We start from the raw sequence: 117,741 nt of genomic DNA, 5'->3' as shown, positions 1-117,741 counted from the left end.
TCATGGTTTCGAATCCAGTCTCGCATCTCTAATTTTTTTTTTATATTCAATTGCTGTTCCCAATCTTCACTAATTCTCCGTTGTAACTGTTGTAGATAGTAAGTAACGTCTGTTGTGCAGACTTGTTTATATAGTTATATTTTTTCTTTATGTATTGCCTGTTAGTTACTCGAAATAAACACTGTTGTCAATGAACATCTTTTTTGCTAACTCATATCTTACAAATCAGTTATTTAATTCTCTTCCAGCACTTTCCACCAAATATTACAACAGAAACTATCAGCCCAAAAAAATCTCATTCTTATGAAGAGTTAGTACCAAGCGCTATATAGCCACGTTACGGAATCGTAACGAGGGTGAATAGAGCGGGCGACCAGCGACCGGACTGCGTGGCGCTTGGTTGGAGCATTGGTTAGCGGTCGTGTAATTGACGCTTGGCTGTGCGTGCGTCGATTCGTGCGCTAGTATGAAGTCGATCTACTGCATATTACTTGTATTGTGATGATAATGTGAAATTACTTATTTGTGACAAAAAGAAGCAAAGCAGGTCTTACCTTCTAAGTGATCCACTGGAGTCCAATTAGATGATTTTTAGTAAAAATTAGTCTAATTCCTGAAATTAGTTTTTTAAATTAGAAATGACTACTAAGTAGGTTTACATACACTAGTTATCTCTATCTGAACTCAAATTATACACTTTGTCACAATCACAATCACGTTGAAGAGTCCCTGTGAATTCGTGTCATTTACATGTCAAATAGCGTCCCTTTTCTTTGAAATCAATCAAGCAGCGTTGTTGTGATACATATAGGTACCTACGCAAAACATAGACATAACACTGCTAAAAATTTCTTTCGGCTTTGTTGTTATGCAGGTATAAAACGCTCTTATCAAATAACAAGCTGTTACCCGCGACTCATCATCATCATCATCATCGTCATCATAAACATCACATCATCACCATCATCTGCAATACCCCTGGTGTTGCAGATGTTTATGAGCGGTGGTGATCTCTTACTGACTCTTACCATCAAGAGACCCACTTGCTCGTTTGCCATCCATTCGAATAAAAAAATCATTATCGTCGTCACCATCTTCATCTCATCATCATCATCATCGTCGTTGTAGTCGTCGTCATCATTATCATTATCACATCATCATGATCATCATCATTATCATCGTTATCATCATCATCTCATCATTATCATCATCATTTTTTGTATTGTACTTTTAAATACAAGCTTTTTTGCTGACTGAAGTTTTTTTGACTGTACTTGCATTGTCATCCAAATTAGTACATTTTTGTACCAAATTTCAAGTCGATGCCATTTACCGTTGAGGAGTTCCGTCCTGACGATCGAGACGTCTGGCTGGTGGCTGGACCACTCGGGTGACACTACCAAATTATTGTATTGTCACAAGATTTACTGAGTAAGTATGCCGAATTTCAAGTCTATCCAACTGAAAGTGGGTCAAATTCAACTTGCAAGGTTTGAACCGCACATACATATACATTGCAAGTTAAATAAAGCTTGCGAAATAATAAATGAAAAATACTGACTGAATGTGTGTGTGTGTGTGTGTGTGCGTGATTCGATGACAGACAGCGCACCACCTATAACTAGCTACTGGCTGGAATCAATACCAATAGGTATATACAAAATATAACAAGTTTTTGTATTTTGTTTGCTAACTGCACATTTTGTTTCGTTGACTGAACCTACTTACATTGTCATCCAAACTAGGTACGTCTGTGTACCACGTTTCAAGTCGATACCACTAAATGTTGAAGAGTTACATCATGCGGAGACAACTGTGACCGGGCCAACACAATTTCATTACCAGATTATTGTATTATCACGAAACATACATATCATCATCATCATCAGCCATAGGACGTCCACTGTTGGACATAGGCCTCTCCCATAGACCTCCCGTTCCCTCGGTTGTAAGCGGCTTGCATCCACCTTGAAACTTAACATACAATAAGAGAATGAGAAACATATATATAATTATATGTATATTATATATGATTCCAAGAAACAAAATAATTAAAAATTGCTCGATGGCTTGCAAATTCAATAAGTTTTGGTAAAAATTTAATTTACAATACAAGCTTTTTTTTGATAACTGCCCTTTTTGTTGACTGTACTTTAATTTTCACCCAAACTACATTTGCATACCAAATTTCAAGTCGATGCCTATAACTATTGAGGAGTTCCGACCTGTGGAGACGATCCTGGCCGGACTACCAGGATGTTACTACCAGATTATTGTATTGTCAGATTATCACGTAATCTACATAAGTATATCGATTTTAAGTCAATCCAACTACTGGAAGTTGGTCAAATTTAACTTGCAAGATTTGATTACAGACAGACAGACAGATAGACAGACAACGGGACAGGTGAAAGTAAATAAAATCTTGAAAAAAAAACCATGACACATTACATCTTACATAAATAATAAGTTTTTGGTAAAAAACATTTTTAGTACATTTGCTGACTGTACGTTTGTTACTGTTAGCTGTACTTGCATTGTCACTACATTTGCATGGGTTTTAGGTGTTTAATATGTATTTAAGTATGTATCTATCTATATAATTATATTTATCCGTTGTTTAGTACCCATTACACAAGCTTTGCTAAGCTTACTTTGGGACTAGGTCAATTGGTGTAAATTGTCCCGTGATATTTATTATTAGCGTTTACCCGCGGCTTCGCACGCGTAAATCAATAGATACAGCAGTTGAATTGAAATTCCGGGATTTTATTCAATTCTCGTGGGAATTCCCTAAAATTACATCGTGGTTTTCACTGACGTTAAATTAAACCAACCATGCCAAATTTCATGACTCTAAACCCAGCGGTTGTTATTTCAAGATTTTATCCCTATCCCGTAAGAATATCAGGATAAAAGGAGCCTATGTGTTATTCCAAATGTCCAGCTATGTACATACCAAATTTCATGTCTCTAAGCCTAGCGGTTATTAATTCGAGATTTTATTCCTATCCCGTGGGAATATCGGGATAAAAAGTATTCAATATCCAAGTTGTTTTTATCCAGGTTATAAACTATTTTTTTACCAAATTTCATCCAAATCTGCGTAGCCGTTTCAGCGTGAAGAAGTAACAAACATACTCACTCACAAACTCACTCACTTACAAACTTTCAAATTTATTTATCATTAGGATTATATATTTTATAGGTACTAAATTTCAAGTCGATGCCATTAACTGTTGAAGAGTTCCGTCCTGCGGAGACGATGCTAGCCGGACTACCAGGATGCCACTACCAGATTATTGTATTGTCACTCAATTTACATAAAGTATGCCAAATTTCAAGACAATCCGGCTACTGGAAGTTGGTTGAATTTAACTTGCAAGGTTTGAACACACACATACATACATACATACATACATACATTGCAAGTTAAATAAAGCTTGCAAAAATACTGACTGAATGTGTGTGTGTGTGTGTGTGTGTGATTCGATGACAGACAGCGCACCACCTATAACTAGCTACTGGCTGGAATCAATACTAATAAGTATACAAAATGTAACAAGATTTTGTATTTTGTTTGCTGACTGCACATTTTGTTTCGCTGACTGAACCTACTTACATTGTCATCCAAACTGGGTACGTCTCTGTACCACGTTTCAAATCGATACCACTAAATGTTGAACCACTAAATTTAATAAGGTTTGGTAAAAATTTCATTTTTAATCCCAGTTTTTTTTTTGATAACTGTCCTTTTTGTTGACAGTACTTGCATTGTCACACAAAAACATTTGCATACCAAATTTCAAGTCGATGCTATTAACCGTTGAAGAGTTCCGTCCTGCGGAGACGATCCTGGTCGGACTACCAGGATGTCACTACCAGATTATTGTATTGTCACGCAAATTACATAATCATTCCAAATTTCAAGTCAATCTGACTACTGGAAGTTGGTCAAATTATACTTGCAAGATTTGACTACAGACAGACAGACAGATAGACAGACAACGGGACAGGTGAAACTAAATAAAAGCTTGTAAAAAGCTTGTTATAAAAAAATACACACTTCATCCGAAAATCCTATACCTATAATGTTAATTGCTATGATCATGGTTTACCGGTATTATAAAAATCTTACAAAGCGTAGGTACACTTTTAGTAAAAAAACACTCAATTTTATAGTATTAAAAAATGTGTTGCGACTATACCTGTGTCAGATTTCACAGCATATCCTATGCTGTAAGGATTATATTGTAGTCCTTTTAGCGCCTTAGATATTTCCGTCCTCCAGACAATAAACTTGTTTGTTTTTTGGAAAACTGTGGCTCTGTCCATTGGAGGTCAATTTTGCCATTGTCCTGTAGGTTTTACCGTTGTACGGTAAAAAATCTAGGAAACGAAATATGAGACAGCGCGATTCTTCTACATTAAAATTATTGAACTGAAGACGACAATAAATTTAAAAATTACTGACATACAAATAAATGCGACTAGTGGTGATAGTCTGGATGACATTTCCATGACATTATATTTTTAATTATCTAACCAGCCAGTACTTCATTCTAAGTTTCTTTAAAACCTCTTTCATTCAGCCTATTTTGTTATGATTGCTAGACGAATATTACAACCGATATAACCTAATGCTTTCGTTGTTAGTGTCTTTTTTTAGCGACTTTTTTTCTTTTTTAGTACAATTTTTTTTAGGGAACGTGCCAACGGAACCCTATTGGTGAGACTTCGCTGTCTGTCTGTCCGTCCATCTGTTACATCCCAGCCTCCTCTCAGAACAAGAGGGCTTGGGCCATAGTTCCCACGCGGGCCCAGTGCGGATTGGGAACTTCACTTCACACGCTTTTGCAGGTGGTAGGACCTTGTGCAAGGTCCGCCAGGATTGCTACCACCACCTTGCTCGCTAATCCTGCCGTGAAGCAGCAGTGCTTGCACTGTTGTATTTCGGCGTGGAGAGTAAGACAGCCGGTGAAATTACTGGCACTTGAGGTATCCCATCTTAGGCCTCTAGGTTGGCAACGCATCTGCAATGCCCCTGGTTTGCAAATGTTTATGGGCGGTGGTGATCGCTTACCATCAGGAGACCCACATGCTCGTTTGCCATCCAGTCGTATAAAAAAAAACGCACCATTGAATTGCTTCGCAGGTTTGTGCAGGTTTCCTCACGAAAGCAGTGCAGGGTTCCGACTGTTACAGGGCTCTATCTCTTGAGTCGTAATAGTCAGACACTTGAAATTTTCACAGATTATGTATTACAAATACTAAAAACAGAATAAAATAATTATTTAAAGGGGCTCCCATACACCAAATGACTCGCATTTGGCCGGTTTTTTTGTGATAGGGTACCAAGGAATTCCAAAAAAATATATTACTTATATGACCGCGGCATGGCGCTAGCGTCTACGCAAAATGTATGCAAAATATTTAGTTACATTTTACAACACGTGTGATATTTTGCCCGAGAACTATGAAAGTTTATCTAAGTTCAGGACTGCCAATGAAAGTAAATAACGCTAGGCTAGGTATTTTATCCTACCACCCGGTTTTTACTTACATACAGCCAAACCATTCAAATTTTGACCCGCTAAGTGATATTGTAACAAACAAATTACACTACGCTTTTGTTGCGATACGCCATTATTTTACAAGCTTTTTATTAATTAATAATAAGTATAGAACATTCTTGTGTTGTTGACCCAAATGGTGGAACCAATGCAGATGTCGAAGCGCGCATAAACAGGGCTCGTGCCGCATATGCACAACTCAAACCGGTCTGGACGTGCACGGCGCACAAAAATCAGAGTTTTCAACTCAAATGTCAAATCGGTTCTCCTGTACGGGTGTGAGACCTGGCTCGTCAAGAAAGCAATCACCAGTAAACTCCAGGTTTTAGTGAACAAGTGTTTGCGTCGCATATTAGGAGTTTATTGGCCACGAACCATTACAAACACTAGACTGTGGGAGTTGACGAGCCAGAAGCCAATTGATATGGAGATCCTATTGAGGAAGTGGCGCTGGATCGGACACGTGTTGCGGAGAACCGATGCTCATCTCGCCAAGCAAGCGCTGGAGTGGCAAGCTGCTGGTAGTAGGAGGCCAGGCCGACCCCGAATCACCTGGAGACGATCGGTTGAGAAGGAGATCTCCCTAATTGGGTACCATTGGCGAGACCTAGAAGCCACAGCACAGGACCGTGACGCATGGAAGTCCCTACTGCGAGCCCTATGTCCCTGCTGAGGGACTACCTACAGGAATTCATCATCATCATCATCATAGAACATTCTTGAAGGCATCTAGTGGTTCAAGCAAGTTTTCATGAGGTAGAGCCTTACTGTAACCACTTGCTGACTGCAGTACAAATGGGCCGGCTCGACCGGAGTAGTACCAACCTCCATCTGAATACCGGCGTGAAATAGTACCTTTGCCCAACTCCCCTCCCCCCTTTTATCCTGCCCCCATACCGCCCAATTTAGCCAATTTTACAACAGATTATATTTGACATTAGCTACTCACACCACAGTAAAATGGATCAAAATTTACTGCATCATACTGAAATTTAGGTATTATAGATCCTCTCCATTTTGTGATTTGCGACAACAATATGCCCATAACTAACTATCCTCAAAAAATCGCGTCGAAATAACGTCTGTGGAAGAAATATTGATGTACCAAAGTTTGTATGGAAGACGACGCACCTTAAGAGCCAAAGACACTAAGATGCAGTCGTGGGAACGATTACTATGGACGACTGGGTGGGTAGAGAAGATCCAGACAGTGCCAGAGTCCCTCCGACTAAAAAACCCAGCTGCACGTTTCCAACTCCCTAGAGATTAAACCATCTTTAACTCTCCGATTCCGATTTTGATAACGGTTCTATAAACTCATCAGCTTCACAAATGTCTGTTTCCATCTATATGACAGAAGGCATAAGTGAGGGTCCGTCGTCGTTCGAAGAAGTATCACCATCAGATCTCGCCGAGCTACAAGCTCACAAGTCTGGCAGCGAGCGGCGGAAGTCTTCCGATACAACCATCAGCGCTGCTTCGTTGCAGAGCGAACACACTGCTACTGGTAAGTTATCAAAAGGCATCAGCTAGGGTTGTCCCTCGTTGGAGACAGGCCTTGCCGAGTTACAAGCTCACAAGTCTGGCAGTGAGCGGCGGAAGTCTTCCGATACCACGATCAGCGCTGCTTCGTTGCAGAGCGAACACACTGCTACTGGTAAGTTATCAGTCTTCCGTTATCAAGCGGGCAGTTTGGTGGCTACCTAACATTAGATGTGCAATATCAATGAAAAACTTTTTAAATTGAGTTACGTTTTGGAGTTTCCATACATAGCTTCAACGTCGAGACTTGGATAGTTTGGTTTGCACATCACTAATGTTAGGCCACCAAACTGCCCGCTTGATAACGGGGTATAATCAGAAAGCATCAGCCAGGATTGTCCCTCGTTCAAAAGTGCTTTGCTGAGTTACTAGTTCATAAGTCTGGCAAAGAAGCCATTGTGTCCTAGTCATGAACGTACCCAGGGAAGGAGAGCAGCGCCCTGTGCCCTGCAGTGGTATGTATTATGTTAACAGCAATCGCACAGGAATTAAAATAAATCATTCGTGATGCCAGGCTCCTTTGTGGCGACTGTCCTCAAGTCATGACCATTGTCATGTATGCGGCAATTTAGTTCTATTTATACAGTTTTACCTTCGTCAGGTGTAACGCCGATCGAAGACAAGTCGCAACAGGTGGTGTCAGACTTTTTGGAGAGATACGTGCTTGACAGTGACACTGATTCGGAGGGACGGCGCATACCGGTCATCAAGCCCAACAGGACGTTAGAGGAACTCAGGTGAGTAAAGCGAAAGACATAACATAACCCCAAGACCGGTGCAACTTGGGGATCTTCAAAATACGAGCGTACTCTTTTCTCTAAGGCTACGTACGTACGCACTATGCTTGTTGACTTAGAATTGTGTGTATTTAATTTGGACCTATGTTGTTCTGGAAATAAATGAATTAGTTTTAGCGTGCCGTCCTTCTTCAAAGTATCGTTTGAGAAAGGGACGGCGCGTCCAAACCGCACGATTAGCCGCATAGTGCATACGTAGCCTAAGGACCAGCAGCGCATCCCTAATTCAAGTTATACTATGGTGTCCATGGGCGGGGTGTTTGCTGTCCATTAGGTGACCCGCCTGCTCGTTTTTTTCTTTATCATGTTAAAAATATATACATATAAAAATTAAAAATTACCTTCAAGCATATTATAAATGACGCAAAAACAGCGAATTAGGCCACGTTGACCCTAATAACAATTGTGTTTAATTGTTTAGTAATAGGGAAGCGGAATCTGAAAACTCAAGCACACTGGTCGGTGAGCCGCCTCTACTAGAAGATCCGGATAACAGAGAAAGCAAGAAAAGGATAAAAACAAGGTAATTGTTAAGCCCCGCCCGCATTCATGGTAAACATTTTTGTTGAGCAACGTGTTCCTGAATTTTCGCTCACCAAGCGCCAACATGCAGTGATCAACTCTACAACATGCAGTGTTGTCCGCAATGAGCCGTTGATTCAACAACGTTGCTCAACAAATGTGTGCAGCCATTGCGCAGTAAAGTCGCCGCCATAAACATCGGTGCTGTGTAGGTGTTCAAAAATAGGTGAAACCGATCGATCATGTTGTCGATCACGTAAGTGCGTGTTAAAAAAAAACTGAGCACCTAAACAGCTCCGATGTTTATAAAAAAGCCTTTACTAAATCATCATCATCATCATCATGTCTATCCTACTCATCCTACTAATATTATAAATGTGAAAGTTTGTGAGTGAGTATGTTTGTTACTTCTTCACGCTGAAACGGCTGGACGGATTTGGATGAAATTTGGTAAAAAGTTAGTATATGACCTTGATTAAAATATAGGATACTTTTTATTCCGATATTCCCACGGGATAGGAATAAAATCTCTAAGTAACAACCACTGGGCTTAGAGTCATTAAATTTGACGTGATTGTTTTTAATCTAACATCAAAGAAAACCATGGTTTAATTTTGGCGGGTAACACTAGTTTGATATAATTTGTTACAGAATAAGTGAAGCGGCGACGGGTATAATGGGTGCGATGTCGTCCCGACTTGCTTACATCACCGGCTCCAACACTATCAACCGGTCTACTCAGGAAGAGTAAGTTTATTTTTAAAATATAATCCGTAATTTCAGCAAATGGTTCGGTTAGTATGACTGAAAGAAGATGATGAATTTTGGATTCAGTATACGTGCGTATTTGATGCGATGCATTTGAAACATTTCTCAACAGTACAGGCCAGGGTTAGTACACATATGTTTCTTTAAAAAAAATCTTACGCCCAAGATACCGTTACGAAAAATGTAATTTATATTTTCTAACAATTTTGCATTTTGTGTGGAATCTTCCAAGTTTAGGTATATTTTATACCGTTGGCTGCTATTTACTCTTATCTTAAACTACTAATAATTCTTAAGCAAACTTAACCGTTATTGTTTTCCTTGTAAATTTGATATACTTACTACGATCATGAGTTTTTTCAAAATTTTCAAACTTTTTTTGGACTATAATGTAACGACGAGGTTTGAATCATGAACTTTTTTTAATTTTTTGTCAATTTAAGGGTAAAAGACCTATCCAGTAGTAGGGGTGGATAAGAAAAAAAACACTAAATTAAAAAGAAAAACCACATTTTTTTGTACCATTGGTCGGTATGGTTGCTACATATCCGTGCATAATTACAGCTTTCTAGCACTGATAGTTTCTGAGCGAAGCCGCGGACGGACAGACAGACATAGCACACCGTTTTATAAAAGGCTAGCGGTCCGGTCCAATCCAACCTGGACGTGCTGATAGCTCCACTACATCTGTAAAACATTGTGCTTTGTACCCACGCTATAGCACACCATTTTCTTAAAGGCTAGCGGTCCGGTCTAACCTGGACGCGCTGATAGCTCGCAGTCCGTCGGACGAGTTCATATTCTCGGTGCCGCGCGACCCGCTGCTGTCCCCGTACTGGGCCGACGACGCGCTGCTCAGCAGGTTCCCGCCCTGTCGGATACTGGTCAGTATACAACTGTCGCGTTTCCAGCAAAGATGTTCGAGGATGTGTAACGAGGAATGTGTTTTTCATGAACCAATAGAAACGCTTCATTTACCTATAACACATCCTCGCACACCTCTGGTGGCAATGGAGTCTTAAACTACGACCAGTAATTTTGGTCCCGGAATGAACGACTGTAATCTGCAAACTGATAATACAAATCCTCGGGTTATCGCTGTAAGGGTTTGAATTATCAGGTCGTGCATTATTATCGTTAATTCCGGATCGACCAATACCCCTTGTTCTTTGTACATAACCAGCACTGGAAGGGGTCAAATATTTCCTACTTCAAAGAGATTTCGATAATGTAATTGGTCACTTTAAGAGCCAATTTGTGTTAAATAATAATTTGGCCCTACCAGTGCTTGTACTGTTCAGATATGATTATGTACAGTCAAGGAATTTAATTCATAGGCCACCATGGAACCTTTTCAAAGGAAAAGTCATTACTACTTTCCTTGATAATCAATGCGATGTCACTATGACGTTTACTGAGAAATGGTGGCCAATGAATTTAACTCCTTGACCGTACGAAGAACAAGGGGACGTTTAGGGGCATACATGTCCAAATGTCAGAAAGTCCAGGTGTCACATTGTCCATGGTCAAAAAGTCCGAAGGATGAAACGTCCTAGTGTCTAAAAGTCCTAGCGTCAAAAAGTCCATGGTCAAAAAGTCCGAAGGATTAAACGTACTAGTGCCTGAAAGTCCTAGTGTCAAAAAGTCCATGGTCAAAAAGTCCGAAGGATGAAACATCCTAGTGTCTGAAAGTCCTAGCGTCAAAAAGTCCATACTCAAAAAGTCCGAAGGATTAAACGTCCTAGTTCTGAAGGCCTGAATCCCATAATGTCTCATTGTATAAATGATAAATATAACTGAAATAGATTAGAGAGCTAGATTGCTCATCTGCATTATTTCCAGTCTGTTATCTAACACCCTGAGACCCATTCTCAGTAAGATCCAGATGCATCTATGATGCTTCGTACATGTCATGTCGAGTCGACAAGAATTGACCAGCTGATCCAGTCATGCAGATGGACTGGGGCCTCATTCTACATTGTCTCTTTCCATATTGTTATCGTATTGTCTACGTGGTGGCAGCTCTTATTGACTTGACAGTAAAGGCGATCGAGTCGAAAACAATTCGATTGCAATAGGTGTACCTAAACAAAACCAAATTAGAATGAGTGAGACCCCTGGACCCTCGGACATATGGACTATCCGACATTAGGGCATTATAACCCTTGAACTTTTTGACAATGGACAATGTGACACCTGGACTCTCAGACATATGGACTATCCGACATTAAGGCATTATAACCTTCGAACTTTTTGACAATGGACAATGTGACACCTGGACTCTCGGACATATGGACTATCCGACATTAAGGCATTATAACCTTCGGACTTTTTAACCATGGACAATGTGACACCTGGACTTTCTGACATTTGGACAATGGACAGGACATAAGGACATAAGGACAACCTAAACGCAAGGGGAAATAGGTTCGTCCGCTAACCTAACCCTACGAGTCATAAGCTACACCAGGTGATCCATTCAGGTGGGTGCGTGAAATCCCAGAATTTCAATTGAACTGTTAGATCTAATGGTGCGTGCGAAGCAATGGGCAAATTCTATGTTAAATACTTTGGCGGTAGATATTTAAAATTAGAACAATTCACTGGAACACTGCTCGAGCTTGTGTAAAAGGGAGACACATGTAAAAAAGATGACTCTAAAGGTGCTGGAAGTCTATTATTATCATTATTATCACTGGTGAAATTTCAGACGGTACACTTGGACCCGTGCCTTGACGACTGTGTGATGTTCGCGAAGAAGTTGAAGCGGCTCGGGAACGTCGTCGGCATCGACGTGCTGGAAGGACTGCCGCATGGATTCCTTAATTTTGCATTGGTTAGTATTATTTTGTGTTTTTATCCCTTTCGGTCTGTATCATAAAACTTTTTTTTTTTCATATTTGATCTGATCTGTCCGGTCCAGACGAATTTTCAAAAATAAAAGAAAATGTATGTATTATAACGTAAATGTACGTGTATTAAATGTACATATGTATTATAACGTGTGGGCTCCACAGACAACCAGCGTTGCTTTACATAACGTATGGCAACACATGCTGAGTGGAGGTCTTTTTGATGTCCTGTCGTGTCAACACGTAACTTAGTTTTTATTGTTAGTTTTAGTGTTTTAGTCTTATTACTGTACGGTGGTGGTATTGATGGAACCAAATAAATCTTTCTTTCTTCTTCTTTCTATCTTTTCTTCAAAATGTCCTTTGCGTAAAATTATCTATTTCCAATATTGAAGGTAGTTAAGTTACCGTCAATGTGGCGTTAATTTTTTCCACCCTGTATGCTATTAGTAATTATGAGTAAAAATTCCAAAAGTTTTAAATATGTAAATAATATTTCTGACAAAACCCTATTGAATTCCACAGATGGCCAAAGAAGCGAACGAGGGTTCAAAACTCTGCGTGGAACGGATCAAACAGCTCCTAGACCTAGAAAGCCACACGCCGCCATCCAGCGACAACTTATGAATGTGCTTGTGTTGCCACTCGTACACAGCCCGGCTTTAACGCGAGGCCTTAGCAGTGTTAAGAGTTAAGTTAGAACTTATACCAGTAGCGGGAATACCGCCGACGAAAGCTGTGGTTTCGGTAAAACTCGGGATCCGAAGATGCACGAATATACGACCAATGAACGAACGGCAATTCGCATATGGGTCCGTGCACAACGATAGCGCCACGTAGCGGTGACAACTGTTGCATTATTGGGCATATGTTTTACTGTCAAGCGTAAACATCGTATTAATTTCAATGAAATCTCATGACATACTATATAACAAAATTCTGGACAATGGTTGGTAGTATTGGCAATTGCATTAACGTTTGTTTTCAGTTCAAAATTAACTTGCTTATCTTGTCACGGAAACGAGGTTTCGTGCCCTCACTCACGAATTTCTTCTTTCGGCAATTATCCAGCTATTTCTTTGTTCTTATTGCTAATCTTTTGAATTTGCAGTCACTATTCTTATTAGTATTTTAAAAATTCTTAACAACACGTGTTAAGACCATTTTTTTACATAAAACTGCCCGTGCTCGACCCCTATCTCACCTGATGTTAAGTGCAGATGAGGCCAAAGGTGTATCTCACTGGTTCAGTGACAGCTTACTCACTCTGGTCTTGAAGAGCCACACTGCAATACCATACAATCTGACAGCTCATGCCAGCACCATTGGTTTCATTTTTAGCCGTAGCAAGCGCTGTGATCGTTTCGGCTCCCTCTGACACTCGCTTTGCACGGTCCCAATATATTGCTGATTATAAAAAAACCAACACAACTTGTCTGAATACTGTACGAAAACAGAACGGTAGTCTGGCATATGATACAAGAAAAAGCAAGGGGATAGTTTGATTGGAATTAATAAATCCGCCGTCATGTTTTCTAAACCTGTTCAAGAATTAATGAACAATGTTGAATGTATAACTGACCAAGAAATACCTTCACTACCTTACAAGTTCAATGCTATTTATGCTACTTCAAACATTATCATTACAAGTCAACGTGTGAATCAGCCGTATTGTTTTTTTTTCTGATATTGGAACTATCAATAAAATGGTAAAGCACTTGGTCGATTGTACAACTGTTTTTTTTTTTATTTTATGCGTTCACATCGTAATTAATTTTTATAAAAAATATAAATAATGCATTTCTCACTGACGTTCCATTTTGTACGAACATAAATTATAATATTATAATTATAACGCGTGTTGATCGAAAGTTTTTCAAGTAAGAATATCCGACCAGTATTAATACTGCGTTAAATAGGTATCCATCGCCATAAGTACAATTAGAGAAAAAAAAACGATGAAAACGTAAATTTTGAAGTAAAATTATAGTATATAAGAAGATTCTAAAATGTGTGTTAATTGTTCAGTGATAAAGCCCACAGCCAGTGGTATAAAATGGTGTTATCGATGCTTAGTAGTTGCTTTTTCTAACTTATTTTCGTTGATTTTCTTAGAATCTTCTATAAAATAACTACTCCGTGATTTAAAGTCCATACTTTTAGTATAAAATGCCTTGTTGACATTAGTAGTTGCTTTTTCTAACTTATTTTCATTGATCTTCTTAAAATAACCGCTTACGATTTGTCTAGTCTAAAAATTATTTTGAATTTTTTTAAATGTGTACTAAAATACGGTGAAATTAGTCACAGACGATAGATAACGTAAAAGACTTGACGATTCAATTATCAATTCGCTCTGTGATCTAAGCTTACAACTAGCCACCCCTTGCCTTATTAGTCTTTGAATCTCAAGTAGATAATGTCAGTGTGTTACGTATGTAGGTATATTAAAAATTTGACCGCTTGTCATTATTTTCTACTAAGGATTGGCAAAAGGGGTGCTAAAAGCAGTTCTATTCCTCAGCTGGCTTTAACAAATTGTCCCTTGATATCCGTAGTGCTATGCTGGAAGGTTAATAATATATTGTCGACCAAGCAATTCCTTTATCATCCTAAGACTAACTACTACTACGACTAGTAAGGATCAATATCATTTGTCACGGATAAACACTAAATCGGATGTATTAAACGTCATGAAAATTTGTGTAAAGCGCTTGGTCGAGTACTACCGTACTATTAATTCCCGCTAAATTATCTCATATTGTGAAAACCGCCGTGTGATTTTTATTCTTATGACAATGCCCAGCCGTGATAAAAGCAATAATCTGACGTAGTTGTCGATCGTCAGTGGTATTGTTTCACGAGCTAAAATCACGGTTAGCCTAGGTACCTCGTTGTCATATGGCTATGAATCATTGATACTTACTCAGTTTATTTCCTAAATGCTGTTTTGCTGATAATTAATATAAGTGTTCGATTACATTGTAAATATAAATTATATTACACTTGTTTATTTATTAAAGTCAGCACAGTATTAAGACGGAACAGTAAACTCATTTTATTCATACAGATGTCGTTTTCTATATTTCAATGCAATTATAATTTATTAGTATATGTGACTTATGTATAAACAATTGTGAAGTTATTTACTGTTCCCTCAAGTTCTGTGGTCAAACGTAGTTATTAATTAAAATAAAATTGTCTTGTGTTTTGTAATATTTATGTAGGTTTTTTTTTCAATGAGACCCGATATGGGATGTTCTTAATCTTATCAATATCGTAAAATGTTAAAAGTTGTTCATGCAGTAATTTTATTGGATTGTTAAATAATATTGTAAGATTGCGTCTTTCTCGTTTATTTCCAATTCCCAAACGGCGACCACATTTGAAATCGTGAGTGCTCAATACTATGTCTTTGTATATTTTTGATAAAGTATTCTCGATCAATTCCTTTTAATCGTGGCTAATATAAATTTTAATACTTTTTACCATGTAAGTAATGATGTAGTTTGTTAAAATTAATGGAGATTTAAATATTTCTGATGACTTTTCACTGAAGTTTTGACAATAGTCAACATTTTATTTAATAGGTAATATCTCCTGGCATATATATGCAAGGTGAGGCAAAGCCAAAGCTCTTTTTATTTTTATAAAGTTACATAATTAAGGTCATCCTTACATTAAAGACATATCTTTGACAAGTGTACCTAATACTGGGGAACCATATTATTCAGCTTTACTCTTGTTTTTTTAGATTGTGCTAGGGAATTTTTATTTTAGTTTACGACAATGAGCATTTTTATACACCTGCCTACTTACTGCACACGTACCTATGTCCATGATTTTATGTAAAAACTTTTTTCTAAATGTAATAAATAAATAACTGGGAATTGATTAATTTACTATCTAAAATACTTTTTTTTACACAACGAAATTTATAAGTAGGTAGGTACCTACTCATCAAAAAATCTCTACTTTATTTTAATAACTTAAACCATTTAATCATGATGTTTGTTGTCGATGTTAAATGTACCTACTTTGCTTTAAATATACATTCTATGGTAAATTGCTTATGTACCTATTAATATAATCATGTTCCGTAAATCATACAATTATGTTGGTACAAGCATACAACTTTCCATGTTCGATATTACATATGATTAAATATTGTTTCCACACTTTTAAGGTCACTATGCTGCAAATCAATTTATTTTGATTGAACATGGAGTTGTACTTGTACAATTTTTGTATGTATACGGCCCTTGAAATCGTCAATGCAATATTTAACTATGTCTGTGATAGTGAATAGGCTTTGAAAGCATAACCAGTATTCCATGAAGCACGAATATAATAAGATACGCGTGTAACTGTATTATACTTGTTGTGTAACGAGATAGTATAAACTATTTAACAATATTTTTGTAGAATAAAATGTCAAAAGCAAAATTTTAACGATAGTCATTCGTTGTATCGAAATCAGAATATTTACGAGCAAGACATACCTACAGGCCTTAACAATGGAAATGAATTAACATACGTGTTAGAATAAAATAATTGAAATAGAGTTAACGACCAAGCTATGTCCAAAGTAGAACTAGTCACCGGTGATATCGAACGATATTTTACGTTAACTGCAATAAACTCAATTAAATGCTAACGAAGTCAGTTGTTTTTTTTCCTCCTTCATACCTCTGTGTCGCACCCGCGTGCTTTTAGACCGACCTCGCTCAGTGTTTTTGTAGGGTAAACAAATTGTTGGATATTTTATCGCTATTCTGCTTTACTGTGATTTGATTAGGTACACGTTTTATTTTACGATAAATGTCCTGGCCCTATATAACCCAACCAAGCTAAGTTTGCGCCTCGCGTCCAGTGGCGTAGCTAGTAGGTTAACAAGGGCCCCGCTGCATAGAGAAAGAATTAGGCCTCACCTCCTCTTTCCACGTACAGCTTGAACTTATATTTGCCTTCAAATTATAAAGAGGAACTTATCCCTAGTAGGCTCGAGGCTCGAGCCTGCTCGCAAGATGTTTTTTCCTCTCTTTTTCTTTTATGCTCCTCTTTTCAAAACTTAGGTTAGAGGGCCCATTGAGCTCCGGGACCCTGGTGCACTGCACCACCTGGCCCTACGATAGCTACGCCACTGCTCGCGTCTTAACAAGAACAGTTCAAAAATGTAAAATTCAACAAATAGTAGACGAAAATTCGTAAGACGCGTATCGGCGACAAAGATGCTAACCGTACTGACGCGACAGGGCGATCGTGAGAAGGTGAATTTTTAGTTTTTTAAATGTGCAAAGTGCAATGCCAACTTAGCTTGGTGGAGTAGTACTTATTACCAATTGCAAAATTCGAACTTCGTATCTTGCCGTCCTGCTGACGCTAATATTTATATACGAGTGTAGTAGCCCACAGAGTACCTTTTTTATATACTGAGATAGTAGCCCCCCGTCCTATCAAAAAGGTGTCTTTACAAGATTTTTTACTTATCTTTTTTTTTTTGCTTTGGATGAGAGATAAAACGGATTATTCGCGGTAGTTCTTTTCCTAACTACTGCAAATAATCCGATAAAACTTGAAAGAACTAAAACAATACTTTGCTCACCCGCGACCTTATGATATACGTTTATGCAAGAAATGTGTGTTCACGCAGTTCCTCCACCTCCTCACTGTAAAAACACACACATCTATCGCCACCACAAATGAGTTTCGAACTCGACCAGAGCTCATATTCAGAGCAATCATGCTACCAGATGCTGAATTCTTTGTCTACTGTTGGACAAAGAGAGGTGATACATAGGTTTGTGTGTTCTTACAGTGTGGAGGTGGAGGAACTGCATGAACACACGTTTCTTGCATAAACGTAGCTATTCTAACATCGCGGGTGAGCAAAGCAATTATTTTAGTTCATTGATATGAACATTCGCAAAATAAAACCCGATTCATACAATTAGATTAAAACTCTTAAGCTCTGAAGTAAAAAACAAAACTCAGGCCAAGTGTGACTCGCGCTGGCATAAGCAAGCCAACTGAATAAAAGGAAACACTTTTTTGACGAACACGGTTGTTCCACAGAATAATCTGGTGCTCTGTCACGATGGCAGCCAGATTCCCGACACGAATTTGGCCGCAAAAACAGTTTTATCTCACTAAGAGCTGGTTCCCACTTGTCGGACGTTGGACCCAGATTTTAATCAGATGTTCCAGTGGCAGAACATTTTATTTGAAGCTATTCACACTTGTGTCCAGTCCATCGCCACTTTTGCTGGTCTTTTCTTGTCAGGATGTCAGTAAGGACACATGATGCGAGACAAGAGAGGGAAATGGACCAAGGCAATAACCGAGTGGTACCCCCGAGACGGGAAGAGGAAATGGGGAAGGCAGATCACGAAATGGGAAGATGACCTTAAGATGACTGTGGGTCCAAACTGGAGAACGGTTGCAAATGACATATGTCAGTGGAAGGCGTTGGAGGAGGCCTAGGTCAAAAAGCATACTGAAATTAGACATTTCATAAAAAAAAATTTACCATAGTGTACATCATCATCATCATCATCATGTCAGCCGAAAGACGTCCACTGCTGGACATAGGCCTCCCCCAAGGCTCTCCACTCAGACCGGTCTTCTGCTTTTCGCATCCACCGCGATCCCGCGATCTTAACCAGGTCGTCGCTCCATCTTGTTGGAGGCCTACCGAAAGCTCGTCTCCCGGTCCGCGCCATTCGAGAACCTTTATAGTGTACATGTAAAACTAATTTCAGAATAAAGGGCTGTATTATTATTTATTATTATTATTCTCACTTGTCCGACACGGATTTTCTATAGAAATGAGCGACATCCGACACGAAACGGATCTGACACCCGACAAGTGGAAACTGGCTCTAACAATGAACACAGGAAGCAGCTAAAAGATAAATTAAAAAGCTTTATAAATTGTTAATCAGGTTTATTATACTAATCCTAGGATTGTAGTGAACATGATATTCAACAAATAGGTTACAGGACATGTAGACAGATTTATAAGGTTCATAACTTCAACATGTAAAATTGACTTTTTGGTAAAAATGCCATTAACCATTATAAAATAATAACTACTTACAGGTGCTGTTTAAAATTTCATTGTGCTAAAATCAAGCAATCTTCAACAGAACAAAAATTTTAAAAAGAATCAACAAAGGATTAAAATTATTGAACATCATTCCTCTCAAGCAGTGCAAATTATAATCTAAAATGGTTAAAATGTGAATCAGATTTAGTTTTTTTTATCATAAATATCAAGGTGACATAAAATGTTCCCTTGTCCTTGTTACCTAAAAGGACAAAATGCACTAGCATAAATTGCGAGGTAAAAAAAAGTAATTTTAGATATCTAGTTACTGTTTGGATACCAAGATAGAAACTCCCTTACATCCTTACTCTTACTTAAATTTTATTAATTTGGAAACTGACACTAATTTTCCTGAACATAATCAATTACACATTGCTAACTTGTGCTGGCATGTGGCAAAAATTAAAAGTCAACCCAATTACTTGTAGTAGTTAAAAAAACAGTTATATTTGAAGCAAATAAACATGTAGGTATAAATATCCCAAGTGTAGTAAATAAATAAATTTGAAAAATTCAATTTTCTAATTATTGACATACACTCCACCTTGATTGCAGAACTTTTTTTATTTTGGTTACCTGGTTTTTACTTTATTTTTTATGAAAAGTATCTTTTTTATATTTTACATACCTACAGAACAAATGCCACCGCAATGCTACATAGTTAGCAGTGTGTAATCTCATCCTACCAGGGTAGTTAACAGAATGCCTAGAGCCAAGGTATAACCTATTATTTTATTTATACATCAAAAATAAATCATGAAACAATTTAATTACATCTTTTAAGTCTATTTATAATTCATAATGGTTGTTTACTGCCAGGTCTTAATGGAGAGTGTAGATCAACAACATGCAAGTAACTTATCATTTAATGAATTCTGTACAAAATGTGATACACTGACATTGAATAAGAGAAGTATCAGTCGTATCTATTATGTTTATGGCCTCAAATTCCACAACCACATCTTAATATAAATCCGTTTATTTATTACAAATATTGCAACCAACATCGTAACTTTGCCATAAGCATGCTGTATCAATCTGTATGTCACTTTCAGTTTGTTGGGTAAAATGAATAAATTAGAAGTACTTACAACTCTCATTCAATATTATGCCAGACAATGAACAATTCAATATATATATTACTCACAGAGTATCATACAATTTTAGATGACCTAAAAATATCACACACCAGGTATGAAAAACATGATAACTCATATTATGCTTGTAACTTAGTTCCTAAATTGGGAAGTCTTCTCGCACAGGCAAAGTTACATGTGTAGGCCTTTGGCTTAATATTAATTTATGACTGTCAGTATACTTACAAGAGACTTATGGTTTTATACAAATGTTGTATCACTTGGTATTCACAATAACAACCGGTCATTTCCATTTCATGATGGGCTTGTGTCCAGGCCAATTATATTATTGTATCTGCCATCATAGAATGGAAATTTCAGTTTTGTACATATAGTGGATTCAGTTGATGAACTCAGTCGTGACCATTTGTTTTTGCATGTGGCACAGTGCCATTGGGCAAAGGGGCGGTCTGCGGCTGACGAATTGTCTTCTGCAACACATGCGCATCAGCCGGCTCTATCCTCTTGTAATAATGCTCCTTTGTCTCCACAATTTCAAAGCCAAACTTCTTATAGAAATCTATTGCACCCTCATTGTTGACTTGTACATGTCTGGAAATATATTGATCTTAACAACATTGGCAATTTAAAAATAATCAAGTATTTAAGACGTTATAAGGTATGAGTTTATGATAAAATCATAATGACAATAAACCGATTAATTACCTAACCTCAAAGATAACGAGAATCAATCATTATTAGAAGGTTATTTATACGTGAACTTAAATAACACACAAACATAACCTTCAATTGCACTTCATACCAAAAATGCATTTAGCTTCTTTATATTTCTTACACAACAATCTTAGGAACTCGAAAGTAGTACTTAGTAGATAAATTATAAACATTGAGAGTACTTACAAAAAAATGCTGTCGAAATTGGCATCCTGTTCAACATACTTGAGCACATGTTGTACCATGAGACTGCCGATGCCGAGTCTTCTGTAGGGGTATAGGCACCCCAGCGTCATTATATATAGTCTACGTGAGTTCTCCGAAGTGTCTATCCTACAGCAAACAGCTCCAACCACGATATCATTGTAGTACACCAACTTAGCAAGCTCGCCAGCCTCCAAGACATCCTTGTAGAATTTATCGTTGTAAGACACGGGGAATACGACTGTGTTCAGCTTCTTTAGTTGCTTTATATTATGAGGCGTAACGTCGCCTAGTTCTATTTTAGCTCTGAAAAGCAAAGGGCTCTTTTATGGCAAATTCAAGGGTTCGAAGACAGACATACCTACGAAAACATCCAGTCGTTTTGACAAGATTCCCAAGTACAAGTGATTAACTGAAGATGATAAACACAAAGAACACACATTTACCTAGTCATTTTAATAATTATTCTATTTAATATACACTAAAAATTTAAAAACTAATCTAACACAGTTATATCACACAGAGATCACTCCCGCCATCTACTACTCTCGGAACAATTGTATCACTGTGGAGTTTTTTTGGAAATCAGGCTATGTAAAGCACGTTGGGGCCGATTCGCAATTGTATTTTTTTTTTTTCGAATTTAGTTCAGTTAATTTATTCTACTAGAACAATTTATATCAAAATGATCTGAAATTACTTTTGGAAGGTTTTTAGCTACAGAAGAAGAGATAATCGTTTGTATAAACTTATTTACTTATTTCGCTACCGACAAAATTAATGTTTACGAAAAACGCCTTAATTTTTTTTTCTAATAGTGTTGCCAAGTTTTTAATATAAATTATACCAATACTCATTTTGGCACCATAATCCAGCCGTGCAAAACAATCTTAAGTCTTGCTTTAGGTTTAATCCATAGACAATGACATATAGCGCCAAAATTCAAACTTGACTTCTATACATTCTTTTGTTTCCATCAATGCAGCTCTAGATGTTATTCAGCTGTGAACATTTGTGTTCAAACCGTAAAAAAGTACTCCAAAATGTTGTTAAATCAATTGCGTTGTTTTCAGCCCCTTGTAAATGTTCATTTTGGGCTAAATCAGACGAAATTCTTTGGTTTGTGTAGCGTTCGGATGCAAACTTTGAAGGCTCAAGAAATTCCGTCTAAACTAGGTCACAGTGACATTGGTACTTCTGCAAATGAAACCATCGGAGAAATGATGTTCACAGCTCCCCGTGTAATGCCCATGGTATTGACAAAAGAGCCCGTTGTGTTATCCTTCGACGACATGCCAGGACCGAAGACATTGAAATATCTGTCAAGTGCCCGCCATTATTTATCACAAATCGGAACACAACTAACAGCTGGAGCTCTAACGCTCGGACTTAACATAAGTGATTATTTCTAAGATTTATCTAGATAGTTTTTAATCAGACAATTACTTATACCTAGTGCCATCCACGAAAACGCGTGATTTTGTCAAAATTAGACATTAATGGCATCGTAATAAGAACCACGGCTCGCGTCATCGTGAATGACTACCTATAATGCTTTATCATCATTTTTTGTTGAGTTAACGGTATTATGACAATTCCTGGGTCCAGTTTCTCAGCATATTAGTCCAAACAAATTAGTCTCGTATACAAAATACTAATACTATTAGACTAATATGTTTCTTATCAATTATTTCATCAGGTAGTCTTATAAGCAGAAAGTCGTTAACTGGCATTTCGGCACTATTTGAAGAATATGGCCCTGTGGTTCGCTTCGTCAGTCCTTTAGGGTCTGATATCGTATTGATCAACCATCCAGATCACATCCAAAAGGTTTTCTCCATGGAAGGAGAATTCCCTGTACGATCTACACTTGACTCGCTGGAAAAATATCGGAAGGAGCACAGGAATCACTTGTATGGGATATACTCTGTGTAAGTTGTACCTACCTACTTTTTTTTAAAACGCAAACGGACAGCCAATACTTTCGTTTATTTTAACAAGTGCAAATATTTCTCACCTTAACGTTAGATACCTCAGTCAGCATCAGCAGCAAAAGTAGATGAGCAGTTGTGGTGCTCAAAATTATCTAAAAACACTCTCTTATTGCGTGGGTACAGTCGCGTTCATAAATTTGTGAGCAAAAATTTGATCAAAAATATCTGAACACGCTTCTACGCCTTTAACGATAGTCGTGTTCAGATATTTTTGATCAAAATATTGCTCACAAGTTTATGAACTCGACTGCGGTACAGTAGTGTGTTGTAGATCATTTTGAGCACCGTAACCGCTCATCCACATCTGCCGCTGACTGTACTATAAAAACCGAGCCCGAAAAAATGTAAAATGCCGATTTCGCACTCCTGGAATAAACTCTTTCAAGTTTAGTGGGCCTGGGCAGTATTTTACAGAAATAAACTGGCCAAGTGTGTCGGGTCACGCGCAGTGTTGAGTTCCGTACTATACTAAGATACAAAATTTTGATCGGCTATTATTGGTGAGCCGTGTAGGTTTTCTTAATTAACGAGTACCTAATAACCAATCATATATGATTAATTATTACTATTTGTTGTCTAACGCAAGCCTGTTCAGCATTTAAGGTCTGTATCTGTAGCGACTCCTAGCGCCATCTAGTGAGCGAATATCGAAACTCCAAGTCCTAAATCACAGTATATTATAACTTTAGCTTGGATATATATATATGTGCCAACATCGTGCTGTCGAAGTTTCTCAACTCCGACGCATATGTAAAACTTCCGGCACAGAAGCCGGTTCCGACGTAACGTAACATCCGCTCGGCTAGAAGAGATCTCTCTATGTAGCCTCTCCCAGACAGATCTTACAATATTTTCTTATCCTCGTACAGCAACGGCCAAGAGTGGATCCGCCAAAGGTCTCTAGTGTCCAGTCCGCTAGATTGCGCGGTCACCCAGCACTTGATGAGCATCAATGACATTTGCGAGGGTTTCACTCAGAAACTTTACAATCTGAGGAACCACCAGGATGAAGTGCCAAAGGACTTGTATAAGGAACTGCATAAATGGGCGTTTGACTGTATGGGTATGTGCTTATTATTTCTTTAAAAGAAAATTTAAATTAAAACTCCAAAACGTTGAGATTTTGGCCTTGGTAATCGTGCCGACCCGCTCACAATATAATATTCAATATGAGAGTTAGAGAGATTGTATGATACGAACTCAGAACTCGGGATAGACACTCATTGCAGTCTCTCTCACTATAAAAGATCTGCAGGGCTACTCCGAAACTCGAAGTTCGTGTCGTGCGGTCCCTCTCGCTCTCGTATTAAATAGTATAAGTGTCAGAGGGACCGCACGACACGAACTTCCGAGTTTCGGAGTAGCCCTGCAGCTTTTTGTAGAATTATATAAAGTGCCCTTAGTGTAAGTTTTCGGTTACAAAATACGTCTCGTTCGCGTTATAATCTCAATTTCTATGGAAACACGAACAGCGCCTCTAGCGGAACGTTCACGATGTTCGTGTTTCCATACAAATTGAGATTTTAACGCGAACGCGATCGTGACATTTTGTAACCAAAAACTTACACTTACGGTTCAGAACAATATCTATACAACTAACTGCCTACGTGTAGTTCACGTTGCAGTTTTTCGAGCTCTACTTGTTTCTTATACCTACCTATCTTTAAATTTTCAGGATTGATAATATTTTCAAAGAAGTTTTCAATGCTCGACACTGAGCTAGTATACAGTCAATGCGACATGTCTTGGCTGTACCATAGTCTAGAGAAAGCTACAGAAGCCATCGTCAAGTGCGAGTCGGGCCTCCGCTTGTGGAAACTGTTCCCGACCCCTGCTTGGTACTCTCTTGTCAAGAACTGTGATAGTCTGGATAAGTAAGAATATTCCCTTTATAATTTTCTCCTTTTACAAGCTTTATTTAGCTTGATCTGTTCATCATCATCATATCAGCCGTAAGACGTCCACTGTTAGACATAGGTCTCCCCCATAGAGCTCCAGTTGCTTCGGTTAGAAGCGGCCTTTATCCACTGTGAACCTAGGCCGTCGCACGTTTCTGACGCTCGCTATCGCAATCAAATGACAGATTTCGCATACAAAAACTGTAATTTGATTGCGATCGCGAGCGTCAGAAACGTTAGGCAATACGGCCACAGGACCTGTAATCAAATCTTAGAACTCTGTTTTGACTAGAAGTCTAGAAGTGCTTCAATTGTGTGTAATTTGGCATTCTTACTTATGTAAGTCCGGTAACAACAATATTATCCTACTTCTTACTAATAGTTTCAATTAGTTTCTATGGGCGTGTACACAAAAAACAGGGTCGGTATTTCCATGTCCGTATTATCCGGGCCGGGAAAGTGTTCACCCCTATAAATGTGAAAGTTTGTGAGTATGTTTGTTACTCCTTCACGCTGAAACGGCTGGACCTGAACCTGGATTAAAACATAGGATACTTTTTATCCCGATATTCCCACGGGATAGGGATAAAATCTCTTAATAACAACCGCTAGGCTTAGTCATGAAATTTGGTATGTAGGTCGCTGCACGTCTGAACTGGAATAACACATAGGCTACTTTTTATTTTATCCCGATATTCCCACGGGATAGGGATAAAATTTCGAAACAACAACCGCTAGGCTTAGAGTCATGAAAATTGCCATGGGTGTTTTAATTTAGCGTCAATGAAAACCACGATGTAATTTTAGGGAACTCCCACGAGAATATAATAAAATTCCGGAATTTCAATTCATCTGCTGTATCTCATGATTTACACGTGCGAAGCCGCGGGTAAACGCTAGTCTGGTAATAAAATTCTGGTAGTCCAGCCAAGAAGTCTCTGCAGGACAGCAAAAAAAGCTCAAGTTACAGAAGACAATTTAATGACTCCACATTTTTAAGTTCTTAAAAACAATTGATAGCGGTTAACGCCTAGCCTATCGGCCTCTGGTCGCAGCATGTTAATGAATTTATTTACGAATGACGTGCCTTCTACAATATCTATCTGTAACCACCCTATGTTTAAAGCGTAATCTTCGTTTAGCAAACCTCACTATTAAAATTAGATTTATATTTTTCAGTTTGATCGGAAAACATGTTCTGGAAGCTGAACAAGCTATAACATTAACAAACAAAGACGGAGAAACTTTTAACAAAGGTAGATTAATAAATACAAAGCCTAACGAATGTCCAAATGTTTGAAAGTGCGTAACATTTTAGGTATGGATTCTCTTATTGCTTCGATGCTGGTTGGAGAGAACAGACTGAGTACGGAAGACATTTCCACTATACTGATGGATATGTTATTGATCGGCGTTAATACGGTAAGAGAAAAGTACTACACTAGAATGACATATGGCTGTTGGTATTTCCTATAGATTACCTATTATCGATTTTACGCATATACCTACTTGTACCTACTTACCAAATTTCATGCCCATCGAGGCTGAACTGAACCTAATGAAGACTACCACTTTGATGTCGAGTAAACCGGTACAGTCGGGGAAACTGAATCACGTACCGAAGTGGAACTTTTATGCCTCTAAAATGTCACGTTTAAAATCCCTACAATTGCCCGAGAAATCATAACGAAATTGATTATGAAAAGGTTTCCACCCTTGCAAGTGGTTCAGTTTCCTTAACTGTATTACCTACTGTGCTAGTGCAAAAAGCACAGCACCTGCCGAAGATAAAGTAAAAAACTAAGCTAAAACTTATGTAGGTACAACTCCATACAAAAAGGCACAAGTTTCTTAACATAATTAAACAGTTGGATGGGACTGTTACTAGGTAACTAACATTTTAATAGGCATGTCTTAATTTTTTGTTTTCAGATTTCCACGTCATCATCCTTCTTGTTATTCTACTTGGCGAAATACCAAAGATCGCAGAAGCTTCTGTTGAAAGAAATTGACTCGCTTGCAGCTGATATCAGTATAAACAATGTTAAAAAGTTGAAGGAAAGCACTCCCTATCTTCAAGCTTGCATTAAAGAAACATTGAGGTATTTTGTTATTATATTTTCCGTTACTTTTGAACAATTTATTTAGTGGATCTACGTACTCGTGACCACGGCCACTGTAATGTGGTCGAAACGTCGGTAAATATTACTCGTGTGTTAGCGTGATAAGTCCTGTTAGTGGTATTTTGACTATGAGTGAAAATCACGAAAGTCTAAAACGTTTTACAATTTATTATATTTTCCTACACTGACCGCTTCGAGAATGGAGTTGAAATTGTTTTGCTCTAGACGAGTAACCGGCATCAAATTCTTTACTCATTTCTCATGTTGATTCTCTGATATAATTTTCCTCTTATAGACTGGTACCCCCGATACCGCTGCTAACAAGAGTTCTGCCCAAAAACATAACATTGGACAAATACAAGTACGTTCCTATTTAACCCTTAAAAAGGTACAGAGGCGATATAGCGACCACATGCATTGACTTGGAAATTCAACCTTATTGTATTAGTTAAAATTACAATATCCATTATAATTATTGAAAATACTACTAGCTTTAAAAATATCCTTTGTCAGGTATGTATTCGGTAACTGCTTTTGATTCTGTGGCAGTATGGTCCAATAAATGGGGCCTATTAAGGGTTAATTTTGTACCGAGCAAAGCACACTCAAAATTGGAAAAATTTGGGTATGTATCATTGAACCAATTGAATCCAGAATCACCATGGAACTCGTCACATGTTGTCCATCACAGGAAATCAAGATGAAGTTTAGGTACTTATTGCTATACTTATTTAGGTACTTATGAGAACGTTCTACGCAGGGCACTGAATCAATTGGTTCTCATGTAGGTACAGCAATGCAGTGGGATTCCTCATTTTAAGTAATTTAGGTATTACTAGGAAAAGTTGATTTGGCAATTTCAGAACGTAAGTTTTTAGAAAACTGTAATTTTAGGTATAACTAAGTTTTTGTGGTAGGTAAAGGACCATTAGGGCCTGTACAGACTGGCATTCCGACTAAAACGTAACCGCTACACCCCGACTGCCCATACATTTCAATCGCACCCAGCATGCAGTTATGCCGGCTGCAATGGCACTGCAATGAAAAATGTATGAGCAAACGGCAGTTACGTTGCAATTGTAAACTTAGGGACGACTGCCACTACAGCCAGAGCTAAATAATTATCTATTCTATTCTAAACTACAGAAATCTTAAAATCAGCACAGTGCATAGCTTTTGTGCTCAAGAATGTTATTTAGCTACTTACTAGAAATATAATACCTACATGTTTTCCCGTTTAATAATTATCTATTCATTAATAAAATTATTATTTCTCAAACATGCTCGGAAATGTATGCGTTAATGTCACGAAATGGAGACATGAAGTTTCTCATTGATGGCTCCCTACCACCTCCCTACATAACTTCTTGGCCTAGGCCATGAAGTATGTATGAAAATCCATTATTGTCCGCTGCTCTAACCTTTTAAATTTGCTTACTAACATTTTTTTTACATTTAAAATGACAAAGGAAAAATTACGAACAGCCAACCACCACTACTCTGTAAGCATTCGCGATACTGCGATGCGATGCGATGGATGGATGGATGGATGAAATATTTCCTTACATTGTTTGAGAAAAGCACTATACAAACCTCGGCCAGAACAGGGATTGCTGGACTCGGTCTACCTCGAACTCGTCCATCAATCCCTTACTTCGTGGCCTCTGCAGTAATGTACTATTATGCTGTAGTATCCCACGGGGCACTCTAATAATGATGTCGACCCAAGATGCCGCCCAAAAAGAACGCAACTTTGACGATGCCGACAAGTTCTTGCCAGAAAGATGGTTGAAATCAGAGTCTCAAGAATACCATGCGTTTGCATCCATTCCCTTTGGTTTTGGAGCCAGGAAATGCCTGGGCCAGAATATCGCAGAGACTATGATGACTATGTTGGCTATCCAGGTAAACCCCGTCAACATTGTTGATTATGATTAACCTAAACATAAGCTATCATCATCTATCATATCGACACAGGCTTCCTCTCAATATAGGAGGGATTGGGCCGTAGTTCCCACGCGAGCCCAGTGTGAATTGGTAACTTCACACATAGCACTGATTTTTTGTGCCACCTAGTCGTTGCTAACTGCCTTACTCAGTGTCGGCATTCACATCTATCTATCAATCTGACAAGCCGTTGTGGCCGAGTGGTTTGACCTATGGCCTCTCAAGCAGAGGATCGTGGGTTCAAACCCCAGCTCTGAGTTTTTCGATATTCATGTGCGGAATTACATTTACCACAAGCTTTACGGTGAAGGAAAACATCGTGAGGAAACCTGCACATACCTGCGAAGCAATTCAATGGTGTGTGAAGTTCCAATCCGCACTGGGCCCGCGTGGGAACTACTGCCCAAGGAGGCCTGTGCCCAGCAGTGGGACATATATAGGCTGCGATGATGATGATCAATCTGTCGGCGGCCGATCGTAAAATCCACGAAATTCCCATTCATATCATGAAATGGCGTCATTTTATGTTATGCCTAAAAGTTGACCAGGCATAATTATTACGATGTGCCTGAGAAACGCGCAACGCGTTCGTCGATATTCATAGCTCTATATCTATCGGACACATCGTGATATGCCGAAAAAAAGGAAAATTTAGGTACGACGAGCGAAGCAAGGAGTGATTAGTATTCATTGTGACCACAACAGCGGCCGACGAAGTGCCAGAGCCGATATGGCGGCGTTTCATGATATGCCTAAGAAAGGAATTTCATGATCTGGCTAAAGTGGCCAAATCATGAAATGGCGGCGTTTCATGATATGCCTAGGAATTTCATGATTTACCTTTGCCTAAACGTCACTAGGCAAATCGTTAAACGAGTTTTGGACGAAATGGCGGATGTCCCTTAGCCAATTCATGAAATGGCGCCATTTCACGATATGCCTAGGAATTTCGTGATTTGGCGGATTTTACTATCAGTCGCCGACTTTATCTAATACCTTGAAACGAGCAATTCTTGTATACTTATATGTATAATAATCAGTATCTCGGAAACGGGTCCAACGATTTCTATGAAATTTGGTATGTATGGGGGTTTTCGGGGATGACAAATCGATCTAGCTTGATTTTTATCTCTGGGAAATCGCTTATTATCGAGTTTTAGCCCGAGCATCGCCCAGGTACTTCTTACAAATTAAATGAATAATGAATTATAATATAAGCCTATCCATAAAAGCAGTTTAACGTTAGCTCAAATTGTGCAAGTTGGGGAAAGTTTCTAAAAAGTTGGAAAAGTTTACGAAAATTTCTGGAAATTTAATCCATACAAAAATGTGAGCAGGTTCTGAAATTTTCCTTATTTCCTTTTATTATGTAAAATTCCTCAATTTTGGAAAGTTTCCTTTGGCACATTAGTAGTAAGAGTTTTCTAATAGAATTTCATAAAAATAAATTTGTTGTTATTTCAGCTTTTGCAAAAGTTCAAACTTGAATACCACTACGCAGATATAGCACCAACCAAAGAATTCATAGCTAAACCAAATAAACCTCTCAAGATAAGATTTGTTGACAGGATCTGAGGAAAAAAACTATATATTAGCGTTAAAAAAAGTGAAAATATTTCAGTTACAACCTTATTGCTTTAGGCATAATTGTATTTACACTAATATAATGTTGATTGGTATATGTTTCAACTGTCTAGAGTAAATTATTTACATGTTTCAATAAAAGTTTGTAGTAAAATGTTCGTGTTGTTTTATTTTTTTATGGTTGTTGTAATCAAAGGTTGTTGGTGTCAAGATTTTTCGCTTAGATTCCTAAAAAAAGAGTTTTGTCTGTTAGAATGTCAAAAAATAACCCTCCTTCGGGCAGTCTGTTAACAATATTGGACTCTTTTTTTTAGGGTTCCGGAGCCAAAATGGCAAAAACGGAACCCTTATAGTTTCGCCATGTCTGTCTGTCTGTCTGTCTGTCTGTACGTCCGTCCGCGGCTTTGCTCAGGGACTATCAATGATAGAAAGCTGTAATTTTGCCGAATATATATATAAACTATGCCGACAAAATGGTACAATAAAAAACCCAAAAAAAAAATATTTAGGTTACCTCCCATAGACGTAAAGTGGGGGTGATTTTTTTTTCTCATCCAACCCTATAGTGTGGGGTATCGTTGGATAGGTCTTTTAAAACCATTAGTTAGGGGTTTGCTAAGACGACTTTTTGATTCAGTGATTTGTTTGCGAAATATTCAACTTTAAAGTGCAAATTTTCATGAAAATCGGGCGTCCTCCCCTCTAAAATCTAAACCCGTAAGTGGAAAAATTGGAAAAAAATCAGGATGGTAGTATATCAAACTTTCAAGGAAAACTATAACGGCTAAGTTTGCTTGAGAATTATTAGTAGTTTATGAGTAAATAGCAGCCTAAGGTATAAAATATACCTAAACTTGGAAGATTCCGTATAAAATACGAAATCCTTAGAAAAATATTACTTATTTTTTTCGTAATGACTACGGAACCCTATTTTGGGGCGTGCCCGACACGCTCTTGGCCGGTTTTTTTATTTTCCTTTTGTTGATAATAAAGCCCGTTGTTCGCGCTGTCATCGTTCATCCACCATTACCTCTCATGTTTCGTTTTATAGTTTTTTTTTTACCGTACAACGTCAAAACCTACTAGACACTGGCAAAATTATCCTCCAATGGACAGAGCCATATTTTTCTAAAAAAAAAAACTAATACTTGTTGTTGTTTCTTTAAAAAAATATGGCTCTGTCCATCGGAGGACAATTTTGCCAGTGTCTAGTAGGTTTTGACGTTGTACGGTAAAAAAAAACTGTAAATAATATAAAGTATATAGTAGTATACAAATACTTGTTGTTGTTTCTTTAAAAAAATATGGCTCTGTCCATCGGAGGACAATTTTGCCAGTGTCTAGTAGTTTTTGCCGTTGTACGGTAAAAAAATTCTAGAAAACGAAATGTGAGAGTAATGGTGGATGAACGATGACCTATTGTTATATATGAATCAACAAATACTTATAACGGGCTTTATATATTATATAAGACGTAACGTCACGAACTCAACTGCCAAACATTGACGTTCGTGGTTTATTTTTGTCATCGTTTGAATGACCAAAGAACGTTAGTTTTGCGGAGGTCCATAAACAAAAACAATGAATTAAAAAAAAAACTCTCATACGTACAGTCACCAGCATTAATATCTGCCACAGCGGAGCGTGCAAAAATATCTGACACGTCCTTTTTCCGGCCCTATATAGAAATAGAGTCGTATCAGATATTTATGCACGCTTGGTGTCAGATATTGATGCTGGTGACTGTTGAGGTAATAGAAAACGAGCTAAAAACAGTTAAGATTTTGTTCACCCGCAACATACGATTTATTCGTAGCCCGCAACCTCATGTCTATGCGCAACATATGTGTTCATGCAGCTCCTCTACCTCCACACTGTAAGAACACACATCAAATCACACAAACCCAAATATCACCACCACCTAGTGTTGTGAGAAACGCTCATTTCGAGGCTTAAAGACTCGAACCCTAAAGACTCTCGAGGCTTAACGACTCAAAGCCCGCAAAGACGGTTTATTGCATCCATCCATACCTACGCATAAAATAAGCCAATTTAATTCCCAAATATAGTCCAGTCTTTAAGACTGGAATCAGCCTCGAAATTAGCGTTATCCTCAACTCTACCACCACCACCACCACGCTGCACTGATGTGTTTCGAACACAACCAGAGTCCATGCTCAGTAACACTTTTATTATTATAGCTTATTTTATAAACTAAAAATACAGGTCAATACCGATAACCTGTCACAATCACCAAATCCAAGCAAGTTTCCTCGACGAAATAGTTTATTATAATTAGGCCGTCAGTTAGGTTATGAAAAAGAAAAAAATACTTTCTTTTAATGAAAAGTTTCATGACGTATAAATATGTTCCAAATAAAAGCTTGGTAAAAAATACCTAAGTAAGTTTATTTATTTATATGAATTACAGCAAAACTTTCCATCCTTAGAAAACTAGTGTTCCACGTCCACGACTATGTCAATTCAATTTAATAATATAATTCCTGGAAACACTTTCTTGGTCGCATCTATTGATTGATATTGCAGATAGTTAAAAATCCATTTTTATTTTGTTAGACATCAAGACAATACAAGTTTTCCACAGTCCGGCTGGCCGGACACACAACCATACCACGGTTAAGAAGGGACAAATGTTAAATATCATATTTCCTAGCGAGTAGATATTTGTCATCACGCTTAATGGCTTAGGCTTACCCCCTGTTTCACCATTCATTGATTAATTTTATTTGACGGATAAATGTGATGCCGTCTGTTTGTTTTTGTTCGAATACAAGGAGACAAGACGGCATCACATTTATCCGTCAAATAAAATTAATCAATGGGTGGTGAAACAGCCCCTTAGGCTTGTAAAATGCACTTACTTCACCGCCACAAAACAAACGAAGTGACGTGCTCTGTACTGTACGCCACAGAAAAACCAGCGACAAATCAACTTTAATTTTTAACTCCATTGCAGAAGAATTAACATCGAGTTCATTATAGATGACCGACTGACCGTGGTGTAGCAGTGGCGTGTGAGGCATTCCATTGGCTGTCACGACTGGATGACTCTGGCGGTTGAAGAGGTTAATTTTGTAGCAGCAAATCTAAATTATCCTTCAGACCCACCATACCTCTGGTGGTATGGTGGGACTAAACTAGCGGGCACTGGACTAGCCACGAGTCTATTTTGTTTGCGTATAATGTTGTAACCTCGAATTGAAGTTGTGGAATAAAAACAACCTTTAAGGAAAAGTATACATTTCGATTATGACCTTAATTGGGAAAGTGTATTTTTTTAAAAGGGTAAATTTTGCGTTTTGGCACTTTATTCGAAGTATAAATTTTGGTAAGAAGGTTTTACGAGCGTAAGCCATGTATAATTATCACAGTTTTTAATCAAAATTTTATCCGAAAAAATCCCAATAGACAACTAAATATAACCGACCATAAAAAACCATACCCTGTATTTAGTTTTTAAGTATTTTATTTGTAATTATATTTTTATGAAAAAATGACTTTCTGCCAAGTTTCTTGCGGCGCATTCTTCTTGGCAATGATGGTCTTTCCGAAAGCGCTGGTAGTTTAAAAAAATGACGTGTAAAAGTGCCCATTGCGGCCTATTTACTGAATAAATCATTTGAATTTGAATTTGAACATACAATACAACTATCCAATCTTGGTGCATGTAAAAACAAGACAGCAGGTAAGTAAAATAAAGATAAATTTTCAGACACAATTAAAGATGCCATGCCATGCACCAAGACAGTATTATGTATTTTATGATGCAACACTACATACTGAAAATAATTACGCAGTTTAAAAAAAATCTTACTTTATGACTAATAATATTGGAAAGAATAACATAACATAGAATTATAATTATAGCATTGAACCTATCGGTTCCGTCTTGAAAATATATTAAGATACTTCCCCCTTGTCATTTCTTTAGCCTCTTCCAATCCAAGTTGGTAAGCAAGATCATGGAGCTTCTTCACTTCCATTATAAGACCACTTGTAGAGAGGGCTGCAAGCTCTGAAAAACAGAAAGTTTGTGGTTATATTTTATATCTTGTATGTAAAATCGCCAGTTGAAAATTGATTGTCTCATACAAAAATAAAAGTTTTGATTTAGCCCCATTGTGGTCCCAGTACTCTCTAGCCGTCTGTAGATCCTTGTTAGGGTAATACAGGAGAGGTACAGGACAATGTCTACTGGCCTAAAATAACTTCACAAAAATGTCAACCAAATTGATTGTAATTCTGATTTGTTTATTTTATTACTATTTAAATGTTCATTTCGAATTTACATTCATATGCATACAGAATATGCATTCTCGCACGCCCGCCTCGCCGGTGGAAAATCACCTTAACACCGCTGCGCCCGTGTGCAACGCACACCCTGCCCTATCGGTAAAGACGCCTCGGAGAGAGCTATGCTTGGAGTTTCTTTACGCGATAGAATCCGGAATACGGAAATTGTTCGAAGAACTAAAGTCACCAACAAAGCTGTAAAAATATGCAAGTTGAAGTGGCAATGGGCGGGCCCGCGGGCCACATCGCTCGAAGCACAGATAACCGTTGGGGGGAAATATGTATATTTTATGGTTTTACTGTGTTTTTGTTGTGATGTAGTGTGTTTTTCTTGCCAATAAATGTTGTGTTTGAGTTTGAGTTTGAAAAGTCCTCGAGTGGCGAGGCAACCACAAAATGAAAGACGAAGCGTTGGCAGGCCTCCCAATAGGTGGACTGACGGCATCGTGAGAGTTGCGGGCAACTGGTGGATGCCAGTGGCGAGTTGTCGTTCATTGTGGCGTTCTAAGGGGGAGGCCTTTGTTCAACTGTTGACATCTGTTTTGTTTGTTGCTATCCCACAACACTATGCAATTTTTCAGGAAAAAACGATTCTAGTAATGTCTCCAGAACTTAAACTATCTCTACCAAATTTCATCTGAATCGGTTCAGACTTTATTGCTTACTACTTGTCACAAACATCTTCACAAACTTTCTCATCTATAATATTAGTAGGATTTAGGCTTTAGCTGCCTAAAATTTAGAGTGGTGAATTAAGTACAAGAAAGATATAGAATTTAAAAACAGCAGTCTCTTGGTATGGTGATGGTAATTTACAACAGTATGTTTCTAAAAATCGCGAATATCAAATTAACATAATTAATTATTATTTATATAATGCACAGGCAGCTTATAGCTGATGCGTGCATATCATTGTTCACTTGTGTAATTGTCTTCAAAGTACTTATCAAGTCTGTTTTTAAAAGTATTCACTGATCACTGTCTCGGGCAAACTGTTCCACTGTTTCACGACGCGGTTGCCCAGGAAATGGCGCCTGGGGTTGCTTGTACTTAGAGTGCGTATCAGTTTCAGAGAGTGACCTCGCAGCCTCTCATTCATGCTCCGTGTAAATATGTCACTTAGTTCAGGTACATTATAGTGTCCGGTCAATATCTTGTAGGTTTCGATCAGATCACCACGCTGCCTCCGCCTGTCCAAGGTGGTAAGTCCCAACTCTCTCAACCTGTCTTCATACCCCCTGTTACGCAGACATGGTACCATTTTTGTAGCTCTCCTTTGCACTCTTTCTAAAAGGGTAATGTCCTTTTTGAAGTATGGGTTCCAGACCTGGAAGGCATACTCCAACAACGGTCTCACATAAGTCTTGTAGAGTTTAAGGAAGAGGTTCTTGTCCATGTAGTGAAAGGCCTTTCGAATTACGTATAACAGGGAGTTGGCTCTCTTAGTAACACCTAATATATGTTCTTCCCATTTTAAGTTCTCAGTAATGATTACACACATACATACATAACCAAGAAACCATTCTGTCTTATGCATTTTAAAGGCCATGCAGACTTGTAGACCAAAAAAGCAACAGAATCAAAAGGAAAACTTACGTTGCATTACAACTACGTCGTCTTTGGTGAGTCCCCTGTTCCAAGCAGGAGGAGATTGGTTAGGGTTCTGCATCGGCGCAAACTCCGACACTCCGGGAACTGCGTAAGTATCATCAGAACAATGAGATCCTTCATCGACCCGCGATATATTACCGTTTCCATCACCCATTGCAAAAAAGTTCAAAAGCACGTCGGTTATAACCGAAATGCCAAAACCCAAATGCAATACGTACCTACGTAATGGTGGACGGAATGACAACATCACAAATGGAACCAAAATCCCGCGCTTTTTGAAAATAATTAAATCAGGTTATTATGATATGTTTACTGCTTTTGTATCATAGGTACTTACTCTGCTCTGGCCATAGTTCTGGAGAAGCTCGATCAAGCTTTTCCAAGCTAAGCAAGCTTTCTTCCAGAGATGTCAGAGGAATATCGTCAGGTGCTGCTTGCCCTGGAATGCAATCAAAACATCAAACAAAGAACATTACTTTGGAACTACAAATACTATCAAGGTTGCTACGATGAACCAAGAACTCTAAATACATCTACGCGCACGAAATACACTGATATTTAAACTAAATATGCAGTAATAATTGTATTTTTTATTACCTTCTTGCTCGGTAATGTTCTGTTTCGCGGCCATTTTCCAATTTTTGACAACAAAGAGTCATAGACTATATAGACTCACAATTAATGGCATGACAGACACAGATTCGTTTGGTTTAAGCTAAATAGAATTTGCTAAATATTTTTGAAAATGATAGGCGTAAATACAGCAAAAAAATAAATTAAAAATATCAGTCAACAAAAGGCCACTGACAAGTTTTTGGAATATTTTACGAAAGCGTATTTTTCATTTAAAAAATTTAGTTGCGTAAAAAAAATCTACTATTTAAGAAGCTTTACAGTAACTGTTTGATATTCCAATCCAATGACACTGTTTTTTGTGCGAGTGTGAGCACTCAGTATAATTGTGTCGGTATGAAAAATGAAAGTATAGGCACATGTATGTAATGTACGTTTAAAAGTTCTAAATTCAATATTTACATTACATATATTACCCCAACCGTAGCCCCATTTTAAATAAGAAGAGATTTAGGAAATATGTAATTTATTATTAATACTTGAACAGCTCAACTATTAAAAACATCTTCTAATATTATAATCTTCCTCAGGGACAAGACTTGGGGGAACTGTATATATAGTAAATATTTTTAGGATAGTTTAGTATAACTTCAATTGTACCTTTTTAATTTAAAATAAATATCTTCCTTATCGCTATAACTTTAATTAATTTAGTTTTAAAATAAGAAACACCACGACACGACATATAATTAGTAGTATTTTCGTTCTTGGTATGCCAACACCACAACTTTTTTTTTCTTTCTTTCTTCCGGCTGCCAACACAAGGCAAGGTGGGTAAAAGCCACATGGTTTCTGGATTAATTAGTGGAAATATAGTTTAAAATAGTTTTAAAGTGATATCTGCGACATAAGGTAACATACCATCTACTATTTCTTGAAATTAGACCATCAAATTAGTCGTTAAATATGTTTCTTGGAGGTTTTCATTATGAACTGTCATGGCACGAGCAACGAAGCAATTTTGCTAGATTTTTTGCATGCATTTCGATTATCGATTACATTTTATAGTATATACTTGCTTATTAATTTCTCAGTATCGAGTAGTTCACTATTTATCTAATGATTATAATTTTCACTAATTTTGAACAAGAGAAACATAACCTAACTTTTACGGTTCCATGGCATTATCAACCAAATTACAAAGTTTAAAATAGCATAATAAAGTTATTTGAAGGTTAATATAACATTCATATCCATTTTCAAGTGATTTCTATATTTTTAAGCTGTCATTCATATTTTTGGGTCTATGAATTTTATTTTAATTTCAAAAATTTAAAAACTTAAATTTTACTTTTTTATTTCAGATGCGTTCCGTCACGCTTAAGGATGTTGAACAAGACAAGGTCGTCAAGACCGTCGCTGCCCACTTGAAAAAGTAAGACTCTTGTGCCTTTTAGCCCTTTAACCGCCATTGTCTGAATTATAAGACAAAAATTATCCAGCTCATTTCGCCGCAGTCTTATAATTAAGACAAAATGTCTATAGTTTCGGTGTACGTGTCGATACGGGCACATACAAATGAAAACATATTGGCGGTTAACAGTGTTCTTATTAGTAACTAACACTAGGACAATATTACTCTTAGTGTTTGTGTTATTCAGCCCTACTTAATATATGTATGTATGTATGTAATTTAATTGTCGCATTTGTATAAAAATGGAGTGACGAGATTTGCTTCACAAGAGTTATGAGGTCTTGGAGTTACAGGACAAAAGTCCCAACACAATCTTATATACCAACACAACTCTGCTTATAACAACAAACCGTGTTTAACAACAATCTATTGCTGTCCCTCTGATGTCATTAAATATGGTGTTGAGTGAACTTCAAATTAGTGTTTATTTAGGTTCACTAATTCCTTAATGCAATCTTAGTCTTATCTTTGTTATTTATGTAATTATGTAAATTAATCTTAATTAATCTATTCAATTCAAAACTCTAATTTTATAATTTTATTTTAATAAGTACATTGACATTTTTAATTTTCAATTGATATTAATTGTTTCAGTGGTTGTGTTGATTTACCAATTAGTTTCCAAAATAATCTTTACTAATATAGTTTATAAGAATAATTGTTAGTAACAAATTTCGTGATCTGTTGATATCTATGGACCTTAAACGCCTGATAATAAATTATTTTTATTTATCATTTGATGCTTATTCCAGGACGGGCAAAGTCAAGGTCCCTGAACACATGGACCTGGTGAAGACCGCTCGTTTCAAGGAGCTGGCTCCTTATGACCCCGATTGGTTCTATGTGCGCTGTGCTGCTGTGCTTCGTCACATTTACATCCGCTCCCCAGTTGGAGTCAAGACAGTCACCAAGATCTTTGGTGGCCGTAAACGCAACGGTGTCACACCTTCACACTTCTGCAGGTACAGGCACAGTTTTTATTTCGACTTATCGGGTTTGACCAGGCAACCCTCAATATGTGTTCTACCACCCTAAAAATGATTATTGTTTGTATTCACACAATGTTGATAAGTTATGCCTTTCTGCATGTGTTTTGTTAATTTGAAAGTTCGACTTTAGCATCAAAATGTACCTGTACTGTACCTGAGGGTTAGACAGCACTTAGTAAGTAAAGATCAGTGTCTGGTTTTTTAATATCTGACTGAAGTACTGAAACTTATATGTATTCTATTCTAGGTTTGCCCTTTTTATCTTGTTCCAAACTTGGCAACTCTTTTAGCCAGGTGACCAAAACTTGTCAAAAAATCTGATTGCAATCTATCTATATAACATACTCCATGATTAGGATAGAAATACATTTTAATAGAATAAAATTACAAAAATAGGTCCCATGCTTGATCTGATCAATAACTTTATAAACAGGTAGAAAATTTACAACAAAGAGAAGTCATAACTAAATAAAACAAAACTGTCAAATTAAATTAAATTAAACACATCAAAAGAAAAATATTTTTTAATTAATACATAAAATTATAAATAGGTAGAAATAATTAATTGAATCAAGCTTTGCGGAGGTCCATATCAATTTAAATTCTTTTAGTTCATTAAATAGGTAGGTAGGTAGGTTCAATAAATTATTTAAAATGAATGCAAACATTTTTCTACACAAGCAATATTGAAGTCTTGCCATGTATATTCTCTTAATTTTAAATATGTTCTTTTATTTGAACACAATATCTTAAAACATTTGCTTCTCTGTTGAAATAGAAAATCTATGTAAAGATTTTGTACTGTCACTAAATCTTAGGCTAAATAACCATAGGCGACAGAAAATTAGATGTAATTCTTAAAAATGTTATCATTCAAAGTTTTTAGAATATAATTTTGCAATTACCAAATAAGTGGTCTATCTATTTTTAAACAAGTTCCTATCAAATGAATATGTCGCTAAAGTCGAACTTTCAAGTTGACAGACACATCTATTGGCATTATTGTTTTATGACGTGCAAACAATTATCAACTTTAGGGTGGTAGACCACATATTTGGCTGATGGTACCGACTTCTCACCACAATTCAATGATCATTTCGCTATTCATAAAACTACATTGCCTTTTCCAAATTTGTAATTTGTAAGAATGTTAGTTATGGCCATTAGCATAGATAGCGGGCCTACTGAGACCAGACTTAATTGTTTAACTCTGGGTTTAGTAGTGTTAAATTAAAATTTGTGGTACAATCATCCCTAATCCAGGTTTTACAATTCTAACTCTTATGCTTGGTTTGAATAGGTATTTAATTAAATGTAAACAAAGCAATGTCTATTGGTGTCTTCAATATTGAAATTCTCCTAAACTATCTAAATACTAGATGAAAACCCGGCTTCGCTCGGGTAAAATGTACTAATAACAATACGTTTAAAAATTTTTTTTGCCAAGTTAAAGACTGTTGTACTTATCAAAAAATCTGACGTATATTCCCAGCCCAGCTAACCTACGTACCGGTATTTCACTATTATAGTAGATATTTCTCCTAAATCTTATTTGCCCAAATAACTATGATGTCTCTGTCTCATAATCAAAGAAATTAGACCTACGATCTGTACGATCGATCTGATGAAAATCGACGAATCGTACCGTGTGTGGGCCCTTAAGAGGTCACAATGGAGAACGAAATGCAAACCTGTGACACCTGTGACACGTGATGACGTGACACTAAGGCACTTTGATGTGATGACTTTGACATGTTTACTTCGCAACGCCATTATATACTTAGTAATTTATTCAAGTTTATATTGAAAATACTCGATAATCCGAATTTTCCGCCTACAAGTTGTCGACTCGGATTGACTAATTTTTTACGCTCTTCAATTTGATGTGCATTTCGTTCGAGTCTACCGTACCCCTTGACGAAATTATTAATATAGATTTACATTTCTGTTACAATGATAAAATGTTAAAAATCCTTGAATGTAACAAATCTGGCAGCTGAAGTTTGTTTACATTTAGTTAATTACCTAAACGTTTCAAGTATAGACTAAGGCATAATAGGCGCACATAGACTTTGAGTTGCTTAGAACAGCCCGGTTATACCTATATACCTAGCTAGGGCCATCCACGAAGACGCGTGATTTTGACAAAATTAGACATTAATGACATTGTAATACGAACCACGGCACGCGTCATAGTGAATGACTCTACCTATACCTAATTCTGTAGAACATTAAGTAGCAAAAGTCTAACTTCTATAATAAACCAAATCTTTCCCTTTTCAGGTCATCCGGCAGTATCGCCCGTAAGGCCCTGCAAGCTCTGGAAGCTCTGAAGCTGGTTGAGCAGGTTCAAGACGGTGGCCGCATCCTCACCACTCAGGGCAGGCGTGATCTTGACCGAATCGCCGCTCAGGTCCGCCTAAAGGCCAAGCAACAGGCTAAGCAGAATGTTATCGTACTGTAATTTCTCTAAATAAAGAAATAAAAAAAATAATGTTTTTTTTTTTGGTAGGGTTGAAGTTTTAATTTGGAATTTCAAACTATCAGGTAGCGCGATCACTTCCTGGTAAGTATGAAATTGAGCTAAAGGGAAGGTACAGTCGGAGTAAAAAAGGTGCGTCACCCTAAGGTCGATTTTCCTTTGCTCAGTATGAGCGCTAATTTGCTTTACCGATTGAGTAGGACATACTGCGTCAAACTGTCAACCTGCTAAACATAGTCAGGTGACCATAGCAACCCTACCCTGCACCTTGGCACTGACAATTATTAAATAACCAATGATACTACATATAAAATGGTCATCGTTCATCCACCATTACCTCTCATATTTCGTTTTCTATAATTTTTTTACCGTACAACGGTAAAAACTACTTGACACTGGCAAAATTGTCCTCCGATGGACAGAGCTATATTTTTTTAAAGAAACAACAACGATATATATAAAATATAAACGGAGTATTTTACAAGCAGTAACACCAAACGATGAGTGTCACTTTCAAAATTTAAATGTCATATCACTGTCAGTCAAAATTGATTATATACAGAAGCTGAGTAGAGTCTGTGCAGACAAGACAGCAGACCAGTGTAGCCAACCTTACACTTTTAACTGTAGATCTGCAGTTTTTGGAAATTCTCTCAGATTTTAGTTTTGGCCTTGAAATGTACAGATTTTTATTTAGAGGCTAGCGTCATCCATTTTATTTATTACATAGTCTGTAACTAAGTCAGCTCCAGTAAAATCTACTACTATCGGACCGGAGGTAATCGTCAAAATGCATAGGTGTGCCTTTCTTGTCATAATAATTCCAATAATTGAATAGGCACTATACCGTTAAGCGATTCGAACACAATCCGGGAGTAACGTAAAGACGTCGCAATAAAAATGTATCTCAAAAATGCGTCAAAACTGAGTATTAAGTAATGAACTTTTAGGCAGATTTATCTGGCGCGTGGTATATGAAACAAGATGTCCGCTCTCTCGCGCGTTGAGATCAATTATTACAAGTTGGACAACAAATCCGACGATAACCGCTTGTCACCAAGGAGCGGTACGTACGGCATGCAAAAAACAAAATTAAATAGTTTTAATTATGAATAAGTAAATTAAGTATCTTCTCCCTTACTAGGGCTTGGGTCTAATTTGAGTAATAACAGTTAAGATAAATAAAACACGCCTTAACAGTAAATAAATAAAAAATCAAGGTAGTTTTATGAGACGATTAAAGTTTGTTAGTTTTTGTAGGTAGTTTGTTTGAGAAAAATAAAGTTGGTAGTTGGGGAATTACAGTGACAAATTAAAAGGTTTATTTGGTTTGTTAGTCTCAAATCTGGTAGATGGTGAACGGTTGTGTTGATCTGAAGATAAGCTCTGGTTGAGTTCGAAACGCATCAGTGTAGTGTGGTGGTGGTGATAGATGGGTTTGTGTGATTTGTGTGTGTTCTTACAGTGTGGAAGTGGAGGAAGGAACTGCATGAATACACATTTTTTGCATAAACGTAGATATCATAAGGTCGCGGGTGAGCAATGTAATTGTTTCAGTTCAAAGTATAATTTAATTTTAATTTTATTTAATTACCAGACTTTGAAGACATTTCTTGGGTGACATGCTGACGGTACTTTTGCGAACTAAATATGCGTGCTTCTACGCCTGAGTCTAACGGGGACCTGAAAGAAATTGAATGAATGACCAATAACAATGACATTTATGCGTGTATGCCGTCTTGCCCATAGAAGCTCCTGTCATTTTTCTATGGGTCGGCGTGTACACAAAAAACAGGACGGTATTTCCAAGTCGGTGTTAACTGGGCCGGGAAAGAGTGTCACCCTTTCTTTGGTGTCACCCATCTGTATTCTGAATTTGCGCATGTGCGTAAATGCGGTGGTAGTTCATTTTAAATTAGACAAGCTCCCTGCTGATTTTTTATTTGATATCTACAGTTTTACTCTATGATAGGGTTGGCAACACTGCAGCAGACAGTCTTCCGTTGCCAACTTCACTTGCATTCTCCAGTATTTTTTCACGGCGTAGCAAGTCAATTCATTTCTTCCTTCAGTACAAAACCAATTTCGAATCCGAACGGGTGGATATGCAGTGAGTGATGCCAATATGTTGCTGACATTTGATCTACGTATCGGGCTATTGGCCGTGATAATTTTTTTTACGTGTGTGGTGCGTGGGAAGCAGTATGGGACACCCGGGAACACTTTATACGTGGCAGAAGAACAGCAGCGGGGTTTAGGCAAAACCTTCCAAATAAACAGATTTGTTGAAGAGGAGAGTCCGAGCTTAGAAAGGAGAAAACGCGATGCGTCCGTGTCATCGACACCAGCGCTGGAGAAAAATATCACTACATGGGTAACAGACCATTTCCTTATTAGATTCAATTAAATCCCCTTTGTTGTGTATTTGTTTACTATCGTCCGGTCGCCTCATATCGGCGATGTTTTTATCGCTGTCATTTGATTGTTCGTCGCACTTACCTTGTTACGCACTTTCCTCTATTTTTATAAAGTGACTTTACAGATTTGTGCTCTTTATGCGCCTTTCGTCAACCTTGACCTATTCATGCGTTGTATTTGTAAACAAGCATCTTAATTACACTGTGCATGGCTAATGCCAATGTTATGAGAAGTTACGAATTTTTTATTTATCAATATTTAACAAGTTATTATAACCAAAATGTCCTTTTTTAGCCAACTGCAAAAGTGAAGGTCATCCATTTGGTTGTATTTTTGTAATTAAATACGGCCATTTTACTAGCTAAATGTTTCAAGAAAGAGCCATGAAGAGTATTCTTAGGAGTATAGTTATTATTATATATTTTATTGCTTGTTGTTCATTGTTTTTTTACTTGCCTATTCATAGATAACATCTGTGTTGTTTTTCATATTTTTCTCCAGACTACACATTTGAATGACAGTCATCAGCAACTGATGGTACACTGGGTTGGTGAGGGCTCCAATGTCATCATCTGCCTGGCGAGAGACTCGAGCCCTAAGAATAAAGGAGGGCTTTCTCCATCAGCTCTGTTCATATCGTATGACTATGGCAAGAACTTCACTAACAAGACCGACAGCTTTAAGCTGAGTGATGCTCCAAACAGTGGATATGCACAGTTGGATAAATTCTTCAATCATCCAAAATATCCAGAATTTGTGAGTATTTGTCTTATTTGCAAAAGATACTATTTAAGTATAATATTATTATACAGATAGGCAGACAGACATGGTGAAACTATAAGGGTTCTGTTTTGCCATTTTGGTTACGGAACCCTAAAAACGAAGTATACTTAATATTGCTAATTAATGGTACAACATCCTTTTGTTAAGTTAACAGAACCTAAACAACAACTGACTTCCTCTGAGCTTTGATTTTCTTTCAGCTCCTGATTTTTTAAGGTGTTCAATGTCATTAAAATTAAAGGAAACAATATTTGACTATTTTAATTAAAGCTTGATAATGTGTCATTGAACAGAAAAACAATTTTTAACCTACCTTTACATATAACTGAGTTATATGTTTATTTCTGTTAGTTTTTGTATATATTATTTGTTTGTTTATAAATAAATTTATTATCATTTAGTATCTAAACATTCAGTGTCAAAAGCAAGTGTCAATTGTCAATTGTGCTCTTGAATTTCTCGAAAATGTGAAGTTAAAAAGTGCTTTCGTAACTGTCAGTATCATAGAAGTGATCTATACCATCAGACTCACGTGTGATAGTGTTATCTCCGGAGAACTTTCTACAGAAAGGCAAAAACATCAGCCGGTAAATACGCGAGTGACACATCATATTTGTTGGGGACTATCAACCTACCCACATAAGAAAAACAGGCTACCCACTTACATTTTATTAACAAGTGTTGCCAGCTATTAAAAATAAACTCCCATAAAAATGACACCACGGGAGTGGGTGACCAAGCTCCAGTGGTGGATAACACGATTGGAAATAAAACAACAAATAACCCAAACAATATGATTCAACAAAAATTCCACAAAAGCATGTTCATCAGAAGTCGTAGTAACAGCACACCACCTGTCGCAGAAAGTACAGACAGCAACATACGGGCTCAAATATTTGAGAACAACTCAGAGGATTATACTGCAAATCCTACAATTCTGTGGCAAAATGATAAAGTACCCCCAAAAAGACAAAAGAGGAAGGAGACAAGCCCAAAACAAAGTAAAATCTTGAAGAAAACTAGAAATGAAACCGCCTTTACAATACACACGCATAACAGATTTGATTTCCTAAACAATGAGGAAACAGAGAAAGAAAGAGAAGAAACAGAGGAACCTGTTATCGAGCACATACCTAAGCCTGAACCTATCTTCGTGACAGGAGTCATGGATGTCACATCTCTAAAAGTCATACTAAATGAAATTGTTGACAATAACCTATATAAAATGACAACATTAAGATGCGGCCACATCGTAAAACTAATGCCGAATGATATACAGACCTACAAAACAATAAGAGAACAACTCATAGCAAAAAATGTAGCACACTACACTCACAAACTTAAATGCGAGAGAGCTTACAGAGTGGTACTAAGAGGACTTCACTCAACAGAAGATACCTCCCTGATTAAACAAGAGCTAAAAGAACAAGGACATGAAGTCAGGCAGATAGTAAACATCCTACATAGGTCTACCAAACAAGCACTACCCGTGTACTTTGTAGACCTTGAACCCAACAAAAATAATAAGGATATTTTTAATTTACGTTACTTAAGCCACATGAAAGTGACTTTTGAAGCCCCCTATAAAAAAAAAGAAGTCGTACAATGCAAAAGATGCCAAAGATTTGGACACACCAAAAATCAGTGCTTTAGACCATTTAGATGTGTAAAATGCGGCAACGATCATCCTACTTCAACGTGCATAAAAACACCAGAGTCAGAAGCTACATGCGCAAACTGCCAAGAAAAGCACCCCGCGAGCTACAAAGGCTGTGCAAAATATAAACAATACAAGGAAAGAATACTAAAAACGAAACCAAACAAAAAAGACTCTGGCTCATCTCGGAGCGAAAAAGAGAAGAAAACAGTAGACCAAGCAGCAAAACAGAATACAGGACACACTAACCACCAGGAGGGCAAAAGGAGCTACGCAGATGCAACAAAAGACAGACCGCTAAACGAAGGGTACAATGACTCGAAATTTTTTTCAGACCGACTAGAAGAAATACTTGCTAAATTTCAACAAATCATGATCAACATGATGGACAAAATGATGGATCGGATGATCCAGCTGGTTTCAAGTCTTGTCTCAAAATGAGCCACACACTCAGAATTGTCACTTGGAACGCCAACGGCCTGACGGAACGTCGTCAAGAACTTCAAACATTTCTCCAAACAGAAAAAATTGACATAGCTTTGATCTCTGAGACGAGATTCACTGCAAAATCTCACTTCACAATAAAAAACTACACAGTATACACAACTAATCATCCATCAGGGAACAGCCACGGAGGAACCGCAGTAATTATAAAAAATAACATAAAAAATTATGAACTACAGAAATGCCAGACGGATAAACTTCAAGCAACATCAATAAAAGTGTACAACGATAAAGTCGAGACAACTGTGTCCGCAGTTTATTGCCCACCCAAACATACAATTACTAAAAATGATTACAATCCATACTTCTCTTCCCTCGGCCCCAGGTTCATATGTGGTGGGGATTGGAATGCTAAACACACCCACTGGGGTTCGCGATTAACTACACACCGAGGAAGACAGTTATATGACATAGCACAAAATCTAAAACTCGAGTTTTTGTCCTCTCGTGAACCAACGTACTGGCCTACGGATAGAAATAAAATTCCTGACTTACTGGACTTCTTTGTCACCAAAAATATAAGTCGAAACTACATGTCCACTGAAACATGCACGGATCTATCATCTGATCACACGCCAGTCATACTAAATGTCAATTCAAGGGTGGTGATGGTCCAACCAGTGGAAAGGCTTTACAATAAAGCTACTGACTGGGAAATGTATCAGGAAATGATTACAAAAGAAATTACACTCCGGAACACATTAAAAACAGTAGAAGACGTTGATGAAGCTATAGAGAGTCTGAATAAGGCCATACATAAAGCAGCTACAACCTCCACAAAAATGCGAAAAAAAAAAATGCCTTCTATGTTAAATGAATACCCAAAAAACATCAAAGAAAAAATAGCTGAACGCCGTAAACTAAGAAAAGTATGGCATGAAACCAGATATCCAGCAGACAAAGCCGCATTCAACCGAGCCTCTAACGAAGTGAAAAACCTGATTAAAATGTTCAACAACAAGAATCTACAAGCATTCCTCTCTGACTTGACACCAAGCCTAGACACAAACTATTCACTCTGGAAAGCAACACATAAACTAAAACGTCCCAACAACCAGATCCCCCCCCTCAGAAACGGCACCGGAAATTGGGCCAGATCTGATGTGGAGAAGGCTGAATTATTCGCTGAACACCTTGGTAAAGTGTTTCAACCATTTCCCGAGTTGAGACCTGAGCAAGGCACTGAAATTAAGAGCTACCTAGAAAGTGCAATACAAATGTGCTTACCATTACAATACGTGAGCTCTGCTGAGGTGGCCGGCGAAATAAAACACCTAAAAGACGGAAAAGCACCGGGATATGACCTTATTGACAGCACTCTTCTGAAAAATCTACCGAAAAAAGGAATTGTTGCAATAGTCTGTATATTCAACGCCTGCTTGCGGCTCTGCTACTTTCCAGGACAGTGGAAGATAGCGCAGGTGATAATGTTACCAAAGCCCGGTAAGCCACCTAATGAAGTTGAATCTTACAGGCCCATTAGTCTTCTTCCCATAATAGGTAAACTCTTCGAAAAGATATTACTGATGAGGATGAAGGTTCACCTGAATGACGTAATCCCAGATCATCAGTTTGGCTTTAGGGAGAGCCACGGAACGATTGAGCAGGTCCACCGTATTGTCGACATAATAAGCAGATCGATTGAGGAAAAGCAGTATTGTTCAGCAGTCTTTTTGGACATCAGTCAGGCCTTTGATAAAGTTTGGCACGAGGGCCTTTTATACAAGGTTAAAAAAATGCTTCCACACTCATTTTACCATATAATACATTCATATCTCAATGGGCGATGTTTCGAAATTAAGTTTCACGACGAACTTTCGGACTTGTGTGAGATAAAATCAGGAGTACCACAGGGAAGTATACTGGGACCAGTTCTCTACACCATATTTACTGCTGACCTACCGACAACAGATTGCACCACGGTTGCAACATACGCCGACGACACGGCCTTACTTTCGACACATACGAATTCAACTACTGCATCTGAACATCTACAACACCACATAGTCAAAATTGAGGAATGGCTAAAAACCTGGAGAATGCGCGCAAATCAAAGCAAGTCAACACACGTAACATTTACGCTTAGGAGAGACACTTGTCCTCCAGTTACAATCAACAATGAAGCAATTCCACAAGACGAACATGCGAAGTATCTGGGCATACACTTGGATCGAAGGCTGACATGGAAACAACACATATGGGCGAAGCGGAAGCAGCTTGATTTAAAGCTGCGTAGTATGTACTGGTTAATAGGACGCCAATCGCAAATGAGCAATCACAGCAAATTGACAGTGTACAAAACCATCCTGAAACCAATTTGGACCTACGGTATCCAGCTCTGGGGTACAGCCAGTAATAGCAATATTGAGATACTGGAACGATTCCAAGCAAAAACCCTGAGATCCATTTTTAACATACCACAGTACATTAGTAACAAATTTATGTACCTGGACCTAAAGCAGCCAACTGTCAAACAAGAGATCATGAAATACAGCATTAACTATCAGAAAAGACTTGCAAAACATAAAAATGAACTCGCCCTCGGACTTTATGGAGAGGGAAGTTTGCGATATAGGAGACTGAAGAGACATAGCGTCATAACACTACTGGATAGATTCAACAGGATGGTATGAGACACCCAGATGTGAAGTGTCTCACCAAGCTATAGAACACAAACAGATACAAGATATCGGACAGAGTAGTGGCTTATTGTTGAGCTTAACAGATCGCCATGATGCAGCAAAACAAAAAAAAAAAAAAAAAAAAAAAAATTATCATTGTGTTACCGAGTTATAAAGGTTTGAAATGCAAGATAAGATAGTGAAAGACATACTTGCAGAATAGAATACAAAGTATTTTAGAAACAGACAGAAATATAGATTTTTCAAAATATCACTATAAATCCAATTTTCAACCGAATACATTTTTCTCTTCACTAAACATTGTCTGTATAATATATTCATAATAATATATAGCAGGGCTTTTGAAACTTATCGCTTCACATACCCCTGTTAAAGTTTCTACACCATAGCGAACCCCCCCCCCAAAAAAGTAATAAAGTTGACTGCTGGAGAATAAAAAAATACAAAAAGACTCCAAAAACCAATCTTAATCATCTTGCTAGTCTTGCAGCCTGGTGGTTTTTGGAGTCACGAAAACCTTGTCGCGAACCCCCTACCGTCGAATAGCGAACCCCTAGGGGTTCGCGTACCCCACTTTGAGTAACCCTGATATAGGATACTAGTTGTTGCTCACACCTCCATCTCCTTAGAATCCGCTTATTGCTGTCCCTCGGGAACTAAGCATTTTTCCAGGATCAAAAGTAGCCTATAGATGTCCTTCCTCAGAACTCTATCTCTATACCGAATTTCGTCAAAATCGGTTCAGCGGGAGAAGCGTGAAAAGGTAACAGACAGACAGACAGAGTTACTTTCACATTTATAATATTATTAGGGATGGCAAATTCAGAAGTTGTCAAATATGGTACTGTATGTAATTTGCACAAGTTCAAACTACTTTAGATCAATGACCTTTACAATTGTCAATTGAAACAGATGGCGTTGCTGATTAGCTTATTCATGCTCTGATTAAATAATAGCATATCAAGTTAGTTTACACTTATAATGTCAAATAGATGCAAGCAAATTATTGCATCATGAAGTGTATTAACAGAAGTACAGTATATTATAGTTTCGGAAAAAAGTGGCTGTGACATACGGACGAACAGATAGACAGACAGACAGACATACAGACATGACGAATCCATAAGGGTTCCGTGGCCAAATCCATAAGGGTTCCGTTTTTTACCACTTGGCTACGGAACCCTAAAAATGAAATACTTATTTGCCCGACATTTTTCGAACTATTTATAATCGGAGGGTAGTTATATGTATGTAAGTTGTATCCCAGTTATAAGAACGCTGGTGTGCATATCGCATTTGACTATCGTCCTTTCACGCTCACCTTGATGTTGAACCATAGATAGGTACGAAACATGTTCGGTATATTTTCATTTTTACGCACGAGTCTCAAAGTGGTTTTACATCAAAAACCTTGCAATGCTACATGGTGCTTGAATGGGTAGATAATAAGAACTGTTTAAAATAAAAACTTTCACTGATTTGTTTTCACATTTGTAATGATACAACAGTAGACCTAACAAAGATTTCTCTTACAGTGCGTGTTTGTAGACTCCACAAACAAGAAACTGTTCTACACAAGTGACAATGGACAGAATATTACCCGATCTGACCTGGACTTCCATCCTAGTGAACTTGCTTTTGACGAGGAGCTTCCCAACGTTTACGTCATTTTGGACAAAGTCGACACGATTAGACGGGTAAGTTATTTGTTATTTTGTGATAATGTTTATCAGTTCAGTGATTGCAGCTGTTGATCTGAAACAAAGATAGCCAAAAATTTGCATATGTGACTGGTTTTTTTTTTTCACGTAAATTCTCTTTGTATATACCTAAACATGTTTTTGTTTCTGATGCCAATTTTTATAAATACTTGAGTACTAATAATGTAGCTAATTTTTATCTTTGACTCATTCTATAGGCGGGAAATAAAAAACCATACCACCAATTTGGTTTGGTACAAATAATACAAATTTTACAGATTAAAATAAAAAAAGGTAGCCTTTTTTCACAGGCTGCATATAGAGTACCTAGTGCTTTCCAACCTGGGAGATGTAGGCCAAAAGGCCTGCGTAGACAAAACCAAAATTTAATGTTAAAATAGATTTATAAATAGGAGTATTTGCATAAAAGTTTTTATTGGTTTGTGAATTATGATATAAGGAGGCGCTGGGGGTCCGCTTTTGTAAAAGGCAAAGAAAGGCGGATATGAAAGTATTCTTAGAACCTCGGAAATGTTTATTAAGCTAATTTAGAAAATAACAGTCAACACCCTATTAGTTATTGCTTGCAACTAGAGTATAAATCAGTAGTAACATCTTTGCAAATTCTTCTAGCTTTACCTGACTGTGGATGGAGGCAAAACGTTCAAGCAACTTCACAACTATGTCAAATCGTTCATATGGACTACCGGTCCTGGCATATCAAAAACATTCTATGTGGAGAGATGGAAGCCTAATGGTACCAGCACGGTCTTAAGTGCGAGCGACCCTACGAACTTTGACCATGCCACTGTCATCTTCCAAGATGCAAAGGATTTCCAGATCAAAGGAGACTTTATGTTTGCAACGAAGCAAAGCAAAGAGGTAAGTTTACCATTTGTTTAATTTATTTATGGTAAAGCCGAGGACGAGCGTAATTTTATGAGTTAGTTGTGAGTCGAGCATTTTCAGGGTTTTTAGTTTTTTACATCAAAAAATAATATTATTTTATTTGTTAGATATATTTTATGTTAGATATACGCAGTTGTTTTGCGAATTCAATAGATAACAGACTTTAAAACATTGTTTTTCCTTGTGACATTGGTCAGTCCAGTTGGTAAATAATAATAAAAACTGATTAAATAGAAACTTAAAACTGAAATTGTTACGTTATTCAAGCATTATATTTCAAAAATGTCACAGTTACGTATGTACCCACGTAGAAAGTAACATCCTCCATGAAATAAAGATATTTTGATTTTTTGATTTTTTTGAACTCACGTCTTAAACCGAGTTTAGCTCGTCATGTTTCGGGCTATTTCGTAGCCCTTCTTGGGAGCACGCGAACGCGACTCGGCCGCTGCCGCAACACGCACACTACGCGCCGCGCCACCGCTCTGCTCGCGCGACTGCCCGACGAAGCTAACACCGGCGCACAACTACCCGCATTTTTATCGTCATTTTTATTGTCAATGTCTAATGTAGGGTAAGTAGCACACAACACTAACAACATCGCTCCGTAAAGGCACGTTCACACCAACCGATGACGCAGCACGAGTATTTAAAACTGTTTTCCAACTCGGGGGTACCGATCAACCGCAATCCCGGTTAAAATTCGGATGACGACTAATCTCAATGGCTTCACGTACTTTCCGCGGAATGAAAAACATTTCTCTCGCAAGTACAGAAACCTTAACAAACCTGATGTAATGCGTCAAATCCGAGTCCATTGAATGCTCGGTCACAGCAGAGCCCCTGTCGTCCTGTTTCCACATACTACGTATGTGCTCCGATACCCTAGTAGGCACGTTATAGCTATATAGCGGTACGATATAGCTCTTGCCACACGAACACGGAATCATGTATACCCCGGGACCACTCAGAGGCTCCTTATCCTTCGGCGATCGCACCAACTGTCTAAGCTGCATATGAGGACGGAAAATCGACTTGATGCTATAACTTCGGAGCTAAACTCGGTTTAAGACGTGAGTTATCCGTTACAATATCATTTAATATAAGTAACATCCTATTTAAATTTATACTCCATTGTTGCAACCTAAAACCTCGTACTGATCTTCCCCTAATCTACTATAGTCACATATTAGAAAGAATTGGTTAGGCACTCAATCATATAACAGTAATGCTTGTAAACGACACTGCGGAAGTGGACATTCAAGTGAATAATATGGGGCAAAATTGTCCTCGCTGGTCTCTGTAGGTACTCAGTACGTCAACTCGTTTGTTCGTCTGGAACAGGGTTTTTTAACGCGTGGGACGCGACTCCCTGTGATTGCAAAGCCTTTGGATCCTGAAGCTGAAGTAATAAAGAAACAAAATGTATTTATAAGAAAACTTTAATTTGCTATATTAACATAAATCAACGAAAATAAAAAGGTTTCCCAATTAGTGAGATTCACGTCGTCAAAAAAACATTTGTACGCATTTGATGAATATGAATGAGAAAGTGTAATGAACGACTTTGACGTTTTTTTATTAGTGTAGTATTTGTACCTACACTAAGCAAGTGTAGCATAAAATACACAACTACATACTAAGGGGGTCGCGTCGTGAATTAGGTTGAAAAATACTGGTCTGATGAACTCTTAACCTCAGTAATTTCATGTGACTATGTTCTAGATCTAACGCCAAATAATGTACATGCGTTAGAGTTTAAAGTCTAAAATTTAGACTAAAGCTCCTCTTTTTATAGTACTAGCGTAGCGTAGTCCCTGACTGGAATTGGTGTTTTTGCGAAGGAAACGAGATATACCTGTGCTTTGTGTACATATTTGACCAGAGAGCTTATAGATTCTTTAAGAATATGTGAACACGATTCTATATATAGGAGCTCATCTACTCTGTCATGTATATATGTAAATTATAAAAATTATTCCGAAATAACTTTATTACCTTTTCCTTGTCTCGTTTTTTTGCTGGAATAGGATGTTTGTTTGGTCAAATTCGGTGGATCGAAACGGTTTTAGCCTTGAACTATGATTTAATGCAGAAAATGATTTATCTACAAGAACATGGGTGTAGATCTTAGGGGTGTACTTCTATTGAGGCGGAGCGGAGCGGAGAAAAGCAAAACAGAATCGACCATTCACTGTGTCGTTAAAATACATAACATGTTTCGCTGGGGTTGCTACAGAGTTGCCAACTTTTTTTAAAAATAAGCAGAGTATATTTGATTCCAAGGAAGGTATAACAAAACTGCCGTCGTAATACAAATAATAATAAGATTTAGAATACGGTTGCCAACAATACGCTCTTCTCTAGACCCGTTGTAATGTGATATTGTGATTGGTCGTCTGCTTCTCCGCTCTGCTCCGGCTTAGTGAAAGCGTACTCTATAACAAATTTTATCAAGAGAACTAGAGTATTCAGCGTTCTCATAGTGTACAAGTAATGAAATACTCGTACCAGCCGATGACGTGCTTGCGCCGTTTTCCTTGTTGCATCTAATTTGTGCCAGCTTAAGAAATATGTTATGTCTAGACAGTTTGACACAGCATATGATTACAAACGACTTATTTAGCCAATATCAAGATGACTGTACACAGAGGCGTGTTTACCTATAGTGCAGGGTGTGCGTTGCACATGGGCGCAGCGGTGTTAGGGGCGCCGGCCGCGGCAATTTTGTACCTATTGCATTTTGACCGCGCGCTTCCTAGATGGCGCTAAAGTAATAATTGCACACGGGCGCTACATGGGCTAAAGACGCCGCTGACTGTACAGCCAAGGAAACTGTATCGCGTTCGCGTACCAGGGTGGAACCTTTTCATAATCAATCTCGCTATGATTTCTTTGGCAATTGGCAGATGTATGGAATGTCAAACTGACAGCAGTAACACAAAGGTTCCACCCTGTTACACGATTCTGTTTCTTTAACCGTATGTAGTGTCGCAGTATGGGATCTGATTGCAAGTTTACCTACGTCATCGAGTGGGACAATTTTATGATAGGTCCTTAGCCACCCCAAAGTTACGTAAAAAAAAGTTCATTTAGTCAATTCTTTCTTAATCCCAATAATATTATAAATGCGAAAGTTTGTAAGTCGGTTTGTTTGTTAGTTTCTTCATCACGTCTGAACCGCTGAATCGATTTAGATAAGATACAATACAATACAATACAAAGACTCTTTATTGTACACCAGACATAGTAAGCGATACAGAAAACAAATTATTAAAATTACAAGGTGAGCAATAGGCGGCCTTATCGCTTAAGAGCGATCTCTTTCAGGCAACCTTTTTCGATGTATTTTTGTTGTGTGGTGTATTTTTTTTTTTGAGATTCGGTATACTTACCGATAGTTTCGAGTCCCGGGGAAAATTGCGTAGTTCCCGCGGGGTAGCGTTTACCGAATTCTACGCGGACGGATTCGCGGGTAACGGCTGGTTTATTAATACTTTTCCCGTACATGTATGTAATCTACAAATTAAATTAAAATCCACTTTAGGGTAACTTAAAACTAATCCATCTGTCTGTCACGTCCCTATGACGCACAAATGGGGGTGGTGGCTGGCATGAGTGGCATGTTATCGTAACCTTGACCTAGACCGCTCATCTGATTAGGTTTTTCCGCTGTTTATTAAATGGAAATATACATACATATTCGGCGCTTACAGTATTCTCCTGTCATTAAATATCCTAAAACGTGATGAGACGATTGTGAATATGAGTACCTATATACGAGTAATGGTGGCCATACACCATCCTTCCTATCGTCCAATCGGCATGACGCTGCCGATTGGATCAGTTAGAACTGACCGTGTGTGGGCCATTGGCAATTGTCATGACAGTTATACTTGAGGGCACAATCAAATTTCAATTCTTTTGGCTCGATCATGCCGATTGGTACATCGTGGTCCGTCGCTGCGTCGCTGCCAAATTGAACAGTTCAAACTGATCGTGTGTGGTGTACATGGACGAAGTGCAGATTGGATCGTGCCTGCAGCGTCATGCTGACCATACACCATCCGTCCAATCGGCTGCAGTTCGTCCATATACACCACCACACACGATCAGTTTCGACTGTCCAATTGGCAGCGACGTTCAGTTGAATCCATGGCGTCACAGTGACAGACTAAGATGTGTTAGCTGTTTTGGGCATTTTACTCGTGATAAAAAAAAAAAAAAGATCGAGCGGAGTGGTGCAAACAGTGGTTAATGAAAAGAATTCAGTTTACTCATATACTTCGCGGTACTTTATATATCCCGTGCGTAGCCGGGGCAGGGCGCTAGTAGGTAAGGTATACTAGTAAGACACACTCGACGTTAGTCGTACGCTGACGTTGTCATTGAACAATGTCGAGACTCCTGATTTCTCAGCGCTGAAAACGCAGACGACCGTTTAGAGGATAACACACAGATTCAATGTCGTTTTGGAGGTTATTATACATACCTACTATAGCAGAATATCATGCACAGTAGAAGAAACTGAATCGCGTATCGGTGAAACCTTTCCGCTACAAATATTATGTTCAAATTCGACAGATCTGCCAAAGAGATTATGATGAAATGAAATTGATTATGAAATGGTTCCACGCCGACACATGATTCACTTTCCTCAACAGTAGGTACAGTCACCAGCATTAATATCTGCCACAGCGGGGCGTGCAAAAATATCTGACACGTCCTTACGGCCGTAGAAATAGAGTCGTATCAGATATTAATGCACGCTTGTTTTGTCAGATATTGATGCTGGTGACTGTACATATAAATAGCCAACAAACCAGTGTGACTATCTTTCAGTTATTGGTGTTCAGGTCACATGGCCCGCTTGCTCGTTTGCCTCCCTCTCATCGTCAAAACAAGTCGTTGCGTGTAGTTTATTCGATTTCATAAACTTGTGAGAAAAATTTGATCAAAAATATCTGAACCCGCTTCTACGCCGTTAACAATAGAGTCGTGTTCAGATATTTTTAATCAAATTTTTGTTCACAAGTTTATGAACTTTACTGAACAAAAGCATATGTTCAACGTTAATTACAGTGCCTTTGTACACAAAAGATGACAAGACTAGTTTTTGTAAGGATCACATTACAACACATTAGATGTAACAAAAGTAGCGGACGAATATTTACAGTTAGCTCGGATTACAATTACATGCTTAGTCAACTTAGCAGTAATGCTTGTTTTTTTATTGTTTTGCATTAACGGGTCAGTCGCGCTACTCGCGCTACTGCGTTTATAATGGACTTGTGTTTTTAAACATATATGTGATATATTTATGTACTTGGTTGAACTGAAAATATCGATTGATGATTAATATTATGGGTTTTAAATAAATCGATAAATTAATAGTCAAATCAAACAGGACGTGATATGTCCTGTTTGTGGTATTTTGACTATGAGTGAAAATCACGAAAGCTCAAAACGTTATATTGTCAATCGAAGAAACAGTTTATCGTCCCTTGTATCTATGGCGTTAGAATCAATTTGCGGTTCGCATTTGCCTCACCGCCTTGTTGCTTTCGTATTTATAAGCTATTTAAAACAGAATGAGAGATAAAAGTCTAATGAAATGATATCTCTTGTGATTAAAGTTTTTTTGCAAATGTCTCGGTTACTGTGGTTGTGATAGCGCGGCCCGCGGAGATATTCTACCCGATTTCAATGAAACTCAGTTAAATTCGATTTGCACGATTTGCACTAAGCAAACACACAAGAATGCAGTTAAATTGAAGCTTAATTGAAAGCTTTGTGATTATTCTAGTTCTCTCGTCATTTTTGTACGGAACCCAAAAAACGTGCATCTACGCTGGATTTCACCGAACATCATTATTATCATCATCAATTTATTTATTATCTATCTATCTAGTCTTATTCTTCGCGACCTTGACTGCTTAAACTGATTAAATTCTGTAAGAAGTATTAAATAGGTACAGTCACCTGCACCAATATTCTAATACAACAAAACGTGCATAAATATCTGATACGACACTATTTCTAGGGCTGGTAGGACGTGTCAGATATTTTTGCACACTCCACTGTGGCAGATAAGTGCAGGTGGCTGTACGGTCGAACAAATTGAATCATAACATGACCCAGGGTGGCCCCTTTTAATAATCTATTTCACTATGATTTCCTTGACAAAAGTAAGAGATGTCAACATGACATTAGTAGCATAAAAGGTTCCATCCACCCTGGGTCATGATTCAATTGGTTCGACTGTAGGTACGTGTACGAGTATAGATTGGTCACTAAACCAACATAGACGCGTAGCTACGCCACATAGACACGTCGCTAAGACAACATAGACCGTAATAAGAATGCTAATTAGATTATTTTCTACCCTAGAACATATTTCATGGATTTCTAGTGATTATCAATAGTTAATTCCTTGGTTTATTTCATTGGTGATTTCAGTGATGAATAGGTATTCTGCATTTTTATGGTTTTAAAAGCTACTAGTTAGTCACTTGTTGACCGTCTGTCTAGCATGAATCATCAATACGGGACGTCGGAAAATATAATAATTATAGTTTCGGACGGATTGTTATCTTTAGCGTTAATAATTTGTTTTGTCAGATATCGCGCCTAGGTGTATTTTACCAAGGCAACGGTTCTTACTTTATTTTGCTTTTATAATTATAAAACACTGAGTAGGTATACATAGGTTAATAGGAGCTTCTTATTTCATACATAATACGGTAAGTATAATATTTTTTTCTGTCTCATCTCCATTATGATCAGAGCCTATTCCACCATTTTTTACAGTTCTCCCTTGTATATACCTACCTCTCGTACTTTTATTTTACACTAGTGTTTACCCGCATCTTCGCACGCGTTAGAACCAACAGCTGAATCTTAGATGAATAATTGGTTTCGCGATCATTCATCTAAGAGCTGAATTTATTTCCAGGATTTTATTGAATTCGGGATTCTCCAAATTGCATCGCGGTCTTCATTGACGCTGCAGTAAAAACAACCGTGCCAAATTTAATGGCTCTCGGGAATATCGGGATACATGTCGCCTAGCCTATGTGTTATTCCAGATGTTCAGCCATCTACATACCAAAATTAACAAACATACACGCACACACACACAAATATACGCATTTATAATGTTAAGTAGTAGGATTACTGATTCTTTTTGTTATCTCCATTACCTTAGGGTAGGACTCCCCCTAATTTCAACTATTTCTTTGTGCTTGATTTCTTTATGTCAGTCTTTTGTTTCTGTCAATAGGGCAATATTAGCATTTAATTTTCGACTTATGTTCCTTGGACAAAGTTGTTCAGTTTAAGCAACACTATCAGCTGTTTAAGTTAAAGATCATCGTTAGGTTCCAACCTGTTAAGACAGTAGATTATTCATTTATTATCTATCACTTGCGTCATCGCAATCAAAGACCTGCCCAGTTGTCTCGACAAGGTCCGCTGTCTAGACTTAAATGTAATCAATATAAACGCTTAAAATATCGAAAGCTATAGAGCTAAGGTAGACATCAGCAACTTAACATTGATAGTTATTGCTTGACATTACGTAAACGTATTATATTACCTGGCCAATACTGATGATTAAACTGATGATTCGTGCACTTTGACACAATAGTAAAGTAATAATTTTGCCCTTTTAATGTACCTGCATGCATGCATGTTGTCAATAATAAATACATTGCATCTCGTCACTATTTTTAAAAAAGATCTTGCCTCTAAATCGATAATTTTTCTGAGTACATTTTATGAACAATATTTCAAGCGTACATTTTGTCGATTATTGATTTAAGATATGAGGTTCTTCAAAGTAGTGACGTTCTGCACCTTTATTTTTGTACAATCCGTTTATTCGTTGCTTAGAACCCATTGTATAAGCTTTGCTTAGTTTAGGACTAGGCCAATGAGGGTTTTTCGACAGGTGAATCATCGCTAGATGGCGTTAGTATCGTGAGGTCCGTTTGACGTTTCAGTCTTGCTTGTGATTGGCTCATATCATACGATACGATACTATCGCCATCTAGCGATGTTTCGCTAGTCAAAAAACCCTCGTTGGTGTTAATCGTTCCAAGATATTTATTTATTAAAAATTGGTAGAAATAGTGATTGCGGTTGCGAACGTGCGCGCGTTAGATAATAAGCCTTCTTCATTACGTCATATTAGTAGTAGTGACTATTTATTAATTTATTACGTATACGCGGCCATGGTCTCCTAGCCTAGTGAAATAGGGTCCTAAAGCATTACGCACCACACAGAGACTTTGGTAGGAGTTGTAGGGTTTGTAGGGAGCAAAGAAATTTCTTTGTTGGCTGACCTAAAATTAATATTAATTTTAAACTCGATTTCATCGACTATTCCTTCCTTTCTTGATGTTTCAAATAAAAATTCATGTCTTTGTCATATTGTAGACGACTTCATCATGATCATATGGCGCATGAGTCACAAAATAATGATTCAGTAGTTAGTAAATTATTTTGTGGAGCGAAGATAATGATTTTCATGACAATAAAAGCATTTTATGAAAAAGGTATAGACTGCTATCATAGTAGGTATGTACACTTAGTGCAGGCATGTTTAATTAATCCTGTAATATAAATATGTTAATAAATTGCTAAGTATAGTCCACGCGTTCACGTAGTATGTAATGGTGCATGTCAATTTGTCTTTGTGTTTTATCTGCACCTACTTACTTACTAACATGAGTGTTTCTACTAGTTCAGTTCTAAATATTTAAACAAGTAATATGCGTGATACGATGCTTGATATGCCCTAGAGCCAACGTTAAATGTTCGTGTTTATTTTGATATGACGTCACTAACTTTGTCAACCTTATTCACCGTAACTGAATTAGTTGTTGACTATTTCTACTTTTATTTTTGGCTCTCCAAAAATTACCTGACCAACAACATAACAGACCATTTTTGTTATGAAGTGTTTACTTAAAAAAATACTTCCTAGGAGTTGCTTTAATTCAAAGGTAAAGAAATTTTGATGCCCACATTTGGCTCTTCTTTATTTGTCACAATTAAAAGGCGGCATACCAGAAGAGTTTTTTTATAAATTATTATAAGACATTTAAATACTGAAAAAATAATCAACTCAAGACTATTATTTTGTTACAGCGAAATACACTCGACCTTTACATTTCGCACCAAAAAGGACCATTCTACAAAGCAGAATTTGAGACAGAGTTGGACATGAAGAAGTTCCACATCGCAGACGTGACTGACAAACGTATATTCGTCTCTGTCATGCACACAGAAATCCTGGCTGACCTGTATGTGTCAGAGATTAGCAACAATTACACTCGCTATAACTTCATGCTAAGCATGGAGCAGATTCTGTGCTACTTCCCTGATGGCAATTGGAAGGATACTTGGTTAGAGTAAGTATACAAATGTATAATTTCATCATTTTAAATTATACATAATTTGTATAATTTTACCTTCCGATGTGTGAATCCTATTATTATAATAATGACCCCAACGTGCAACGTCAAAGGTGGATAAGGTGGTCTGATTATATGACCTATGTATTATTTATGGACATAAGAATGTTTATTGTGATGTTCTACAATGGCGGCCTATTACCAAAAGTGTAATATTATTATCTTGTTTTTTAATCGGAAATGATCGCTTAAGACTGGTGTATACATACGACTTCTAAGCTGAATCGTGAAAATAATTCAAATTGTCTAAGGCGCAAGCCACACAGAAGAGACGCGGGACGGAGGCGCGTCGCGGACGGGGCGGACAGGGGGCGAGGGCGTCTCCGCCTCGTCTTTCTGTCTGCTTTGGATCACGACGTTTCTATACATTATGAAAACTGGTTCAAGGGGCGCCGCGACTTTAACGCGCCCCCGTTCACGACTCTTCTGTATGACGTGCGCCTAACACATTCAAAATCACAATTGCATCTACCACTTCTTCCTATCAAACAATATAGCATGAGGGTAGAACAGATGTAAGTATGTCTGGATACGACTTCTGTTTCCTATGGCTCCTAAAGCGCTTTTTTTTATTACCTTGCGGAAAGTTGTTAAAAAGTAATGTGGGCGAAATTCTCCTAAGCCTGAAAGTAGGTTTACGGATTTGGATCTTTACTAAAAAAGTTTAGGTCTCTTTATTACTATCGACCATGACTGTATCTTCGCTTTATTCCTAAATGACCAAGTCAAATCGTAAATGCGGAAATTTTAATGTATTATTTGTTTTAGCTATAACCGGTAAGTTAACGTTTATCTTGTAAAACAAACTATCCCTTTCGATCCCACCGTGACGATCGTGCGGGTTAATTCCATTTGAATTTGAATTTGACATGTATTGTACATAATGTCCACTGTCATAACTCTTGCATTTGAATTTTGAACTTGACATGAATTGTACATAAAGTCCATTGTTGTAATTCTTTTCATGTTTGGCTGGGATCGAAAGGGCTATGCAGTGTTCTTAAAAAAGTGCCTAAGTATATCACGAAAAAATCGTGTGGCAAGCATATGTCGTCCAAACAGTGTCTAACTGCAGCATAACAGTAGCAAATCTGACCAATGATTGTTCTAATCCACCAATGTTGTCTATATGTTCAGTTAAAGTAAGACGTTCTTTACTAATAATGGAACGAAATCAAACCAAAATCAGATTTATTTGCTTTTTCCTAAAACGATGCAACGAAATCATCGGCATAAGCGTTCGTCGATAGTTTGATGTTTCATTTGTCTTTAGAACCAAATAGGGGTGCTGGATTCTTATATCATTTTGATGGTCATTCTTTTCCATGAGATATTTTCTCGTATAGACAAGCTATAAATAATCAGACGGTGACCTCCTCTTTCTTTTCTTTGCGTTAGGCTGATCTTGCTTGGTGTATCGTTATTTATAGACCTTTTTTTGCGGTCGTTGTCATTCAAAACAGGAAAAACTGGCCGGCCCTTCTAGTTATTTACGGTCTTGTCTTTTTTGTTCGTTCTAAAAATGATGCAAAGGATCCATTATGTTAAATGCCAAGTGATGCTGAATATGTTTGACCACTGTTTTTCCTTTATAAAAACAGCAGCCAATGCAATTCAAAGATATGTAAATTGTATAAACGTTTTGATCATAATGGTCACTACCGTACCGTTATGGGTGTATTAAAAAAAGGTGTTTTAGTAAAATCGGTGGTGAAACTTTACCAAAGAACAAAGAACCCTACAGATGTCCTTTGTAGAGTATTGTAGTGTATTGTACCGTAATATATTGGCATACACGACAGCGCTTACTGTCAAGTGTATTTTATTAGGTAATGTACTAATGTAGTTTAATTATTAAAAACCGGCCGAGTCCGTGTCGGGTCACGCGCGGTGTAGGGTTCCGTGTGCGGCAAATATTCAATATTAAGTTTTGATTGACTATTACTCATTAGTTTGTGAAGCCTTCGAAGTTGTGATAATTAAAATGTTTCAATCGTATTATACTTAAGGCATTTTTTTTTATAAATCAATAACCCTCATTGTTAGTTTCGAACGGTATACGGTCATGAAATAGACTTTTTTTCACTGCGTTAGTTATTATTTGGAAGAATATACATGATTTTGCATTAATTTTGATATACTTTAAAGACTTGAGTTCAAATTATTTTTTGTTTCAGGGACATGACTGAGGACCCTTTCACGGACCTCTACCGAGTGGAGGGTCTGAAAGGCATTTACATAGCTTCACGGGTGGACTCCAAGGCTCAGGTGGCTCACGTGGGGCCTGAACACCTTATCTCACTCATCACCTTTGATCATGGAGTTAACTGGTCTCCAATCAACCCCCCCACTGAGGATGAGAACGGTCAGTAATTTTTGGCAAATCATTATGAACATAAATGAAAAAGCTGTGGTGCTCTAGTAGATAGCCTCTCAAGCAGAGGATCGTGGGTTCAAAGCTAAGCTCGCAACCCTATTTATCGAAATTCATGTGCAAAATCATGTTAGAAATCTACCACGAGCTTGACGGTGAAGGAAACATCGTGAGGAAACCTGCACAACCTTCGAAGCAATTCAATGGCGTGTGTGATGTTATCAATCCGCACTGGGCTAGGGTAGGAACTACTACGTCTCAGGCTCTCTCATTCCGAGAGGAGGCCTGTGCCCAGCAATGAGACGTATTTAAGCTGTGAGGAGAGTTTCAATGATTATGATGTGCATTTTGTCACTACGTAATTAATTGCCGCAGAGGGAGAGTTATGAAATGAGATAGTCTTGATTGTTCTTTCTAGGACATGATATATATGATGATGTACATGATGCATCATTCAATAAATAAAGTTAAACTAAAGTATGCCCTTCCTTCGGGTGCCAGCGCTCTTAAAAGTAGCCGTCAGGTGCCGCGCCCTTTTTGCAAAAAATACAGTTCAGTGTCATGGCAGTCCCGGATGGATTTCGCGAATTCGCGAATGTTATAAAAATAGCACCAATTTTTTTATGTTATGTATTTTATAAACCAGGAAAGCAACGTCATTAACATAATATTACGCTTATTATTCAAATATATGTTCGTGGTCATCGCAAAAAAAACTTTGATAAATGCAACCAATTTCCCCACTCGGCTATACACAGAATCTGTTAATGTCAACAACTAATGCTTATCAAAATATATAGTGTGGGGTTTTTATATTCTGAATTGGTTGAATTTTTGATAGAAAATTGATATATTGGTAAATAGACATGTTTAATGCTATGTTTAGGGGCTCCTAGACGGGCCATGTTTTCACTGCAATTTGTGGCCGGCAACTATTGGTGTCCCTCTCTTACTCACATGTTATACAGGGACACCAATAGTTGCCCCGGCCCCTCTTGGCTATCTAAATTTTATTTTTATCCTTGATAATTAAAATTAGAATTATTTATTCCCAATTCGCATTTATTTTATACAAGTTGAGAGAAAATAAAAATAAGAATAAAGGCAAGTTTTTGGGAAATTGCGAAGCTCAGCATAGTGTTGGCTACTAGTGGTCAGAGTTGGGTAGGTATATATGAAGTGAAACATACTATTTATAACCTAGTTGTTTTCGCCTTTAAAAATTAGAATCAACTTTTCTTCGCACACGACATGACTCATGCATGACTCGCAAACTTCAATTGGCATTCCTCCTACTATTTGCGCATGTGGATCAAAAGTGTGTCAAATAAAATAAAAAATCAACATAAAATATTAAGCTAGTAACTAAATTCATTCACAATTTATTACAATAATACAAACAAAAAAAACTTCATCAAACCAAAAGTAAACTCAATCCTAATAGGCTGTCATGTCAGTCAACCTGAATTGGCGTGAACTATTTTAACAGAAGGAGGGTAGTCAGTCATGTAGCGTCGTCATGCATTGGCGAAAGAATTTGAAGCCATTCTGTATATATAGGCAACAGACACTACCCTAGCAAATTGCTAGCTTTGTCTTGCCTTTATTTCTGGGTAGCGTGCGTTTGCGTTGTTTTCTGAACACAGTACAAAATTAAAACCCACAGCCCGCAATTTATTTTATGTGTGCTCGTATTAGGTACAGATGTGCAAGATGCAGAAAGTTTCTAAAAAGCTGGGAAAGTTCTCGGAAATTTCTGGAAATTTTCACAAGAAATATAGGAAAATTAAATTTAAGAAATGGAAATTGCGAGAAGTTTCCGAAATTTTCCCATATGAAAAATTCCGCAATTTTGGAAAGTTTCCTTTGGTACATCACACCAGTACTCGTATAGTATATTTAAGTAAGTACCGTCAGCTTCAAAAGCAGCGGAAGTAAATATTTAGTTATTAGAGTTCATAAACTTTTCTGAGCAAACATTTGATCAAAAATATGTGAACACGACTTATTGTTGACGGCGTAGAAGCGTGTTTAGATATTTTTGAACAAATTTTTGCTCAATAGTCTACGAACTCGACTGAACCAACAATACCATGCCGTTTTTAACTTTCAGCTACAGTTGAGAGCTGATTTTAAACTATTTGGAGCATTTCCTTGTCATGTTATCTTTACAAGCTCTCGCAAGTGAAAGACCAACACTAATACTCTTCCAAGTGTTTTTTTTTTACTTGCAACCATATCTCAATAACTAAAAGTTTCATCTGTAGGAAACTAGTACTATTTGGTAGGTAATTTAATAAGGATTATTTACTTTCTGAATAGTTTTTACCTAACGCTTACCGATTTTGAGTAGAAGGGACATACACGGACTAGTGGTCAGGAATTTTCAAGATATACTTGTGCAGCCAAAGGGTTCGTTTTGTTCTAAAATCAGCTTGGTTTTATGTTGACAACCTTAATACGCCCTTGCTACGTTTGTAAATATCATTTTTCGGCGTAATATGTTGCTGAAAATCCATTGTGGGCGTTAGACAGACGCCATACCCTCTATGTAAGGTTGTTAGTCGTGTTTACTCAGCGACCTTGTTTACGTCCCCCAGGAAAGCCATTGAACTGCCACATCGAGAATTCGTGCAGTCTTCATCTCTGCCAGAAATTCAGTCAACTGTATCCAGTCACGAGGTGAGAATTTGATATTATATGTTTGTTTACATTTGATCAAGTCATGCGTGTTAGCTCTAACATAATCATAATTTATGATTGGCTAAATTATCACTAACGCGAAGGCTCAAAGAGAAAGTTTTTTTTTTGTTTTTTTGTTTATTTCGTTTTTTTTTTTTTTTTTACTTTGCTGAGTATATCGTTTTTTTTTTCATTTCAATTTACAAACAGTAAATAACTGTAATAAATGATTGACTCTAATTGACGTTGTCCTATTTGTCAAAAAAACTGTAAGCATAAAATTGGCCCCCCTCTACATACAAAATTACCTATTACTGCATACATTTGAGGACCAGATTTTTTGCCGCTCAGTATATATTTTAAACGTCAAGTAGCGTAGCTGTTACAGATACATATGAAAGAATATCCCCATCCAAGCAGATCCTCTCCAGACTAGAATTATTGTAGCGTTCGTATATCTTTGTATAGTCAATCCATGGGGCCATTATATCGCATCATATTCGTAAGTGGTCACTAAGCATAAGTGCTAGCTGTGCATACTCGTATAAACTTTTAAAAAGTTTATTTATACGCGCAGTAGAATATTCAAAAGAACTATTCAACACTTCACAATAAAGAGTGCACTTGTCTGCTTAGGCACGGATAAAATTGTTTGACCTCGAAACCAGGGTTACGCCTCGGAATATGGATGAGGCCAGTGTTTTCTAATCAGTACAATAATATTGGAATCTGTTTTAAATATAAATATAGGACAGTGCATTCTATTAATATTCTGTGCCATATAGAGGAAATCAAATTTGCTACAGGTCACAATTAGCCATGAAATTTTATCAAAATACAAATTGTTCCGTTATCGTTGGAAAAAAAAACTTCCGTTCGGTGTGGCTCATTTATTCAATATATACGTCAGGATATTGTAAGCAGTTGAAACCTAGTAGAACTACTCGAATACTAGGAACAAGTCTGGGGGCATTTTCACTTAAAATTACGCTTTTTTTTTCTCAGAATTAGGTATTTATGAATTCTTCTACTCAGAATCAATATAATTTGTTGTCCTTAGAAAAGCGACGCACTCAATTCGATTTGATGAATTCATAGTTATGTTCTCACTGCTTGGTAATATTTCATTCAAAGTTCCTCGATGCAATGCACGACATGAAAAATCTCAACGCACTAAATATTGTACTAACTCTTACTTCAACCGTTGTCTCAGCCTCACATTGATTTTCTGTATTAACTTCAAACGTGTTATTTGCCATCTAAATGTTAAGTAATCGCACGCAGTTCCAATTCCAATTTTCTTGTTTAACTCATAAGAATGGTTAATTCAGTATATAAGGATTATTATCGTACCTGTTTTTACTTCAATTGCAATTGCCATTTATCGCATCTACCATTCCTGTTTATGTATGCTTTATTACTGTTATGCAAAATCAAAATGCATGTTTAATGTGACTGTTTGTTGCCTTAATAAATAAAAAAAAAAAAAAAAATTAAGGACACTTTCCCTTCGTCCATATCAATAGTGCTAATGATTCTGAGTAAAAAGAACCCAACGGTACCTAATTCTGAAAATGCAGTTGGACAGTATTTGTGTATTGAAAGTACATAGAAAGGTGTGTGATGAAGAATAAAGAGCATATTTTAAATTTTGTATCTTGGACCTCAAATAGGTCATCTGACATAAAATCTGTAAACTCGTGATTTGCTAGGTATACTATATTTCTTTAACGTTTTGGTAACCAACTTGTTTTAAAGCAAATTATTGTGTTATGCTATCATTAGGATTACGAGTACAATCTGGCCCTCCCTATACTACGAAGTGCAAAATTCGGACTTCCTATCTTGCTGTCCCTCTGACGCTAATATGATTAAATACGAGAGTGAAAGGGACAGTACGATACGAACTTCGATTTTTTTAATTTCGTAGTAGCCCCTCTGATTGTGTGTATGCATTACGAACTTCAGAGAATGATATTTGATACGTTCCTTAATGACCACTTGTTTCAAATGTTTATCGGCCAACGTTTTTCTCGGTTTGGACCGGATAATGTTCTTTGTATCCTGCTATAGAATTCCATTGTTTCTGGTGTTAGACATAACAATTTATCGGTTTTTAACAAACAAATTGTATTTTATGATAAATAATTGATAAATTTTGTATTATAATGAGATGCTTGAAGCCGTGGTGGCCTAGCGGATTTACTTATGGCCTCTCAAGCAGAGGATCGTGGGTTCAAACCCCGGCTCACACCTCTGAGTTTTTCGAAATTCTTGTGCGAAATTACATTTGAAATTTACCACGAGCTTTACGGTGAAGGAAAACATCGTTAGGAAATCTGCAAAACCTGCGAAGCAATTCAATGAAGGGTGTGTAGTCCCAAATCCGCACTGGGCTCGCGTGGGATCTACGACCCAAGCCTCTCATTCTCTATGCCCATATAGGCTACAGTCACCAGCATTAATATGTAGCGTATATCTGACACGTCTTGGCCCTAGAAATAGAGGATGCATGTCAGATATGACTTACGGGGAATGAGATTTTTTAAAACTAATCTCGCTCGTTGATTTCAATGACAGCCGTCATACAAATAGCTCTGATAAAGTGCTTACTTCATAGTTCGGGGAAATCACTCGGGTTTCACTGACAGTTCAGTGTAGGAAGTGAACTTCCTGCGTTAACTGTGGATGGCTAGAGTCTTGATTGAATGCATCCCTCGGCAAAGCCTCAGATTACGTATACTAATACTAATAGATGTATTGTTTGACATTTTGCCATCGTATTTTGTCGGAAATGTTCGTATTTAAGAGTATCTCAACTAGCTTATCAAATTTTACTGAAGCTTATTGAGAAATCAAGATAAATACGAACTTATTCGACAAAATACGATGGAAGAATATTAATGCACAGTTCCCGAGGGAACGGGAAAGCTAGTTATTTATAATACGGTTTGAAATCTATGTCATTATGATTATTATAATGGCTGTTTACTAACATTATGAATAGTTTTACCCGCGATCGGTATTCAGTTAGTGAATCATGTTATATCTAGAGGTCATTCAACCTTCTCCTTGCGCTTGCTTCGTCAGTATCCATATCAACTCTACAATAATAACTTGATCTTGAAAAAAAGTCAAGTTTAATTTCTGAATGAATCTTTTGTTTCTGTTTCCTATAGATTATAGGCTTTAAATTTAAAATATTGTATTTTAGTATTTTTTTTACTGTTGTGTAAGTACTTCTCTTTTATTTTAAAGTTATCGTTTGGGAATCACTGTCAATATCGTTATGATATGCAACCACGAATCGTTCGTGCTTAATTGTTTTTGTTGTATTTTTTTTTTAAATCTCACAAGACGCATGGCTACGACTTGATAAAATAAAACAATATTTGCTTGATGTTTTTTCTTCAAAGCAGGAAAATATCACGTTTATGTGGTTAGGAACCCGACATAATTGTTACATACTTACTTGAATATTAAGTTCATTCTAGTTTACTCATCAAAGTTACAGATCAAACAATGAGGTCTATAAGTATAAGAACAAAGTGTATTATTCCATATCTATCTATACATATAATATTCACGACTCGGAATCGAATGACTAGGTTCTGTTTCTATAATTTGCAGCCAATCAAGGAATGTGATAAGCAACGAGCAAAGGTAACAGTTATCATACTCCTCGTCATGTCACCTGCATTAATATCTGCCACAGCGGAGCGTGCAAAAATATCTGAAACGTCCTACTAGCTCTAGCAATAGAGCCGTATCAGATATTTATGCACACTTTGTTGTGTTTTATTTGTGCTGGTGACTGTACTTAACATACTAAAAGTCATGTGTTTTTTATGTTTATTTTTTGTACAGTTTGTGTTTTTACTTATGTTTTAGCATTGATGTTTATTTTTACAACACCTCGCTTATTGATTGATTGGTTTTATTTGGTTTCCTTATGGTTTTCCTTGAGGTTGTTTGTATTAATGGTGTTTGTATGCAGTTTATCAATTTTGTACGCACGATATTGATTTGGTTGCGAGTGATTCAGAGAACGTCCTTAGTTTTTTGTTGCGTTTGAAAAGGGTGTTTTTTGTGTTAACATTATTTTATTGTAACTGTTAAACGTTACGTAATTAGAATATCATATATTTTTTTCCTTTATATTCATGTTCTGGGTGGAATGTAACTGTTACTTACAGGGACTTTTCGGCATATGTTTTTCTACAGTCTGCGTTTTTTTCCTAGCAATTATGTTTATATTTTAAACCGCCACGAATCAATTCAACTTTAACACGCTTCTGGGTCAAATTTGTATTGTTATTTAATTACTCAACTATCCTATCAGAAAAACAACATGGCCCCAAATGTGTTGTCGTTATGAGTTTTGTTTGACCTGTGCTGTGGTTGTATCGTCTTAACGCGCTGACGTTCGCGATCGCATTTTCCGTCTCTTTCTACCCTCGCCCTATACAATGTGACAGAAGGAAGCGGTGGAAACGATTGCGATTCTAAGTGTGTTAGAGAGTAGGGCCTTTGGGCTGGACGCAATCAAAGCCTATCAAAATAAGCTTTATGTCCACACAATAAGAGTAAAAAAGATGTGGCTCGGGTCGGCATTGTTCAGTCGGCTAAGCCGACCAGAATGACGTTTCTAGGGGAAGACCCTAAGTTAGTGATCACATCACATACGTTAAAATTGTCGGATATTTTTAAATTTGGACAATGCTTTGTTAACGAGACTTCTACGTGAAGATATATTTTTAGTCTTGATTTTCTGATAGAATTATTTAGAAGTTATTGACTTACTCAAAGATTTCATAGACCAGATCAATCCTTAATCCCAATTTCAAGTCAATTTAAGCAACTGACAACGCTATAAATTAAGTTATTTAATATTATTCAGTTATCCACGTTGGTATTGCTTTTTCTGATAAGAACTGTTTAAAATTCTAAGAATAATTGGGTTAAGTCTAATTACCAACTTGACTTAAACGTTACTGTATCAATTAAAAGACAGTACAAGTAATGTTAGAAAATTTTATCTATACAGAGAGATATCCATTACTTATCAGAAAGTTCTACTACAATTGTGTTAAACGTATTTGCATATTATGAAGTCCCTTATAGAATTAATCGGAATCGAGATAATCTCTTCTGACGCAAATTGACTTAGCAACACTAACATTTTGTGTGAATAACGGTGTTTAGGAACCGTTTGGCCTGATGTTGACTTTTTGTACTACTTCAAAGATTGGGCTTGATTATCTAGATTTAAACGTCTGTCTTTTACTTTAGAGGCGGTTTACACTGAGACGCGCCACATTTCATTAAGAGATTACATCAAGCGAGTCACTTGGTGCTGTAGTTTGCGCCGCGCTATAGCAATAATATAACCACTTAATCTTGGGCAAAGGTCGGCTAAATAGAGGGGATTATACGTAAGTGTGAGATGAAAATATAAGTGGAGTTCACTCTAAAGTATTACCGACATTCGACTCAACATGCAGAGCGGCAAAAGAAAAAAGTCAAAGGCAAAAACCTGGCTTGCGCGCCGCTGTATCACTGAAGCATTATCATTCGTTTGTGGAATGTTGCTAGTTGCGACTCTTTAATTTTCTGTTAGTTTGAAAGAGACGCACGAAGTGTAATTAAATCAGTTACTCCAGATTCTTCTAACCATTCAGGATTGACAGCTGACCTTGAATATGGTCTAGCAGTGTTTAACAAAACGTGTTTCATTGTTCTATTTTGTGACTAAAATTTAAGAACGTTCTAAATACGCCCCCTTTTATGACGTTTTTAAACAAAAGACGATACGTAGAATTAATTTTTCTTTCGTTTCATAGGTCAGCCAGTATCATGAGCTCAAAATCAGCTCCAGGAATAATCATGGCCACGGGCGTTATGGGCAAATCGCTGAAAGGTATTCCTGGCGTATACCTCAGTAGAGATGCAGGTTTAACTTGGAAGAGAATCCTTAAGGACTATTACTTCTTCAACTACGGAGACCACGGAGGCGTGTTGGTTGCTGTCAAATATTTCAAACTGAGAGGGGAAACAAGGAAGATTCTGTATTCAACGAACGAGGGGAACGAGTGGAATTCTTATCAGTAAGTAATTGTTATTATTGATAATGCGTAACGTTACAGTTTCCCTACAGGATTAGGATTAGGATTTCCCTGGGGGACTTTTGTTTTGTGATGAGATTCTTGGGATGAAACTTTTATCTTATCATGGTGTATGGTGTTTGCCGAGACCGCCCCTTTTCGTACTCAATGAAACACGCTGTACTGTATGTTGAATGGATTTTCCCGTTTTTGGTTTTGTTTTCGTTAGCTTGTTTGTTCTAGTCTTAAATAAAAATAAAACGAAAATTTTTTTCGGGTGCGCTAGCTGAGATTTGAACTCGCATCTCTTGGCTGGCCGTGCCTAGCGTGCTAAAAGGCGAAATATCGCTAGATGGCGTTAGTATCGTGAGGTTTTTTGACGTTACGGTCTTGCTTGCAATCGGCTGATAACTAATTGAGCCAATGAGGGCTATCGCGTATAAAGTCGCCGCTATAGGCGCTAGTGTAACGAGAGGTCTCAGAAATGTTAGCCCTCATTACACCATAACACCCGAAACCGCGCATTCGCATCCAAAAAGTTATTCTGTATTATACTGTAAACATGGCACATAGATCCACGGGGTGAAAGTCGCATGCAAAGGCTTATTTTTGTGTACATTTTATGATAAACGTTGGCATTCATTGTGTTTTTTCTACAGGTAATTATAATGGTACTAAATTTTATTGGTTATTCGTAGGTTTAACGCCGACGACCTCCGCATTTACGGTCTCATGACTGAACCAGGAGAAAATACCACCACATTCACCATGTTCGGTTCAGCCAATGAGCAACACCAGTGGATAATCATAACCATCGACTTACAAAATGCCTTCCCGCGAAACTGTACGCCAGACGACTACAAATTTTGGTCACCTTCCCCTCCTAACTCGTCCGTGTCTTGCGTGTTAGGAACCAGAGACACTTTCCAAAGGAGATTGGCCCACACAAATTGCTACAATGGTATCAACTACGATAGACCTGTGAAGAAGGAGGTGTGTGAGTGCAGCAGACGAGATTACGAATGCGATGTCGGCTTCCAGCTTAGTAACAACGCTTGTGTTCGAAACAAATCGGACAAGCACGACCCGTACGCCACTCCCAACCCATGCCGCCCTGGTACTTTGTATCAACGAACAAAGGGCTACAGAAAAATCGACGGTGATGTCTGCACATCGTCCACCTATTTAACGTATGCTCCTGACATGGTTCCTTGCCCACTCGAAGAACCAACCGAATTCATCTTAGTGGCACTTAGAGACAAAATTGCACGTATAGACTTATCAGACAACTCCACTCTATTCCCTGTGAAGAGTCAGAATAATATAGTAGCCATAGAATTCGACTTGAAAAACAATTGCATATACTGGGCTGATATTGAAATTGATAAAATCAGCCGGCAGTGCTTCAATAATGGTACGACGCAAGAAGTCATTGTTGATACAGACTTGGCTAGCATTGAAGGGATGGCGTTGGATTGGATATCAAACGTTTTGTTCTTTGTCGATGGTATGCGGAAGAAGATCGAAGCTGTGCGCACTGACTTGACTATTGCTGGTAGAATGAGGGTGACTATTCTGGATTCTAAAGTTCTCTCCAAGCCTAGAGGAATCGCCGTTCATCCTAAAGCGGGATACTTATTCTGGACCGATTGGGACAGGACTAATCCAACAGTATCCAGATCAAACCTTGACGGTACTAACGTTAAAAAACTCTTCGGTAAGCCAATCGTGCAATGGCCTAACGGAATAACAATCGATCAAATGGCTGAGAGAATCTACTGGGTAGACGCTATGGAAGACTACATTGCCAGTGCTGATATAGATGGCAGATATTTTAAGAGGATTTTATGGAAAGACGAGAAAGTGTCACATCCTTTCGCGGTCGCTGTTTTAAAGGATAAAATGTATTGGGATGATTGGAAGGCCAAGTCTATATTCATTGCTGACAAAGATTCTGGTGACAATGTCATTACAATCAACAATTCTTTCTCGGGACTGATGGATTTAAAGGTGTTCGCTCACTTTATCCAGCATGGAAGTAACGCTTGCTCGTATAAGAATACTAGCTGTGACACTATGTGCCTCGGTGGGCCCGGAAAAAGTTTTACCTGTTTGTGCCCTAATGGATTCAAGATGGTGAACGGGAAGTGTATGTGCGCTAATGGAATGGAACCGTCTTCTAATATGACTTGCCCTACGGAGGCGGGTGCTACTTGTGATCCTGTAAGTATATCAATATTGTTTTATTGGAAATAATGTGTCGAAACTATTATCAATTTATCAGATTTCACTGAAACATCTCAGCAATTTATTTGATGCCCCAATCGATTTTATCTTTGAACGATAGATATTTTAACACCAGACATAATTTCTTGTTCGTTTTCTTTGTAAATACATTGTTGGTGTAAAATATTTGACCATTTTGTGTTAAAAAAATTAGGTTTTTTTTATTCGTTAACTACTTTTTACTATCATATTCTACTTGTGCCGTGCTGCTTTAGAACAGGATGGACCCATCTCTTTCCGTTCATAAAATAAGTATGACTAAGGGACCTCATGTGAGAGTGAGCAGCGGCGCTCTCTATGAACTACGTGCTAAGAAAGTCTTCTTGAAGGTTCACTACTGATTCTCGACAGAGAACCACGACCACCCTGCAAAGAGTATAGCAACTTAGAAAGTTCTACCCATACTCAGATATTTATGAATAGTTATCACTAACAAATACCTATTCGTGTTTTATTATAATCACTCGCTTCTCGCTTCGCTCGTTCCATAAAACTCTTCAATCACCAGGACCAATTCACGTGCAAGAACGGCATGTGTATAACCGCATCGTGGCACTGCAACGGCAACAACGATTGCGGGGATCTCTCCGATGAGATCGGTTGTCCGTTGTGCGCGCCGCCTATGCTCTCTTGTGACGACGACTCGAGATGCTACCTGCCGCAGTGGCGTTGCGATGGTGACGTGGATTGCCCCGACTTCAGCGATGAACGAGGTGATTATTGTTAAACCCTTTCCACATGAAATAATTTAATTTGGCACTTTCAGTATTAAAATTAAAATTTATATTCTGATCTTGAGTCATACAGGCGATGGTTTTATTAAATTATAGTTAAAAGTTGATACGCTAGATGGCATTAGTATCGTGAGGTCCGTTTGACGTTAGGGCTTTGGTTGCGATTGGCTCATTTAGTTATTTAACCAACCACAAACGTGACACAATTAAGGTAATTAAATTACTCATAATGAAAATAATGTATAACAAAGTATATCTATCCCTTTTATTACGTGTGTTTCGTGAAGTAATGAAATGACTAATACCTACTTTTTTTTTAATAGCAGTATAAGCCCTATACGGTGTAGGTACGGTGTCCCACTTTTGGGCAAAGGCCTTCCCTTTCTCCTTCCATTCATATTGAAAAACATATATTTTTTTAATTGGACAGGCTGCAAGAAACCTAACTGCACGGAGAGTCAGTTCCAATGTGACAGCGGCATGTGCATATACTCGAAATGGATGTGCGACGGAGACAACGACTGTCACGATGGCTCAGATGAACGTAACTGCACTGTTAGTATTCTAACTAGTTTCTTTGAAGTTCAAATCATAGACAATAGATGCTCACAATATCACAGCGATTGCAAATGCTAAAGGGATAAGATGGAGTGCCCAAAATGTTACCGTTTGCTCCTTGGAATGCAACATTGGATGCAATTTTCTTTTGTGTTGACAAATATTAAACACTCGCTGCCTGAGGCGCCATGTCTTCGGTTTACTGTAGACAGACGGTTAGCGGTGTGTTACAGTGACAGCTTGTAGATACGACCAGAGAGCCAAGTGGTTAGAGAACCTGGCTGTGAAGCGTGAGATCACAGTTTCGATCTCCGTTCAGGGCGAATATTTGTACGAAAATTATGAATGTTTGTTCTCGAGTCTTTGACATTTAAATATGTATTTATATATATAAGTATATTTACTCGGTGCCTAGCATCCATATTACAAGCTTTGCTTAGTGTGGGACTGACAATTAGTGTTATATTTACCGAAGAATGAAGAGTAGAAGTAGTTTCTAAAAAGATACAGGTAATTTAATAAATATTTTTTCTACTGCTTCGCAGGCAGCTAGTGCTTGGTATCAGTAAAGCTACTTTGATTTTTGGCTAATAGTATATTTTTTTCAATACATATAGATACTTGTTTCGTTTTTACTAGATAACTCCAAAACGTCCCGACACCGTCAACTGCTCCCTAAACGGCTTCGCTTGCGGCAACGACACTAACGCGATCTGCATCCCGAACCCGTGGGTGTGCGACGGAGAGAGAGACTGCCCCGGCGGCGAGGATGAAAGGGCTGACAAATGCAGCAACTCTACTTGCGCTCCATATATGTTCCGATGCCCTAGCGGCAAGTGCATATTCAAGTCATGGGTAAGTTGTTGGAAGCGTAACCGGAGTCCCGGATTACTCATGCACTATTATAGTCTTCTTCCATCCGATGAGTTCACAATTGTACCGAAATAGGTTTATTAAGTTTTTATCATGGTTTTATGTACGATAGTGTAATTTACTTATTACTTGCTCTAAGTCGAATTTTGGCCTAATTCGTCCGAACCGTCGCGAACAGTCGACTAGAAATGAGTCCGAAACAGTTGGACCAAAACTAGACGTGAGCAAGTAACGATGGACACAGTTTTTCCGCAAATATGACAATGCTCATAGCCATGCCTTAGATTAGAACCATTTCTAAAATGTTTTATGAAGTTTTTGAATACCTTCGCTAAGTACGTAATTAAAATTTTCTCCCTCCAATGACAAAGAGCAGAAGTTACTATGATATGAAACGCTTAAATATGCAAAAATTTTAGTATGGAAACTTTTAGTTTCTCTTTCATCCGTTTTCTACTCTTTATTGTCGTATTATGTCCATACCTACATAAATACAAATCGTGAGAGGATACCTATTGCAAATCCGCTTATCTTCTACCATACATAAGTGCCTTGTCATTTCTATGGTTTCATTGCTTTTAACATCATATTTCGTTGATTTCAACGAATCTGGAGTAAAAATGGGAAGTGAACAAAATTTGTCAGCTATAGTTACGCGAATATGTACTATCCCTGAAGAAATACCGATTTTTATTACGTGAAGCACTCTCTTCGCTCGTTCAACCGTTCCTCTCTACATTTGTTAACAACAGCAATCAACGTTGTTCAAACAGGTATGCGATGGCGAAAACGACTGCAGCGACCATGAATCCTCCGACGAACTCAACTGCACAAGCATCGGCCATTCCAAAGTCCTCCCTCGCCCGAGCACAGAGAAAGCAATAGACTTCCCAACAAACACGACATGTCTAGATTGGATGTTCAGATGCCAAAACAACAATTGCCTGCCTTATTGGTGGCGGTGTGACGGTATCAATGACTGTGGAGATAATTCTGACGAGGTTGGCTGTGGGGCGTTGATTGGGGATCTTAGTACAACGGCGCCGGATGCCGATTTGCCAAGGGAGAGGAAGTGTGGGAAGACTCAGTTTACATGCTCACCGGGTAAGAAACTTAGTGTGGTCAGCGCCATCAGTTATAAATAAATAAGTGTTAATTACATACTAAAATTAAATGATAAAAGAAAACACCGTGATTAAACAAAGCTATTTTTTATCTCTATATTCCCATGGGATCGAGATATAAACTCGAAATCTCATTCGCTGGGTATGGAGTCACGAAATTTGGTACTGTTGCTTATCATCCAACGTCAATAAAAACCACTATTTAATTGCCACGGAAATTTTGTAAAATTCCGGAATTTCAATTCAACTGCTATATATAATGATTTACGCTTGAAAAGCCGCGGGTGAACACTAGTAAATAAATAAATGTATACCCAGGCGTGTGCGTCCCCCTATCTTGGGTGTGCGACATGGCCGAGGACTGTCCGGGCGGCGAGGACGAGCGGAACTGTCAGCGGCGCGGCGGCGGCGCGCGCCGGCGCTGCGGGCCCGACGAGACGCCCTGCAGCGACGGGAGGGGCTGCGTGCGCGCCGACCGGCTCTGCGACGGCCGCGCCGACTGCCAGGACAGGAGCGACGAGGCGCACTGTGCGGTAAGTTACTGCCAGCGGCATGCACGGATTTATATTTGGTTCACGTAGCTTCATATACTATGAATGAATGAATTAATATATTTATTCATAACTACTACGCTATACTACTGCATAATGATATATAGGTAAAAAACTTATGAAGATAACCTGTTGTATGTAGTAGTGCACAGAATTGATATGGGAGACACGTTACTACTACATATACAACAGGTCATCTTCTTATTTTTTTACCTATACTATTGTGTACCACTATCCATACTAATGTATGTTGTGTGTTTGTGTGTATGTTTGTCCGTCTTTCACGTCGAAACGGAGCGACGGATCGACGTGATTTTAGGCATAGAGATAGTTTATGGGCCAGAGAGTGACAAAGGCTACTTTTTATCTCAGTAAAAATGCACAGTTCCCGAGGGAACAGCGCGCGATAACCGAATTCCACGCGGGCAAAAGCTAGTACACTATATACTAGACAGGACCTCGCGAACATATCAGAACTCCTTTAAACATAATAGTATATTATGCAGGGCTCCAAAACGACGACTTTCTGCCCGAGCGGCTACACGGTCTGCGGCGACGGTATGCTGTGCGTGTCACAAGCTTCGATCTGCAACGGCCACCAGGATTGCTATGACGGCAGTGACGAGGCCAACTGTACCAGTGTCAATAATGAAACACAGGGATATCAGGTAAGGTGTAGCACTAAATGCAGTGTCCGGAATTATGCAGTACTTGTGATATTTTTTTTAGAAATATACCGAACAAGAAAAGGTCCCGTTAGATGTTAATAGAAAAACTTTTCTTGCATTATTCGGTGATTTAATCTATCAAACGGGTAAATACTCAGAGTTTTTGCGACGGTTTTTTTCTTCATTACCATTTCGACAAATATTATTAATAGAGATGATGGGTTGATTTTCTATGAAAACTAAAGACAACACCGATGCTGAATCTAGCCAGTGTGATCAAGATTCTTGTGTCTTGTCCTTCCTAATAAACCTTGGATGGTAATGATGATCTTTATTGCTTAAAATTACAGATTCAAGGTATCGGCGTGGACCAACCGTCGATAAATTCGACCAGTTTCCTAATATCTTTCTGGATGTCGCAACAGAAGATGGTTCTCTACAGTTTCATGCCATCCATTTGCAAGGTGGAACATGGCGTTTGTCAAAACATGACCTGGATACATGAGAGCGTTTACAGGTAAATAATTAGTTCGGCTTAGCACGCTCTTCGTTTTTTTTATGTAAGCACACAAACGAGCAGACGGTTCGCCCGATGTTAAGTGATTACCGTCGCCCATACACATCCGCAGCACCATTAGGACTGCAGATGCGTTGCCGGCCTTGCAAGAAATGGTACACTCGCTTTTTGAAGGTAGCCATATCGTAGTGAGTTGGAAAAACCTCGGCTTCCAAACTAAATTGCTAATTGCCGATTAAACGCGAGTGGTTTTAGCACATCGTCTCTCTTCAGAGTATCGCGTCAGAAAGAGACGGCGTGCTTGCTCTAAATTCAAGTCAAAGTCAAAATATCCTAATTCAATTTAGGCTATTACAAGCACTTATGAATGTCAGAAAACCTACCACTGGTTCGAAAAAACCTCTGTTGAGAAGAAATGACTACACCGCATACATTTTGTTTAGTAGCAGGGCTCTGCTAACACTGAATATTCATAGATATTATAGATATCTACAAATTTTTACGGAACCCTCGATGCACGACTCCTATAGAAATCTGATTACCTAGTGAAAAAAAATCACTTCACGCCACTGGACTGGATATGGCTACCTCAAATTATCACTTTTAATTTACTAGTAAGTAATGTTTGTATGTAAACTCTTTATTGCACATAAAAATAATACAAATAGCTTAAACTTTTTTTTGGCAGATTTACTGATTTGGAACCTTACACTCTATATAATGTGACGTTCTACATCAAAGACAGCAGATCGAACAAAACGTATGCATCCAATAAATACGTGAATGCGACTACTGGAGAAGGAGGTAAGATCAATTAAAAAATAAAAAATTAAACACCAACCCTTTTCCTTAGAATAGGTAATGCATCATAAGTGTACCACATAAAAAACAGTACCTGTGAGGAGGCAAGCGTACCAGTGTTACCAACTCTCAAAAATATTTATCCCTAAAGCTTAAGTTAAAAACCTGTAAAATTACCACAATTACTTGGAACTCCCCCTAAAAAAAGAGTTATTACTAAAGATAATACATTAAGCTTTAAGTATTTACTTCCGCTGTTGTTTTGTTGAGGCAAACTCTAGATTCAGTTACCCCAGGCACAAAAAAATTACACTTTTATTTTTTATTCAAAAAAATAAAAGGCATAAAATCCCCCAAAAAAATAATAACCCCTAAAAATAGGACGCCTTAAAATAATGCCATACCTTTTAAATACCCCCTAAATTTGGGGGGAAAACCCCTAAATTGGGAACCATGCTAGGTACGGTAGCATGTCACGAAATGCCATGAAAAATAGCTTCAACATCAACGGCTTCAAAAACATAATTTTCATTCTCTCGCTTTCACGTAAAAAAACCGAATAGAAATCAATGCGTTTGTGAGTTATGATGCCACTGACAGACAGAGAGAAATACATTGGCGTCAAACTTACGACACCCTTCTGTTTGCGTCAAATAATGTGGTTTGTTTTTCATTACCAGTTCCGTCGCCGCCCCTAAAATTAGGGGTGACCCAGCTGACCGGTAGCCGCATTAGCGTCGCCTGGGACCCCCCGAAGACTCCACAGGGGCAGTTGCAGTCCTACACCGTGTATTACACACCGCCCATACCCCCCATGGAGATCATGACTAGGTCCACCGAGACCAATATGACTATCAAAGGATATTTCAAACCTAATAAGAATTATTCTTTCTGGGTAAGTTTAGTTTGGTATGAATTGAAATGTCTTTTTAAATACAAGCTTTTTTTGCTGACTGTACTTGCATTGTCATCTAAATTACATTCCCGTACCAAATTTCAAGTCAATGGCATTAAATATTGAGGAGTTCCGTCCTGCGGAGACAATCCTGGCTGGATCACCAAGATGTCACTACCAGATTATTGCATTGTCCCCAGATTTACACAAGTATGCCAAATTTCATGTCAATCCGACCAAAGCAAACTGCAAAGCTTGAGGTCCCGGGGTCTCTCCCCGGTCGGGGCAAATATTTATATAACAATATGAATGTTTGTTTTCTAGTCTTGAGTGTTGAATATATATTATATGGAACTAGGTCAAACTGTGTCAAGTGTCTCGTGATATTTATCTTATTTTTATACTAGTACGATTTTCGAGCTCAAAATAACCAATCTAACTATTTCAGGTGACAGCAACGAACGGCGCATTCACTTCCAACTCATCCGAAGTCCAAACGATCATGTTCGATGACGTTGGCGACGTCGACGACCTGTCCAACGTGTCTTTGGCGCGCATCAACGAATCGACGGCGTTCCTCACGTGGCCGAAGATAAGGGGCATCGAGGGGTACAAGTTGCTCGTGCGGCCGCCGAGACCGGCCTACGTCGAGTGGGAACCTATCATTACCGACGCTACTAACATTACGCGTCAGTATAAAAAAATCGAGTATTATTTATACAGATTTAGGGGCTGTTTCACCACCCATTGATTTATTTTATCTGACCGATAAATGTGATGCCCGTCTCCGTCTATTCGAACAAAACAAAAAAAGACGGCATCACATTTATACGTCATACATAATCAATGGATGGTGAAACAGGGGGTTAGTGTTAAATGATATTGTAACGGATAACTCACGTCTTAAATCGAGTTTAGCTCGACATGTTTCGGGCTATTTCGTAGCCCTTCTTCTCAGGAGCACGCAACATCATTTAATATGAGTGAGTCTCACGGTAGTTTCATGTTCAGGGGGTTAGTGTATAATTTTCCATCGTATTTTACCGGAAAAGTTCGTGTTTATCGTGCTCTCTAGCTTCAGTACCCATCGTACAGCCGTTTCATTTTAACATTTGACACTGAGTTCATATCAAATTAATTTATTTCTGTCAAGTTTCATATATTTCTCTACGAAGGAAGTCTCGGGCAAAAGCTAGTTGATGATATACCCTGACCCCTGAGATTTATTTTTTTAATACGCACATAACCAAATAATGATAATGTTACCTAACAAATATTCGTTTTTATTTGTTTGAATAACGTGCAAGTATTTTGGTTGTGCACTGTGAAACTTGCATACCTTTTTACCAGTAAATAACTTATGTTTACAGTAACAAACCTTCCCACCGGCGTGCGAATCTACGTAGACGTCATGGCGTTTAAAGGCGCCATCACCGGCCAGCCTTTGACCATATTCCTGAGACCCGAGGGCACACAGGACGTGGTCATAAACAGTACCGCGTACCTTGTCAAGGAGAAACTCACCTCGGTTCAGCTTAGCTGGTCGCCGCCCACCGACGAACGGTACAAGGGCAAGGAGTTGGAGTATAACGTCTATTATAACGAGGCGTTGAATAACAAAATTTTAAGTGAGTATTGTTTTTTTTTATTTCTTCTTTTTAATGAGAAAGCTAAAAATTTGACCTATGGCGTTTGAAGAAAGACACACAAATGCAATAAAATTTACACAATTACACACAAATAAACCAAAAGAAATACATGAAAACACACATGAAAAAAGTAACATAATACACTATTTTGTGTGTCCCCGCTAAAGAGAAACGGTCGCTGAAGCAGAGTCGTGGGTTCAAACCTGGGCTCGCACCTCTTTATCTTGTCCTTTATACGTCCCATTGCAGGGCACAGGCCTCTTGTCAGACTGAGAGTTGGAGCCTTAGTTCTCCGGGAGCGAATCGAGAACTATACACACATTATTAAATTCCAGCTCATGGAAAATGTATCTCTAACCTCGCGCTTCTTAGTTTTTCGGAAATTATTTGAGAAATAACTTTTGTAATTTTCGATAGGCTTTTTTGTGAAGGCATAAATTGTGAGAAATCTACATGCACCTGCAAAGCAGTTCAATGTTGTGCGTGAAGGTACCACTGCGCACTGAGTTTGCGTAGGAACTACAGCCCAAGCGAAGCGAGACCGGATATATATCATGATGACATAAAAAAAATGTGTAGGTATATTTTTGTTTTATTTTCAGTAAAAAAGGTGACGAAATCGACCAGCATGCTTATAGATAAGCTGCACGCCTGCGAGAGTTACGTCTTCGCCGTGACATTAGCAAACGGACCGATGGCCAAGATCCACCAAATTGTGACAAGGGAGAACCCTAAGTATGAAATATCTACTTTTAACGCTCTAAAATGATAAAAATTAAAACGCTTTGAACTAACGATATGTACCTACCATAAAAACATATTGAAGAAATGGATTCTATGAATTACCGCGTGGTTTATATCATCTAAAATTACTGTTTTCTAGCACTAGCAGTCTCGAAGTTAAGCCGTGGACAGATGGACAGATAGACAGACCAACCGACATCTTGGCAGAATGACGGAGATGGTGAAATTATAAAAGTTCCTTGCCCACGCAATAAGACCGAAAAAAAAAGTCCATCGCTTCGATCGTCTTTGTTTGACGGTTGACCATTTTTTCGCTCTTACGAGTATCATGGTGGTCTTTTTGATCGGCTTAAGTCGGATCCACGTCGATCGATGTGCATAGATCCTAATTCGACATTTTATGATTTCTAAATTAATTTATGAAAATGTCAGACTTATTTTTGTAAACAAAAAAGCCTTACAATAATAAATAGTAGTCTTCCTACGAATATCTTGGACTAATTTTTTAATTCTTTTCAGGGCTCCCATAAAGAATTTACACTGTGAGTTCAACGAGGATAAGACCAGAATGGAGATACTTTGGAACGCTAATTGCGATGTCGTGCACGAGCCTGTCACATACAGGGTAAAAGTGTTATTTTTTTTATATTCAATCTATAGCTTTTGTGAAAAAAAAAACGACGCGTTAATTAGGTGGTGTGCAATAGTTATTTGTGTCACAAGGGAGCAAAATGGTGTATTTACGGCGAGGGCGTACATTGAATCCAGAATGTAGCGAAGGATTCTACAATAGCATTAAGGAACTTGAAAAAAAAATCTAAACATTATTAAAGAACAACCAGCATAAGAAAATGGCGTGACTATACAATTATCAAATATTTTCACACCTCTCCTTCAGAATAGTAACTTTTCCTCCCTGACGAGAGGGAGCAAAGTGCAATTTTTCTGTTCAAGGCATTTTTTGAAGTTGATAATTGTAAAGCCACGCCATTTTCTATGCTGATTGTTCTTTAATAATATTTAGAATATTTTAATTCAAGTTTCTTAATGCTCGGTGTGAAAAGTTGTATGAGCCACTCGGGAGCAAAATTATTTTCATCTTGGGCGTTAACACTTGAATCCCTCATTACGCTCAAGATTCTACTTTAGATTGCAGAATCCTTCGTGACATTCTGGATTCAATGTACGCCCTCGCCGTAAATAAACCATTTTGCTCCCTTGTGACACAAATAACCTTACAACCTTGATTTGCGTGTAGGATACTCATAATTAAAAAAAAAAACTGCTTAGATCTCGCGGGTTATTTCTTCGCAGACGAACTTAAACGCCGCAAAAACACTGGATATTTATGCTGTGACATTTATTGAAATAAATTAATAATTTGTTTTACAGTTGGAGATAACAGAAGAGACCCGCAACAAAATCAGTCGTTACGATTTGGAGCCCACGGAAAACGTCAAGCTGTCGCATGTCATAAACAACTTGCCGGTCGGCGGACGGTACAACATCTGCATTTACGTGAGTGCTTCTGGTTTCTTTTGTTGGTCCATAGTGATGTGTCGGTTGCCACGCCCCGGGATAACATCTAGAAATGTTAGTGTGGTTACGCCACTAGGTCCGCGATACTAATTAAACTGTTAAAAAATATATAAAAATAAAAGACCCGCACTTAACTTACAATCATTGTTAATAATTGAACACTAAAAGCAGTACAATATGTTTACAAAAAGCAGGATAGACAAGTTGCAAGATTTCAAGCATACAAGATTTACAAGAAATAAAAGGTGAATAAAATTAAAAAAATAAACGCACGGTTGTAAGTCCGGAACCGTCAGATTAGTTTCGATCTTTTCGAAAGGTCCATACTTTTTCAAAATGGTACCGTTTTTATTTTATTTGCCTACTAATTATTACTGATTCAATCACTTCAATATTGTGTTAACAAAATTAAAAAAAAGCGGTGCGTGCTTATAAGAAGCTATTTCCGCCTTGATGAATGTAGCTCATTGGATCCTCATCTAACTCCGACACGTTTGTTTCCAGTCCAACGAGCGTGACGCGGCGGTGAAGTGTCTCAGTGTGCGTGGCCGAGAAGTGCCCGCGCCGAGGAACGTGGTCGCGTGGCTCGCGCCCAACGGATTGCTCATGGTTAACTGGGACGACCATCACACAGACAAAGACCCAAAGACGCCTAAGTAAGTTAAATAATCTGGAAAATCCTAGATCTTTAAGACGGCGAGTAGGTAGGACTTAAAAATTTTACCAAAAATACAGGTATCAAAGCGGTATATACCAGTATTTTACCGCTACTATTTCACTAGGGCTTGAAACTGGTACCGGTAATACCAGTACTGGAGGGATATATAGATCGATATTTTTCCGGTACTGTGACCCTTAGCTTGAAACAAGTACCGATTATACCGATGCGACCAAACTTTACCTTAGTTTTTTTCATAGCTAATAACTTTATGTAGGTATGTATTAACTTATACATTTTCCAGATACACCTACCAAATAATAGTGTCCGAAAAAGAAATCCCCGAAGACACGGTGCACCTACCACCCGAGATGAAAACTGAGACGGCAACGAATTCGCCGCGCCTGGTGACCGTGCCCGTGGCTAGCGGGACGCTGTACTGTGCCGTGCGAGCCGTCACCAGTGATGGGTACTACAGTGACCTCAGCGAAGTGCACACGCTCGAAATGGCGGGTTAGTTAAGTTCTCTCTACCTCAAATGTAAAATGTGGTTTCTACATCGTTTTCCCTAATTTCATATGTATCTTTTTCCATCATTTTCATTTGTTAACGGTAATTTATTTCGGGAACAGTTTTTTTTAAGATTTCTTATTAAACTAACCTACCTTAACCCAAAGCTTTCAATAAGATGAAATTTCACATAGCATGGTTGTATGTATACTTTATGTATATTTTAAGGCAATCGTTGGTATACAATTCGCAAGAATATTGATCACGTTAGATTTAGCATCAATATTGTTTTAAGTTAAAAAAATAAACTCCTGAAAAACGCTAAATATTTCCTCAATTATCGGAAACGAAGTGATCCAGTGTCATGTAATTTCTGGAAAGGTTGGAAGCCATTAAAGTTCTCACACTTATTACGTAACTGCCCGGTACTGCTTTCGTTATTAGGTACTGATAAAAAAGTAGTGGTAGTCCACTGACAAGAGCACGTTTGTTCGAATTCGCCGGCTTTTCGATGAAGGAGCTTTTGAAGCAGTCCAATGGTACACAAAGATCCGGATACAGCGGTTTTATAATGATTCACTAACAAAAGTCATTCATTCCTTTTGGACCTCGTGGTCGAAGGCTGGCAAGAGCCGGCTCAAGATCGCAAAGCGTGGCGTAATCTGGTGTTGGGGGCCATGACCCACTTTAGGTCACTGCGCCCTGATAGTAAGTAACAAAAGTCACGTTTCTCCAGGTGAAGCTGAGCCGCAGACGTCAGCGGTAACGGCGCTCTGGTGGGGCGGCGGCGCCGCGCTCATCGGAGGGCTGGCGCTGGGCGGCGCCCTGCTGCACCTCGTGCTAAGGAACAGGCGGCTGACGCGCTCCTTCCTGCGGTTCAGCTACGACAGCCGCCGCGGACAGGCCACCATCGGGGACCATGGTCAGTTGACAAGATCGTCTCAATTAAATTAAATTAAACTTTATTTCAGACGTTCACTACATCCATATCATAGTGTTAGTGATTCTTAATCTATGTTAATTTATCGCCTACTTAAATCTAAATCGCGCTACAGCCTTTTTTTGACCGACCCAGTACGCCAGAATGGGGCAGTCGTACCTATCAGCTATGACAGGTTAGTACCACACTCCCACAGAATACCGGCGTGAAATAGTAGTTTTCCTACTGTGTTTCGTACGCCGAGTGGGAGATCCAGAGGCCCAACTCCCCTCCCCCCTTCCCCCTCCCCTTTAGGCCGGCAATGCACCCGCAGTCCTAATAATGCTGTAAGTGTCCATGGGTGGCGGTGATCGCTTACCATCAGGTGACCCGCATGCTAGTTTTCCAGCTACTTACCCTGCTGTTCCCACTGCTGTTTTAGTCGAAAAAGGTAAAATTGACACGTTTGACGGTAGTTCAGCTCTCCGAAAATTATATACGAAGAAATAGTCCTCAAATAAAAAACTAGATTTCAGTGAAAAGTCTTTACTAGATCTTTTTTTCTGTCTTTAAGTTTTTCGGAATTTATTAGCAAAATTACATTTGAAATTTACCACGAGCTTTTCGTTGAGGGAAAAAATCGTGAGCAAAGTCGCATTCATCTAAACCAATTCAATGGTATCTGCTAAGATTCTAAACCTCACTGGCCCTTAATGGGAACTATATACTAATTAAAGTTAATAAAAATCATGTAAAACACATTCATCATCATCCCAGTCTATATACGTTCCACTGCTGCACTCTCAGAATGAGAGGGCATGGGCCGTAGTTACCACGCGCGCACAGTGCGGATTGGAAACTCCACACACCATTGAATTGCTTCGCAGGTTTGTGCAGGTTTCCTCACGATCTTTTCCTTCACCGGAAAGGTTGTGGCAAATTTCATATATAATTTCGCACATGAATTTCGAAAAACTCAGAGGTGCAAACCGGGGTCTGGACCCACGATCCTCAGCTTGAGAGACCATAGGTCAAACCACTAGACCACCACGGTTAAAAACACACTACACACCTCTAACTATAAGGGTCTTTGCACAGCGCGTTTTTTTAATGCGCCGTCGACGCGCGTTTGTATTAATACTAAAACTCAAGCACAGAATATGCGCTGTGAAATCGGTGCGTTTAAGAAACGCGGTGAGCATTAGCTTTAAACTAAAATTAACATAACTCTAAAATTCTTAAAATACTGTTCCAGACGACGACGACGTTCCTCCGATCCACGGCTTTTCGGACGACGAACCGCTGGTGATAGCGTAGCCTGCAACAATGTGATGCCCCGTGATCTTGTCATATATAGTCAAGCCATGTATACTAATGTTACACGAAGTTAACTAGCCCGATTTTAATCAAAATGTATATATAATTTAATCTTCACCTTTTACTCGACAACTTGAATTCTTGAAAGTCTGATTTCTTTTTGAATCTATAAGTGGTACCATACCACCCCTTGTGGAAACCTAGTGTTTTTTGTAAATTTTCTCTATCAACAAAAATCTATTAAAAATGGCAGCTAGCTTTATCTCTCACGTTTAGTGTTGGTTTCATCAAAAATGCAAAGCGTGAAAAGGAATCAGTAACATTTAAAGTACAATTGAGGCAAAGGGTCTTTGTGAAATTCAGTATGATCTTTAAAGGTGGTTTTACAGTGACGCTTACACCAGCGCGGTTGGGAAGCGTCGCGGGCCACGAGCTTTGCGTCTCTGGGATCGTTACATAGTTTAGCGTTCGGTCCGGTTGATCGTTTACATAGTTCTACGGGCCGCGCTTACCAACCGCGCTGGCGTAAGCGTCACTGTAAAACCACACTAAATACTTTTTTTTATTCGATGTTTTAATATCTAGTGAGTACTAGATATAAAGCCTCACATCATAGGCACTCGCTTATGAGTGCTTATGATGTTGAGGCTTTTTTTATAGTAGGTCATAAAAATTATGTTGATTTCGCGTAACATTTGTATACACTTTGGCTGTTAGTAACGCATAAGCCCTAACCCCATAAGAATAAAAAAAAATCGCCCAAGTTGTATTTATTTTTGTGTCGAAAAATTGTGTTAGGGCAACTGGCAGATATTAGTGTCTTATAAATACAATAAGGTCGGTGTCTACACTCAGTTCTCAGTATCTCATGTGTGCTTTTTAAATTATGCTTTAAAGTAGCATCAGTATTTTAAATGTACGTCACTTACCTGTATTTTTGTAAGTTCGTCTAAAATATTGCCAGTATGCGTTTAGAATATATTTTTTATTTGATTTGTATTTGTTTCGTATTTGGTTGTTGAAATTATTTAAATAGTGACAGTAACTTTAAAAATGTGAATTATTTTTGTGTATTTATGTTTTTACAAAGCCCAGAGTATTATTATGTTTTAAACATGGCTGTTAGAGGGAGCTGGTTATAGTTTTCCTATTTCGCTTGTCATGTACCAATTGTATTAAATAAGTGCAATTTGTGGATAAGTGAGATGTACGGGCTGTAAATCGTAAGACTTGTTGTTTGTATTGTTTAAATAGGGTTTTTTTACCTTGCTCATTTCGACAAATTGTTGTAGCTATAAAAGACAACCCACCATGTTGAGTCAGTTCGACACCAAAGACCATTTAGAAGTACAATTGTATTTAACTAACTTTTTGTGATGCAGGATCTCTGAGGCACTGGCCTGCTAACAAGGGCGGATCCAACTTCATAGCCAGGGGGGGTCATGGAGGCATAAGGTTAAATTCTAGTTATTTTTTCGCAAATTAAACATTTGAAACTTATTTATTGTAAATTAATAAAATATGAAAATAAATCCTCGTCTTTTGTCACAGAAAGATATTAATTTTATTAAAATGAAAGAGTTTAGAAAAATTTCTAGTGCTCTAGAGCCAGCACTGCGTGTGTTGCGTGCTAAAGACAATAGCGTTCGACCTATCGTGTCTAATACTGTTTAATCCGGCGTGTAATAAAAGGTCAACAAATTGAACCGCGTGATGTCACTCCCGACCCGTGGTCCAACTGCTATGTCCAACAGGTTGTACCACGGGAACGTAACTTTACCCAGGGTTCAACTGTCAGAATACTTTTTTTCTGCAATTTATTGCTGTGACCCGTGGTACAACTGAGAGGCTATTGTCCAACGGGCATATGAACAACTGTTACGTAAAACCAGTTGGACCATGGGAAAGTAAAATTACCTTGGGTCATGTGTATCGGAATACTAACATTACTGCATTAAAAAAAAAAGTCGTGATACTATTTCCAACAACTATGTAGTTTATTCTGAATACAGTGGAACCAACAGTCCGAACCTCTATTCCACAAAATTCAAGTGGTAGTTCAACTAGTTGAATTAATTGGACCATGGGTTAACATTCTTTCCAGAGTTGGACTACTGGTTTTACTTGCCCGTGGTCCAACCGGTTGGACCATGAGTAGAGTTACGTTCCCTGGGCACAACCAGTTGGACATAGTAGTTGGACCACGGGTCGGGAGGGCGTGATATACTACACTTTAGTACGGGATCTTATTGTATTGTAAGTTTATTTACGCCATCGACTGCCACATGAGTACAGATGTGCAAGTTGCAGAAAGTTTCCAAAAAGTTGGAAAAGTTCTCGGAAATTTCGGTAAATTTTCACAAGAAATGTAGGAAATTTAAATTTAAGAAACAGAAAGTTTCAAACCCCATACAAAATTGTGAGAAGTGTCCGAAATTTTCCTCTATGAAAAGTTCCGCAATTTTGGAAAGTTTCCTTTGGCACATCAGTAAACAAGAGGGCAATTATAGGCTCTTAAGCACTTCAGAGTTACTCTATAGACCAGTGGTCAACTGCTGATACCATTGTCGTTCGGGTACTTATAATGACGTAAAAACAATTGACTAAAAAAACTCCTTCGAATGACTTTACCTTTCATCCTGACCGATGGTACTAAGGCAGACTAGTTTTATTTTACGTAATTTTGATATGGTTTAAGCCATATAATTGCATCCATGTCCACTCTAAGGCAGACTAGTTTTTTTTTACGTACTTTTGAGATGGTTTAAGCCATATAATTGCATCCATGTCCACTCGATGATGTAGGTAAACTTGCAATCAGCTTCCAAGCCTAAGTAGTCGTCTAACATCAGGTAAGTTTATGCAGCACGACGATTTTCTATCGAGGCTGTCGTTTCAATTAGTAGTTTATTATGACACCATTTTGACATTACATTAACTTAGAAACAGCAATAGCGGATACTTCCTATTCAAATTTGTTCTTTGGGACTGTGATAGTGTTATGTTTATGTAGTACAGTGCAAACTCGTGTAAAATGTAGCAGGTTCCATTGGACAAATGGTAATTATTAGTACTCATCGAAAATGTTATTTTTTATGAGTTTTCCTGACGTAAAATGAATATTCACTATTTTGTAGGACATCAGCTAAACAATATCGAGTCTTTATTGGTTGACGTACGCGGTGTGCTTGCCATTTTAAATATAGTATTGTGCGCGATAATGGTCCAAATGTTATTGTATTTTATACCTTTTCAAAGAAGCAAATAATATACTGAGCGGCACTAAATTTGGTCCACTCTACATATAAAATTACTTATTACCGCATACATTTGAGGTTCCGATTTTTTGCCGCTCACTATATATCTCTGGGTATATCGTAGGCAGTGAAAACGTTAAGTTCGCAAGCGAGTGCCTCTGTTGAACTCTGTGACTATCGTCAGATCTCGACATTCCTATGGTTGGGTCGCTAGGTTATTTGTAATATTTGTAATGCTTAGTTCCTATAGGGCAATTTTATCCGCGTCATATTTTTGTTTATTCTGATACTTTCGATTGCTCTTCGTTAATCGTTAGATAAGAGTTAGTCTAAAATGTAAACAAATAAATGGAGTAATAAAGGTATTAAATGAGAGTTAAATGTTTTGATATTTCCGTCCCACTATAAGCGCATGATACAGATTTGGGTAAATTAATCCGTCAGCTGTGCAACGTAAATAGTAACTGACTGATATCTTGATATTCTAGCAATATACCGTAAGGTCGGGGTACTTTGACCCATTTCAGGATAATTTGGCCCATAAAATATGAAAATCACATAAAAACGTAAAATAAAGCGAAAAAGAAAAACGTGATCGATCAATTAACATCTGTCAACCACATGACAGAGAGCCATATTCTCAAAGCAATAATAAAACGGACCGAATTAATCCAAGGCCCAAAGTTACCATTCAGGGCCAATGTACCCCGCCCGACCTTACGGTAATATTTTTTTCATCACACTTGCTCGTAAACAGTGTCGTAACATGCAGGCTACCTTGGTTGCAACCCCCCAAATAAAACTCTCGACCTTAATGTGCTTGTCATGAAACCCGTGGTCGGTAAATGAGTCATTGCGCGTACTAATTTTGTTGTCATGAAGCCCAAGGTCGGTCGCATGAGTGTGATACTGCATGGCGTGCTGGTCGTGCTGGCGTGTAGGAGCACGTCGGGCACATGGTCAGGCTGGGGTAGGGCGGCGCGGAGGCTGGCGCTGCCAAGAGCGTAGTCAGCGGTATCGGCAATTTTTGAAAAAATATTAGTTTTTTCTTACAAATATACAATTTTACTCGCAAATGTGATGAAAAACATTGTATGTCGCACGGGCGGTACTAAAATTACGAACATCGACTCATTAAAGCCCTCAGTCTTCGACTTCGGGCTTCTAATAGACTCTCGTTCATAATTCCTTGTTTACCGCCCTTAAGACACAATGTACTATTACAGGTTGTTAAACGGCTCAAGTATGCCCTCAGGGTCATAATAGGACATAGTACATTCCTTAAAGGCGGTAAATGAGGAATTACGAACGAGAATCTATCTATTAGAAGCCCGATGTTGAAGACTTCATAATGAGTCGATGCTCGTAATTCCGTTTGACGTTTGCTCGTGATTGGTTAAATAACCAAGTGAACCAATCGCAAGCAAACTTCAAACGGACCTCATGACACTACTTAACGCCATCTAGCTATATTTCGCCTCTGTGAAAACCCTCATTGAGAGAAAGAAAGAAAGAAAAGACGTTTATTCACAACACAAGACAGAACAATCAATACAACAATAGTATTAAATACAAATACACAACACGAAGGATGTGTCATTGCGGTTGTGAATCTGAAACTTGCTCAGCATAATGCTGAAGCGTTAAAAACACCCCAGCGGTGATTTTTCAGCCAGGATCGCTGGTTGGGTTTAAAAAAGCCATAACGCTACCTACTCACATCGTGCATAATCATTCATCGTATGCGCAGCGCGGCGGCTGCGCGCGCGGCCCACTCATGCGCAGGCAGCAGCAGCAGCGCACTGTCCCGCCACACCGCGACCCCCACCACGGCGTGTCGCCCGCCCGCGCTGCATGTCAACGGGCCCCCGACGCCTGTCTACATTATAATAGTGTATTACTCGTAGGTACAGGGATGAACCCCTCGTATGCGAGAACTAAAAAAATACATTGAACTCTCATCTGCTTTAATAATCACAAACACATACATAAAGTCCATTGTCGTAACTCTTTTCATACTCGGCGGGTTCGAAAGGGTTATATTAAAAAAAGTTAGCCTTTTTGGCGCGGGTCCGTGTCCTAAGCATTCAGTCGAGTTCATAAACTTGTGAGCAAAAATTTGATCAAAAATATCTGAACACGACTATTGTTAACGGCGTAGAAGCGTGTTCAGGTATTTATGCTCAAATTTTTGCTCACAAGTTTATGAACTCGACTGTACCAGGGGTTAAGGGCATGTTTCAACACTGAAGTCCGGATTAGCTTGACAAACTGTAGCGACACCTAGCGCTATCTAGTGAGAAAATATAACTACAAGTCCTAAATCGCAACATCGAAGTTTCTTTGGGGAGACCCAAACCTTTCGACCCGGAATCGGCTTTAGGCTTTTAACGCTTTATATACACGCAATAAGGGCGAAAAAAAAAACGATTGATCGATTCAGGTCAACGCTGATCGCCGTGTATCAAGTGGAAGACGTCTTTTTCGCATTTTTGATCGGCTAAAACAGTCGCGTCAATCTTTATAGCTCTTACCACGGTTGTTTTGGCCTCGACAGAAGCGCAGAACGTATCAGGTGGAAGAGTGACGCGCCGGTTGGAAGATGAGAGGCGCTCGTTGCATTGCCGAGGTGTCAGGATCGACGCGCGCTGCCAACGAGGCCGGGTTCTGATGGCTTTAGGTAACAAGCTTTGATTAATATCCTAGCTATTGACATGGCGCCATAACAAGTAGTTCGTTTCCCTTTGGGTTGCCTAATACTTATTTATACCTAACCTATATTGATAAAGCTTGTATACAACGATGCCGCGAGGATGTTGATGTTGTATCCGAAGTCATGCCTAATTCACGCTTCTCTCATTCTGCGTTGCCTAACAAAAATATTTACTACACTTTTACTTACTTACCTACTGTCCTAGAGTCGTAAATGCGATATAATTGAATATAAATAACTTAATTATATTATTAATTTATATTAACTGAATTCGTTGTAACATCAATACGAATCTTACCCATACCCCATACCTTGATCGTAGCCGCCCCATCCCACCAATTTGCATTCGTCACCAACGTGTGGATCCGCTATGCACGCAGGCTGTACGTTCACACCCAAACTCAAAGGGCGCTTCCAGTGCTAAAATCATAAAAAAATAATGAAAATCAGCAACGAACTTACAAACAAAAAAATATCCAAACTTTTTTTTTACAAGCTATTTGCCATTTAGATAATCACAACAGCAATAAAGATGTGTGATAATTTTAACCTAACTGTGGTTTAATTTATGATTATCCTTTCTTACCAACATTGCCAAATTGTGGGCCAGATTCCCAGGTTTGTACTGCTGGTCTATGTGAATCGACACCATACGTTGCTGAGAACGTATGCTCTCACTGTCTTCCAAGTCCCATATCCCAGCTAGGAGGGTCACTTCTCCTGATGAGGTCCTGCTGAAAATCGAAGCAAAAGCAAATAAACAAATACGTGGAATTTACGTATGGATTTTCATCATCCCAGATGATGGTATCACAATGGGACGCCGCTGGCTGTCGTCGTATCCACGCCGACTCAGTAACTACGGGCAACTTAACCGATATTGAAATCGCATAAATGTGAACAATTTCTTTTACTTCACACATAATATCTATATAAAGGTTTTATGCACGAGTTCCCATCTGGTATCTTCAGTGAATTTGTGGTAACCTATTTTTTACCTGCGAATAAATTTAGTGTTGGTGTGTGAAGTTCCCATCAGCATTGGGTCCGCGTGGGCACTACGGCCCAAGCCTTCTCATTTTGAGGCTAGACCTGTGCTCTGTACTGGGACGTATATAATGTAAGCCACATGTATATAGATGAGATGATGATGAAACTTCAGTGCAAGAACATTTTGAAATAACGATTTATTTTACCCATAAACGCAATCAGCAGCAGTAACTGCAGCCCGAGGATGCACTAAAGCGGCGTAACACAAAATACTCTGTGGGCTTTTCGTAAGAACTGCTAGTGCGAGCCATGGATGAGATCCTATGTCCGCTTCTCCCATCTGCTTGTCTGTAGAAATAGTTAAAATTTTTCCAAAAAAAAATTTTGTTAATAAGGCTTTTTGCTGACTCTACCTACTTGCATTGTCATCTACGGAAGTGGGTATAATTTGACTAGACAATTTACATTCCTACATTATGAACATTGTAAGTTAAATAAAAAACTTTTTAAAATGAATGTAGCGTGAAGCATTCCTTTACTTAAATTATTCTTACCGTGTTCGCAGTCTTTTAAAGGATCCTTCACAGCTTTGCCGCATTCTTTGAATATTCCATCGTTTACATCAAAAACATCATCGTAAAAAGCTTCTTCACTTGATTGTACTAATACTGGTTGTGTGTTGATGCACTCAGAACTGTCTCTTACTCTTTCCGTTGTAGTAGTTTTTCTACCATTTTTAGAGTAAATTCTACTCGTGTTTCTAAAAAAGTTTAGAAGTTTAAAGCCTCGTAGGACCTGAAAGTCTGGATTCGAGTGGAAATTAACAGTTTGGCTTTGTGAGTCATACGAAAATTCGTCTGAATCATCAGTTGAAAACTTCATTGGCTTTTGCGTTGAGGATTTGGATATTCCAGTAACTTTGCGGTCAACTGTAAGTAAAATTAATGTTTAATTTATAATATTCGTCTTAAATCCATACAGTAAAAATATTAGCTTTTTATGAATACGGTATTAACCTAATCTAGGGTCAAACGTTGAATAACCAGGAGCTGGATCATCTTCTACAAGATCTGTGTCATCTATTGTACCGTATGGAGAATCGGTCTTCCCTCCGCCAAAAGTCCAGGTGGAACCATGTCCGTGATCTGAATACAGACCAACCAGGCCGGGCCTTGGCAACTCTACTATGTAATCTTCTACATAATCTTGATTGCCGTATTCGTACTGAGTGCTCGTGACCTGATAAGGATTGTTGGGTACATACTGGTTTTTAAAGTTAGACGTTTTGATATTTGCATACGGGTCTACGTAATCGTCTTCAGGAGTGACTATTTTTTGAGTTACTTTTGTAGCCATAGTAGACATTGGAGCTTTTAAATTACGTTTTGGAATTGCAAATTTACGGAGCATTAGCGCATTTCTTTGCTTCAAAGCAGACGACATGCTGTCACCATTATTCGTAGACCGTTTGAAACGCTGGTTTACAAGATTGTCATCAGCAAAATAAATTTGGCTTGGTTTATCACTGGGTAAAGGAAGAATGCAACAAATAAATTGAGATTCAGTCGCAGGTTTCTTCGGAATTTGCCTAGAAATATAAAAGGCAAATTAAGGAACACACTATCCAACATCCGTCTAAGCACCTAAGGAAACTTATCTTTCTTACCCTTCACGTTTAACGTAGATAAGTCCGTTTCTTCGTTTACATTCACTTTTCTTCAAATATGTACATATATTTTGAACCTGTGTTGTCTCTTGTTTATAAACTTTGAATGTTACATTATCAGTAATTAAAATTGTTTTATTTTTTGTTGTGTTGTCTGTGGTGCTATTGCTAGGCACATTTTTTCTACTTGCATTTATGACATCCTTCCAAATATAATTATCGCTATCAGGAAATTTAAAATTCAGCACATCGTCATTATTTTCGCTGGGTTTAGTTGTTGTACTTTGTACTTTTGTAGCTTTGGCACGGCGTTCGTCAGGCCACGTGAGTTGCGTATGATCTTGAAAGCGAAAGTTCCATCCGTTAGCACGATCACTAGTGCCATCATCAGCCGTATTTTTATCACGAAACACAACTTTGTCAGTTTCATCATTTTCAAACTCACTTACTTCTTCATATTTCACAGGATCTGGTTTCACACCCTTAATTTCAGCGAGTTTGTCTTTGAGCCACCAGAATTCACCGTCGATTTGGGCATTGGTAATGCTTGTTGATAATGCTAAGATGATCAGTGCTGAGAGCATGTTGCCTATTAGTTGGTTGGCGGGGATTGTGGTTTGTGTGTCACCGGGTGCACAATAAAAGCAAAGCAACGAGCCAGAAGCGCAGGATGTTGCAGCTGCGCAATTAGAGGACAATTTTAGAGCAGTTAGTCGCGTATTATTTTGCGACGATTACATTTATTCGCGATCGTGTGCGCGCACGCCCTGTGACCGTTTGTGACCGATCACTGAACTTTTCCCCTTTTGTTGGGGTATGGTTTGCAAAAATAAGATGAAAAGTAGGTCACAAGGACAATTGTTCATTATTATCTACTGAACAAAACAGATGTCTCAATGTTTATTTTGGTGAGTATTTTTGGGCATAGGACCTGGCTATATTATAACTGAAACTGTGAAGCCGAAAAATTTCATTATTTAACACAGGATTTAATACTGAATACGTAGGTACTCATAAAATACACATTATTATCTAACACAATAATTATTTTTTTACCTTTTAGGTGCCCAATTATCAAGATGTTTGTGTTTGTAGATGAAAAAAATTAAGAGTATGTAAATAGGTAATTTAATTAGACACCAATTGTTTTTATACATACATAATACTTATGGGAGTTATGTGTTTTCGTTGCTACCATTAAATTAATCATCGTTATATGTTACAGTGTTATGCTGAAATACTAACGATAATAAATAACCCACATTTGATTATCCCGAGACCCAATAATGGTGGATAACACAAATATGGAACAAAATTAAGCATGCTAGCTGTACCTACTCTGAATCACAATTAAGTAATTACGAACATAGCTGTGATGTACGACATGTATTCGTATGTACCTGGGTCATTCTAATTTTCGTTGACCAGTCATTTTTTGTAATGTGCTCTTCAAATATTTTTTTTACAAAAATGGTAATGTGCTCGGTTTTATCATTAAACATTTAAATAGGCACATAATTAAGCTTCCATTTAAAATTATCACTACGTTTAAAAAGTAATCATTATTATCTATAAAGTAGGTAACGCAGTGGACATGCAAATCTCCGCCATTTGTATGAAAATTGGTGTATTTTCCGGTGAGTTACCAATTTTTTGCACAAAATTTCTTTAAATTTAGAGTTATTTTGCTTTGAAAGATTAAATTTAGTTATTTCAGTTATTTACACTTGTTAATAATCACTAGGTATGCCTTATATTTCACAAAACATTAATGGTTACTTAAAAGTAGAATGGCCCACCTACCTACTCAACAAGCGATTTATTATTATTCAGATAAGCAACACGGCCGTGACATAATTACTTAGGAAATAAACAGCTAAAATAATATCCTAATTAATGAGGAAATTATCTAAAACTAGCTGCTGCTTGCAGCTTCGCCTCTGCGGCCCGCGGAAATCTTTTAGGGTAGTTACCTCCTATAGACGTAAAGTGGGGGGTGTTTTTTTTCTCGACTAACCCAATAGTGTGAGGTATCGTTGGAAAGAGCTTTTAAAACCGTTGCGGGATTTTGCAGAGGTTTTTTCGATTCAGTGATCTGTTTGCGAAATATTCAACTTTAAAGTGCAAATTTTCAATAAAATCGAGCGTCCCCCCCTCTCAAATCTAAATTGTAGGGTGGAAAAATTTGAAAAACTCAGGATAAGTCACTCAACCAGGTAGTAAGTATATCTTATGTACAAGGAAAATTATAATGGCTAAGATTTCTGGAGAATTATTAGTTGTTTAAGAGTAAATAGCAGCCTAAGGTATAAAATATACTTACCTAAACTTGGAACATTCCGTACACAATACGAAATCCTTAGAAAAATCACAATACGAAATCCTTGTTGTAGTGTTAACTGACGGTTAAATGTGATGCGATCTCTGTCTATTCGAACTAAACAAATAGAGACGGCATCACATTTAACCGTCAGTTAACACTAATCAGTGGATGGTGAAACAGCCCCTTGGTGTACCTTGAATCTCAGGTTGCGTACAGGAGGAGCAGCGTACGGTATCGCCTTGAAGCTGTAGTAACTCCCGTTTCCCGTGACCAGTGCCTCTAGTGTGGCGTTTTCACAAAACATTCGTTTACTAAGTATTCAAAGACGTAAATCGAGCGTTCGATCGTCGATACGTAGCCGCCACATGTCCACGGTGCGGCGGCGTCGTCACCCGTTTTCGTTACGATACGCGGATGAAATAGTTTACGTAGCAAACCTACACTCACAAAAGTTGTTGCGCAAACGTGTTTCCATACAAATTAAGATTTTAACGCGAACGCGATCGAGACGTATTTTGTGAACGGGAAAATACACAAGCATACAATACAGGTCGCACCGCAAGCCTTCGCGAGCCAACCTTCCTTCACTAGCACTTTTGGATTTTCGCTCGCCATGTCTGAAAACAGCTAATTTGGATATTATAATGATAATGATTGTCCATTTCTAAAAGAACAACATGACTACGATACGATTTAAAAAAAAATCTCTTTATCCCTGCTATAGAAATATTTCCAGTTACTGTTAATTAATAAAGACTGTTTGATTTTAAAGACATTATTGCACAAAAAATATATTCTACGGGTTTTTATAATACCGTAATCAATATACTTAAGTCTTATCAAAACATAACCAAATTATTTCTATAGTGAGAATGACTTGCAAGCGTCAGTGAATGTCTATAGACTTAAGCCCCATTTAGACAATGCGAGAACTTGCATACAAGTTTCACTATATTGCGGTATTTGTTTGATCAACTGAATTCATTGTCCCTTAATAGTCTGCGATGTAATGCAACTTGCATGGTCTAAATCGGGATTTACCTAATGGAGATATTCTGTAGAAACACTATTGATTGCAGATATGAACATGATGAACCAATCAATACGTTATACGTAGTAATAAATGCTAATTTTGATTGGTACTAGATAATGGACAAGATACACATATAGGTATGTATGTATACAGGTAATAAACACACTTCCATATGTTTTTTTAATTATATATTTTTTTCGTTATAAAATAAATTAGCACGCAATGTATAATTGCTACTTACTCTATTTTTATTCAAAATATCGTACTATTGAGTTTGTGAGACTGAAAAGTTTTCTAACAGTAGGTATAGCTGTAAACGTTTTTAATTCCGATTCAAAATCAAGTCAAACGCGGTGCACTTTGCACGTCGAGAATATTATGAAAATATTTTTCAACCATGGAATTAAAAAAAAAATACTCACGTAGACTAAATCTGTAATCTCTTTGAACAAAGATCTACAAGAATCTTTTGTTCTACGCCCGTTAATCTACGAAACAGGCTATTTGTTTTGCGACAGACTGACACTAGATATATAGCTTTAACTACGCGAAAGAATCCGAGATACGAATAAAAATTAATCTCGAACGGAATCGGAAACATTGTTTCGAACATTTCTAGAGTTGAATCAAGGATACACTACAAGAAACAATATTGCTAGATCAAATTAAAAAAATGCGTAATTATACGGGGTTATCGATCAATCGATCAATATATATAATGTAGGTTACTTATCGAAATTAATCGAGTTTGTAAGCTTATTTTTCCAACAATCAACAATAAAATTGTATTTGTTTAATTATTTTTATAAAATAAAGAGCTTACATAATTAATTACATTCATATAGTAAAAAATAAAGAATCGGACATCTCGGTCCTGGTACGCTTTCTGATTTAATTGAGATAGAAAAAGTTCATTAAAATGTACTACGAGTAAAGCCTTACATTTATTGTTGTAAAAAAGGAAAAACTTTGATTTCTTTGAATATTCACATAAAAACTTAATGAAAAATTAAATTCATTTCATAAAACGAGATATTGTCGTATGCATCATAAAAAATATTTAATTCTCTACACACTCTACTATGATGGACAATCTAGAAGTCATCGAAAAAACTCAAAGCTGGCAACATTGTTCCAGCGTGGCGTGAGAGATTTGTGTGCCCGCGTACAAGGCAATAGCCCGGCCACTTGCACCGTTCTCCGGATATCCGGAATACGAGATGGAAAAGATATCCCAGTTTTATAATGGGTTCCGAGTCGGAATAGTGTTATTGATGATTGATGAATACACACTTAGGTACGGTTGAACCAATTATCTAGATAGTTATTAGTAGATAACAAGCAATCTGCAGAAAAAAAAACGGCCAAGTGCGAGTCGGACTCGTGAACCGAGGGCTCCGTTCAAATTTGTAGGTATATGAATATCTAATATTACCAGAGCCCTATCCTAAACAAAATGTATCAGTGTGGGGTCATTAAAAGACAAACGTAAAATTATTATATTTAAATAAGTAACCAAATGCATATCAAACTGAATAGTGATGCTCAATGCTCAGATACCTCGGGCATCACGAAATGACAGCCAATCTAATGGAGGTTTACCTTGAATTGACCTGAAATAGTTTCCGCTGGCTGCTATGTGCATACTGAATACCTACCTAATATAATTTACAGATACCTACTCGTACCTACAATGTTTGAGTTTGCAGCCTGAGGTAAGGGAAATATGTAAGTACCTACATCATGGCTGCTTACTGCCAAGCAACTGTACTGGTGATTATTTTGCGTAGATTTTTATAAGTAACGAAAAATTTATTTAATTAACAATGTAATGAAATTATAATTATACTTAATTACATAAAAAAAACAAAACCAAAACAAATTATTAAAAGGAGTCAGTAAAGCAAGGTTCTGATCTGAAGAGCGTTCCCTCTTTGGATAGTTAAGCTAGGTAATTCTTTGTCCGAGGAAGCTACCAGCTTTTTGGTGCCCTGTGACGTCTTTTAATTTCTTTGTTATTATATTATAGTGTATGAGTGGGAAAAATAAAGACTTTTGCCGTTCTGTTATTTTCGGACTAATTTAATACTTTAATTATTTTGTGCAGCGTATCTTGACAAATTTCATATAATCATCAACCAAACGGTAAGTACCTACCTATCCTCCAGGTTTTAGGTAAATAGGGTTTCAAGAAGTTGTATCTTTTGGTTGATTTTGATTCTGAACTCAGAAAGTGCTTGTTTTTATGATCTTTTATTAATTTATACTTGATATCTTCACACAATCCTGGGAAAAAAAGATTCTTGATAGATGGTCAGATGGCAAAGAGATCTTATAAAAACCGGTCAAGTGCGTGTCGGACACGCCCAAAATAGGGTTACGTAGCCATTACGAAAAAATTAAGTAATATTTTTCCAAGGATTTCGTATTTTATATGGAATCTTCCAAGTTTAGGTATATATTATACCTTAGGCTGCTATTTACTCATAAACTACTAATAATTCTCAAGCAAACTTAGCCGTTATAGTTTTCCTTGAAAGTTTGATATATTTACTACCATCCTGAATTTTTCAGTTTTTTCCACCCATCGGTTTAGATTTTAGAGGGGGGGGGGACTTTAAAGTTGAATATTTCGCAAACAAATCAAGTTTTTATTTTGTAACATAAGTAGTTTAGTTTATAAATAGTTTTAGTCTTGGATGTTGGATACTATATGAGGGTTTAAATTAAAAACAAATCACTGAATCGAAAAATCGTCTTAGCAAACCCCATAATGGTTTTAAAAGACCTGTCCAACGATATCCCACACTATGGGGTTGGATGAGAAAAAAAAATCACCCCCACTTTACGTCTATGGGAGATACCCTAAAAAATTTTTTTTTGAATTTTTAACTGTACCATTTTGTCGGCATAGTTTACTTTTATATCCGTGCAAAATTACAGCTTTCTAGCATTGATAGTCTCTGAGCAAAGTCGCGGACGGACAGACAGACAGACACAGACATGGCGAAACTATAAGGGTTCCGTTTTTGCCATTTTGGATCCTTTTTACTTTTAGGTGCGGAACCTGAAAAAGGAGGATTTTTTATTGATTAACGTAAGTAAGTACTTTATTATGTGTGCCATGAAGAAACTTTTCGTATCACTAAGTGTTATTTCGTAGTCGTTGCGCCAAGATTTAAAAATTTATCTCAACAGCGCCTGAGGAATAACCTTGTTTCAAACTAACTCCTGCAGCATAATTGCACATTTTCCTTGTGACTCGCGTTCACCATCAAAGCTTAGCTGGGCCTTGGCATTAATTATTACGAAGTTTCCTACAAAGAAACAGCGAAGGATTAAAGAGTAACAAATTGCAAGGAAATAACTACAAATTATTTGCTTTTAGCCATCAACAACTTAAAAAACTTTTTTTTTCTAAAAAATCGTTTTTAACTTTTACAAGCCTTTTTGCTCACTGTAGGTACTTACATTGTCAACCGATCCACAAAAATGTATCCTTATTAAATTTAAAGACAATCTGACCACTGAAAGTGAGTTAAAGTTAAAATGCTGACCTGAACAAATTTAAAAAAAAAGGTACATAGGTACAATCTCTAAGCAAAAAATAATTCATATCCTTGGAAAACATCCTAAATGTAATCACACACGTACTTTACAATATCCATCTCATCCGTATGGCATTAAAAATTTAGATTTGTATAGCTGCAAACCTCGCACCCGAGAATGTTAAACAGAACTAGGATGTAGTCGGCAAACCGCGACTGTTCGACCGGGCTCTCCCCGTTTCACAACTCAGAACAACTGTCAAAAAGTCCGTAACTCGGTTGCCTGAGCAGAGAAACTGAACTGTTACTTATTTGGTTTACAGTTACATTTTGAGCGGTACAGCGATGGAGTGCGATGCTCGTTTTAAAGGCAAGCGATGCATAAGCATATTTTTATGTTGGTTTCAGGGCTGGATTGCGCCTGCAGTGAATTTAAATGGCGTAGTTTGTGAATATGCAAGTGATATTACAGCCGTACAGTTTTATTTACTTCCACAGCTGGTTTTGAATAGATGGCTTTTAATTTTGTATAGCGTAATCGTGACAATGTCCGCGGACTGCATTGAAGTGCTGTGATGCATTGTTTTCCGGCACTTTTAGACATGAAACACTAACGCATATTTTGTTTGTATCTACCTACTTTGAGGTAATCTGAAATCAGTCTCTATGAGAAAAAAAGAAAGAGAAATGTTTATTCATTACATTTTACAAGTTTTTGAAAAGAGACAGACGGAAGCAGTGACAAATTGGCACGATGATGTCGTCTTTGCAGGCGGTGCTGGTTTTTCATTGCAGCAATTTTAAATATAATTCAACGTAAAAAGAAACAGTGAACCCGAGATGCATAAGTACACAATAAATTTTATTTAAAAATTTGATGGGAAATTTTATGAACTTATTAAAAAAACTTTAAAACGCCTCATTAAATAATTAAAAGCAAGAAATATTTCGTGACATTGGTTGCTTTTCAATAGAAACGTTCGCTGTGTGAGTGTTGATCCAAACATACCGGGTTCAAGTTTGTTGCGGTACCGTTGTCAAACAAGGAGTCCTTGTATCTTCGTCATGTCAAGCCAGCTGCTTCTCCGATGTCACATCGTTCCCAATTTCCACAGTAGATTTGTTTATCCAAAATCACAGTCAACTTTATTAGCTTGTATTGAATTAACTTGCAACGTCGTATGTAAGTTTATTCATTCTATTATGTGGATAAACTTATATTTATAAATAAGAGAACAAATATTATAGTAAACTAACCTAAACTAACACAGTATATACATCATAACTAAACTGACAAAATAGCAACTAAAAATTTAACACATTAAGTTACAAATATTAACAAAAAAGTAGGAGAATAAAACTAATTTAATAATACAAAACTATCGCAGTTGACCCGCGGCAATTTTATTATGATTTCTATATATTGGCTAACGTTTGTGACGCTCACATCGCTATCAAATGACAGTTTTTGTATACGAAATTTGTCATTTGATTGCGATCGGCAAATTTTACATAAAAAAAACTGTCATTTGATTGCGATGCGGGCGTCCGTCAGAATGAACGTTAGGCAATACGGCCTCCGATCTAATTTTCTTACTGTATTATTCACCGTTGACGACACAGAATAACCCAGTGTTTTAGATAACCTGACTACGAAGCTTGAGATCTCGGGTTCAATCCCTGAGCGGGACAGATATTCGTATAAAAATTATGAATGTTTGTTCTCGAGTCTTGGGTGTTTGATACAAAAAAATCGCAATATTTAATTCAAAGGTAACTAGAACTACAGCTAATAATCCCACTCAAAAAATGATGTGTCCCTATTTTCACTAATTGAACAGGGATAAGTCGTGGTTCAAAAAAAAACATTTAGAAAAAAACTATGAATAGTTAGGGATTTTTGAACGTCGTCGTCGTCGTATAGATGACCTGCCCACCTATATCCCATTTAAGTTTGTCGTACTACTTACGAACACCTATATGTGATACATATACTAATGACACGCCCGGCTTCGCGTGGACTTAATTTTTGGGAAATAGAGCTGAAAACTATGAAGAGCCATTGATTAGAAACAAAAGTGTTTGAAAATTGCACCCGTGCGAAGCCGGGGAGGCTCGCTAGTTTTAATACAAAACAAAAATTAACTACTTTAGGTATATATCTTTCAAGCGCTGAAGCCGACACGTCAATAAGCGGTAGGTAATTAGCCTTTTATTGTATAGCCAGCTGCGACCATTTACGCCAACTGATGCTGAACCGCGAGTTAATTTAAATTACCAGTATTTAGGTCACTTTACTTTTTATGCATAAAATATCGTTTTACTAGCATGTGCAAGCGATTTTGTCCACACAGGATTTAATGAAAATAGTCCGCCTTCACCTTATCTTCGAATGTACCTACTGCACCCAAATTCCATACCTAATTTCATCTCTTTGAAATCGTTTTAAAAAACAATCAACAACATCAATTACTTTTTACGATGAAAAATCAAAACTTATAAAAACAGCTTAGTGTAATCCCAGGCCAGGACCTTCGACCATCGTCTGAAGAATTTCTAGGTCTTCACGTGAAGACCTGACCTTTTGATTGACACGCGAAGCCGGGCGTGTCATTAGTATATGTATCACATATAGGTGTTCGTAAGTAGTACGACAAACTTAATTGGGATATAGGTGGGCAGGTCATCTATTAAATACCTATAGAAAAATCACCTTAAAGTGTCACCGTTTTTGAGAAACTTAGATTATTCTGAATTTTTGAAAAATGTATATCCGCACTAAGATTTTAGATCAGAGCACCAGATACTGTAGGTAGCTAATTCAACGCAAATAGCAATACAGTGGGGCGCTTTTATCTGTATAAACACAATCTAAGTAGGTAGATACAGTAACATAATAGACATTGCATTTAAACCTGAAAGTGTAAGCAAAAGTGCAGTACTGCAAATGAACACAAACCGGGCCATTGTCTCTACACTTTAACGAACAACTAACGAACTGCAACTACAGCTGATTACGTAAGTGCATTTAAAAAAGTTGCAATTGTTTGTCTCTTATTGCGAACAAAGAAACTTCAGACCTGCTTATTTTAGCGCGCACTTTGCTTTGCTTTAAGTAAAGAATTGAGAATTTTGCTTTAAAAATAATGGTAGAAAAATACGTTAAAAGCATTTAGTAATACTACTTATCCCATTAATATTATAAATAAATGAATATATAGATATTTCTAAGTAACTAGCTTGCGCCCAAGGCTTCGTTCTGTTACAGAATTACCTATTCCATGCCAAAACCACAACCTTAGCAAAATGTCAAACATCTATTTTTCATTGTTTGGATTTCGCCTTAATATTGAACTATTAGCTATTTATATACTTACAGAGGAATATCTGCGTGAAAATTCATGTTTCAATTGTTAAAATAAATATTTGAACTACCTATAAATACTTACCTGCTTATTTGAATGCGCAATTTCGGTATTTACTTTGTGCATTCTGTTCAGAGCCGTAATTAGGGCTTTGGGGAGTAATTTCCGGTACCCAGAAGTAGTAATTCACTATAATTATATGTAGTATTTTTAATTTCAACCCAACAAAGAGTAGGTAATTGTATTGCTTTAATTTAGCGACATTACTTATTCTGTGTTTTAATGAAAATGCTGCGTACTTGGTACTATTTACAAGTTGCCTATTTCGATTCGATTCAAACAGCTACAATTAAATTTCTTTAAGGGTGATGCAGGTGTCTCATTCAGCAATTCATAAAACTTTTTGAAACGCGACGACTTCATTAAAATACTTTAGATTGACTCCTTATATAGGTTAAAGAGTAAAGCACCTTAGTGTTCTATTTGATTATTTCCAACCTTTGTACCTTATTCGATTGAAGCAGAAGTTAGTCCATCACTGCAGTGAAATAAATGGCTACGTTGTGGATTTAGAATGAAATGCAACGTACACGAAAACTTTCGCGCTTGGATACGTACAATATCTATGTGTGTGTGTACTATAGATAGCGTACAAATAATAATACATTTATTACGAGCCAAAATCCGAACGCGTCTAGACATATAACCACACGAGGAAATACCTCACAGAGACATAACTTCAAAAGCATGCACCATGATATACATAGGTATAGTTGAATTGAAAAAACTGAAGTAGGTATATTCTGCGGAAATTTTTCAAAACAATCATGCAATTATTTCTTCGTCTGATGTTATTGCATGTCAATTACGATATATCAATAATACCTAAGAATGAAAAGGTTTGAAACAATCGTCTGAATCAAATCAATTTTGATTATTTCAGGTAATCACAAAATTAATTACAAAATATTTGAATTACATAATATAAAATTTAGAAAAGAAATACATCAATTAGCTTACATATGATAGTCAAAAGTGGTCTATCAATTTTTAAACAAGTTCTTATCAAATGAATATGTCGCTAAAGTCGAATTTTCAAGTTGACAGATACGTCTATTAGTCTTACTTATTGTTTTATGAAATGCAAAAGATTATCAACTTTAGGGTGGTAGACCACATATTTGGCTGATGGTATACTATTGGTATCCGTTGTTCCCTGTACATAACAAAGTTACTTTACCAGCACTGGTACAGGTAAGAATATTCCTGGTACAAAACCAGTAATGTGGAAGGAATGTGTGTTTGTTTCCATAAAACGATAGAGGTTTAATATTACTTATTTTTTTTATTACCAGTTCGTTTCTTCAACGAAATCTAAGATCTTTATGAAAGCAAAGAAGACTTTCGGCCGCGTTTGACGAGATTCTAACCCGCATCTCCTGGCTATACCTACTCGCCAAGTGGCCTATACTGGGGCTCACAGTTACAACCAACCTTCCGAAAAATCTTGATCGCATATACGTCTATAGTGGCGAGTGGTGCCATCTAGCGCAACTACACGACTCACTACATCACGACTCCTAAATTCCAAATTGTTTGGAAAAGCATTAGATATAAAAATGGATGTGGTTCATTATTTAAAGCTTTCTTTCTGTGACATTTTTATGTTTGTGCCGAGCTGACGTGTGTTGTCCAACTTCCTATACAGGGGTAGAGTAACACTAACGAAACTTTGGCTGTCTTCCGTCAGCTAAGCACAACCGTAAGATCGTATGTATACTTATAAATAAAAGTCTAGACTGTGTTGCGGCCAGGCATAATACACATGCCAGTATTTTTATCTTAAAAGTACAACAATGTTGGCTCCAATAATAAACTTGGATACAGCAGAAATTTCCCATAGAATTTCTTTTCTATCGTAGACTAGGAATATAAATAGGTAAAGGAGGATTGAGCGAATTATATTTCACAGGATAGTGATTTACTGTAAATTCAGCAACGGGGTGAAACTGCGAGCATGTTGTTAATAGTTTTACCAGATCAGTCTGTCTGGCTTTACGGCGAAGAAAAAAATATTCTGAGGAAAAAATACTGGAAAATTTAAAAATAGCACATGTTTGTTGCTTAGAAATGTTTGGTTTTCTACATTGTGTGATGCCTTATTAACAACTAGTTTTATTTCGTCCAGGCTTTATATGGGTATTTTTGTCTAAAAATCACAACCTAGTTAGGTTGTATGACGTGACCAACTTACATCAACAAACCGCTGTATAAGAGGGATTATGTAAACTGGCAGGCAGCGTCGACCAGTTAGTGGCATAGTGGCTCTTTAGTGCTTAGCTTGTAGTTCCGGCAAACATTGGTGTAGCTCTTATGTACCTTTAGCTTTGTCATTTGGTGCGAGGAAATACATTAAATGTAGCAAACATTGGCTACACTGGCTGTTAAGACTTTAGTCTTCGTATTTACGTTGTCTCTGTCCCGTGGGAACTTTGTGACTAGATTAAAATGGGCATCTCACTATAATAAATAATAAATAAATGTCATGGGACACTTTACACCAATTGACCTAGTTCCAAACTAAGCAAAGCTTGTACCTACTATGGATGCTAGGCAACGGATAAACATACTTATATAGATAAATACATACTTAAATACATATTAAACATCCAAGAGGATCAAACCGCACCTTTAAAATTAAACTGAAATAATTCCAAATTTTCTCATTTGAAAATTCAACCAGATTGTGTTTTATTTAAAGTTAATTTAGGAACTGTGAATATTTCGAATTGTTTCAGTTTAATTTTAAAGGTGCGAACATTCGTATTATTTATACAAACGTCTGCCCCGGACGGGTATCGAACCCGGGACCTCAAGCTTTGTAGTCAGGTTCTCTAACCACTTGGCCATCCGGTCGACAAACTAACTAAACTATTACACTACTCGTATTCCACTAATATTATAAATACCAAAGTTTGTACGTCTCTTTGTTTGTTTGAAACCTTTTCACGTGTAAACCGCTGAACCGATTTAGATGAAATTCGATATACAGATAGTTTGAGTCCCGGGGAAGGATATAGGATAGTTTTTATACCGGAAAATTGCATAGTTCTAAACGAATTCGACACAGACGGAGACGTGACAAACAGCTATTAAGTAAATAAAATGACCACCACAAAATTGACTGATTAACAATAGTTACTAAGAATTATTAATTAAGAAACTAGGTATTTAACTGAAAGAGTGATACACTAAACGTTCTACTAAATTAACACTATTACTTACTTGTTGATTCAAGATAACCAGTGCTGTTATACTTATACATAGTACATTGCGTCTTGGGCGGGTAATTAAGGAATTACGAATGAGACTGCTAGAAGCCCAAAGTCAAGGACTAGATAAGGGTTTTCTGAGTCGAGCTTTGTAGCACCTGCTATTGCCCGTGAAAAATATAATGTTTTCATCAAAGTTGTGAGGAAACAAAAAGGAAGGAATCAAAGAAAGAGGAACGAAGGCTGTATGAACTCGGATTCCATTACACATTTCCCAATCCCAAACAATAGAATTAAAATAAATCATTAAATCTGTTACTAAAAATTATAGATTTGAATTTGAAGAAAAATAAAGTTAATTTGCAATAAAAAATTTGCATACCTGTAGTGAAGGGGAGGCCGTTCAACAATGCACGTCTTCTGGCTGATGACGATGATGATGATGATGTTTGCATGGCTAAACAAATTTTAAAGCAAGAATTCTTAATTTGAATGAATTAAGTAGCCCCTTTGCTTGAAAAACCTGTATTATGTTAGGAACTACGTAGCGTCACGAATAAAAAAATACCAGTACAGTTCTTAGGCGGTAATGCATGAAAAGTGCAAGTGCGATGAAAATGTAATATTGATATCTTACACAACTAATATTTTTGCGTTAAATCTTAAGTTGACTTTGATGAATCTAAATCTAACCCTACATTAATCATAACATCAAAAATTCCCTCACCAAAACCAACAATAAATCACGAATTAAAAAAGCAGGTAACCCCAATATCGGAGCAAATATAAATCAAAGGGGGATTATTTACAAACCAGCTAATGCGCCTTAAATTTCCCGGGAATATCGGGGCTATCCCGGGTTGGAATTGAGGATGAGCCGCGGGATTGCGCCGGCCGCACCGCGAATTTATAGAGTGTGAAAATTCTCGAAGGACGGATTGGTGTGAAATGACAAACGTGCCTGGCAACCCAATGTGGGTAGCGTACAGTCGAATCCGTTTTACTTTGGGAGAATAGATATAGGACTGAGGTATTACACGGGGAAACCATAGCCTTCACTGGGGAAGAAGTAGTCACGAAAGTTCAGGGTTTATGCGTGGTAATATTATAAAGTGGTGCGATTCCATATAAATTTAAAAACAATTACCCCCATTCCTCTCGATCGAAAACGATGGGCATGGTGAAATATAAAAGCGCCCTATATGTCAAAGAACTCATAATAAATACATTTATTCATTGTCCGGCATAGCATAAGCTAAGCTGTCAAAAAATAAATTGTAATTTTTTGTTAGTTTTCACGTATAAAATATTAATAAATTTGTAGGGTATTCGTATACTCGTACAAAACCTACGTAGCTGTGATTTTGTTTCAATGCTTTAGCTGCTATAGATTAGGAAATAAACGAGTTTGAAAAAACCTGTTAAGAAAATACATTTTTGAGATTATCTCTGTGACAGTTCAAGATAGTGGGCTGAAAGTTGGAGTGACTACTAGTAATGAGGAGACTATCAATTGACATTTGCCAATTCTACTCAAATTCTACTATTCCACACAGGGGCCACATGACCTTCCTTAGCCTGCTATACCCTTTGTTATCTTAGGTACGATAGTTCGTACGGGCTTGGCTGTCTCTTTCTGATTAGGTATGTACACTTTTCATCAGCTTCATCGCGCAAATCCGACAGAAAAATTGACCGAGTAGGTACCACTACGCCGTTTCCATTAAATTTTCCTGCCAATTTTTTTTATCTCTCTAAAGGGTAGCCCCCGTTTGCCTATGTAGCGCTTAGAGTTATTTACCTAAACCTTTGCAACATAACGAATGGACTGATTCTAGTTTCATTTTATGACTGCTCCGGAACGCTTTATCTGAAACTAAATAAAAGCGATAAAAAAAAACACGAATGCAAACGACGCTTTAAATTCCTAGTGCCATTTTGTGATCGACGCAAAAAAACAATTGTCACCATCGCCATCATCATGACAATTAGAAAACATAGGATTTACACAAGAATCTCCGCAACGGTCGTGTTTGAACTTCTTGCAGTTAACAGCTTCTCTCGATTTTTGATAATAGTCATAAGCTGTGACCTAGTAATCTAGAAACACTTTCTACTCTAGCGATAAAAGCCTTGTGGCTTGCCCTATGGCATCTAAAGTGGATAGTCATGATTTCAAGTCCAGGCTCGCAAAAAAACTACCTAATAAACTGATTTAAAAAAATCTTTCACCTACTAGTATTGGCTATATTATCAGCAAGTAACACAGGTTATGTTTTACCCCGGGAACGATTAAATATTCCACGGGGCGTATATAGAAGAAGTTGTAGACTTACCTGTAACAGTTACTACTGGATAAAATAAATAAATAATTTGTGTAAACTGTCTAGATTTGCGATGAAGAACTTGCTTGTAGTTGTTGCACATTATGTTGAATAACGCTATTTATTATTGTAATTTTTGATATATTTTAATGACCTTACGCGTCCGTCATTATTCTTCAGCTGAGAGGCTGAATTTTTTCAAATTTAGTACTTGGGTACAATGTGAACGTCGTTTTGTCAATGTTTTAACACACTTTATTATTTGTTCATGAGCTATGTATGACTGTTTTCGTGTTCCAAATAAATAAATAAAAATAACTGGCATTGTATCAATGAAATTTTTGTGTAGTATTTTACAGATGACTGTACTCGCGGTGTCGGTTGTTCGCACACATAAAGTTTGAGCTCACAGCCCTTACTACAAATAGATAGCTATATAAAACTGAGAGCGAAACGTTGTTAGTATGTTAGATAAGTATTATGTGATTACAAGAAGCGACCAATAATAGTACCATAACCACAGTTATAAATCTATCTATCTAATCTAATACCTTTAAACGAGCAATTCTTGTATATAGATATTTCGGAGATCTCGAAAACGGCTCCAACGATTTCGATGACATTTGGTACGTGGGGGTTTTCGGGGATGACAAATAGGTCTAGTTTGGTCTTATCTCTGGGAAAACGCTTATTATCGAGTTTTCGAGTCGCCCAGGTACTAAATATATTATATGTGTAACTAATATGTGACTAGGTCAATTGACATCAATGGACACTAGGTCGTATGCAAAATTGACTTGTACTTTGTGTACAAGGCAACGGCTAAACATACACATGGCTAGTTCTAATTTTTAAGGAATAAAACTGGATATTCTCGTTTTCACACTTTTACTTTAGTGTTCACAGAGGGCAGACGTTAAACTTTTAATTAAATTAAATTTAGGTTTCACGGGCCCGACAAAATATTGATAAATATTGGAAAGGTCCGATTTTTTTTGTTATTAGGACAGGTAAGTAAGTCATCATCATCATCATCATCCCAGCCTATATACGTCCCACTGCAGGGCACAGGCCTCCCCTCAGAATGAGAGGGCTTGGGCAGTAGTGCCCACGCGGGCCCAGTGCGGATTGGGAACTTCACACACACCATTGAATTGCTTCGCAGGTTTGTGCAGGTTTCCTCACGATGTTTTCCTTCACCGTAAAGCTCGTGGTAAATTTCAAATATAATTCCGCACATGAATTTCGAAAAACTCAGAGGTGCGAGCCGGGGTTTGAACCCACGAACCTCTGCTTGAGAGGCCATAGGTCAAACCACTCGGCCACCACGGCTTCAGGTAAGTAAGTGACAGTGAGATATACAGTATAGAACATATTGTATTTTGTTTGGCCGGTGAAACCTAAATTTAATTTAATTAAGAGTTATTGATCACATAGTAAGGACAAGTTGTACAAAATGACTTTTTTTCGCAAGAATGCGTCCGTAAGGCGGCTGCTCACGTTAGCTCATGGTAAAAGTCTCGTCAGATGGCGTTAAAAATCAGACTGTCGAATTTTCGTGATGTTTTTTTGTAATTTTTAGAATATCCGTAGAATACTAATAGTTGAGTTTATTATTTGCGAAAACAATTTAGAATTGCCGATTTTTTGAGACTACAGTCGAACGGAAATAGTGTGCCAATTCTGAGATTTCAGGGCTCAAATTTAGGTGTCAGGTACAGCCTTATACGGACACTAGGAGCTCACGCACACATGCAAATAGACAGCGCCAACTAGTGAAAAATTATTGCATCACTTTTCTAGGCTTTCGGAAGGCTTTCGGCGTAAGCTACTACAAAATATTCATATATTTTTTCGGGTCACGAATATTTGTATCAACTGTACTTTTGCCCTTAAAATGTTCAAATATCTAGATAATATGAGTGTTTCATATGCGACGATATAGAATTAGATGAATCGTGTTAGAGTCCCAGGAATCTAATCTTATGTGATTTTTGGCTTTTGGACTTGGAGATTGTCGAGTATGATATTGTGCTCAAGTTGGTAACCACATATGATGCTCTTGTGACATACATACTTTGATAATCATGCATTACATGCGAGTGTTACTCCTATTTCTTCGAATATTGGAGACGAAATCTTTCCGTGTTTTATTTACCTACCAGTCTTGATTGCAGTTATCTTTTGAGTTGAAGGTTGCGATAATTCTTTGTATTGTATGTATACCGAGGTACAGAAATGGTCATTTTGGAAAGCTGAAGAACGGAAGGCCGTAATGCTGTATAAGTGTGTCAACTACCCTGATGCGTAAAACAGTTCATGTGTAGTGGTACATAGTAGGCTGGAAAGGAAACAGCCTCGTTGAAGCTATCGGTATGTAGAATCCTGCTGGAAACGACGTTTCATTTTTGAATCTTTATTTATACGTGGATAATACTATCATCATCATCACCATCATCATTATCGTGGTCTGGTTGTTTATATATATCTAGAGGGTCTTTCCTTATAAGCTTTAGAATTTCGTGTAATTTTTCAAGACAGGTACTGCTGTGTCCTTAAAAGGGCAGACCTAACGCTTTACGACGGTGCTGGTGGGCATCGTACGGTAGTAAGCGAGGACCTCTGGGGAGCTAGTACAGTCTCCATGTTTTCAATTGTCGTTTTGTGTCGTGGGTGTGCCAGATAATAAAAATTCTTAGATATAGTTGTGAATTTCCAGGTGTAGAGCTTTATTGTGCTAGCTGCTCGAGGAAGACCTGAATGCGTTCAAGCGTGTTGCTGCTGGATGCAAGTTAATACTATAAAAATGTTGCAAGTATTACGCTTGCGTTATATTAGCGATTAGATTACGCTTGAATCATTCAAGTACATTTTTTGTTAGATCCGAAGGAATTTGTTTTGGAGTTTTCGACGGTAAATTCAGAACTTTACTTCCTATATATTTATTTGTATTAGTATGAATAATGAGAATACAGGCTACATGTAGGCATCTACATGTTTCTACGATAAATAAAGAACATTCTGACTCCAAGCAAATCGGATCTCGTTTTGAACGGTATGCCCAGTATTTCAACCAAGTGGTAGAAATTCGTTCAAGAATTCCACAAATTGCAAGAAATACCGAGATTACATCTGAATATATTTATACTTACAAGAGATACTTACCTATTTACTCAATTGATGATTAGCTGCTTGACGACGACCGGAGTCTTTCAGTGCTCACCCTACACGCGTATGAGCAAAATTCCTTCTTGATGCGAACCGATTGCGGTTTAGGAACTAATCTTATGAACTTTTTTTCCTCCCGACCCGTGGTCCAACTACTATGTCAAACTGGTTGCACCACGGGAAGCAAGTTTACTCATCGTCAACCGGTTGCACCACGGAGAAGCAAAATCAGTAGTCCAATTCTGGAAAGTTGTTTATCCATGGTCCTACTGGGTGGGTCCAATTAGTTTAACTAGTTGAACTACCACTTGAACTCTGTGG

At 37.8% G+C, this 117,741-nt stretch overlaps 7 protein-coding genes across 13 annotated transcripts; 4 read left to right on the top strand and 3 right to left on the bottom strand.

Moving 5' to 3' along the window:
• Window positions 1–6,930: 6,930 nt before the first annotated feature.
• Hsl (hormone-sensitive lipase) lies at window positions 6,931–16,715 on the top strand (the record flags this gene model as incomplete). The annotated part of the gene is given in 7 exon segments (XM_074090212.1): window positions 6,931–7,080; window positions 7,717–7,852; window positions 8,334–8,435; window positions 9,086–9,181; window positions 9,942–10,086; window positions 11,913–12,038; window positions 12,580–16,715. Coding segments are annotated over 7 exon segments (857 nt in total), but the record flags the coding sequence as incomplete, so codon positions are not given.
• Window positions 16,716–18,979: 2,264 nt separating this feature from the next.
• Window positions 18,980–21,734, bottom strand: san (Probable N-acetyltransferase san). The gene is made up of 3 exons (XM_074090211.1): window positions 21,624–21,734; window positions 21,160–21,483; window positions 18,980–20,850 (listed from the first exon to the last, which is right to left on the bottom strand). Exons 1-3 carry the CDS (start codon window positions 21,629–21,631, stop codon window positions 20,652–20,654), a joined length of 531 nt encoding a protein of 176 aa, XP_073946312.1. The 5' UTR covers window positions 21,632–21,734; the 3' UTR covers window positions 18,980–20,651.
• Window positions 21,735–22,021: 287 nt separating this feature from the next.
• LOC141429728 (probable cytochrome P450 301a1, mitochondrial) lies at window positions 22,022–30,881 on the top strand. Of its 4 annotated transcripts, none has more exons than XM_074090210.1 (10): window positions 22,022–22,575; window positions 22,877–23,108; window positions 24,041–24,234; window positions 24,847–25,045; window positions 26,249–26,325; window positions 26,388–26,491; window positions 27,002–27,171; window positions 27,488–27,553; window positions 28,884–29,097; window positions 30,604–30,881. In XM_074090210.1, the coding sequence occupies exons 1-10, from the start codon at window positions 22,221–22,223 to the stop codon at window positions 30,712–30,714; spliced, it is 1,722 nt and encodes a 573-aa protein (XP_073946311.1). In that variant the 5' UTR covers window positions 22,022–22,220; the 3' UTR covers window positions 30,715–30,881. The 4 variants fall into 4 exon arrangements, with proteins under 4 accessions (XP_073946311.1, XP_073946309.1, XP_073946310.1 ...); XM_074090208.1 differs by having other exon boundaries at window positions 26,373–26,491; XM_074090209.1 differs by having other exon boundaries at window positions 26,234–26,325.
• A 3,660-nt stretch (window positions 30,882–34,541) lies between these two features.
• On the bottom strand, window positions 34,542–37,321 carry LOC141429727 (protein lin-52 homolog). Its single transcript, XM_074090206.1, has 4 exons — window positions 37,246–37,321; window positions 36,986–37,087; window positions 36,634–36,732; window positions 34,542–34,759 (listed from the first exon to the last, which is right to left on the bottom strand). Exons 1-4 carry the CDS (start codon window positions 37,277–37,279, stop codon window positions 34,620–34,622), a joined length of 375 nt encoding a protein of 124 aa, XP_073946307.1. The 5' UTR covers window positions 37,280–37,321; the 3' UTR covers window positions 34,542–34,619.
• Window positions 37,322–37,989: 668 nt separating this feature from the next.
• Window positions 37,990–42,178, top strand: RpS19a (Ribosomal protein S19a). Of its 2 annotated transcripts, none has more exons than XM_074090203.1 (4): window positions 37,990–38,051; window positions 38,586–38,656; window positions 39,448–39,657; window positions 41,968–42,178. In XM_074090203.1, the coding sequence occupies exons 2-4, from the start codon at window positions 38,586–38,588 to the stop codon at window positions 42,146–42,148; spliced, it is 462 nt and encodes a 153-aa protein (XP_073946304.1). In that variant the 5' UTR covers window positions 37,990–38,051; the 3' UTR covers window positions 42,149–42,178. The 2 variants fall into 2 exon arrangements, with proteins under 2 accessions (XP_073946304.1, XP_073946306.1); XM_074090205.1 differs by having other exon boundaries at window positions 38,026–38,133.
• A 2,007-nt stretch (window positions 42,179–44,185) lies between these two features.
• Window positions 44,186–93,393, top strand: LOC141429724 (sortilin-related receptor-like). Of its 2 annotated transcripts, XM_074090199.1 has the most exons (28): window positions 44,186–44,540; window positions 45,086–45,340; window positions 51,706–51,867; window positions 52,504–52,752; window positions 61,933–62,195; window positions 64,436–64,623; window positions 67,233–67,314; window positions 70,945–70,977; window positions 73,158–73,421; window positions 74,117–75,641; window positions 76,213–76,417; window positions 76,869–76,993; window positions 77,636–77,851; window positions 78,643–78,973; window positions 79,312–79,526; window positions 80,051–80,212; window positions 80,563–80,729; window positions 81,418–81,533; window positions 82,211–82,425; window positions 82,874–83,114; window positions 83,796–84,053; window positions 84,677–84,809; window positions 85,338–85,443; window positions 86,211–86,336; window positions 86,862–87,013; window positions 87,320–87,528; window positions 88,262–88,447; window positions 89,700–93,393. In XM_074090199.1, the coding sequence occupies exons 1-28, from the start codon at window positions 44,292–44,294 to the stop codon at window positions 89,759–89,761; spliced, it is 6,495 nt and encodes a 2,164-aa protein (XP_073946300.1). In that variant the 5' UTR covers window positions 44,186–44,291; the 3' UTR covers window positions 89,762–93,393. The 2 variants fall into 2 exon arrangements, with proteins under 2 accessions (XP_073946300.1, XP_073946301.1); XM_074090200.1 differs by lacking the exon at window positions 70,945–70,977.
• A 1,134-nt stretch (window positions 93,394–94,527) lies between these two features.
• On the bottom strand, window positions 94,528–99,165 carry LOC141429725 (uncharacterized). Of its 2 annotated transcripts, none has more exons than XM_074090201.1 (8): window positions 98,388–99,165; window positions 97,738–98,309; window positions 97,276–97,650; window positions 96,928–97,069; window positions 96,318–96,465; window positions 96,043–96,151; window positions 95,553–95,692; window positions 94,528–94,897 (listed from the first exon to the last, which is right to left on the bottom strand). In XM_074090201.1, exons 1-8 carry the CDS (start codon window positions 98,969–98,971, stop codon window positions 94,754–94,756), a joined length of 2,214 nt encoding a protein of 737 aa, XP_073946302.1. In that variant the 5' UTR covers window positions 98,972–99,165; the 3' UTR covers window positions 94,528–94,753. The 2 variants fall into 2 exon arrangements, with proteins under 2 accessions (XP_073946302.1, XP_073946303.1); XM_074090202.1 differs by having other exon boundaries at window positions 96,318–96,462.
• Between the last annotated feature and the right edge of the window lie 18,576 nt (window positions 99,166–117,741).

This window comes from Choristoneura fumiferana, chromosome 7 (assembly GCF_025370935.1).
Source record: "Choristoneura fumiferana chromosome 7, NRCan_CFum_1, whole genome shotgun sequence".
Taxonomy (NCBI): Eukaryota; Metazoa; Arthropoda; class Insecta; order Lepidoptera; family Tortricidae; genus Choristoneura; species Choristoneura fumiferana.
The sequence above is the reverse complement of the archived record's forward strand: the minus strand, read 5'-3'. Positions and strand labels throughout refer to the sequence as shown.

Bases quoted from the DNA above. Each gene is read 5' to 3' on its own strand.
- san (XM_074090211.1), bottom strand. The intron at 20,851-21,159 runs GTAAGTACTCTC...ATATATTTCCAG, and splicing joins AATTTCGACAGCATTTTTTT to ACATGTACAAGTCAACAATG.
- LOC141429728 (XM_074090207.1), top strand. From the start codon at position 22,221: ATGTTGTTAAATCAATTGCGTTGTTTTCAGCCCCTTGTAAATGTTCAT. The intron at 22,576-22,876 runs GTGATTATTTCT...TTATTTCATCAG, and splicing joins AACGCTCGGACTTAACATAA to GTAGTCTTATAAGCAGAAAG. The intron at 26,326-26,372 runs GTAGATTAATAA...AATGTTTGAAAG, and splicing joins CGGAGAAACTTTTAACAAAG to TGCGTAACATTTTAGGTATG.
- LOC141429727 (XM_074090206.1), bottom strand. From the start codon at position 37,279: ATGGCCGCGAAACAGAACATTACCGAGCAAGAAG. The intron at 37,088-37,245 runs GTAATAAAAAAT...ATTGCATTCCAG, and splicing joins GAACATTACCGAGCAAGAAG to GGCAAGCAGCACCTGACGAT. The intron at 36,733-36,985 runs GTAAGTACCTAT...ATACTTACGCAG, and splicing joins AGAACTATGGCCAGAGCAGA to TTCCCGGAGTGTCGGAGTTT.
- RpS19a (XM_074090203.1), top strand. From the start codon at position 38,586: ATGCGTTCCGTCACGCTTAAGGATGTTGAACAAGACAAGGTCGTCAAG. The intron at 38,657-39,447 runs GTAAGACTCTTG...TGCTTATTCCAG, and splicing joins GTCGCTGCCCACTTGAAAAA to GACGGGCAAAGTCAAGGTCC. The intron at 39,658-41,967 runs GTACAGGCACAG...TTCCCTTTTCAG, and splicing joins ACACCTTCACACTTCTGCAG to GTCATCCGGCAGTATCGCCC.
- LOC141429724 (XM_074090199.1), top strand. From the start codon at position 44,292: ATGTTGCTGACATTTGATCTACGTATCGGGCTATTGGCCGTGATAATT. The intron at 45,341-51,705 runs GTGAGTATTTGT...TTTCTCTTACAG, and splicing joins ATCCAAAATATCCAGAATTT to TGCGTGTTTGTAGACTCCAC. The intron at 88,448-89,699 runs GTCAGTTGACAA...ATACTGTTCCAG, and splicing joins GGCCACCATCGGGGACCATG to ACGACGACGACGTTCCTCCG.
- LOC141429725 (XM_074090201.1), bottom strand. From the start codon at position 98,971: ATGCTCTCAGCACTGATCATCTTAGCATTATCAACAAGCATTACCAAT. The intron at 97,651-97,737 runs GTTAATACCGTA...TTTTACTTACAG, and splicing joins AACGTTTGACCCTAGATTAG to TTGACCGCAAAGTTACTGGA. The intron at 95,693-96,042 runs GTATGGGGTATG...TGTTACCTAAAG, and splicing joins ATGGGGCGGCTACGATCAAG to CCATCAGAACCCGGCCTCGT.